Source organism: Mchenga conophoros, linkage group LG13 (genome assembly GCF_057382185.1).
Source record: "Mchenga conophoros isolate Kocher_MC1m ecotype Shallow Benthic linkage group LG13, M_conophoros_male_GT1.1, whole genome shotgun sequence".
NCBI classification, from domain to species: domain Eukaryota; kingdom Metazoa; phylum Chordata; class Actinopteri; order Cichliformes; family Cichlidae; genus Mchenga; species Mchenga conophoros.
Genome location: NC_140538.1, coordinates 3,400,278 through 3,544,456, shown reverse-complemented (window position 1 = coordinate 3,544,456; position 144,179 = coordinate 3,400,278). Strand labels below are relative to the sequence as shown.

The 144,179-nt window shown below is 42.2% G+C and overlaps 5 protein-coding genes across 7 annotated transcripts; 3 read left to right on the top strand and 2 right to left on the bottom strand.

Moving 5' to 3' along the window:
• Window positions 1-43,799: 43,799 nt before the first annotated feature.
• Window positions 43,800-53,459, bottom strand: htr7 (5-hydroxytryptamine receptor 7). Its single transcript, XM_085296099.1, has 2 exons — window positions 51,268-53,459; window positions 43,800-50,492 (listed from the first exon to the last, which is right to left on the bottom strand). Exons 1-2 carry the CDS (start codon window positions 51,846-51,848, stop codon window positions 49,598-49,600), a joined length of 1,476 nt encoding a protein of 491 aa, XP_085152225.1. The 5' UTR covers window positions 51,849-53,459; the 3' UTR covers window positions 43,800-49,597.
• Window positions 53,460-58,353: 4,894 nt separating this feature from the next.
• Window positions 58,354-111,064, top strand: arfgef3 (ARFGEF family member 3). 2 transcript variants are annotated; one of them, XM_085296097.1, is made up of 42 exons: window positions 58,354-59,035; window positions 61,488-61,539; window positions 64,670-64,751; window positions 64,896-65,036; window positions 66,183-66,251; window positions 71,304-71,420; window positions 73,195-73,240; window positions 74,163-74,247; window positions 74,652-74,756; window positions 74,867-74,991; window positions 75,317-75,564; window positions 75,775-75,887; window positions 76,112-76,244; window positions 76,588-77,180; window positions 77,293-77,645; window positions 80,023-80,189; window positions 80,532-80,697; window positions 81,650-81,757; window positions 82,385-82,600; window positions 85,220-85,330; window positions 86,917-87,067; window positions 87,204-87,518; window positions 88,956-89,089; window positions 90,086-90,231; window positions 91,158-91,337; window positions 91,443-91,584; window positions 91,679-91,801; window positions 92,535-92,638; window positions 92,728-92,872; window positions 92,970-93,098; window positions 93,181-93,357; window positions 93,733-93,847; window positions 95,034-95,136; window positions 99,792-99,923; window positions 100,195-100,325; window positions 100,554-100,562; window positions 101,062-101,280; window positions 101,445-101,616; window positions 102,726-102,827; window positions 103,310-103,692; window positions 103,780-104,263; window positions 104,476-111,064. In XM_085296097.1, exons 1-42 carry the CDS (start codon window positions 58,951-58,953, stop codon window positions 104,665-104,667), a joined length of 6,903 nt encoding a protein of 2,300 aa, XP_085152223.1. In that variant the 5' UTR covers window positions 58,354-58,950; the 3' UTR covers window positions 104,668-111,064. The 2 variants fall into 2 exon arrangements, with proteins under 2 accessions (XP_085152223.1, XP_085152224.1); XM_085296098.1 differs by lacking the exon at window positions 100,554-100,562.
• Window positions 111,065-113,902: 2,838 nt separating this feature from the next.
• Window positions 113,903-116,743, top strand: LOC146560682 (uncharacterized). The gene is made up of 2 exons (XM_085296100.1): window positions 113,903-114,108; window positions 115,596-116,743. The coding sequence occupies exons 1-2, from the start codon at window positions 113,998-114,000 to the stop codon at window positions 116,070-116,072; spliced, it is 588 nt and encodes a 195-aa protein (XP_085152226.1). The 5' UTR covers window positions 113,903-113,997; the 3' UTR covers window positions 116,073-116,743.
• A 10,202-nt stretch (window positions 116,744-126,945) lies between these two features.
• Window positions 126,946-129,608, top strand: LOC146560681 (uncharacterized). Of its 2 annotated transcripts, XM_085296096.1 has the most exons (4): window positions 126,946-127,054; window positions 127,148-127,335; window positions 128,498-128,685; window positions 128,799-129,608. In XM_085296096.1, exons 2-4 carry the CDS (start codon window positions 127,246-127,248, stop codon window positions 129,298-129,300), a joined length of 780 nt encoding a protein of 259 aa, XP_085152222.1. In that variant the 5' UTR covers window positions 126,946-127,054; window positions 127,148-127,245; the 3' UTR covers window positions 129,301-129,608. The 2 variants fall into 2 exon arrangements, with proteins under 2 accessions (XP_085152222.1, XP_085152221.1); XM_085296095.1 differs by lacking the exon at window positions 126,946-127,054 and having other exon boundaries at window positions 127,066-127,335.
• LOC146560680 (ankyrin repeat domain-containing protein 1-like) lies at window positions 128,953-136,890 on the bottom strand. Its single transcript, XM_085296094.1, has 9 exons — window positions 136,729-136,890; window positions 134,602-134,787; window positions 133,695-133,823; window positions 133,188-133,295; window positions 132,974-133,072; window positions 132,772-132,870; window positions 132,450-132,548; window positions 131,934-132,032; window positions 128,953-131,235 (listed from the first exon to the last, which is right to left on the bottom strand). Exons 1-9 carry the CDS (start codon window positions 136,753-136,755, stop codon window positions 131,143-131,145), a joined length of 939 nt encoding a protein of 312 aa, XP_085152220.1. The 5' UTR covers window positions 136,756-136,890; the 3' UTR covers window positions 128,953-131,142.
• Between the last annotated feature and the right edge of the window lie 7,289 nt (window positions 136,891-144,179).

Below are 144,179 nucleotides of genomic sequence, written 5' to 3'. Positions count from 1 at the left end.
CTCCCTTATCTGTTCCCTTGTGTTCCCTTGTGTTCTGTGTCTCCCCAGTCTGTCGTGTGTGCGTTTCCATCTTCTGACGTCAAGCTTGTGTTGTCATGTCTATGTTCCATTATGTTTCCTGTTTTATTTTGAAAGTCTTATATTTCCATGTTGAATGTGTTTAGTTTTGGATTTGGGTCCAGACCATAAACACACCAGCTGCTCAGCCGTGACACATGGTAGCTGATGGTGTTAACCTAACCTGCTCTGCAGCACATATGTTCCAGCTTAGAGATCAGCAGGTCACAATCAATCACATGACCATTTCTGGAAGATCCCCCTATTCTTTTTTTATTTATTTTTTTAGATTACAGGTAAAATGTATGATCCTGAATCTGTAAGTCGCTTTGTTAGTTGTTTAGTTCACAAGGACACGGATACACTCTCACAGCAGACAGAATAATAAAAGACCAGCTTTTTATCTGGGTTGAATAAAATAAAACCAAATAGATGCTAATATGATTTTAGCTATGCAGATGCCAAATGAAAGCAACAACAATGAACAGCACTTGTTGGTGAAGTGGAAACAGAAGCGGAAGGAAACACCGCTGAAGACAATCAAGACAATCAACTGAAACAGCTAAGAGACAGCTAGCTTTGTAAAACTGAAGTGACAAAGTCCAGCTAAATACAGAAATCTCACAGTGGCAAAACACAAAATACTATGAGAAAATTAAAAAAGTATTAAAAAATTTAAACAATAGAAACTCAAAGCCAGTTATACTAACTAATGATTCAAAACAGAAAGATTAATCACAGATTTGGACTCTTTGGAAATGTCATGGTCCCTGTGCCTCCCCGGCCAGCCCAGTGTGGCCACAAGTGTTTGTTGTTTTTCTCTCGCTCTCGCTCTCTCTCTCCTACCTGTCTGCCTGGGCGGAGCTCTGATTGGGCTCCTGCCCTTGGCCCACGCACCTGCAGCTGATCTCGAGCGAATTGCAGTTCTCTGGCTCTTAAGGCTGGGGCTCTGAGCTATTCGTCGCTGGAATATTGAGTAACTCTCGTTAGTATTGCCTGGCTTCCTTGCGATTCTACTGTTCCCGTGTTTGCCTTCGACTTACCCTCGTCTGTGTAAACAGGTTTACCTGGATCAGCCCTTTTGTGACCCCTGGACCCCGTGAGTAGGAGAGTGAGCTGAGCTGCTTGTGTGGAGACTATTTGGACGAGGAGCAGAGCGAGTGCGAAGAAGTGTGTCTCCCCAGCCTATTGATCCCCGGGACCCTGGTGTTTCCCCCCTCCCTTCACGTGTATATAGCGCACCAGTGTGATTAATAAAGTGTCGTTGAACTGTGCTACCTCAGTCTGCGCCTGAGTCCGTTCCACCCCCGTGACAGAAAATTTGGACTATTTCCTTCAGTCTCCAGGTTTCTCTACTAAACAAGTTTGTAATTGTTAGCCAAAAATAATACTAATTATTGAATATTAATTTCATTCTATTGATTTTACAGTCTGGTAGTTCTGACTAACTCTGAATCTGACTCGTTTGTCTGGTTCTGCATGGAGGTCATGTGTTAAACAAACACCCTTTATTAAGCAGTGAGGGTCAAATTAAAGAAAATGATCCATCTCGTTTCTTAAGTCGTGATAACTTTAATTATCATCACTTTGTATTTTCATTTGTTTCCCTGCTGGCTGGGCCCAGGGGCCTGCTGACCTGTTGGAGCTGAATCTGCTGACAGTCATAACAAAGGGAACTACTTCTTGTTTACTCTGATGGGATCATTGAACGCTGTCTGTTGGACCCTGGCCACTCAGATTTCCTTTAATTTATTCACAGCATGTTTCCAGACAGCTTGATTTCCTGGATGATGTGTGATGTTACACAGCATTATGTTCATATAGCTGGGGAAGACCAAAATCCTTGACATACCAGGTTTTTTAAGTGGACTGGATTGGAGCTAATCAATATTCTTCTTACCGCTACATACCCATCAGCATGTTCAATTCAATTCAGTTCAATTCAATTTTATTTATATAGCACCAAGTCACAACTATAGTCGCCTCAAGGCGCTTTATATTGCACAGTAGATCGTGCAATAATTCCTCTCAGCACCTCATTTTCTTTTATGGACTTTAGTGATTAGTTCCCGGTCCATGTACGGTGTAGGAGGAGTGTGGAGATTTTTATTCCTTTCAAAAGTCACAACCTGGATGTTAAATCTTCAAACTTGATCACACATTTCAGTGAAGATCACATCTTACCTCATTTTCTTGACCTATTTATTCCTTTTGACTGTTTCATTTCCTTAACTCGCAAATGAAACAGTCATGGTTTGGAGAAATCCGTCTATATTACTACAAAGATTAATGCAAAGATAATACACTTTTGGTCGCTTGATCCTCGCCCTTGTCCAGTACAATGTTTTTTGTTGTTACTGACCAGAAAAGGCGGCGGCGTATCTCTATGATACTAACCAGCTATCAGGATCTGTTATTAAACTATTTCAATTTTTTGCCCTCTATGTCATCCTCATCATCCTCTGATGCTTTAATATCGCTGCCTTAGATTTTGATCAAATTCATCTGACTGGAGGTTTGAACTGGGACGGTAAATGTACATAAATGTACATAATGAATTAATACAATGAATCAATACTCAATACGCATAAATGTTTCCAGACTGAAGACCTCAAATAGCTTTTAAACAAGATTTGAAGCATTCCTGGGAGCAAGCTGTCTTTCATGATTTATGGGACTGTGACTTGAATAGAATCTACCTCAATACTGAACTAGCGAGTAAACACATTTGTAATGCTTTTATCAAAATTATAATCACACTCCTTCCTGTAAATTAGAGTAAAAGGACATAACAGTCCTTGGTTTTCAACTTTCCTCCTCAAAGAAGGAGCCTGGCTGATTTTTGGTCAGCTCATAAATAGTTCAGTGTCCTTAATGAAAAAGGTGAAGTCACAGTTTGACAACCTTAATGATTCTGAGAAATTTTCAAAAATAATGAAAATATTCTATCAGGCATGTAACTACATGTGTTGCACTATATAAAACGTCTGTACTTTAATTGAAAAATGCAACATTCGCTACTGCTTTAATTAACCTTTTTATTCTTTGGGGTCTTTATTTGAGTCTTTACATCTAGATTTAAAACCACTTAAAGAACAGGAGGCTCGAACTCAATCTGTGCTTCAACATTTGACTTTTGGTCCTCAGACGTCCACAGGGCCTCAAAGCTGTTGGATCCAAATGAACCTGCAGGTGCTGATCACTTCTTAAACTGGCTAGATCATTTACAGCAGAACCACTCATTTAAATTTTTAACCTTACCCTCTTGGCATATTGTAATCTTTCTGTGTTCTCATTTTATTCAAAGGAAGTGATCCTTCAGTTCAGTAGCAGAAGTTAAAAAGCCTAACCGTTTGCTAATGAAAGAATTCCCCAACATCTGTCAGGTTATTGAATAATACAGCGAAATAACTGCTGCTGTTATAAAAGTTAAAGAAGTTTCTGATGCAGTGGAGAGAAAGAAATACTGTGCTGCTCTTTTTCTTGATTTGTTACCATGGACTGGTTGGTTTCATTATATCATTCGTCCTTTAAAACTCACGTTGAAACTTTTCATATTTTTTCTTCTCACTGTGAGGAAATACTTTCTGCAACCTTTTTAATTTTTTTTTTGATCATAATAATCTGTTTTTTTATTAGTGCATCCAGTTAGTAGCAACTTTTTTTTTTTTTTTTTTACAATTGTGCTTTTCATTTTGTAACTGGCAGTCGGCATCATGGACACCCTTCTTCTCTGCTGCTGCTAAGTGGCCATCTCCGTCTCAGACTTCCCCATTGATCGTTTTTTAGGAAAAAATGAATTAAGAAGAAATATTTTAATAGACTACACCTGTTTCTTGTAGCAATCTGCAGAAGGATGTGACATTGCTGGAACTGGTTATGTGGGGAGTTCATTTCTTTACTCAGGTTTTATTTGTTGTAATTTCTGTTGCCCTCGAGACCAGGTCTCTGCTGAGAAAAGAGATTTTCAATCTCAGTGAGACTTTAATCTGGGTAAATAAAGGATAAGAGGATAGGTGTTGGTGTTTATATTACAACCAATGACTTATTTAGCTACTGATAGGCCTGTGGCAGTGAAAGCTTGAGAAGGCAGCCTGACTCCCACCTCATCCCCAGTGTTGGATAACGTTACCTTCCTGTCGTGTTTGGGTCATTCTATTCGGGTGATGGAAAGGTGAAGTGTAATGTGCTGTGTCGGGTTGTTTTGGTGAGACAAAGCCTTCAGTTTACCACATCATCTGGATTCCAACATTCAGCTGTAGTCATGAGATCTGAGCTCATGAATACAAGTGGCTGAAGTTAGCTCCCTCTGTAGGGCTGCAGCAGTCAACCTTAGACGTGGGACTCTTCTCTACTTCTCATGCACCTTTCTGTAGAACCAGGTTTCTCCACAATTACAGCCAATAGAACTTACATATAATCTATTTTTAAGTGGCTTGGTTTGTTCTTTATTTCTGGATTTTCTTATTTTCCATGTCAACTTAATGATGTATTATTCACTGGGAACATCCTGCCTCAGAGGGATGCTGATAAACTAGTTCATACTTTTGTTACTTGCAGCCTGGACTGCTGTCATTCATTATTATCAGGCTGTTTAAAAAGCTAATTGAAAAGCCTTCAGTCAATCCAAAATGCCACTGTGAGTGTAGTGACAGTGATTATATTTCTCCCATAATAGTTTCTCTTCATTGGCTCCCTGCTACATCCACCCCCGAGATGGTTAGAGTCTAGTCAATTTTAATCAGAATCAGAATCAGAATCAGAATACTTTATTGATCCCTGGGGGAAATTATTTTTTGTTACAGTGCTCCATTTTAAACCAACATTAAGACAAGACAGACAATACACTAACTAAGAATAGTACAATATATACATATATATACACATACATACATAAGTCACTCATAAATAAATAGTTGGAAAAGAAACGTGTGTAGCTGTAGCAGCAAACAGTGTGTTAAGTGGATGCGTTGTACAGGGAGATGGCCACAGGCAGGAATGATTTCCTGGGTCGTTCAGTGGTGCTTTTCGGTAATCTCAGTCTCTCACTGAACGTGCTCCTGTGGCTGACCAACATGTCATGGAGTGGGTGGGAGGTGTTATCCAACATTGTCTTTATCTTGGACAGCATCCGCCTCTCCGACACCACCTTGAGGGAGTCCAGCTCCATCCCCACAACATTGCTGGCCTTACGGATCAGTTTATTAAGTCTGTTGGCATCTGCGACCCTCAGCCTGCTCCCCCAGCATGCAACAGCATACAGGATCGCACTGGCCACAACAGACTCATAGAAAATCCTCAGCATTTTCTGGCAGATGTTGAAGGACCTCAGTCGCCTCAAAAAATAGAGACGACTCTGGCCCTTCCTGTAAAGTGCTGTGGTGTTTTTAGCCCAGTCCAGTTTATTGTCAATGTGTACTCCAAGGTATTTATAGTCCTCCACAATGTCAACACTGACCCCCTGAATTGAAACAGGGGTCAAGTGTTTCCTGGTCTTCCTGAAGTCCACGATCAGTTCCTTGGTCTTTGCCACGTTGAGCTGCAGATGATTCTGCTCACACCACGTGACAAAGGAGTCGACCACAGCCCGGTAAATGCATTTTCCCTCAAACAAAGTGCTCAAAAAACGCCACAGTGACAATTTCAGTTACATATTTCAATCATATTATCTCCCTCCAGGCTTAGATTTAAAATTCAATTTTTAATTCAATTCGGTTTTATTTTCCATAGAGCCAAATCACAACAGCCGTCACCTCGAGGTGTTTTGTATTGTTAAGTAAAGACCAGCTGGAGGTGATGGGACGAAGACAGGATGATCTTTGTGGAATCTTCTGCTTCACGTACGAAGTCCTGAATCATGATGATTCCATATTATCCAAACAGAGCACTACTCTCAGACTTACTTTTGTTAAAATGGGTGGACAAGCCCTCCGCTATCAGGCACCTGTCCCGAGGAACCAGTTCCCGGGTTGGATTCAGGGAAAAGACTCTCTCTATTTTTACGATTAAGCTCAAAAATGTTAAAAATGTCTTGTTTTTTGATAAAGCTTATAGGTAGAACTGGATTAAGTGAACCCGACTCATTGCTTACTTGAACTAGTGGCTGCTGGGGGAATCCCACTGAAGCACTGAGCACTGCACCTCTCATGTTTCCACTAAAAATGTGTTTGTAAGCCACTACTGCATGACACCAACCTTTATGTGCTCTCTCATAGTTTGTGTTTTGTCCCGTTTGTTGTTTTAGTCATTTTGTGCTCCCTTGTTTTCGCTTCACTTTCTCCTCATCCTCCAATCAGCTGAGGCAGATGGCTCCCTGATCCTGGATCAGCTAGATATCTCCTCCTGGTAAAAGGGAGCTTCTTCCCCAGGTCACTCACGTGGGGCGGTTGTCCAATCCTTGGGAATCTCTCTCTCTACTATTCTTTATGTTACTGTATGAAGGCAGTTCTTGTGACTGACCTTATATATTCAAATTAAACTGGCTTGCTTTATACAAATTGCCAAAATGGATTTATAAAAATACAAGTTTCAAGGAAAAGAGCAGAAAAGGATTTAGAGGTACAAAGAGAAAACACATTTAAAAAACAGAATGCTGGTGTAGATGAAGCTCAGAAACAACCTGAGTACTGGATGTAATGAAGGTGGAACTAATGAGGGAGGTGGATGCAGGTGAGAGAGAAATGTGGGTGGGGACGCAATCAGCCAGTGCAGGCTACAAACAAACAAAGAGAGCAGAGGGAAACCTTTTCTAGAACATCTGATTTTCTCCCTTGTTGTACAACATAACTGCAAAACTGTCATTTGTCTGAGAACTGTGTTGTGACTCTCATAATAACTAATCCAAGTAGAAACCCATAAATATTAGAGTAAAGGATTACAGCTGTTACTCATGCATGTGAAGCTCAGCATAACCAAGTGAAATCTGGATTAAAGCTAAATCCTTGATTCTTCTTAACAGAACAGAAACGTGTGCAGAAACTGCATTTTTAAGACAAAGTCTTTAATCACAGTTTAGAAGAAAATATGCTGATAACGGGCCCCTTTTGTGCGATACAAACCAAATCCAGAAATGCATCAAATTAAACTTTTCCAACCGTGGCTCAGATCAAAGAAAATGAAGCGCACACCTGGGACTGCACGCTGATTACGAGGCTAAGTCATTTCGGATAAGCGCTTCGGCTAAACGACAGTTGGTGGCACATCGTAAGTCAGCAGGAGTGAAACGTGGAGATGGGAAGAGTGACACGCAGACGCAGAGAAGAAAGAGAACAAAGTGTGGGAAGCAAAGTAAGAAAGAGACAGGGCAAAGAAGATATGAAAGAATGGCCGGTGGGGATGAATGAGAGCTGAGAGGATGTTTCCGGAAGCTGTTTAAGAATTAATCCAACAGCGAGTGGTAAGCAGAACACAAATACATCAAACCCAGCCGTACAGCTCCCCGTGCTGAGGCAGCTGAAAGGGAATATTATAAAGATGCAAATGTGGCCCATTTACTGAGGTGCAAGAGCTTGGATTGAAATTTTGGATTTGTGTGTGTGTGTGTGCGTGTGTGCCTGTGTGTGTTTGGCGTGTATATAAATGTCGATTTAAGCAAAAGGACATTGAGACAAATGCACACACTGCCGATAAGATGTAATAGTTTCTGCAGTGTGTTCATTTGCATCCTGGGCTGCACTGCCTCACACGTTATGAGGCTGAGATGCCGAAATATTAAAGAAATGGATTGAAGCAAATAGACTTTTAGAATAAAATGATACATGTCATGAATTGATTAGATCATTTTGAAAGGACTTAATGCACAAGACATGTTGCTGACCCAGATGCACGTGCACACACACACCATTAGCCATTAGCCTTGCTGCTCCACTACAAAACCCGACAGCAATGCAAACGTCAAACAGTGGCAAACATATGGAAGTGCTGTGGCGAACAAAAGACTTCCCCACTGGAGAGCTTCTTCACAAAAGATATTTCCGCTGCGCGCTCGTTTTCAGAGAAACTTCAGGCTGCTGTCTGAATAAACTTTCAATAAAGGGTTTCTGTCAAGTAGTGACATTTCAGCTGTGCCTCTAAATGAGAGGGGAGGTTTTGAAAACAGGTCACCTTCTCAGCTGCTCAGCATTGTGTTCCCATCTTTTGTACATGCTGATTGCTAAGCAACTAAGAAATTATTGGGATCAAAAAAATGGCAGCTCATTTCACTGCAGGAGTTATTTTAGCTTTTAAGTTGGCGGCTTGATGCCTGTTCTATAATTATAATTAATGTGAGAGGGCAACCTCACAGCACAAGGTCACCAGGTTGATTCAGGGAAGAGTCGGCGTGTTCTTTGTCTTTAACGTACGGTATTGAACTTGCTCTAATTAGAAGATCATGGTGCCGATTATTAACCTTCATCTTAATTGCTTTTCAGGTTTGAGATACCTGGATATGTCAGCCCTTGTGATGTAGTTTGGTTTGTGATGTTCTTTTTCAGACATCTATTGCTTTCTGAGGCTTTGATTTTAGACAATTGTATTTTTTTTGCACAAAAAGTGACCCTCGTTAAAAGACTGGAGTGCTAAGTTATCAGTTAATTCTAGCAACCTTGGTTTCCATGCTTTCATAGACAGTGTAGGTGTCTTTAGAGCGGTGGGTTCAGCAACTGTTCGACTCAGCTTGGGCATTTTGTGTCACTTCTTCTAAATCTCCTAAAATGCATTAAACAGCAAACTTGGTGCTCTGCAAGATTACTTCTCAAGTTTGTGTGCATAAAAGTGTCAGAGAATAAGCTGGGACTAAGTGACTCAGACAAACAGAAATGTTCTAGGCCCCAGACCATTAAGCACGGTCTCATAATTCACCAGTAAGAGAGTGGTGAACCTACATGGGGCTGTGTAAAAAAATAGCTAGCTATCACAAATAGTTGATTGCACCGTTTAGGGAGCAATCCCTTTTTCACACAGGGCCATTAGACTTGGATTTTTTTCCCCTTAATAATAAACACCTTCATTCAGAAACTGCACTTTGTGTTTACTTGAGCTATTTTTGTCTAATATTTAAATTTGTTTCATGATCTGAAACAATTAAGTGTAGCAAACATACAAACAAACAGGAAATCAGGAAGGGGGCAAACACTTTTTCACACTGATATATGTGAAACCAAAACTCCGTGTTGCAGTGACTGAAGTGTTTGGGCCACACTTGTAGAAAGCTTCTGAGTCCGTCTTCCACCACTGCTATAAGCTGATTTAGCCACCACGAGCTACAGAGGCACATTTCTTTTTTCAAGCTCTCCACTTGACAACGTTTAGCGACAAAGGTGCCGAGCAGAGTGCCAGAGGCTGGGAGAAAAATACAAACAGAAAATAAAGAAGAAAAGCTGCTTGGGGTGAACTGAGGCACTGCAACAGATGGCTCACCCCACTTCTCTGCACGTTTTAAAGGTATAAGAGGTCACACACTCATCAGTGAGACTAAGCCTCAGACTTTCTGCGAGTACGTGATTGTTCAGTTCAGCACCAAGGACAGCTCTCTCAGGCTGAGGTCTGCATCGAGGTACTTTGCATTTTCTCTCACATGCACAGAACTGAACTGCAATGGATGTCCTTGCTCATATGTATATACAGTATATCCTTTTTTATCCCTGGCAGTGAGCTTGAATATACTTTACTATCATCTGTACTTTGTGTCAGTCACTGACAAAACTGCAGGGACAAGGTTATTGAACGTCAGAGGTACAGAGATCTTAATTAGACCCCTGACAGTCGAGTAGAGTGCAGCAGACTGCAGCTGTCATCTAAACTCTGCTCCGGTGTCACCGTGATTGACTGTGAGGGTGTAATTAAATTTTGAATGAGGTTAGTCAGAAGACAATTGAGATAATTCCCTGCATCCTGCCCACAGACCTTTTGGGTCTGAGGCAGATTCCCACTTCTGGTTTTAGAAAATTTTAGACTTAACTTTACATTTTCTGTGGACTATATTACTGTATTCCATTCATTTTATGACTTCAAGCTCTTATACATGGAACAAACGTTTCTTTAAAAGATGAAAATACTTCTGAAATTGTCACATTGAGTTCTGACCTCTCGTATGGGAAACTCATTAGAAAGTCTAAGGGGAACTTGAGTTATGTACATCAGGGTTTGGATGAATTTGAAAGTGGTTCAGGCTTCGTTTCTCTTTTGTTTTATGTCACTGCTCTGGAAGGAAATGAAAACCAAGAGAGACGGATGCAAATTTAATGCAGGTATGAATCTGTTGAATGAATCCGCTTTGCACAATAAATAAAGTTTATCAAAGACAGTCTCTCATGCATGTATGCTTTAGGGATTTCATCTTATATAAGTCCAGATACAGACAGACACACTGGTGATGCCTAACTAACCAAACATAGTGGTGGATAAGCAGAGGAAGACAGGTGTAGTGATAGTTGTAGCATGATAGCTTAATAGCAATGACAGCAACATCAGGAAGAAGGAACATGAGAAACTGGAGAAATACGTGGTATGCTTGGTATCTTGGTATTTCAAAACCACGTGCCATAGTCAGGTGTTACAGTCTCTTGTTTTGTTTTGGGGTGTTTGGTACAACACCAGATCAGCTGCAGGAGTTCATAACTTGCGGTCGCAGTACTTCAGCATCTAGCTAGCCATACAAAAGAAGAAGAGTGAGCAAAAAGGTGTAACATGTCGTGGCAGCTAATTTCAAATGTTACATTTCTATTAGCTCAACAAACATCAACAAACACACAAACTGTCTGTGTGCAGTTCGTCTCACAGTGTGTTGTTGCTGGCTATAGGCCCAGCTGCTGTTTCACAGGGAGAGAAAAGAAACAGCTAACTTCACTCAGAGATGGAGAAAGAAAAGAAAGACAGGAGAGGAGAGGAAGAAAGGGAAGGACTCCTCATTTAAAGCTTACATGTAAGTCCTCATGTTTTAAAATCACATATTAGTCTGTACATGTGACATTCTGTTTTTTCACATTGTGAAACATGCTGCAAAACCAACTGAGGCAGACTAACTGTGTTATTTAAAGGCAGCATGAAATCCTCTGCAGGTTAGTGCAGGATAAACAGGTTAGTTTGCTGCACTGTGATGGATTTAAAGTAAAGAACAGTGTGTGACTGCTGCACAGTGGCTGCAGTGTCATGGTCACAGTTAGGTTACATCAAGTGTTGCAGAGATGAATTTGCATTTAAGCTGGTGTTGGTTAGATTTATATACTGAACTCCACCTTAATGCCAACTATATACCACAGATCAGCTGATCACAGTCTGTACATTAAGAAAATCTACTGGAGCTCTTAGTAGAAATTACTGTGGTAATTTTCCCTATGCTGAGCCATTTTGATCAATTCTAGGGTTTCTCCACCTGCTGAATTCCACTTTAACCTCTGACTGTACACATTTTCTGTTTAGAGGGGGGCGAGTGGCTGCAGCAGATCCTGAAAATGACATCAGATCTAGAAGAAACAGATACTGTTGAGTGTTGTTGAAAAGTTCATCACCATTCTATTTGGTTCATAAATCAGCAGAATGTATATTAATGAAAATTTTAAATGGTGCAGCACAAATCAGTGAGTGTTTCTTATATTAAAAATGATAAATTTTCTTATGTTGCAGCTGAGAATGTCCTACGTGGCAATAACATAAAGAGGGCTCTTCATAAAATCCGTACCATTAAAACATAACTTGTGGTAAAAACTTGTTATCGTGGGGGGAAGATGTGTTCTGCCCTTTGACCTATACGTTCTCTACCTCCACTGCATTTTATCAAATGAAATGCTGTTAGCTAAACTCCTAATGTTTACCTCTGACCACATACACTTTTCCAAAATATGTGAGCTGTATAACAACTATGTTGCTGTGGACGCGGAGAATTAATGAACGTTGTCTTCAGGCCGTCGATTAGGAGCAAACAACAGAGGCTGCATGTATTATTTACAGGACGCAGAGGGCTCGGTGTCCCTCTAAACCTTTTCCTCGGTGTAGCAAAAAAAGGACAAAATGTTTCCTTCCTTCGGCATATTTTAAAAAAAAACACACTCTATATCCTGGGATAACTCGTTGGACAAATAATACAAATGAACAGAGTGGTGACACAGTTTACTATTTTTAACAACACAAAATTTTATTGCACCAAAGTATTAATATGTTGGTACAACACTTACTATTTTTTAAAAGCCTGTTGTTGTTTTTTTCTTTTCTTTTTTTGGCAGAAAGCACAGTGAAACTGGGACCCAGTCATATAATAACTCTGTTTTGTCTGGTGGTGTCATGGATATTAACATGTGTACATCTCTGTTGAATAAATTGTGAACCACGTTGGCTTACAGAGAAATAGCTGCACAGGTACCCACACTAATGGATCCTATAGTTTTGTTTGCAGTGTTGATAAATTTAACACCTAATATGAACAAAGTGAATCAGCCGGATTTTTCACTTAGGCTGAGTAAATTGTCACTGCTGATTTTTCCCAGCCTTTCTATATAATTTAATGATCAGCTTCATCATGTGAGATAGGAGGCGGGCAATTTCCTTTACATCTCATGACCACCAAGTGCTGCATCATTGCTTTTTCCTGTGTGAAAGATAGAGTGGACGATAGCACTGAGCTCATTTTTACTAATGTGTAAAAACTCCAAACAGTGTTCACGTTTCATTGTGTGGGGTAGTCAGACCCAGACCAGTCTGCCTGTGGTTATGACCACCTCTTGGATGCTCATAACCTATTTGACTCTGTAACTTAGTTTACAAGGCAAATGTTTTCACATATCTTCTCTTGTTATTCAGAAACACAATTTACATATAGCTTATAAAAAAACTAATAATTGTGTTATTCACAAAAAAGGGCCATTGCATTTGTGCCTGGCTGTATAATTAAAAACAATACACCTTTTTCACAGTGATTCATTGACGAAGAATAATGGCAGCAGTAATTAAGTGTTGCTTTTAAGCCACAGAAAAAACAGATTCTTGAGCTTCCAATTAATAAACAAATCTCCAGTTTATTTAAAAAATACATTTTCCAAATACACCAAAATGAAATGAAATCACCAAATGCTCAAAATGAAGCTGATGTGATGCTTCAGGAGTAAATTCCAGGAAATTGGTGGTAAAATCTCTTTAAAGTATCAGCCAACCAACCACTGCTGGATTTGTTCCATATTACCTGCATCATTAACAATATTACATAAAAAGGCCAAGATTCAGGGCCATGTTTCATAGCATTTACTTATCAAAAGAAAGCAAATGTGTTTTACATGCAAATGAAGCAAACTGAGAACAAAGGAGGCAGAAACTGCAGGGAGAAATGTGGGCCTGTGATAAATAAAACCAAAGGTGCAGAACATTCCTCCACCTGAAAACAGAAAAAAGCCAAAACGAAACTCAGACCAGCAACACTGCTGTTTCTGAGGCCAGTAAAACCCCCGAGGATGATCTAAAGGCAAGTTTTACAACAGGAAACAACATTCACATCATTCACAGATACAAAAATGAAAGAATAGAGGGATTTATTCTTGTTTTTTCAGCATTAGACACCTTAAAAAGCTGAGTTTTTTAGCTTTACTTAGCATCTTAAGGGAAAAAATCAGCGACATCCATAAACGAAATCTCTGTGAAATGAGATCTTTGTATTCTCCTTCTACTTACTCTCTGCTGTTACAGAAGGTGGATAATAACAAACATGGCCAAAGTTCCATATATTGAGGTCAGGAGAGCAATAAAGAGGTAGTGCTTTCCAAAATTCTCTAGACTGTCAATTTTAAAATGTTTCTGCATTTGCTCACTAGTGCAACCCCCCCCCGAACACTTGACCGTTGTCTGCAAGCTGTTGCCACGTCAGCACAGTAATGCTACAGTCACACTACAGAAAACAGTGACTGACTGTGGTGCACTTAACCTGTTCCTACCCAAAGAGCTTTCTGAGCTTCCTGCTTGAAAATGGCATATCCAAAGTGAATGGAGATTTTCTCTGCAGTTACAAACTCTGTGTAAACAATCTTGGTATCAAAATAAAGCTAACACTTTGATAAGAGATGTAAATATTGCAGCAGATGTTATGGAGGCTGAAACACAGAAGAAGTAGACATTTTTCCTTGTTGAATTTTAAAAAGTTCTTTGTAGCATATATCCCATTAAAAATATGCTCTATTTCACATTTTAATCCAGAAAATCAGTAATCAACATATAGGTTCAGAATCTTGCCTAAGGACACTTAAGAATTCAGACTGGAAACAGAAGCAACCAGGGATTGAACCACGACCTCCTGACTGGCAGAGGACCTGCTTTATCCTCTAGTTTGTTGTTGGTTTTGGCCTCCATGTGGGTGTGTCCGTGTGTCTTTAAATGAATAAATATAGAACATTTTGAAGCTTTTCTTTAAAACCAATTCATCTTTTTGTACAGCCGTTGTCATTGTGAACATCTGTGTTGCCGCTCACTGTCTGGCTGGAGACCACAGCAGTGTCACTGAAACATTTATGTGACACTGAGTGAACCAACCTAAGACGTGACAGTGTCGAGGGTCCTCTGTCAGCTCAGTCACTTTTTGTTGTGTAGTCACCTCTTTGCATCCCTCTCCACACGCACGTACGTGCACAGCCAGACAGACCGTCTGCAACAACACAGCCTTCTGCTATTTTTGGCTGTAATTAATTCACGGAGGATGCTGTGTTTTACATCCCTTACCGATGGCCAGTGGTCACGTGACCTGACAGCACAGGCGAGAAGTGTCGGGTGCAATGGCGCCGGACAGCTGGCCGCTCTGCAGGGAATGCATGTGTGTGAATTCATTGCATTGATTACTTTGTGCTGCAGCTCCACGTGTCTGTATTTGTTTGGGAACGTCTGTATTTGCACATTCATGCGTTTGTGTGTCTGTGCACTTCAAAGAAGCTGGCCACTGGGGACATAAAGGAGCTAAGCCAAAACATGCGGTTCAGTTGATTACGTAAGAACAGGGAGTGATGCTGGAAGTGAAGGAGGAGATGGATGGGGAGAGAAGAGACGAAGAGAGCTTGGAGAAAAGATGGAGGCTGCTGGACAGACTGCAAGGCAAATGCTGGAAAAATGCAATATGGAGGCAGCAATACTCCAGAATTCAAAGGTTCCTTTATTATATTCATGCTGTGCTTTTGTTTTCCACTGTATGCAAAGATATCACATGGACCAGAGAGCCGTCTGTGTCAGGAGGGATTTGGCTCAAACATCTCAGTCGATTGTGAAGCGCTAAAAAAACCAAACACAGACAGAAATAAAATCAGTGCCCAAGAAACCACTTCAAGTTCCTGGAATCATTGTCACGTCTGCTGTGCTCACATAAATGAGACTTCTCTCATTTGTCTGAGCTGCTTTAAATTTTATTGACTTCCAGTGGTCGTGTGAATAAATGTCACCTTTAGATGAGAGAAACAATGGGAAAAAAATGAATTTTGTCATATGTGTTATGATTGTAAAGGTCTCTAATATTTTTTAGGCCAGGCTACAGTCTGAGGGCTTTAATCTAACGTGGAGCCAAATAACAAGCAAAGCTGGCAAAATAAACGGTGTCATTTCTCCGTTACCCTGGCTGAAAGTTAGATGTGTATGCATTACCACAATCCCACCTCCTAATGTACACGTCCCTGTTGCTTTGAAGTGGAAATGTTCCCTACAACAAGACAGTGGGAAGAAAAGACGAGCACAGCAACAACAATGGGAAATCTGGCCCAAATCCTCCTGAATAAAAGCAGAATAGCCAAAAAAAACCCAGAAATCTTTTCTCTGCTTTTCTACACCAAAAAAAATCTTTTGTTTTTTTGTTTCATTGGTTTAAATGAGCTTAATTTAAACCAGTGAATGACTTCACATTTGGCTGCATGTTTCTTTGTGCAACAGGAAACATCAACAGTAAGAGCTCTTTATGAGAGACTAGTGCAATCGTAGACACTTCATCATGCTACCAAAAGCTGTGTTGTGTTTGCCAATGGAGAATGAGAAGAGGACAGCTGTTGTATTACATTACACAGAGTGGCTTTATTCTCTTTTCAAATTGAGATAAAATAAGCTCCTCCACTTCTCTACCCCTGTCCTCAGCAGACCCTCCAGCCAGCTGTGTGAATGTGTGTGACATTTAGATAAGAGTTCAAAGAACATATGAATATATAGGATTTGTAATTAATCACTACAACAGCTTCATATTCCTGCATAAAAAGGAATATTCTGGGAGCTGCGGTGTCAGAAAAAAATCTTTCTTCCTTTAAATTCAGATGAGCTTTTTTGTGTTGTTTATATTTTATATTAAATAAAGGAGATTTAAAAAATATGTGTGTCATTTAACCACAGTGTCAGAGGCCAAACTACAGAGTGACGTTTAGCTTTACAACTCTAACAGTAAAGGCACAGTTAGTTCCTCTGGTCGACATTTAAATCCTGTTAACACATAAACAGTTACACAAAGCAGCTGCACATTTTTTAATACAAGACTTAAAATTGTGTACAATTTCTAAAGGCGTTTAAGAAGCCACCGTAATAAAATTAAAGACTACTTTTAAAAAAACTAGTACCTAAACTAAGGGTACACTAGGCTCACAACCCTACTGCAGACACCTCGAGAATAAACAGTTTCAGTCCTACAGCTGGCAGCAGATGTAGCTCAGCTGTTTCTCCAGTTGTGCTTTTTGCTGTTATCCTTGTCCCTTCTATGAGACAGTACCTGTACGAGTGATTCAACACGATCAGCTGGATTAACGAACATTACCAGAGTCCCATGAAATGACCTCCAGTTGATCACTCATGTTTCAGACTCTGTGAGGGTGGCATGAGGTCCTGAAGTCCTCTAGCTGCACCTGTGCTCACATTCCAGCACCATTCCCCACCACAAATGGCATGTCCACCCCAAACATGGACTCGACTGTGGTATCGTTTTAGACCGTTTCAAAAAAGGTCCAAAGATCATACAAAGAAAAGACAAAGGTTCCCAAAGATGCACTACAATGAAAAACAATCCCAGCTGTGACGTAAAGGATGAAATGATGGCGCTCTGCTAATCTGTAAATATGATACATTAATACACAGGCTATGTTGGTGATGGTTTTTTGTTCTTGTAGTGAATGTGGATTTCTGAAACTAATCTAAGGGAAACATGTTAATGTGACAGTCACAAGAAGTCCCAAGAAAATATGCATCGCGTGCCCTCAGCCGACAGACGGATAAGTGCTTGGAATGAATATTCATGTTGGTTATCTCCTGTTTCATTATCTAATCATTGGTTCCTGCTCTCATTCGTTCTGTTCCTGTTAGTTTGATTTCCTGCTTTTGGTTATCTGTGTTGTTGTCACACCTTTCCTCCGTCCCATGCTCGCATAATGAATACGATGGACTAACTTAGATGTCCTAAGGAAGCTTTAATACGTTTTTTGAGGCAATAAGTTTGTTTTTTAATGTTCTGGGAACTGATTAGATTTCACAGTGTGTGTGTACAATCAGTTAATCACTCAGCAGGATGTGCTGTATGGACTCCGCAGCTTCCTTTGTTCTCCGTCAGGTCGTCTTGTTCATTTAGTCCAAGCTGTTCAGCATTTCTCTTTGTCTCTTTGTTATTTTCACAGTTATTCTTCTTTTTTCCTTTTTTTTAAAGCTTTTTGTGTATTTTTAATCCTTTTTATAGATTATTTCATAGACTTGGCATTTTGGCTGTTCACCATATGGACCTTTTCCTCACTGCCTGCCTCTGTGAACGACAAAAGTTTGAATTTTTTCTGAGCCTCTCTCCTGCATTTATTAAACTCTGATTCCTAATCATTCTGCTGTTCAGTGCAAGCAGCTCAAGTGGTCTTTACCAGTGTAATAACTGTGTAATAAACACAGTCAATTTTTAATATTTCCTTTAGTGTCCAAACACCATATTAAGAACCTCAATGATTTCCACATTCACTCTGCTGCCATTACAAAGAAATGCTGCTATGGTAAATCCAATAATTATGTCAACACACGTCCTTCCATCAACCTATTACTTCTCATTCATCTGTAACGTCTGTGTCTGATGGTTCAGAGTCCTGGCTTGAATGAAAACGTATCACTTGTACCACTGTTCTCGTTTTTCCTTGAACTGCTCTTAAAGCCCTGCTTCTCCAGATGTCTTGATGCACGATCACTCATCCAGGTAAGGAAACCCCAGAAAGTTAATTCGGTTCATCTGGACGTAGCGTTTTCAGTGGAAATGTAAAATTCACATGAACAGAATCAACTTTCTGGGATTTCGTCTCTGCGGTTTTTACATTTTACATTTTGACACATCTGGTCTAATCTTGCAAGGACACAAAAAATAAATAAAAATTAAAAACCACAGAATCATCACATTTGTGCTGCATGAAGAATATTTTAATGCACCCATAACCTCACAATAAAAATCTTCAGCTTCACGACTGCAGAGGCTCCAAGGAGAGAAAAACCCTGGGTTTGCTTTGCTCCAGCTCATTTGCGCTGCGTGGGGAAATCAACAGCAGGGCTTTAGTGTGACTGCTCCTGCCTTTCTGGACTTTGTAACTTGTGCTTGAGAGCAGCTTTAGGTCTCTTTTTGGTGACAAAGGATCAGATCACAGTAGCTCAAACAAGCTTTTTTCCCCATTTCAGTTTCAGAAGGAAACCCTCTCATTCAGATTAGCTGTTTTATTCACAAAAAGTAGAATCAAGAAGATTATGAATGCATTGTGTTGGTTATGAATAGTGTAGAATTAGAGGGTGCGAGCAGAGAGAAAGCTATCAGTGATTTTTTTCTTTATCTAAATTAACTAATTTTGAAGAAGGAAGGAAGAAAGATTCATAGATAGTCATTTCCAATATTTAGTCTTTATTATAGTGAATAATAACATTTTAATTTGTTAAATGTTTGTTTTTAAACCTTCCTGTTGTTGTTGTTTCTGGTCTCAGTGAAAGCTCACAGAGCAATGACTTCTCTCTCTCCACTACGTTTACGCCTCAGAGCTGCTAAGCACAACCTGTCATGAAGTGCGAAGTGTCTGAGCTGCTGTGCTTTATTGAATGAAAATCTGGCTTTTCAGGGGTTTTCTTTTGAAATTCCATTTCAAACAACTTTCTTTGTTGAAAGTTGTTTTTCTATTTCCCTTCCCTTATATTTCCAGTCAGAGAAAAGATTCACAGCACAGCCCGAGGCCCTCGACCTCTCCTGTGGTTTATTGTGAGGAGCAAGATGCCGGACGCTTCTCAGCTCAGGAGCGACGCAACAACTTTGGTCTGTGTCAGGCAAAAAAAGTCAAGTCAAGTCAAGTTTATTTATAGAGCACATTTAAAAACAACCAAGGCTGACCAAAGTGCTGTACAGTAAATACAGATAAAAATACAATAGAACACAATTTCGTAATAACACCTCGCTGATAAAAATAAAATAAAAATATATAAAACAAATAAATTAAACCTTTCTAAAAGCCAATGAAAAGAGGTGAGTTTTAAGAGCGGTTTTAAAAGTTTCTAGGCTTTTGGAGAGTCTGACGTGAGGAGGTAAACTGTTCCACAGTCTGGGTGCAGCCACAGCAAACGCCCTCTCTCCCTTTGTCTTTAATTTATACCTGGGAACATCTAAAAGCATCAGGTCGGCTGACCTCAAAGATCTCCTGGGGCGATAAGTACTAAGGAGTTCTGACAGGTAAGAAGGTGCAGTGCCATTTAAAACCTTAAAAGCCAGCAATAAGATTTTAAAATCAATCCTAAAGGCAACTGGGAGCCAGTGGAGAGAGCAGAGAACCGGAGTGATGTGGTCTCTTTTTTTTGAACCGGTCAACAGGCGAGCGGCAGCGTTCTGCACCAGTTGAAGGCGATGTAGACAGGAACGATCTAGGCCAGCATAGAGGGAATTGCAGTAGTCTAGCCGTGAAGTAATAAAAGCATGGACCACTCTTTCTAGATCGTTCCTGCAAAGGTAAGACTTGACTTTGGCTAAAATCCGCAAATGATAAAAAGATCCCTTAACTACAGAGCTGATTTGTTTATCAAGTTTAAAAGCATTGTCAAAAATAAAAAAACCTCCAAAGATTTGAATGGTCAAAGGTTTCACGACTCGACGATGTGCATCATCTTATTTAATGTGCTGTTAGATCTGATGACTTGTCATCTTAGGTACGTGACAGTCCGTGACTGATTCGTGTGGAAATGCAAGCCATGTGTGACACATTCACACCGGCAGCGACATTTATGCAATTCAACAAACGACCTGTCTGGTTGGTTTCAGATTGTCTTTTGATCACCTGTAAATGAAAATGAACTCATTGAAAGAATAACAAACTGAGAAACAACAGACACAACATGTCCGGAGGAAGGAAGTGAAAATGTGAGAGTGTTGAAGTGTAAATTGTTTCTGTGCCCACCCTTATTGGATTCCAGATTAGCGAGTACTAGACAAAATCAGGTGGTTAGTACTCTCGCCTCACAGCACCAAGTTTCTGAGCTTGAAGCCTCTGGTCTGGTGGAAATTTCCTCACAAGCCGTGACTTTGAAATGAGGGAGGAAAACCAGAATTGTGCATGTTACTGTAGGTTAATGTGCTACTGGGCTTAGTTGTGGCCTAAAAATAGATGGTATAAAAACTACAAAGAACTAGAACCAGATGATTCATATAATTTCTTTGTTTCTGAAAGCCATGACCACAGTTTTGTCTTTTGCCAATCCTTCATGTCCTAAATGTGTCCATCTTAGACAGCTGTGGAACAACCACAAACAACCATTTGCATCATGTCATTTTGGGGTCTTCAGAGTGTCTCATGTTTGTGAAAACAAGACAAATAAGAACGAGTGTGGAGGCTGGGAACAGAGAAGCTGTCATTCTTGGAAACCTGATTTTGTTTTTTGGGCCAGTGTCTGTCCTCAGGAAGTTATTGCTGGCTTTTTGGCATAGTCTAATTTTCTACCATGGCCATGTGGAACAAAGACATGGAAGAATTGGCCCTTTGGGGAGTATTTTTCAGCTTGTTTTTAAATTATAAAGTAGGTTAACATTGACTGTTGAAAAAGTCAAGATCCGACTGAGCCGTTCTTCTTCTTCTTCTTTCCCAGGATGTAAGAAAAACAAAACAAACAATGACATCCTGTCAAAGCTGCCAGTGTGGCTCACTTATGGTGGCATTTATCAGTGTCACCCACCTTCCCAGCACACCACTTCCTAACTAAAGCTGCCTCTCTCAGTTAACTCTCTTCATTTGAGTCCTGCACTTGTGTCCTACATCCTCTCTGCCACAGCACCACACATGACAGCATCACTATCATAGAAACAGAAAACAGAAGATATTAAGGTCCCGTGAAGGCAAATCAAAGGCATGTAAGTGCCAGTTCAACACCTGGGCCTGGGCTTTCCCCTTAAACCACAAGTGTCGAACTCCAGGCCTCGAGGGCCGATATCCTGCAGGTTTTAGATGTGTCCTTGATCCAACACAGCTGATTTAAATGACTAAATTACCTCTTCAACATGTCTTGAAGTTCTCCAGAAGCCTGGTAATGAACTGATCATTTGATTCAGGTGTGTTGACCCAGGGTTAGATCTAAAACCCGCAGGACACCGGCCCTCGAGGCCTGGAGTTCGACACACCTGCCTTAAACCATTCTAGTTCAGACAAATTCATTCCCCTTATCTTAAAATGACATCTCAGTGTTAATTTTGTGATTCTAAATGTTGTAGCACTAAATACACAAACAGCCGCTTCAGTGAGGGGCAACGAAATGAACAATGGCTGCTTCTGCAGTTCAATTTCATGTTCTGCAAGTCACCACAAAACAGCAAGGCTCTCTAAATCCCTGGAGCCTGTGACAACAATTAGGAACCCTCAAAGTAATCCCTAAATAATAAAAAGTGCAGTTTACTGTCAGAGGTATGTGTGGACTATAAATATAATGAGGTCCTTAACTGGGATTGGTTTTCATGAAATTATTATTATTATTATTATTATTTTGCCTGTTCCGTTTGGCTCTTTTGCCATCAGAATTATTGTCTAAAGGCGAAGAAAGATGCCCAACGGATTTACTTTACCAAACTGACCATTCCAGCCTCGTCGTAATGGTCTATTTGATTCACCTTTTATTGTTTATTTTATTTATTTTTTATTTACACTTGCTAGATACGGGACAGACTTGAATGAGGAAAAGAAAAGGGAGAAAGGAAGAGGGGGAAAAAACAGCGGAGAAGAGGGACGGGGGTAAAGGGCAAAAAACCCAAAAACCAACTAAATAAGCAGACAAAAAGATACATCTATCGATCACCTGATCACCTGTTGAGAAAGAAAAAAGAAAACAAGCAGAAGAAAACGAGAGCAACACAATAAACAACATCATGATGATATATGGGAATATAACAGTAAATACTAAATATTTAACATTATTGTGCAGCACGTAAGATCGTAAGCCAGGCATCTCTTGGAAAAGATATTATAATATAAAGGATCATAAAAATATATAAAATAGAAAATCCCGAAGCATGGAAATATGTTTAATTTTTAAGAAAATTATTAATTCATAACAAAAGATTATTGTGGCAGTGATGGGAATGTGCATTTTTTTTTCACGAGTGCTCACTTACAGCTGACAGTGGAAAAAGGAAAACAGTGTCTCTAAATATAGTCATTTCACAAATATGTGCTTTCAAATCAATTTTTAAATGTGCTTTTAATGCCTGTCGGATTATTTGACAGGCAGCTATCATCATCGCTCGCAGGCGCCCAACTGTTTAATGATAAATGATGCTGAGGTGTGTGAAGGAGTCTTTGCATGCAGTGGGAAACATGACATCAGATGTACTCACACACAGAAATAAGAGTTCAACTCCTGTGGTGTTTGTACGTTCCCTTCTTTGTTTTGCCTGATTTAATAAGAAGAATTACAGACTCAAACTGTGGCACATTTATTATGGATGAGAAGACACGTAGCAGCATAATAAATTCTCTCATAAATAACTGAGGCCCTCCAGATCCCACAGAGGTGAGCAAGGGTTTATATATGGAGTCTATGTGTATATATGATACATGCACATGATGAAAGAAGTTTTTGCTCAGGTGGAAAAAACTAAATCTTGACTCCTCGGTTCAAAAGGCTTCTCTGTGCAGCTTAAATATCCTGGAGGTGTGATCCTTACCGAGGGCAAGGCGAGTTCAGTGAGATATATTTGGGCAAAGAATGCAGAGCCTGCGGTCGGGCTGAGAATCACGTGGAAACCCTTTACAAATACCGTCTGCAGGGATGTCTTTCTGTCTTGTCTGAGGATCGCAGGTTTTGTGTGAGTTTGTGTCGTCTTACTGAAACACTCAAACTTCAACGATGAGAGCTCAAATATCCCACGCAGTCAGTTATGGTCCCTGAGTCTAAAATCCAGAGCTTTGAGTTTTGTCTGATTTCCCGTTTTTTTCCTTTTACATTTCCAGGTTGTGGTTTCACATCGATTTCTGTTCTTGGTTTCAGTTTTATGTTACGTTTCCAGGTCTGGTCTAGTCTCTGTGTTTTGTCTTGTATCCCTTTGTGTCAAGTTACTTATAATTCCTCTGTGTTTCTTCGTTATTGCTGTCTTTAGCTTTCTATCTACACTTAGTGTTTTTAGTCTCAGGCCTTTTTATATGTAGTTATCTGAATTTAATTCTCAGTTAATGTTATTAGTGTTCCAGCCCTAGTTATGAGTTACTTCCTGTTTTGTGTTGTCAGTCTTTAGTCTTGTGTGCACTGTGTTTACTTTTTCTTCCCTTGTGTTTTCTCTCCAATGAGTTTCAGCTGTTTCCACTTGTTTCCTCTCCTCTTGTTATCTCGTATTTATTGCCCCCTCCTCTGCTCTGAGCTGTGTTCCCTTGCTTCATGTCTTCTGGTATTTCCTATGTTTCCTAGAAGTACATTTTCCCTTGTTCGTGTTTCCAGGAGATGATTTTGAACTTGGTTTGAATAGCCAGCAATAAAGCTTTGATTTTTGTTCGACTCCTGAATCTTGAGTTCTGTTTTGGAGTCTGAAACATGTCTCCTACACAATGTTACAGGATACAAGGTCATCAACAGGAGATCAGGCAACATGGCAAACTTTTCAAAAACGGAGGGAGCAGGCAAAAGGCAAAGAAACAATCCAGAGAAGCCAAACATCAGGAAAACAACATAAGAATCACTGGAAGGCTTGACTACAAAGAATACAAGAAGATCTGGCAAGCAGGGAGTGCAAGGCAGGAAGTCCATACACCAGAGAGGGTGACTGACTGCTAGGAATCAAATCTGAAGAACAAACCAAGTGAGACTAATCAGCCAGGCGTTCAGTCACAAAGGAGCGAAAACTAACAGACTTGTAGGAAGCTTAACACTGTTACAGATTAAAAACAAACATGGGAAATAAAACAGGAAATGATTTAACTTCCTGACACAGAGGATCAAAGAAAGAAAACTAATTAAACATGATGACAGAGACAAGGAAACACTGAAGGAGATGAGGAGGAAGAAATGACTTACTCAGAATAGGAACCAAAGCTAAACAAAAACAAGTATTTAAAAGTAAATGCTAGAAGGGTAAAGCCATTTTAACAAGCTTCCTGAACTTCATGGAACTAAACAGGAAGTCAAATAGCACAATAACATTAAAGGCTCAGTGATAAAAACATCAAAGCAGGGATTCAAAACTCTAACATCAGAAAGTTTGCTTGGTTGAACATCACACTGCTGAGGCTGCGGATTGATGAGCATAGCTCAGTGGGCCGGATCACAGTCGCTCCATCTGGTTTCAGTATTTCCAAAAGAAATTCCCAGGTCATGCTGGCTGGTGCACTACTTGGTCTTCGGGTCTGTTCACCGTCCCTCGGTAGTTCTCCCACTTTGTTATGATGTGGAGGTGAATTTACCACACTGCTTGAACGTTTGATTTCTGGGTTGTATCATGGTGCATGCCACTGGCCTTTCAGGGGTGTAGATATAAAGATTATGTAACCTCTCAGGTCTGTGTAACCCTACCCGAACCCCAGCCCTGAGCATGTTGCAAAGAACACAACACGAAATTCAACATTTTTCCAACCCAAACTTGTCGTGTAACAGTTTTTTTGTGTGTGTGTGAAGAATTCATCCTTAAAAAAATAAAAAGTTTCCCTGATTTTTCTGAAGAAGATAAATCATTCCAGACGGCTGACTGACCCGGAGCAGCAGCTAGTTGTGCGTTTGAGGTTAAATCGGATTATTTTATAATTTTTCTATCATTTTATATTCAGCACTGGTCCACATGCTGAACTATGAGCACCGTGTTGCTAGAGTCTGATTTTGAGATCTGTTTATTCACGTGTGAAAAATCTGAAAAAAATCGAGCACGATACAAAAATAAGTGACACAAATTTGTCCTATGAAATTACGGTGTGAATCGCTGCATTAATGAATTTCATCCTTGTGCTATGTCAAGGCCTTAAACTTTAATCCCTAATCCTGACACATTTTTACATGAAAACGTGTCGCACAAAAGCTGACACACATCTAGAAGTGTGTTTAAATTTTTCCATGTGACGGAAACTGTGACGAGATAATAAGGAAACTGTTGTTTGGCATCTGATTCTGAAAGGAGCTCATTTCTCACGTTTCTATAATTGTGTCTTTAGAAATGACACTGTGGCTAATCACAGTTGGAGTTTCTACTTTATACTTATGTTATCACATTTTGAGAAACGTCTATGTAACATGCAGAGTAGGAGCAGTACTCGCAAAACTGTAACTGTCCTGTTACACCTCCATGAACAACTAACTTGTGGCTGTTGTCTTTTTTTGTGAAGGAAACAATCAATCACATCCACTCTATGGACCCAGCTGGCTGAGTGTGCAAAGCTTTCAGAGTAAAGCAGTGGATTCATGCAGGACACAGACTGAGTTCTCACAGAGACGCTGGACATGCAGAGCTGGTGGAGGCCTTGGCTCAACTTTGGTTTGTGATTATGAGGAACAGCTACAAACAATTTTACCTTTAGAAGTTGTCAAATATACTCAGAGGTCAGAAGTGGAGGATCAAAGCATGACAAATAACCCAGAAAAAAACAAACTAAAGTACATGAACTTTGACTCGATGTCAGTATTTGTTCTGGCCGTGCATTACACACTCAGCAGACTCCACAGGTTATTTGGTATCTCATCAGCTGTGTAATATTTTGGTCTTTGTCTGCACATCACGTAGTTGAACTGCGGGTGAGTTTCATATTTTGAATATTGCCACTAATGAGCCCCTGAGAGCTTTACAAAAGAAAACATGAAACATGATCATTATGAACTCCTTCTCCTCGTCATGAACTGCTTTGCAGAAGCTTTCATCCAGCAGAGAGGCAGGTAATCACATGTGATTTGTTTGAACGTGTTTGATGGTCTATTCATATGTAAATGAGCGTTTTAGGAAAGGAAGGAGAAACTGACAGTCTGCAGGGCTCAAACATGCTGGGGGTGTAGTTTTCAGCCAGGAAGCCATTCTGAGGCTTTTTACTGCATAAGTTGATTCATTCAGCACTAAATGGCATCTTATGCAGTTTAAAAGAGCCCCTTAAATTTTAAACCATTTTCTATTCGAGGATGGATGGATTTGATGGAGGTTTTAGTTAGCCGATCGTGACCTATTCCCAACTGCTTCAAGCACCCGGTCAATTAATTGGAAGCCTTCCTGATTGTGCTCAACGACTTCGGCTGCTCCTGGCGTTCCTTTGATTTCTTGTCCAGGTGTTTGAGGGACAGGAGCTAATATTTGCTGTAGGGCTTTAATCCACCATTTACACCTACCTCGATTGTTTTACATCAATCCAGCCATCCAGCCAGGTCTGGAGTGCAGTCCAGGCAGAGAAGTTCAAGCTCCGTTTTCCCAAGTGGACCTCCCTGAAACACTTCATCTGGAGGTGCTAATGGGTCTGCTGGCTGAACCACCTCAACTGACTGATAATTTACTTTAGTGGTTCAAATTGATCAAGATACTGAAATCCTGGCAGTGAAACAATGGAATCAGTTATAGAAATTTAAGAACAGGCTGAGGACTGATGTGATCTGACACACAGTGAATGTGCTACAACAAAGCTCTGTGTAAACCAACCAGTTGGTGATGATTGATCACATTAATAACTGAATTGTTGTAGTCATATTGATTCAGTCACTGCATTGGAAGGGAATTAATTTACATCATAGACATGAATTTGTATCTAAGAGTGAAGCAGCTTCCACCTAGCCTTAAACATGCACATCTAAAGGCCAGCGGGTGGTGGCTCCTCCGACTGGAAAATAAAATCCATCCTACTTTTGTCTATAACCTAAGTCTGCACTCTCATAACTAGTTTATAACATAAATGTGTAGTTTCCAGTCATGTTGAATAAAGCATGATGTTCACTTTATGTTTGCAGTTAGAGTCAAAAAGCAGCACATGACTGTTTTTTCTGTTAGATCATCACGTCCTGTTTAAAAACTCCGCTTGAGGCTTCAGGGTGACATCATCGTGGTTACATCACTTTTTACTCACAAGTCTACAATTAATATTCAAGAATATCAAAATATAGACAAACGTTAATAATGTTTCAACCAGGAAACGTGTTCTTCCAAACCACAGTGTCGCTTCTGTTGCTCAGACGGTGTGTTAAAATCATACGAGGTCTCCGTGTCAGTTCTGACGTTCTTATAAAAGAAGCTGTCTAGCACCCCACAGCTGCAATCAGTCCAGAGTCATTAGACCTAACGGTATGAGTGAAAGGCTCCCCCTGTTCCTCTGTGTATATGCACATGTCCTTCTGCTTGTGATGATGCCTAGAGGTGTGACTGTTCACCCATTCCAGCTGGATCTCTGCAGCTGATTAACTAATCACCGACCTGCAGTATGTGGGAGCCAGACCGGTCCAGGAGAGCCCCGCCCTAATTTAACCCATCCAAGTACTGATCTTTGCTATAACATCACCACAGGAACCATGCATTTCTAAAGCTGCCCCATTATCTGATTGGGGCCTATAGAGAAAGGACAGTAATGAAAAATTTTCATAATACTATATAATTGGACAGTAACGCTGTAAATATAAAAATGAAAGCTGAGGCTGAGAGTGACTATAAATTGTGATGATGGGCCTCTCAGTGCAGCCGTGCACGCTCCAGTCAGTAGTTGAGGAGTTTGAACTTGGCAAGTCAACTCGGGACTCCGGAGACCTGAGAATGGGATTTGTAATTGGAACGCCAGTGTTCCTGCTGACACCAGCAGCTCAGTCCGGGTCTGATAATTACACGATGCACTTTAACTCTTTTTCAATAGGCCATATATATGTATGTAAAGGCCACCCGGCAACTCGAGCATATTGCGATTTGTACTGAAATGACACATATGCGATTCAGAGCACAGAGAGGGAACGTTGTGCCATCCAGAGTTTATTCAGATCACTCAGTGACAGAGGGAATTACAAAAATATCCACAAGTCCAAATCTAAAGAGCTACTTTCTTGTTTAGAAAAAATATTAATACTACATAAGGTGACAAAATAGCCATGTTATGACAAACGTATTACAGCTCAGAATCAGAAGGTAGTATATCTGCCAGCCAGCTGAGCTCGTGATGCCTTGTTGGAATTCAGGAGTTAATGTTTCCTTTTCAAACTAACAAATACATCAGCACAAAAAAACTATATTGGAAACATTTTTCACACTTGGTCACCGTAGCTAATCTGATCTGACATGAAGATGAGAAACAGCAGCAGGTGTGGCATTACACCAGTGTGATGCACACGCCCACGTTTGCGTTTTTGTTTCCTGCCGCAGATGCAGAGTAAGCCTTTCCCTGATTTTGCAGTCTTTCGATATCAACCCTTAAAAGGAGACACAATGCACTTTCAAATAAATTACCTGAGTGTGGCTGGAAAGCACTCAGATCTAGAGGAGGTCCAGGCTACAGCCGGGAGACACAAGTTAGTCCTAGATGTTATTTTGATTGTCCGCAGAGAGAGGATTTAGCCAGGCTGCTTACTCGTATCTTTGTGAGGAGGTCCTCTGGTTTGAAGGCAGATGATCTGACAGACACTGGATGGAGACTGGAGCTTTTCTGCTCCCCAGCAGAATCACCTGGATCTCATCAACCTCATCAGCAGCAAATCCACCCAAAGAGGAGAGGACCTCTCAACCTATCCTGGCTCAGAGAGTAAGAACACGCAGACCAGTGGCAGACGATGACAATACTTCATTAAATATAACATCAGCACAGTTATATCTGGATGACATAAGGAGTGAAAATATGAATCGTGCACATCAGCTGATCTTTTGATCTTGTGTCATGTGGCAGCCCTGTTTTAGAGATCCCAGGATGAATCGGCTCAGGGATTAGCTACTGCTTCAAAGTGGCCTGACGTCTGTGTGGTGACACTGTTATTGACATGTTCCACTGTAACATGCTGAGGGCTTTTTGGGAGAACAGAGCTTCAGTACTTGTGCCCCTGGTAAGATTTACATCCATGCAGGGTTTTTTCTTTTTTTACAGTTTTACAAAATTAAAATCATATTTTGGGGTCATTGTTTCAACATGGTGGAGGAGATCCAGCAGGCTTCACCTGAGGTGAAGTACAAGTGTGTTATGGTCCCGGCTGTTGGACCCGAGTGTTCGTTTTATAGTCTTAGTCTGTCTGCTGTTTAGATGATGGCTGTCTTGTTTATTTCTTGTTACTGAAGTCTTGTTAATCATTTTATTGTGTTTCCTTAGTTCTGTTCTCAGTTTAGTCTCGGTTGGTTTCCACTTTTCTCTGTTACATGACTGCTGCGTTCTTTCAGGAAACATCGCATAATCTGCACTTTCCTTTAGTCCAGTTTGATACAGACATTTCCAAATCTGTGTGTTTGTGTGTGTGTGTGTGCAGGCCTATATAAATTCGGAGTGAGCTCCTCATTCATTATCAGCCTAAACTCACTAACAGAGAGGAGCTCTTTCAACTTCACATCATTCTGCAGCGGCTTGAATCGAGAGTGAGGAAAAAGTACATGAAAGGAATTTTGCCTCTTAATTGGAAATTTGGGGTTGCAGAGTACTTTGAAGATGCTAGCTGCTTCCTAAGCAGTTCTGGAGTGTAATATTTCTCAGGCCACGGCCAAAAGCATATTTATTTAGGGATTATCTGTGTCAAACTGCTAATACTCCTTCTTGCTCCCCTCTCACTCTCGCGTCTTAAAAACCCTTCTCGAGGAAAAGGCCGGACTCTGCTATTAACGTGCTTAAAATGTATTTATTTATTCATTCATCCTTACATATTTCATCTTTCTGAAGTATTTTTGGAAAATGACAGAGCGTGCCCACAACAGTAAAAGTGTCCCTGTCCCTCCTGCTCTGTGGCACAGTACAGTTTATCAGGACAACGACTCTTTCTCGGAGCATTCTGCTTCTTTTTCCTCAGCAGTTAATGGGATTAGTCTGACTGAAACCCACCATATCATTTTTTTAACAATGTCCTCTTTGCTTAGCGCAACACCAGCTGCAGCCACTGCATGTGATGAGGAAGTAGCAATGAGCATAGAAAGCGGAAACCTAATGTTGGGATTAAAAACTGGCACGCTCATGTATGGAAACTAGAAACAAAGGAACAGGGGATGGATTTCACACAGACGTGCTAAACGAGCATCAGTGCTCGTGAATGATGGAGAAAAAAAAGGCTGAAAGTGTGAATGAAAGGATGACCCTGAGACAGAGCAGGATAAAGCTGCCAACGAGAAGCCAGACGTTGTGAATGACTCTGAAAAACAGGGAGGGAAGCAGAGGCCTGGATTGAAGGAATGAAAGGAAGCCATACGCTGTGAAAGCGAGCGCTGTTGCTGAATAAAGAGGAAGGAAAATAGAAAAAGGCAAACAATGACAGCGGTGCAGAGACAGAAGAGGGTGAATCAAAAGCTGAAACGATAGATGTGAAAGCGACACAGACTGAGAATCAGAAAAGGAAGCCAAATTTGAATCAGACAGAAGATACCGAACATAGACAAAGCCAAGAGGGGCTCTGAAAAGGAGTCAGCCACATAAGAAAAGACCAGGAAGTCTGCTTGTAATTATGCTGCACATGCACACAGGTTGCAGCTTAACAAAACAATGCAAGTGCCACCCACAGATAGCTGTTGATATGGTTAAAGTTGGGGCTGTTGTGTAATAGTAGAGGCTTTGTTACATGAACATCTGGTCAATGTAAAAATGTTTTCCTGGTAAGAAAAAGTGACGGTAATAACGAGCATGTGTAAAAGTATACGTCATGTACCCGAGGCCGGCTGGTTGATCCTAGAAAGCAAACACAGACTCTGACTGCAATTTTTCCCCAGTTTAAAAACCATCAAAATTCTAAATTACACTCATGCATCATAGCCCTGCGTCTTACATTCTATCATGTGTGTAAAGTGGATGAAAATCTTTCATTATTAACACACATTTCCATACTTGCATTACATTATGTACTTACTGTGCGCATGTGTGTGTGTGTGTGTGTGTGTGTGTGTGTGTGTGTGTGTGTGTGTGTGTGTGTGTGTCAGGGAGGGAGTGAGAGAGAAAATGTAATGATGGAGTAAATGGCTCTTGAGATATAAAGTGGAGGGCATCCTGAAAGCTTTCACGGGGGCCTTATGTAACGCGTGTGCGTAAACTGTTTGGCTGGAGTTGAGGATGTAAAGAGGTTTTTAAATATATTAAAGTGGCCTCAAATGTGTTCATTGCATCTTTAATTGGGCTCCAAATAGCCGCCCTTTAAAATGCATGAACCTGTTTTTTTAGGGAGTCTGTCAAACACAAGGATATATTATCAATTTATATAGTTTTTATGCCATTTATTATAAGAAACAATTTTACTATTTACACATGCAGTAGAGAACATTCATCATTGTTGTGTTCCTGACATCGTTCTTTATCTATTTAGGCTATTTTTTAAATCTCTACATTAAAGGTCCTTAGAGCCTGCGCTGATCAACTAGCACCGGTGTTCACGGAGATCTTCAACCTCTCCCTGGCCCAAGCTGTGGTTCCCACGTGCTTCAAACGGTCCGTTATTGTCCCTGTTCCAAAGAAACAACAGCCCGCTTGCCACAATGACTACCGTCCAGTAGCACTGACTTCAATTGTGATGAAGTGTTTTGAAAGACTGATGAGAGATCACATCACTTCTTCACTTCCTCCCACCATCGACTCACTTCAGTTTGCTTACCGGACTAATCGTTCCACAGACGATGCCATATCTCACCTGCTCCACACATCCCTGAGTCACCTGGACACTGGCAGAGGGAATTATGTTAGGATGCTGTTCGTGGACTACAGTTCAGCATTCAACACAATAATTCCCTCTAAGCTTGACGGATCTAGGACTCAGCTCATCACTGTGTCAGTGGATCCTCAACTTCCTCACAGACAGACCCCAATCAGTGAGGGTGGGAAAACAAGTCTCCCCCTCCATCTCACTCAGCACTGGAGTGCCTCAGGGCTGTGTTTTAAGCCCCCTGCTGTACTCACTGTACACTTATGACTGTGTAGCCACATCCGACACCACCTCCATTGTCAAGTTTGCTGACGACACTGCTGTTGTGGGTCTGATCTCCGACAACATCGAGACGGCCTACCTGGAGGAGATTAGGAACCTGGAGACCTGGTGCCAGGAGAATAACCTCCTCCTAAACATCAGCAAGACTAAGGAGCTGATCCTGGACTTCACTACAAAGCAGGCGAGGAATTACAAACCCCTCATCATCAGTGGCACGCCAGTGGAGAGAGTGGACAGTTTCCGATACCTGGGTGTCCACATCACTCAGGACCTGTCATGGTCCTGTCACATCAACACCCTGGTTAAGAAAGCCCGTCAGCGTCTCTTCTTCCTCAGAAGACTTAGAGACTTCCATCTGCCACTGAAGGTGCTCAAGAACTTCTACTCCTGCACCATCGAGAGCGTCCTGACGTCAAACATCTGCACCTGGTTTGGGAACAGCACCAAGCAGGACAGACGAGATCTGCAAAGGGTGGTGCGCTCGGCAGAACGCATCATTCAATCAGAGCTCCCTGACCTGCTGTCCATCTACACCAAGTGGTGCAAGTCCAAAGCTAGGAAGATTATGATGGACCTCTCCCATCCCAACAATGGACTCTTCTCACTGTTGAGGTCTGGGAAGCGCTTCCGCTCCTTTAAGGCCAAAACAGAGAGAATGAGGAGGAGCTTCTTCCCCCAGGCTATTCGGGGCCTGAACCAGGTGTAGGACTGGACTCTCCCACACACGTCACTATAAGACTGGACTCTCACACACGTCACCACACGCACCACCACACATTTCCTATAATCCTATAATTCCTATAATTTATAATCTTTATAATCTCTTCTGCTATTTGCACATTCTTTACTGTAAATTCCTAAGTTAATTTGTAAATTTTTGTAGTAAATTGTAAATATTGTAAAACTTTTCTTCTGTCATTTAATGGTCGGGCATTGTACAGCTACAAGCATTTCACCCCCATGTCATACTGTGTATGGTTGTGTGTGTGTGACAAATAAAATTTGAATTTGAATTTGAATTTGAATTTAAAAGAAAAGGATTTCTGCAATTACGCGTAGTGATCTGAATCTGTGCGTCTCACAGTGAACAATACAGACTGACAGACACACAAGTCTGATGATATTGTGTGTGATGTGATATTGGCCAAACCTGCAAAAAGAAATGTGTGTTTATTTTGTTTGCACTCAGGTCCATCTTTTAAAATTCTTGTAGCTGAACTATTGATCGTCTCTTTGTGCGGCGCTGCACTGCTTCCAGTACCGAAGACTTGCTCTTTGGCCAGTGTCTGTCATGTACACTGGATATCCTTGATTGTCTATAAAGGCCAGCTCTACAACTTGAATTTCACTTTAAAGAGGACATGCTCTCAGGCCAGTTGATTAAGATAATTTTAAAAAGCCTGTCCACATTAACATTGTACATTTCATGTTATTTCTCCTGTATTTTCTCCCCGAGACGCCTCAGGACATTATAGAATCCAGCACTGATAGTGTCACCTGGGGGGACGATGTCGTGGTTCATAACTCCATAAATGTCTGGAAAATGTGTTGTTTGGTGTCAGGGTTTTGGTCCAGGAACCGCCAATAATGATCAGCAACAGTAAACATTGGGGTAGTTTGACACAGATGTGGATTTTTTTGTCTCTCCAAGTTTAAGATTGAAGATGATCTAAAAGAAAGACATAGGTTTGGGTTTCTTCTCCCTCCCCCACTTCCAACCCTTTCTCTCTCGTCTCAGGTGGAGCTGTCCGGCTGGCTCTGTGTTGTTGATTCATCCATGATTGACTCCTCAAACAAACAACCTTTATTTGTCACATACACAGTTATACAGAGTACAACATGTAGTGAAATGCTTGTGTCCGAGCTGCGGATAGGCCGCAGACATAGCCACATCTAACCAGTCCAGTCTGTTTCTCCAGCTCCCAGCCAAGGAAAGCCTTACCTTTGCTACACCTGCACCCACTCATCGGTCACAGATACCCACCTGCCAGGTTCCCTGCTCGCCAGTGGAAGCACATTTTATTCATCCTCAGCTATATTTTGTTCAACTCACCTGAGCAGTTGTTGAGATCATCTGTGTTTCTGGTTGCTGTCGCATGAAATACCCAGTGTCCTCTTTTCAAAAATTCACCAGGATTTCAATAAACCTTTTGAACCTGCAGCTGAATCTGCTCCTCGAGTCCACTTGAAGTCAAACCATGGCAGCAATCCAGAGATGTGGGAGATTATCATATTTATGGGTGTAGAAGAAGCCCAGTTTAGATGTGAGAAAACAGGTTTCGGGCTGGCTTTAACTCGAAAAGATAGAAAAGCAACTTTTGTCAGATTCCCATTTTCAGTAACAGCGAGAGCATCAGCACTTCAAGCATTAAGCATGCTCTTGTGTGCGCACATGCACGCTGTTGTTTCTCAAAGTGAAGGTGGGAAGATGTTGCTGTAGCATTGCAAAAGTTAAAAGAGAGCAGCTCAGGGCGGATGTCTTGGTGCATAGCTTGGTTGTTTTTATACCAGCACAGTTCAAACGTCATTATTGACATTTTTTCTGAGCTCATGCAGGTTAGATTTAGACGCTCAAACTTAACTCAGCCTTAACAAGACAGTGGTGAGGACACAAAATGGGGCTCACCTGCTGCCTGTTAGCTAACATCATAAAGGCACAGCAGACAGAGAACAGACGGGGTCAGTCTTTGCACCAACGAGGACGAAACATTAAAGAGCCTCAGTCTCTCCTCCACAGGCTTAAGGACAAAATCAGTGTCCAGATGAAGTCACCGCTATTTTTCTTCCGCCTCCTCGCACTGACTCATCGTAATCGCACTGACTCATCGTAATCAACATGTCTTTGACTCACCATATTAACGTGGCTAGTTAGCTTACGTCACAATAATAACACTAAAAGCCGATGGTTCAGTGTTAAATGACTTCGACAGCCCGTCGTCCAAGTGCAGCATTTCCCTCTTCATCTTTTTATCCTTCATTCATTTGCACCCCCCACTTCCCCTCCCCTCCCCTCACCAGTTAGTGTCCCTTTCTCTCCTCTTTAACCACCTTCTGAAAGCACCTCTCCTCCTCTTCCTCCCTCCCACTCTCTTTTTCACTTCTTCCTCGCTTTCTCTTCACATCTCAGTTTCTTTCACTCCGTCCAGCCCTCCTTCGCTCTTTCTCACTCCTCCTCGTCTCCCATCTCGACAGGCAAGACGCTGGCTGACTCGGGGATTGCAAACTTCTCACTTAGTAGCTCACAAAGCCAAATCTCAGCAGAAAACTGTACCGAGAAAAGTATAAAAATAAAAAAAAAACACTCACAGAATCCCCCATCTCCTTCTTCTTTTGTGTAAAAGTACAGTACAGTAGGTGTGAAGTTGTCCTTCAGTTTGAGCTGCTCCCCTGCTGTCCACTCTGTTTGGAAGAAAGTAGAAATCACTCTTTATGATATTTCTGAGTATGAATGTGGGAAGGCTGAATCAATAGCAGCCGCTCATGTAAACGCTGCCCTTGGCGGCTAAATAAATGAGTCAAACAGAAAACTGCGTCATGGTGCGCATCAATCCAAGTGATCGATAGAAACACAAAATCTATGGACTTTTCAGGCACAACAAAACAACAAAACTCTGTTTTTACTGCAACGTTTGGTGGATATAAAACTGTGTTATTATCCTTCACTCTGCTGGGGGAGGCTGTTGCGTCTTTGCTCATCTACATGTCACAGAGAAGCTGCAGCTGGAAGCTACAGCATGCAGAGGGTTGCTGGTTTCTGAAGCTGGGAAAATATTCTTCATCCTGCAGCTCCACTGAAGTGCTTCAATCCAAAAGTGCGTTCTTCTTTGTCTTTGATGCTGGGATCCTGCAGTTCTGTGTGTGTGTGTGTGTGTGTGTGTGTGTGTGTGTGTGTGTGTGTGTGTGTGTGTGTGTGTATCTACAAAAACATTAGAGGTCACAGTAGTACCTTTCCACTGAAACCTTACAAAGTTTTTAGAGATTTAATCACAATTTTGAGACTTGATTTAAATATAAATGTATTATTTTTTCAACAAGAGTGCAGAGTACGCATCAAAATCGAATCTGCTTTAAACAACATCACAACAACCGTCTGTGTAGCCACAGTCACAGAAGTGCAAAAGAGTTGGCTGAGTTAGCGCTCACAATGATTTCAGTTTAGCTCTAAAGAGATGAATGGGCCACAGTCTGCACGCGCACAGACTGTGGGCAGTCCTGATGGTTTTATGAGTTCAGTCGTTCATTTCAGGTCACGTTAATAAAACACTAACCCTGTTTTCTTTTCTTTTTTTCATTCAAAGACGTAAAAAACGATGATTATCCAGGATATCCTCACTGACCAGTAACTTGTGATTGTGGAGTTGTTAGCCAGTGAGTGTGCAGTTTCACGATCAGATCTACGATACACATCTGGTTTTAAGGGAAGATGGCAATGGCAGAAATGCTTAGTTTGAGGTGTCATTAAGAACTCTGATGAACAGTGAGTGATGTTGCAGTGGGTATGGCCATCTTTCATACCGTCTGTGGATTCAGGCTCACCAGCCAGATGTTGGAGCCTGGTTGTTTGAATCCACTCCCACACAGCCTTAAGAGCATCATGAGCTCCAGCAGTGATTTTTAGTGACAGCATCTGGCTCAAAGCTGGCACTACACATCGCTCCAAAGTTACTGATGGGGCTGAGGTCACAGCTCTGTGCAGCTCAGTGCAACAAACTGAGGCTGATCACTGGTGTGTCGTTTTTGCTAGCTGACTCTGACTTTTGCAAGATTTGAAACAATCTAATGGTCAAAATTGAAAAGACAGAGCACTGAAACATTATATGTTGTAAGCAGTCAGCTAGATAAAAACTCACATAAGTTACCACAAAGAAGCAAAAGTAATTTAGCTGCTGCTGCAGGTTTGTTTGATAAAGCTGCGGTCAAACCGGCACCGTAACCTGATCAGCGCTGGATCAGAAGGCTCAGAGGAGCAGGAGATAATCAGTAATGCGTCTCTTTCACCAATCATAGGACTCCCAGACGTACGAGAGGTGGAAAAACGCTGATCAAGGTAAAGAGATGTAAGATTAATGAAGTAATCAGTGAAATGAATGATTCTGAAGACCATGACAAATGTAATGAAATGACATGAGCTTGTTTGGAGATAATCATTCTTTGAAGACGTGTCCTGCACTGTGTGTTTGTCAGAAACTATTATGTTTAATGATGCTTTAGCATTATGGGCATTTTAACAGCTCTATTACATTTAGAAGGGAACTGGAGTGTTTTCATTCATTTCAAGTTTCAGGTAAGAAGCTGAGTGTTTATAGGATGGGAGGCTTTGTGAAGAAGACCCTTTAGTGGACTCGGAGTCTTGCACTGTAGAGGGTAACAACACCAGTTCAATGTGATGGCTGGACTGGGCCCATACTGGGATAAACTGCATCACTTCATTTAAAAGTTTGGGTGAAAAATGATGTAGATTATGGACATGATCTCATGTCTCAGTTAATTATTAAAAATGTTAAATATAATGAGCTGAACACACAGCAGTGAATCAGCGTTCTGCCTTCCTGTCTGTCACTTTCTCGCGCTCCTCGTTTTCTCTCTTGTTCTCTTTATGAATCGTTTTGGTGCTTCTCCAAAAAATACACATTTTTAAACTAATCTCATTTAATTATTATGCAAATGTAATTAGTTTTTGTGCATTTCTACTTCCAAGAGGTGACTCATTAGTTCTTTCAGAGATGTCTGAATGTGATTCTGGATGGGATTCGGTTTTATTATGTCTCTGCTGTCAGAGTCTTAAACAATACAGTTTGTCTGTAACTGACTCACAATGATCGCTCGTTAAGTCTGATGACAATTTTATTTGGTTTGTAAGATACAGAATAAACACTTTTGTTTTTTTCTTATTCCATAATTTTATTTTATCGACAAAACCACACAGACACATTTTTTCAACAATAATAAGCAAACAAACAATAATACAGGGAGTGCAGAATTATTAGGCAAATGAGTATTTTGTCCACATCATCCTCATCATGCATGTTGTCTTACTCCAAGCTGTATAGGCTCGAAAGCCTACTACCAATTAAGCATATTAGGTGATGTGCATCTCTGTAATGAGAAGGGGTGTGGTCTAATGACATCAACACCCTATATCAGGTGTGCATAATTATTAGGCAACTTCCTTTCCTTTGGCAAAATGGGTCAAAAGAAGGACTTGACAGTATGGCCACCAGTTTGGCCATATTTCAGAGCTGCAACATCACTGGAGTGCCCAAAAGCACAAGGTATGCAATACTCAGAGACATGGCCAAGGTAAGAAAGGCTGAAAGACGACCACCACTGAACAAGACACACAAGCTGAAACATCAAGACTGGGCCAAGAAATATCTCAAGACTGGTTTTTCTAAGGTTTTATGGACTGGTGAAATGAGAGTGAGTCTTGATGGGCCAGATGGATGGGCCCGTGGCTGGATTGGTAAAGGGCAGAGAGCTCCAGTCCGACTCAGACGCCAGCAAGGTGGAGGTGGAGTACTGGTTTGGGCTGGTATCATCAAAGCTTGTGGGGCCTTTTCGGGTTGAGGATGGAGTCAAGCTCAACTCCCAGTCCTACTGCCAGTTTCTGGAAGACACCTTCTTCAAGCAGTGGTACAGGAAGAAGTCTGCATCCTTCAAGAAAAACATGATTTTCATGCAGGACAATGCTCCATCACACGCGTCCAAGTACTCCACAGCGTGGCTGCAAGAAAGGGTATAAAAGAAGAAAAACTAATGACATGGCCTCCTTGTTCACCTGATCTGAACCCCATTGAGAACCTGTGGTCCATCATCAAATGTGAGATTTACAAGGAGGGAAAACAGTACACCTCTCTGAACAGTGTCTGGGAGGCTGTGGTTGCTGCTGCACGCAATGTTGATGGTGAACAGATCAAAACTGTCTCTGCTGGGGACAGGAAGAGACTGAACAGGGTGATCCGAAGGGCCAGCTCTGTTCTAGGATGCCCTCTGGACCCAGTGGAGGTGGTGAGTGACAGGAGAACGGCGGCTAAGCTGTCATCCCTGATGGACAACATCTCCCACCCCATGCAGCAGACTGTGACAGCAATGAGCAGCTCCTTCAGTGGGAGACTGCGGCACCCACGGTGTGGGACGGAGAGATTTCGCAGGTCTTTCCTCCCCACTGCTGTCAGACTCCATAATAAAGACTTTAACTGATCAAGCACACACATCCATACATGTGCAATAATACTAAGTGCAATAATCCTTTCTGTCATCGTTGTATTTTTACTCAGTTGTATATAGTATTTGTATTTGTATTCTATTTTTATCTTATTGTATATTTATTTTATTTTATTCTACTGTATATAGTATATTATTTTATTCTATTCTGTACAGTTGTGTACTGTATTTATTCTTATTGTATTCTAATTTTTGCCTCATAACTTTTGCACTGTCCACTTCCTGCTGTGACAAAACAAATTTCCCACGTGTGGGACTAATAAAGGTTATCTTATCTTATCTTATCTTAAAACACTGACAGAATCCATGGATGGCAGGCTTTTGAGTGTCCTTGCAAAGAAAGGTGGCTATATTGGTCGCTGATTTGTTTTTGTTTTGTTTTTGAATGTCAGAAATGTATATTTGTGAATGTGGAGATGTTATATTGGTTTCACTGGTAAAAATAAATAATTGAAATGGGTATATATTTGTTTTTTGTTAAGTTGCCTAATAATTATGCACAGTAATAGTCACCTGCACACACAGATATCCCCCTAAAATAGCTAAAACTAAAAACAAACTAAAAACTACTTCCAAAAACATTCAGCTTTGATATTAATGAGTTTTTTGGGTTCATTGAGAACATGGTTGTTGTTCAATAATGAAATTATTCCTCAAAAATACAACTTGCCTAATAATTCTGCACTCCCTATATAGCAAGAAGGAAACTTTTCTTTGCATATTAATCAATCTCTACTTCATCTTCAACTTTTCTATTTGTTAAAAGTCATTAAATATGGAGCTGATGAATAGATGATTGTCCTGTCACTACTGGCAAGCACATACTGACAAAAACATGCTGATGTAATTACAGAGGAGTGTCGGTGTGCCGCAGACTGAGGTAACAGAATATCAGCATCCCTGTTCTTCATTATTGAGCTTCCTCACAAATATTTGCTGTAGATCAACAACCTGCTGTTCTACATTCCTGAATTTACAGAAACTAATAAGACGGCAGAGCATTAATCAGTGCAAACACACCTCAGTGAGATACGAGTTTCAGATAAGACAACAGTGAGTGTGGAAATAATCTCTCTAACTGCAGCGGGAAGAACTTCCCGCTTCGTTTTTTAGAGTGGAAGCTGGCGTCAAGGCTCACTGAAACCTGCAAGAAGTTTTTCCTTTAACTCATAAAGTAAATGCTGATTGCACATGACTTTAAAATAACGGCACATCAGCATCTATGTTGGCTCTCTAAGTTTCTCTTCCCATTCTTTCTGCAAATGGCCACAGACTGGATATAAGACGAGCATCTTATGGAGCAGTGGTACAGCTGGGAAGAGGTTCACACATCTGCAAACTGTGGAAGAATTTCAGAATAATGCCACCTTTGTAAAGATGTGAGGACAGTAAACATCTCGCCCTCTGCAGTTTATATTACCATCAAAAGATTCACAAGGGACGAGGTTAAAATCAGTGGACACGCCCATGACCGTCAGGTCCTCAGCATCCTCTTTTGGTAATCAGTGAATTTGCTCAGGAACACTTCCAGAAATCACGGTCTGTGACCACGGCTCACGCTGCTGTCCACAGATGTAAAGTTTAAAGCTCTATTGTGCAGAGAAGAAGGCACAGTGAATATGAAAATGATCCAGAAATGCTGCAGTCCTCTCTGGACCAAAGCTTGTTTAAAATGGAGGCAACGTGCAGAGCTCTTCTGCGGTCACATGAATTTAAATTTGAAATTCTTTTTGGGAAACATGGGCGCCACATCCTCCAGACTAACAGCAAGTGAGACTATTCGGCTTGTTATCAGTGCTCAGGAATACACAGGTCTAAGAAAATATACCCCATTCAAACAAAGTTTTGTTTTCAGGCGAGGCCTCGAATATTTTAGCAGAATGATGCTAAACAACAAACTGCATCTATTACAACAGCATGGCTTCTGAAGAGTCCAGGTGCTGAACCGGCCTGCCTGCAGTCCAGACGTTTTAACAACCGAGAACATCTGGAACATCATGAAAAAGCATCTATGACACAGGAGAGCCAGGACTGCTGAGCAGACAAGAATGGGACGATATTCCCCTCCCAAAAGTTCAGCAGCTGCTTTCCTCGGATCACTGACATCTACGGACTGTTGTTAAAAGAAAAGAGGAAACATGGTCCAACTTCGTAAAGACGTGTTGCTGACATTAACTCCAAATGAGCACATATTGTTCTTAAAATGACACATTTGATTGGGTACTTCCTCCAACAGTCCAGAGCCATGCATGGAGTTAGGTTAACTGGTCATGCTAAACTGGCTGCAGGTGTCTGACTCAGTGTGTCAGCCCTGCGACAGATTATGTTGGCTCTGGACCTCTGACAGCTTAGAAAGGCTCCAGAGTGAGATTGTACAACATTTCACTTTCCTCTGTGATTTGTTTCGGTGCCTGTAAAAGACCATAGTACTCTGTTTTTATTGACCTTTGACCCAGCATCCCAGCTTTTTGGGGAATTGTTCTGTATTCCAATATTAAACTGCATTCTTTCATTGTAATGCTAGATAGGTAGGTCTTACTGTCATGTGCCGGCCATGTGAAGCAGGCAGGAGAGGACCGAAGCTCAGAAACAAACACAAAAGGTAAACTCAAAAGGCAGCTTTATCGCTGAACATCAGAAACTACGACACTAACTAAACTTGGAAGATACATGTAACTAAACAGGCAGGGCGATCACACAGCGGGGAACGAGGGCACAATGCAGTTTAGAGCAAGGAAAATGCAGGGCTTGAATATCCAGAGGGATAACGAGGGAATGACACACAGGAGGAGAGCACAGCTGGGAGCAATCAAACATGACGAGACCAAGGGGAAGCAAAACTGAAAACATTAACAAAGGACAAGGACTACCAAAGTAAAACAGGAAACAGTTCACAAAGAGTAGACATGGAAACATGACAGGGCCTGGGAACAGAGGACACATGAAGCACAGAGACCAGAATAACAAACGGCAACATGAGAGGCGACTGACTGCGGAGCAAGAAAACAAACACGACAGAACGAAGCCTCCACTAAACACGAGGGGCACAGGAACCCGAACACTAAGAGTCATGATGAAATCACAGGTCAATAATTGTACAGACTCAAAAACACTGGGTCGCAGTGTTTATAGCTACAATTAAATAGTTTTTAACAAGCTAGTTAGAACATTAACAGAACAACAGTACAATTTATTAAAAATATCATATATAACTAGGACACAGTCCCAGTTTAAACACTGTAAAGGACTATTTAAAAAGATGCGGAGGCTTATTTCTTTTAGCATCTTTTACTGACTCCTGCTCTGTTTGCAAATAGTAGTCTAGCAAAACCCTCCATATAATCTTTCTATCTTTTTGTCATAAACAAAGACACATCTCCATCATGTGTTCTCCACGTTGCCTCTGATTTTTATTGCTGACTAATGTGACTGATGTTTGAATGCATTTTTAATGTTTAAACGCACCGAGTCTGCCACTCATCGTTTCAGTCAGAGCTGATAATAGCCCACTTAACTCTCATCAGTTACAGTGACAGCATCTTGTATGATGTCAAATGAACTGTCTGTGGAACAGTGTCTGCATCATCCTGACCGTCCTGACAGGAAATCAGTAGCATCCCCACTTTAAAGTGTGGCAAATGTTCCAGTACACTGGAGATACGAGGTTTTTCATCCTTTGGCTTATATTTTTAGCATGGCTGAAAACAACCTTGAGCAGTGTTTTTTTTTCTTTGCTTTTTTCTTGAAACTGAGTACAGTTAAATAGAAAAAAATGCTCTTTTCAAGAGTTATTTTTGGACCAACCAGCATTTTAATTATGGGCAAAACCACAAAGCGCCAGTCGCCAAAGGTGAAGCTTGTGTTATCTCTTTTTAAGGCGTGCGTTTCACATCTAAGAACTCGCTTTATGTGTAGATTAATTTCAATATCAAACAGTTTTGTGACTTAGCCAGACAATAACAACAAAGCTAGTGCTTTACTTGTGAAGTAACATAAGCGTAAGCCTGCAGTAGCCATCATTTCCACGTGCGCTTGCTGTCTTTAGGTGCTGATCAGAACAGTAAAGCAGAAACAGAGACGGAGATCAATCCCGTTTTATTTTTTAAGTATTTAATGATTCATTTTGGCAAGAAAGGTCACTTCACAAATTTAGCCATCACTCAGCACCCTGACAAAACTGTACAGACTGTAAAATATAGATTACATCTAAAACAAGTCTAAAGAGTTTTAACTGGAAATCTCCATCGTGGCTGGTTCTTAAATAGCTCGATGACACTGCTGCTGATGTCGTTTCAGTATGAAGAGCCATGATTGAAAATAATCTTACAGATCGGGTCAAAAACGAGGCTGATTAACTGGAACCAACAAGGTTTCACTCTGACAATAACAACATATCTTACAGTCTTTTCCACGTGAATGGTTTTGGACTCATATACAAGGAATTTCAGCAATTTGATTGGTCAAATACACATCGCATCTGTGCCGAGAAGTGCCATAGAGACTCTCCTGCTGTGCTTTATGGGTCGCTAAGCCCAGCTGTTATGGTCACCAGGGGCCATGGAGCCATCGCGCTTTCCTTTTTTCTCTTTTTAGTCTTAATATATACACAGGAGTTTCACACAGTGCTAAACAGCATATAAAAGCAATACTATCCCACGAGAGCTGTTCTTTGTACTTTGATAATGCTGACAGAACAAGGTCCCATATAGTCCCAGTGAACAACATTGGCTGTGGTATGAAAACTAATTGAAAAAAGTGTTTGAATGTGGCCCAGGAACCAATCTGAGAGCTTTATTTGTCCCGAAAGGATGCGTTTGGCCCTCTTGCTATTCTGACCTTGTTAGTCCACCAGCTCTACCTTTTATCTGATGTGGAGCAGTTTTGATGACGATAACTCAAAGGAGCGCCGTTGAGGTTTCTCATTAACCAAGATGGTTTGGAATGATCTCCCTCTGTTGTGCCAGAAACAACACAACTGGATGGGATATTTTTACCGTATGCCATCACATATGTTTTATTTTTCTGACTGACTCCTGTGCTATTTGCCCGTTGATGACCTCCAAAGATCATTTGAAATAGCCTTTCCCGAACAAATCCTTGTTTGTGCATTTGTCCGGTAATGGTAGGCCAGAGTCCAGAGCTTTGAATGTCTCCAGTCCACAGAGCTGACTCGTTCATCTAGCATTTTGAGATGAAACAGCAGGTTGAAAATTAAAAAACAATTGGTCCAATGAGTGCCGTGGGAGGATTAACACACAGCCAATCAGTGACAGATTAATGGAGTCGTCTCAGTAGAGTGTTGTCACTGTGCAGATGTTTCAAATGGGCAGCGCTGGCTTTCAGCATCCACGAGAGGCAAACAAAGATGTTTGACTCTCAAAACAGGACAAACCGACACACATCCATTCACGCAAATGGAAAGCGGTGCAGACTAAAGACTGAATGCTATGAACAGCACACTTTATATCTAATATGGAGCTGAGCCTCCCTGTTCAAAAACAGCTTGTGATGAGGACATTCTCAAAAGGATAAGCAACTGTTGGCTGAACATTTCCAAACATCTGGCTTTAAAGCAGCTATTAGCAAGAGACAGCAGGTAATTTAAGTCACCTCCAGCCATATGCCTTAAATGTTGATCTCTCTATTTATTATCCTTACTGAAGTGTCACAGTTTCTCTGCATTTAGAGTTAACAGTCATTTTCTCAGAGTGTTTTCAGTGTACTTTGACTCAAATGAGGAGTACATGGGAATAAAACATCTGCCTTTAAACAATCACATCTTTGGTTGATGTGTAAATTTAGCTGCAGCTGATATCTCCACATTCCCCATCTTTTCATAGATTCTTTAGAAACCATGTGACCACGCCGAGCCAAGAGTCATTTTTTGACTATTGTGGGAACTGCTGGTGCACGCTTAGTTTGAGGGTTCGCGTTCCCTCACTGAAAAAAATCCATAAATCTACTTGTTGTGACGCAGGCTCTCAATTTCTTTAAAATTAGCTCCGGTTCAGTGCAGCGCTCTCATGCGGGAAGATGACTAGTTTGATGAAAGAGGCGAGCATTCAGTCACATTCTGAGATGCAGGCGACAGCCACTGAATGCCAGGGTGTGCCTCTACCTTCCATTTACCTTTTAGCGTGTCTCCTCTCTCCTCTGGATGTCATACAAAGAATTTTTTTCAGCCTGCTGTGCAGTCGTTCCCTTCCTATCTCGCACCAATGTGTTGATACGCCACTGAGAATATTTTCACGAGATGTTGTCAAGATAACAACAGCTTCGCTTCCCAGATAGTTTGAGTGTTGCATGTGAATGATAACATTCTGCTCTTCAGAGTTTTTGGATGCTCTTCAGGAAAAATGTGCTCCTGTGCTCCTGGCAACCATTCTCCATCTATTCTATGACAGGAAATGGAGCCATGCCACGGCGGCACTGAGCCCAGAAGAGTACAGTTCAGTGGTTCTCAACCTTTTCAGCTCACCTCCCCCCAAATAACTAATTCCTTTAGTCACATGGCAAAGGCGTGACTGGGCAGAACCCTGAAGTGTGACTGAAAAAGATGGATTTACCTATTATAGCTGATGTTCTATACCAGGGGCAGGCAATTCATTTTTCCATATTGGACTGTTGTGGAGGGCTGCAGAAAAAGGTGAAGTCAATTCTGCTCAATATTCATTTTATCTCTTTATAAGCTCACTGGTTCTGGTTTCCGTTGTGACCCTTGGGAAAATATATATCGCCCACTCCTGTGTTTCATTATGATGTTTATTCACACTTGATACTTGAAATAAAATCTAAAATCTAGAATCTAGAGAAGTGCTCGAGTCCCGTTTTACTCTGAGTGAACTTTCTGTTGTCGGGCAGACAGCAGAGTTTGTCACATGAACCAGACGTCCTGCTGGCTTCTCTGTATCATCTCTGCTGCCATGCTAACTCGGTAATTAAGGCTCAGTAGCTTAGCGCATTTTTTAAATTTAAAAATAATCTTGTGGAGAGCAGCTTTAATTAACGAGAGAATAAAGAGAATAAAGGCGGTAATTGCAGTGTTCACACTTCTTTAGTAAAAAGAGATTTTGGTAAAACTGACTGAGTGCCCTCTGTTGCTCCTTCTAAGTTAGCTGTTGTACAATTTCAAGTTAACGAGGACAAATTCTCAGCAGCACAGAGTGTACTAATACTTGTAAAACACAAAGTCTCCTCAAAGGATTAAAAAACATTACTGCAGTCCTTGTGGAATAAGAGGTAACACGTTTCTCCTACTCGTGTCAGTGCATATTAAAAAGAACACAAAGAAAATAATGTTGCCAGAAAGAAACCAAGCAAGCAGTTTCCAGAGTTCCTATTGTCAACATGATGTTGCAGCTGCTTGGTGCATGCAGGATGCTGCACTAAAACTTGTGCACATACAAAAGCTCTGTCACTTTATCACTCCCCCTGAGCTAAACTTGTACTTTTAACTTTAAATTAAACTCCAAGCAGACAGGCTCTCGATCTCCGGGGGAGATTAAACACACCAAAGAAACAGCGGCTGTGATCTGCTCTCTCTCCTTTAACATCCACATCGGATTTCCTCCCGGGGCGTCGCCCTGTAGCCTGAGACAGAGCTACACGGGAAAGATGGCTGCGTAATTAGTGTCTGTGATCACATAAAACTCCAGAAGAACAAGAGGTGAGAAGATTAACAGCATGGCAGCCCAACATATTGGAGGTCATTTAATTAACACTGGTGGTACAGATCCTAATAAATGATCACATCTAACAAATCTTTAGAAAAAAAAAAGCCGTATTTACGCTTTGCCCATGCTTTTGTCAGCTTTGACGACGATAACTCGATTGAATTTGAATAATCGAATCCAGAATGGACAGGGCTACGTGGAAATTCCAACATCGTTATATAGAAAAGGTTAAGACCATAAGTTTTCATCGTCATAAAATCATTTTGTGTGACTTGTTGCAGGCAGCAGGCTCCTAGCATCGCCTTCAGCCGCCACAACCAGCTGCTTCCCACACACACACACTGAAACTGCTGTGGCGGTTTAACGTCTAATGTGTAGTTATCATTTGGACAAAGGTGCCAATAAGGGTGTACTGGTCCCATGGTAAAATTCCTAATCAACTAATGGCACTGATTAGTGGGATGCTAGCATTTATAAGCTAACTTGACCTCTATGTTAGAAAAACAATTTACATAACTGTCGTTTTACTTCAAACAGGAAACAGAATCAGTTTATGTATTTTATTCCCTGGAAGCAAACATAAATCATGATTTTAATTGTTTAGCTCCATTCACTGCTGCTCATTGAGGATTGTCTCACTGGGGCCCCCTGCTGTTCAGCTGGATGAATTACATCTGTGACGTGAGATCTCCTAATTTCCAGCTGAGCCCAGTTGGAAAAATATGACCTCTTCGAGTTTTGAGCATCAGCTGGAGTTAAGCAATATTTGACTTCAAAGGAGACGCCAGTTATGGGTCAGGGGTGTTTCCCAGCAGCAGGACAAATCCTGATCCTGGATTTGTCCTAAAAAAAATGTCCATATAATATATTAATGTTAAGATTTTTATATATTATAAAGAATGTAAACATAATTTATCAAAATGAAACTGGTACATGGGGTATTTTTTTTTGATGACTGTAGATTGAATATGAAACTGTGATTTTACTGTTTTTAGACCCACTTGAGACCGAACTTTAGCCCTAAAACTAGTCAATTGTTAAATTAACTGTGAAAATAATTTTTTGGTGCGTGTCATGTCAAAAGATTAGATCCTGTCTGACCATCATTCATCTCTGTTTGAGAGGATACTGCCCATTTTATTGGCCATTTCTTTTGTTATGTAATGCACAACAAGGCTAAAGTTGCACATTGTCTCAACTTTCTAACACAATGTAAAGCGAGACTCTTGTGTGCTGCAACCAAACCTTAACCGACAAAGCAGAAAAAGGCACAGGCACATTCAGAAAGCGTCCTCAATGATGTTGTTTCCCTCTACTCCACCTTCAGCTCCGTGTCGACATCATCGTGTTCTGCATTTTCACGTCATTTTCTCGTCCCTAAGAGTCCTTGCTTGCTCGTTAATTAGCTGCCATATTACAGAAATAAATGATCAGCAAATAGTTTCAATAAACAGGTGGTCATGACACGAGTAGAAGGAAAGGGAGCACGTTTTGGCTCATCTTCAAATGATATCAACTTATTAGGTTACAACAGATCAGAACCATTTGTTACAAAAACAGCGTGGCTATTGACTTGTGTACATAAATTTTTACATACTTTTTAATCATTACCGTGTCCACTTGTTACGCCTGTTCACCAATAAAACACTCTACGTTTTAGAAAAGTGATAACTACGATGCAAAGTAAACACATTTGGTAGCGGTTGAGCTCCGAGTCGTTCGTTATTTTCTCATTGTTAGTTTTCCTTGGGTCAGAAATGGAAATGTAAGTCACTGGCTACTGCGTAAGATCATTTCCATCCATGACAGGAGCTGAGATCAAAGTCTGGGTGTGTAGCTCCTGCTTTTGCATCAATGTCATGTTCAAAAGGCTTCTGAGCAACATAGCAGCCAGTTTTAAATCCACCAAGGTAGCCCTTCCTCGTGGGCTTCAGAGTCATTGCAACAGATTCAGCTAATTAAACAGTATGAATTCAACACCACTGAGCTCTGTTTTCTCTCAGTTTTCTCCAGAGTGAAACACTTAGGCTTCCTCTACATCCACTTAATCGCAGCATCTTTCCTCCTCTCGCATTGGCAATCCTCATGAAATCTGGAGGGTAAAAAGGTCTGTCAGCACAATAGCCTTGTGCCACAGTCTGAGCCCCAGTTGATTATTTTCCATACTGGTCTCTGCAGCCTTGCTGATTGGCAGACCTACAGCTTTACGCATCAGCGTCTGGTTTCTCCACCAGTTTTAGAGCCTCGTGCATGCCAGCCGCCGACAACTTCCGATTGATGTTCCTGTAGCGGCAGCGCAGGAGGTTGCTGTAGGTGGTTCTCAGATCACGGTTGAAGAATGCATAAATGAAAGGATTAATGAGGGAGTTGGCGTAGCCAAGCCACAACAGAGTTCTTTCCAGCCAGAGGGGCACACAGCTGCACTGCACGCCACAGACGAACGGCCTGGCAGTGGACACCAGGAAGAACGGCAGCCAGCAGAAGGTGAAGGCACCAACTACAATGCCCAGAGTGGCTGCAGCCTTCTGCTCCCGTTTGAAGATGGACTGGTTTTTCCTCTTGCGCCGTTGGTGGTGCTCGCCAGTTTTGAGAAGGCGGGAGACACGCGTGCTGCACTCCTCCTCCACCTCACGCTGGAGCTTCAGCGCCGCTGCCACGCAGTCCAAGCTCTCCTCTTCCTCGGCTTCCTCCACCTGTTCGACCTCCGTCCCCTCGACACTTCCCGTCTCTCCTGACTCTGCTGGCTGATGCCCTCCTCTCCCCCCGCGAAGAGTCACCACGGCTCGGTGCTCCCCTTCCCTGGGGAAGCCAGTGATGGTGTGCTTGGCTGCGCTGAGCTTGGCCGCTCGGTAGATCCTGTAGTACATGATCAGCATCACCGACATGGGGATGTAGAAGGCCACGGCTGTAGAGTAGACAGTGTATCCAAAGTCCTGGCTGATGAGACAGACCCTGCCGTCATTAACGTTCTGCGCCCAGCCGAACAGAGGGGGGAGGGTGATGGAAGCAGAGAGGAGCCACACCGACAGGATCATCTTGGCCATGCAGCAGCCGTTTTGCCGGACAGGATAAGTCAGAGGCTTAGTGATACCCAAATACCTACACAGAGAAAAACACAGCCAAATGAATACAACCCTAAAATGTGTCTAGTGTAACTCTATTTTTATTGCTTTACATTACCCTAATCAGGTGACACTCTCCCCACCCTGGACAAGGTGCCCTTGAGCAAAACTAAGATCTCTGCCTGCCACACTCAGCCCCCAAATGAGAGCTGGGTTACATTATGAAAGAGAAGCTTGGCGATGCTGGGAAAGACCATAAATGTTCAGCAAACCAGGCTACAAAATTTCCAACACACAGGGCATTGGCAGGCATGTGTGGCTTTCAAAAACAAATAAGCATAAAAACATTTTATCATTTGATTAAAGTGGTGAAAACGTTTTAAGGAAATGGAAAAACAAAGGCAGCGGTTGAATTTTAAACTCGGGGTCGTTTCAGAGTCTCTGAATCTGTAAATTGATTCAGCGGTCAGAACAGGAATGCCGTGGGCAGAGAGGTCACACTTTGTCCTGCAGCGTTTCATTTTAAGTAAGCGCCCCAGAACAAGACCCCGAGGCGCAAGAAGCCTCACAGAAACCCAGCGATCCAGTGTCGCAGAGCCCCGAGCGACAAAATCTGGAGTTAGACTACAGAAGGCATTTTTTCTACATCTGTGAAATAAGAACGTGACCTGTTTAAATGTATTTTTGGAGACTCGGGTAACAAATACTAAAGACAGGAGACGTTTAATTAAACTCTGTTAAAAAAAAACTTTCTATCTTAGCTTCATGAAAAAAGACTGACACAGTTTTAAAGCTGGAGAAGTTTATCTTACCTGTCAATGCTGATTACGCACAGAGTCATGATGGACGCGGTGCAGCACATCACATCCATGGCGATAAAAACGTTACAGAAGAACTGACCGAATATCCACTGACCGCCGATAAGGTCCGTGATACTGACGAACGGCATCACGGCCAGAGCCACCGAAAGGTCGGCCAAGGCCAGAGAAACGATGAGATAGTTGGACGGCTGGCGCAGCTTCTTGACAAAACAGACGGAGATGACCACGAGCAAGTTCCCGCAGATCGTGGACAGCGTGAGCATAGTGAGCACCGCGCCGATCAGAACTTTCTCCACCCGGCCGTAGCTCAGGATCTGCTCCCCGCAGCGGGTCCCGTTCGTCTCCATGACCTGCGGCTGACTGGAGGTGGACGGAGAAGTGGCTGCTGCCGCTGCTGCTGCTGCATCTGCGGCGCCTTGCGCAGCCTTTAGTAGCCGAAGAGCAAGAGCCTCGGAGATCATCATGTTAGTGGAGCCCCCGGGATCTCCGCCACCGACTATGTCCTCTATCATGAACGACGACCTCATGTTGCCACTGCCGAAAGTCCCGTTACTCGCTCCTGCAACAACCATTCTGCCGCCTCGTGTTCCTTTTTATCCATGGACTTGGAGAGCCGTCCGGAGGTGGCACAGACGCGCACTGAAGTGCCGGTGTTGGTGCGTGAAATGATTAATTCCTTTCCCTAACCCCCGCCAGGAGACACTACGCTGGTGTGCCCTCTTTCATTCCAAAGTATCGACGCCTTATTTCATCTATTTACAGGCGCACTCGTCATTACGCACGTGGCGCGCAGCGGGCATATTCCCAAAATACCTGACCTACAAAACGGGATTTTATTTTCTTTTTGTCCTCGGCCTGACGGACTGCACGTCACGCTTTCACTCCGATGTGCTGGAAGACAAAACTTAAACGCAGCCCTACGCGTAAATATCACAAAAGTTGACGCGTGACGTCAAAACCCAAGTTGGATAGCCTATAGGCTACATTTACACAAATAACACGCACTGTGCTTTTTGGTGTTCGTTCTGCTGGAACTGGAAACCCGTGCCCATGTGCGTAATTACGCAGAAAGGATAAATGTTCATTAATGTCATTAATTTACACACAACAAAAAACAAAGGGAGATAAATTCGTATTTATCGAAGTTTTAATGATGTAATCTGAGGTTTTAAGAAAATTTTAAGAAAACATCATGTCATCCTTTTGGGGGATAGAAGTGAGGTCTTATAATTACATATTTGTGGGGAAATACTTTTTGTGGTTTCATTTTAAAGTTGTTTATCCCTCATCTGATCGAAGTGAAGGAGCTGAAAAGGATTGCCTTTAATTTTTACCTTGAATCATTTTTCTGTTTAGCCTGCATGAGTCACATTTTGAGTGTTAGGACAATCTGCCTCCATCTCACTTCTAAAACTATTAGATTTGTGTTGCTGGAGTTGAGAACAGGAACACAAAGTGCTCCCGACGTCTTTTCATCATTCTCTAATCTAAGTGCAATTTTGGAAAAGATAAGTTTATACGTGGCTGTGATACTAATGCAGTAGGTAGGCTTGGTTACTACCTCCCCCAAGTGATCAAAATCGTCCACTGCATGCTGCTCGTGAAGACAATGCTGGATTTCTTTCTTGGTTTTGCACCAAGCATCGCACGATAAAACGTTTATACTCTCAATGCTTTAATGTTAGTTTAATTTGAAATAATTTCATGTTTTTCTTTCACAGGTGAAGCTGTGGTTTCTCACTTTAGGGCCCTGGAGAGATCACCACAGGCTGGAATTTCACTGCTGGTCGTCTAAAGTATCCTAAACGATCCCCAAACACCTCAATCTGAATCACTTAATCATCACCTTGTTTTATGACAGATTAGTCAATGTGAATTTTCCTCTTTGACTGCTTAAAAGACTTACAATAAACCTGTCAATCAATTCAACTTTTCCCACTTATCCAGTTCAGAATGGAGGCAGGGGCTTGTTTTTGGTGGGAGGCAGCCAGAGTGCCCACACAGATGTTGGGAGAACATTCAAAGTCCACACACAGGAGCTGGACTCAAACCCAGGACCTTCTTGCTGTGAGGCGACAGCAGTAAAACTGCACACTGCGACTCACACTCTGCTGGCACAGCAGCCAAAATACACTCATGCCAGTTACAACTTCAGGAGCACGATCCAATGACTGAGTTAGTAGCAGGTGATCCCCCCCCCCCCCCCCCCCAAAAAGCTTACAGGAAACTCTGGTCTTCATTCATAACTTCTATCCTGGTCTGATTTGATTGTTTTTATCCCCAACACTCTTAAAATAGGTCGATAGGTTGATTCCTGATCGGCACATCGCTAAATAAAAGAAGTGTAAAGAAACTTTAAACATTCACGAAGGTCACATAAACTTTTATTGGTTTCAATATATATGTCACGGTTCCTCAGTCATCCCTGACTGACTCCACCAGAGTTTGTTTTTTGTTTGCTTGCTGTTAATGTTCATGAGCGGGACCCATTCGGGCTTTCCGCCTCTGAAGCTGCACACCTGCCTACAATGATCTCATCTGAGATCACTACTTTGGGTAGCGGCTGGCTAACATTCCTCACTGGAACATTAAACTATGCAGTTAGTAAACTTCTGGCTCCCTAGTTGGAAAGTACAGCCCTTGTTTCTTCTCCTTGCGGCCTGTCTCATTGTGTTTCTCCTTTGTACAGCTCGTCCCTGCTCGTCACTCAGCTGAGCTGAGTGAGTGTGGAGTGTTCAGACTGTTTTTGGATATCTGGACCCTCTCCTCCCTTGAGCTCCATTGTTCTCCTGCCATATATATATATATATATATATATATCAAACAACCTGAAATTAGTAGCCAACCTCATTACTGTAATGCTGGTTCTTGTGGAGAGCCTGAAACCAGAGGCTGGTAAAGCAGCAGATTTTTGTCCAGAGTTTTATAATGTCAGGTTTAATTATCAGATATGGCCAGAATGGATCTACTGTTTTTATCTCTGCCAAAGAAAAATTACAAAAATAAATTTTAAACATTTAATGCATCGAAAGAAAAATTAGGTTTACCATTAAGAGGTGATAAATACTTCTTTTCCAAATTTGGGAAATTCTTGTGCAGCCGTTAAAATGATGATGAAATGAAATTAATTAATAGAATGAAATCAAATAAAACATAACTGCTATATGCCTCTCTGTCAGACAGACATCTTGTGTTACTGTGAGGGTGATCATGCGTGTGTCTCATCATGTTTGCTCCACACATTGAAGGATCTCAGCTTCCTTATGAAACGGAGCTTTTTGTATCCAGCATCTGTGTTGAGTTTCCAGTTCAGCCTGTTGTTGATGTGAATGTCCAGGTACTCCTCCAACACATCAACATCCCAGGATAGACACGGGTGTTGTAGCCATTCTCGCTCTTATGACATCTCTCTGGTCTTTTTCACATTAAGAAGCAGATCATTTCTCCAAGACTACTCAAATAAAACCATCCACTCGTGCTCACCAACCCGTCACTAATGCATCCAAACTTTCTGAGTATTTCTGCAGGTGGCATGACTCGGAGTTGGACTGAAAGTCTCAGGTGTTCATGGTAAATGGACTGGAGACAGCACGGTCTCCTGTGGAGCTCCTCTAATGCACATGAGCAAATCAGACAGAGCTCAGTGTCATGTCCTGCGGCCTGTCTGTCAGGCAGTCGCTGATCCCTGAGATGGTGGAAATGTTTGCTGACATTTCCTGCAGCTTCTCTCTCAGTGCTATTGGCTATCAAAAAAAAAAAAAAAACCCAAACTGCATCAACACCAGATTTCAAGGAGCTCACCAAACATAGGCCACCATATAATAACAACATCTGTTAGAGAGCTATCATCTGCTGAGAGCAGATTAAGCGCATTAAGAGCTCCCATTAACAGAAACAGACGAATGAGTCTCTTCGCCTCGACACCTTAAACATCCCTTTAACTGGCATCACACTGACGATGAATGTTGAGTCATTTTGTAATTGGGGGAAGTTTTAGACGAGAATCTAGAATAGCTTTTTAAAACGTTCATAAGTGAGATTTGTCCTCCCTAATGTGCTGCCTCATTTCATGATTAAAGTCATCATTGCACAACAGACTGTGTGACTTACAGGCCTATAATCATGTTATTGCCATTGTTTGTTTTTATACAGTGGTTGAGGTTCGATCTAAAGTCATTTTAATTCCTATTTTTCACCCATAATCTATGATTGTATATTCATTTTACTATCATGTCTCCTCTTGGTTGTCTGCGCTTTTATTCTAAGGTGCCTCTGAAGTGGATAAATCGGATCAATGCAGAATATTTGTCGAGTGCAGTCGAGTTCTGTTTAGAAAGGTCACGTTGTTGCTTCAGCGTATTGGAAGTCACAGAGTCACAAAATGATTGAATGGTCAAGCAAACAAGTACATTAAGAAAGTATTAAGTACCAACACTGAAAAACACTTGAAAGTTATTACATGCATGTAATGTAATGTAATAATGTAATGTGCATGTGTTAGTCCCCATAGGGAAATAGTTCCTCTGCATTTAACCCATTCACCCAGTGAAGCAGTGGGCAGCCACCTGTGCAGCGCCCGGGGAGCAGTGTGTAGGGACCCCCGACCTTCCGATCATGGGGCCACCACTCTACCTACTGAGCTATCCCTGCCCAGTATCAGAACGTGTTGCGAGTACATACGTTTGTCTCCAGTTTCTTTATTCAGAGTTTGTTCTTTACTGACAATCAGTAGATTCATTCTTGTGATCACTATTAGATTTTTAATAATGTCAGTTATCAGTGGCTGTAGGGGGCACCAGTAAACTAAGGTGAAGTCATTGTGGAGAGCACAGCTCATGTTACAGGTATCATTTTACCATTGATTTGGAGATCACCTTGTCAGACAGTCCACTCATCACAGCAGCACTTTTCAGTTCAGTTGAGATTGATGCTGAAATAACCACGCAGACACAGTAAGCAACAGCTCGTGAATGTTCTAAATGTATGTCATAATGCAGATTGCTGCTTGCACTTACAAGGCAGATGATTTCTCAAATATCATGGAAACACTGGCTAACTTTTACTTGATGCTTCAGTCTTTGTTCTGGCTCAGTACCCTGATGAGGAAAATGGTAGCCAGGCCTAAAATCTATAACTTCTTTATGTAATTAGATATAAACTAATGCCCAGCATGCTGAAGAGGAATTTTATTGGATGCTAGCTTGCTAAATATGCAGTAGTGGTTCTGCCAGTTTTCTTTGAGTGATATAAAACTGAAAGAAAGTAGATTTGATTAATGATTAATGATTGATTAATGATTTTAAACCTGCAGTTGTTATGTCTCAGTGACCATTGTTATGTTATTAATATAGAATAATGATAATGAGTCCAGCTGGGTTTTCACGATGGCTGCAGACTGGCAAGACATGCTTCTAAAAGGGCTTTGGCCTTAAGCACAGACTGTATATAAAAGATGAGTGTAGTCACAGTGAAATCAACTAGTCCTGGATGCCTCATTTTTTCTGATATTTCATCCATCCTCATCCGCTTTGTCCGGGGCCGGGTCGCGGGGGCAGCAGCCTAAGCAAAGAGGCCCAGACCTCCCTCTCCCCAGCCACCTCCTCCAGCTTATCCGGGGGAATACCAAGGCGTTCCCAGGCCAGCCGAGAGATATAATCTCTCCAGCGTGTCCTGGGTCTGCCCCGTGGGACATGCCTGGAACACCTCACCCAGGAGGCGCCCAGGGGGCATCCTTGTCAGATGCCCGAACCACCTCAGCTGGCTCTTTAATGTCTCTTTAAAGCAGAGCTTCCCAAAGTGCGGGGCCCGCGCAGAGCCATTGCAGGGGGGGGGGGGGGGGGGGGGGGGTATGAAAAAAAAAGAAGAATGCTTGGACACTGCTAGCATAATTGACAGGTTTTTGACGGGGCGCCCACACAAACACAAAGCAGGAGATGAAGCATAGCCAAATATGTTTCCAAACCAACTTCCTTTCAAGCCAAAGACTAGAAAATACGGTGAAGCATATCTTCCTTTGGCTTCACCTGCACAAGTGCCGAGGTAGGTCTCTGTGACAGAATTAGTTTTCCCTGCGGGGAGCACGCTGGGCTCTCCAAATCACAGACAAACAGGATCCCACAGCTGTTTATGTTTTTAAACCTATTTTGCACAGAGAGATTTTTTGAAAAATGTATTGACAGCAATGTTGAATATTATTACACAGGAAAAAAAACAACTACACGTAAAATAATCACACTGTGACGCCTCTGCCTTTGTAAATGGAGGGACAGTAACTGCATGCTACTGCATGCAAACCTGCAGATAGTCAGATTAACAGTATTTTGTCTCTATCTGCCATTCTGCAATTCATCTCCTGTGAACAATAACGTGGTGCACAGCGTGACATGAAAAAAGGCACATACCTTTGACGCTGTGACGAACTCTGTATTCCTCGTCCACACGTAAACGCAAAAAAGGAGTTTTAGAAAATCTCAGTTTTCAGTGATTCGAAACGCCGTTTACGTGGACGAAACAGCTGCGTTTTCAAAAATACCCGTGTAGGTGCGGAAGCAGCGTAAAAGAGTTAGTAGTTTATTTTATCACTACCTGTAATTTATTGCAGATTACTTGTATTTGCTGAATTGTTTACTAAATGTTTGAGGTGTGAAATAAATGCAACGGAGCAAAATATAGGTGTGTGTGGCTGTGGCTGGAGGATGTGTTGGGGGGGGGGGGGGGGGGGCATTTTTCTTTTTAAAACAAAGGGGGGACCTAGCAAAAAAAAGTTTGGGAACCACTGCTTTAAAGGACTTCCACATTGACTGACGCTCTTTTACAATCTGCCTCAAGTGGCCGTTAATGGAATTGCAGTTCTGGACGGTCTGAAACACACACTGAAGCCCACTGACTTCATATTACTTCATATCCCTGAGGTTGAGCTTTTGAGCTTTGAGCTGAGCCTTTTTGGGGCAAAAATGAAACTATGACGCACTGATATGAATTATTTTAGAATTTGTGCTTTACTCTGAAAGCAGAATCGCCTTATCAGCTGTGCCTGAGCTTCCTCCACCTGTCACCGGCTGAGACCGCAGGAAATCCCATTCCAGTGACTCCAGCGTCGCTGCCGCAGTTTCAAACGTCCCCGCGGGGAGAGCGTGTAAATACTGTGTTGCCAGGTTGGACAGGAATCCACCTTATAGCGGATGGCGCTCACCGTGCAGAGCTGTGCGCGTGCTCCTGCCATGCAGGCAGCTTGATGCGAAGATAAGAAAAACCGGATCTGGTTTCCGCGAAGAGCGCAAGTATCCGCTGGAACGGACTTTCCCAACGCGGCAGCGCGGAGGGATAAACGAGCCACGGACACGAGCGAAGCGCGTTTGTTCCCTGCGTGTGTCCGGGGCTGGACGGGCAGCAGGCTGACACGACTATTTGTCGCACGTCAGCTGATCGGCGCTGCTCTTTCTGAAGGCCGAAGCCTCGGATTTGGGAAAATACGCACACGCGCTTCCTCCTTCCACCTTCGCAGGATCGGCGGCTGGCCTGACATCATTGGCTGGCAGTTAGGAATGAATCATCGCCTTCCCCGGGGGGGTTCGGGGATGCTGTCGCTGTCATAGCACCCATAAAATCCCTCGGACACGCAGACCCACCCTCTGCGCTCTGCTGTTTTAAAGCCGTCTCGTCTTTGAAATCAGCATGGAGGAACTCTTGAGGAAGCTGCAGAAAGACGCGTCCGGCCACAAATACAAAGGCATCCGCGATGCCTGCGTCTACGCCTGCGGTGAGTGCACGGCAGCCCCTCCGGGCTCTTTGTCAACAGGAGGCGGAGGGAGAGCAGGGATGAGGGGAACCTGCGACTTCTCACCTGCTTTTAGCTTTTAGGAACCCGAGAGCAGCTCCTGCACTCAGCCCAGAGGCTGTGAAGGCTGAGCAAGAAGCCAGGAAATCTTTAGGACCATAATCTGAGCAGCCACGGTGCCATATGGCTGCCATGCCCCTGTGCTGAGCTCCGCACCTGTTTTCTAATGCCAAATGTCAGCCTCTCTTAAAGAAATACGGTAAATGCTCCAGTCAGGCTTTAGACAATTAGATTGGATCGTTATAGAAAAATACACAAGGCAAATATTTGCTGATTCATTACTGCAATAACTTGGGAGTATTTGACAGAGACGAAGAAAGCATGAAGGAGCTTCTTCAGAGGTTTCCAGACTCTGAGCAGAAACTCTTTCCTGTCTCATTACTGTCTGTCTGCACAGTTCAGTACCTTTCACGAGTTCTCGCCTCAGCGCGAGACACGAGCTTCACTGTGGAGGGAAATATAGAAGTAGAGGAGTCCTCCTCTGGTTTCTTTATTAAATAAAATTTAGTTAATATGGTTTAAAATGTCTTAATAATATTTATGCACTGAAGAGTTCACACACACATCACATCAAGCAATAACAAAAACGGACACACCATGGTGTCCAAGCTCCCACACTGTTTTGGAATTATTATTATTATAGTTATTATAATAATAGTAATAATAATGAGTAGCAAAGTCTGATTGGGACTCCAGCCAACATCGCTTCATTATCCAGGTGGATGAATTATGACAGAAATTCTCAGAGTTGTTATGAAAAACCCAATTATCACATGAAGCTAAAAGAGTTTAATGCTCCAGGCTGCAAATCTGATTGTTTTTGCTGTAAAATTGGGCCTTTTAACAAGAAAGTAAATGGGGATTGAATCCTCTGCGGTGCCAGCCTCAAGTGGACGTTAGTGGAACTGCAGTTTTTAGCACTTCTGCATCACTGTGTTATCTTTCAGTTCTGCAGGATGAGTTTTTGGAATAAAGCTGATGGCGTACGGATACGGATACGGAGGGTCATCAAGTTAGAGCTCGGTTTGAATTCTGTCAAATAATCCTCTGAGCTTTGTTACACTTAATCCAGCATGCTAGAAACTGGCAATGACCTTTTACAAACGAATCATGCGGCCGAACACAAATCATGTGACTTTCAGTGCTTTGTGACAACAATGAGAACGTGCCACAGAAGCCAGAATATATAAGCACACGGTGAAAAACGATTTCCACTGACGTCAGCGAGGAGACTGTTAGCATTAAACGGGTCAGCGTGACCTTTTAGTGGCAGGTGGAACTCATTGAGACAGCAAGGAGAGAATGAGTTCAGGTTGCGCTGAAGAAGGGGTCATTGTGTAATCGTACACACACACACACACACACACACACACACACACACACACACACACACACACACACACACACACACACACCTATTTGGGTATGTCCAAAGAAAGCTGCAGGCCCTTTCCAGGCACATGCTTGCATATACACACATGCACAAAAGGCCTGAACTGTGACTTTCCAAAAAAGATGATATCATATATCAGTTCTGTTTGCTCTTTTCTTCACAGACCGCTCGCATGAATAGAAACATGCCCACAGCATCAGTCACTGCAGGTCATGGTCGTCTCCGGATGTAAAGGATGCTGAACAGCCTGATGCAGATGCAGAGAACATGAGAGAGTTTAGTGCAGGGACAAAGCTGCTGTTCACTAAGTCTTGGCAGACAAAGTATGAAAGCACGTGCAGAGATTTATGGCAGATTTTAGAGATGTCAGCAAGTCTCATATTTCACCTTATAGCTGGAAAAACGTGGTACGCAGTCAGAGTTGGTTGGAAGTCTAAAGAAGAGGTGAAAATTTCTCTCTGAGCTCACCGAGGTCACGTTAGGAGGAGGATGCAGCGTGCGCTGTGAATGTCGGCCGGCTTTGAACATAATGTGACTGTACAGATATTCTTAAAGTACAAGCTCACATTTGATTTGGGGCATCCTGTTTCAGGCATTCATGCTGAATCTGTAATTTTAACAGAAATGAGTCAGCTAGCCCCGTATCTTTCAGTCAGGTGTCACGTAAATAAGATCCAATCCTGCCTTTTCTTTTTTCAGCAGTAAATCAATCTGCATTTGGTGCTGTAGTGAGTATTTGTGTCTGTGGGACTGAGTCAAAGTAAAGTGCAGTGTTTGTGTTCATGGTAATGAAAGTAGTGTCACTCAGTGGCTCGCTGGCTTCAGAGGTTGGAGGTTGTTGACATGAGAACATATTCAATGCAGAATATTTCTTCAACTGTTTCGCATGTCTGTGCTGAATTAAATGCAGCTTTTCATTCATGGATTCTCTATGAATGAAAATGTGACTTAACCACTCTGTCTGTTTCTTTGTTCCAATAGAAATGCTTCAGTCTCAGAATGGATCAGCAAAGATTTCCCCTTCACAGCTTCGGTAAGTTGAACATGACAGATTTTCTTCTCGAAAGTGTGAAATTAAAATGTGTAATTAGAACCTGCTGACAGCCTGTGGTTTGTTTTGAAGGAGGCGTCTTCGACAGTGTGAAATGTTCCTGCCTTTAGCTAACCTGATAGTGTTCATTCATTCTCTTCTGCTTATCCTTATCGGGGCTGGAGCCTGTCCCAGCTATTATGGGGTGAGAGGCCGGGTACACCCTGGACAAATCGCTAATCTGTCACCGACAACTGAATACTGAAATTTAAACTGCTAAGAACTTTGTGGCTTAAAACATCAGTTTTCTCAAAGCTGCCTGATTTGAATAGATTAAAATGACAGAGGAGTCATTTCTGAGTTGATAATGCAAATACTGAGCGCGAGCTCTGAGCTCAGCATTGCTTCAGTTTGGACGTTTGATTGTCAGAGAAGTGATCAGTTTAAACTGCAGTAGCCTGGACACACTGACAGCTAAAACTCATCTGTTCAAATCTGCATCTTCACTATGAACTCATTGTTTATTTTATCTTGTGCTCTTGTTTATGTGTTGTTCTTTATTGTCATTCTTCTATTTTGTTTTATTCTATTGTTAAGTGTCCTTGGGTATCTTGAAAGGTACTTTTAAATAAAATGTATTATTATTATTATTATTATTATTATTATTATTATTATTATGTGTATCTGAGGCTACTTTGACAAGCAGGATCCTTTTTTGGGCTGTCAGATATACACTGTGATCATAGACTATTTACAGATAGATAGATAGATGGATATATTACATTTTCTATGTAGTTTGTATTTGTATTGCTTCTTGAGTTTTTGCTTTTTATTCAATTTAGTTTAAATTGTTTGAAAATGCCTATTTTTATTTTATTAAATTTCTTTTTTGCGTGATTATTGTATAGAGATTTAGGTACATCACTACAGGTGTTAAAATAAAAACATGAATTTTTCAAAGCAGTTGACTCAGTAAACAAATCAGCTGGCCAGCAGGGGGCGACTCCTCTGGTTAAAAAGGCCGTATTTCCCATTTGACCCTTGACCTCAGTAAACACGTTCACTATTTTCAAATCTTATTTAACACAGTGTTATATTTATTTTGTGAGTTTGCTTTTATTCTGATGGGGACCAATGATAGTTACAGCTGCAGTATTTTTCTTGTTATCGTACAGTTTAACTCAGAGTTTTCAGTATTTCTATTATTTAAATGAGTACGAGAGCACCACAAACTAAAAGAGCTGAGAGAAAAAGCAGTGTTGATAACACCTGAGCTCTCTAATGTGAGGGGAGTTTGTGCTACTGAGTCCAAGGGCTTTTGTGCTAATCACCTTTTAAATCATTCCAAAAAACCCAGTTGGACATTTTTAGAGTTCAGTGATCTCTTGGTGGAGTTTTTTAATTAGAGGGGATGCAATAATATGATCTGTCTGATTCTTGCAGTCGCTGTAGTGAGTTTGAAATCTAGGAATCTGTGACTGTTTCTGTGAGTAAAACTCAGTAAAGTGTAAAGTGGATGGAGCTGCTGCTGCTGGTGGTGGCCAGCAGCTCGTGATGGTCCCGTAAATTCCCAACACGGCATGAATTATTCACGTGATAATCTGTGTTGTTTTATTAGAGCGTATTAGATTAAATATTGATGATAATGTCTTTGTAATATAGTGCCATGATTTCTCTACTAGTGTGTTCTTCTGGCTCTACAGATAAGACTTCATGCCTGTTATCTCTGAAGGAGAGATGCTAAAGAACAGACTTGATTGACAGACTGATGGAAGATTAATTTATAATGTATTTAATTATAAATAATCAAATTCAAAAGTGACTGAGTTTGGTGTTTAAATGACAAATTCTCAATGTTTTTCACCCAAATGTTTGCCTTTTTGTCTTTTGACTTTGTTGTCTGTGTTGTTTGTTGCTCATAAATGGTCTGGTTGTGGGTAACTGCCGTGCAAACTGTGGCTCCTCACAGCCTGCTTGAGTGGTCGAGTTGTGGCAGCTCAGAGCAGCCTGAGAGCGCAGAGATGAAGCTCAGTATCCTGTAATCAGCAGCAGAGCGCGGTGACTCAACCAACCACAAATAACAAGAGGGAGATGGAGGGCGAGCGAGTGGAAAGAGAGATGGAAGAAACGGCGGGAGAAGCAACACAGTAGCTGGTTTACATAAAGATATCTGCGTGAAGCTACCGTGAAAAGCTTATTTAGCAAAGGATGTGGTTGCTGAGATTATTTGGGTTCCCTGTGCAAAGTTTTAAGCTTAGCATTTTGCTCGTGTGACGGGCGGATCTGACTGAGAAACCAGCTGACATTGTGAGCTCATGTGGTGTGATATGATATGGGATATTAATCAGCCATGAGGTAGGCCCACCCTGACGCATACTTTGCTTTATATCCTTCTGGATGTTATTGTGGGCCACAATTTATAAAACAGACACCATGTTGCACAGAGTGACTTGAAACCAGCAGTAAACTCATCAGGAAAGAGGTTAATTGAGCATGACCTTAGCAAGAAAACAGTGTGGCACTTCTGCAAGATGCTTTGCAACCCACTTCCAGCCCAGGTTTGATGTTTATTACAAATGTTGCTTATATGCAGCTCTAAGGACACAAGAACTAGAATGTAGTTCAACTTTATGACTTACGCTCCCCTCACCCATCAGACGGGTTGGCCAATGAAGACTTTTGCCAGACAAGAGAAGCTCAAGTAAATTGCTCCTCCTGACTTGTTACTGTAACGATTGTAAACTATAATGCTTCGGTTTTGGAGGAGGGCACAGATTTATGATGGAGGTGAAAAAGGAGACGTTCTGATAATCTGCTGATCTGTTTTCTTCTCACATCTCTGAAGTACTGCACACACAGTTTCACAGCCTTTAAGAGATATTCCGCCTATGCAACATAACCATTTTCAACCACTAATCATTGATGAGAACTCATTTATTAAAGCTTAATTTATTAACTTCCACTCCAAGATTTATTCACTCCATATTTAGCATTTTTTTCTGTTCCAAAGTCTGTGTTCGCTCACTTTATTGACACCAATCCCTGACTGCCTGTGATCGTGTCAGCTAATCTTCAGAGATTGTAGAGAGCTGTGATTGCACTGCCTGCATTACTATGTTGTGTTTGCTTCCAGAGAGCGCTGTCTGCTGCCTCTACAGATGGCTCTGGAGTCAAAAAACACCAAACTGGGACAGACTGCACTTACTGGCATGCAGGTACTGGAAGACACAAATGTATAAATAAAGGTTTTATTTATTTATTTGGATTTTATTCGTCTTTATTTAAACCTTTCTGATTGAACTCTGACACCAGCTTAAAGTGGAAGGTACAAACTGAAGCTGTAGCTTTTCTCTACACAGAAACTCCTGTGTGAGGACAGGTTTGTGGGTGGAGCTAGTGTGGAGGTGGAGGCACTGGAGAAACAGCTGCTCAGCCAGATGTTGGAGGCTATCAGAGTTACCCCATCTCTCCATGAAGACTTGCAGGTGGAAGTTATGAAAGTAAGACCTGGGAATGTGTTTTTGGGGCTGAAATGATGACAGATGGTTGTACTTGTGTCATGCATGAAACTTCCAGGCTTGCGTGGTGGTGCAGCCGGTGCTGTCCTTGGTGCTGAAAATTGTTCTGTGAAACTGGACTGAAAGAAGTCTACAGTTCTGAGTGCCCACACTGCTCATCATGTAGCTACACTTAATGTGAACACACTTAAAATAGTGTCAATTTCTAATCATTTAGACCCCAAAACTGATGTTATTTTCTAACATTGACTGTATTTTCCTGGAGCACACTCCTTAGTGCACTTAGCCTATGTAAAGTGAACCTGCTATGGTAGCGATTTCCACCTCCATATTTTATTCTTGGACTCTACTGGAGTAGGTTTGCATGATTGCATGATTACTTATTGCATTATTATTGTATTATTTAATGCATGATTACTTATTATAAATAAGTATCTTATTTGGTCTTTGTACAGCTCCCATGTCATCCTTTGCCTGAAATAAGCTGGTTTAGCTCCTCCCCCTTTTGCTGTTACTGACCAGCTTTCTTCTGATTGGCCCTTGTAAATAGAATCATCGAGCCAAGAGTTGAACAAACAGCATGAAGCACAGTTTTTAGAGCAGTGTGCAACCTGAGCTTTTGGCTCACAGCTATTAATTATATATACATTAACTTTGTTTGCAGCTTTGGGCATAGTTAATATGAAAATAAAGCAGTTTAGTATGCCGTTATCTTTGTGCCACTATTCTGAGCGCACGTAAAAAATTTTGCAGGTGCAAGTGTTGTATTTTGAGGAGAAATTTTTCTTTGAGCGAAGAAAAGCTGAATTTGAGTGAACAAAATTCATTGCTGCGTGCAAAAAATGTATTTCAGTGTTTGCTGTTATCCACACACACACACACACAATAGCAGCCCCTCTCGCTCAGTCTTTGCATTTGCGCTCGCTCGCAATGTGTTGCTCGCACTCTCAACATTTCTGCCCGTGCGCGCTCAACTCTTTCTCTACACCGTTATATTTGTGCCAGACAACCAGCCAATCACAGACTTGGATGCAAAAAAATCGGATTGGCTGTTCTGGTCTCCAGTCAGCTCGAAATGATGAAATGCAATATCCCTGCTTATTAAGAGTGTGTTTCTCCTGTGTGCAGGTCCTGCTCTGTATCACCTACTCACCAAACTTTGACATTAATGGAGACTCCATCCTCCGGATTGCTGAGGTAGGGCAGCCTGAGACTGATGCGACTCATCTTCATAATCAGATACATGAGCTTTTACTTGGCAATAAATAAATGCATAAACAAATACATTCACAGACTTCATCACTGTGCAGAAATTTCTTTCCTGGATTCTTTTTCCAGCTCTTACATTAAGTTTTAGACTTTTTCTGTATTGCTGTCGCCTGGAATTATTCTGAAATGATTAGACAGACTTTTATGGGCCGGACTAAACTTGGACTGGACGGCCAAACGAGGAAAATTCAAACATGTTAAAAAGAATTTGCATCATTTTCTGTTTAGCTTGTTCCTGCTTGTTGCCTCATGACGCAGACTTTTTTTCATAGTACCAGCTTTGAATAGGCTGTCTCAGACTGAACCGATGATAGAGGGCGTTGCATTTTTTTTTTAAGGAAAGTGAACTGTTAGCACAGCGAGCTGAACATGGATCTTTTTTTTAAAAGGTGAAGCGTTTCTCTGTCCTCACTTGCCCTCAAGCCTCATCTCATACTGTAATCTCATCAATTATTCAGAAAAGTGAGATGAGTTTTCCTACAGACACACAAACAAAGAGGCAGGGCTGTGCAGATGAAAATATTTGCCAATAAAACCAATAAAACCGTGACGTGCTGGAAGTACCAAGGTCTGCACCAGGTTCACTGGCTTAGCAATCTGTACAAAGCTTCTTACTCAAGGTTTTTAAGGCTGTATTATCATCATATTACTGGAACACGTCTGTGTAATCATCATCAGTTTTGCTGTAATCAAGAACATCTGTTCCCAGTTCAAGCCTCAGCTTGCTTTGATTTCTGCTGAACAGTGTACTTATAATGAGCATGAGAACGTATAGCTGAAGAGACTGGATAAATGTCCAGCACTGCCTGCCTGATGACATACTGCACACGTCAGGCGGTGCCCCGGCCTTGAAGGTCAGCAGGTTCAGTTCTGTATTAAACTATAGATTAAGATAGATTATAGATTAAGCTCTTCTGTTTTGCTGGGTTCACAGTGAATGGGGTTCAAGAGAACAGATAGCATCTTGTTTTTATTAGGAGGTGTGATCACAACTGGCTTAAAATCACAAATTCAAATATGACACATCAACCCCTTCAAGGTCGTCTCCTTGGGTGGCACTGCACCAGATGATAATGATAATAATGATATTAATAGTAATGATAGTTAAAGTAACCGTAGTAAAAGTAGTGCTCAATGTTCTCAATGTAAGGAGAAAAAACAGGGATGTGCTGCAGACCTGCAGCCTGGTCTTTGAGATGTAGCTGGAGTCTCAGCTCCCGTGGGTAGTGATGATCCCTGAAATTAAACTTGGGTCAAGCTGACACTGAAGTTAATGTTTGCTCTGTGTGGAACTGGTGCAGTCTGCAAGGTTTGGGACTCCCAGGAAATGCTTTTAAAATAGCAGCTGTGCTGGAAGCAGTCCAGAAGTGCTCAAGGAGACAGTTTCATTCACAAACGTTTAAACTGGGTTGTCCGCGTTGTACAGCCACCAGCAGTAAAAACACTGATGAATAAAATTCAGAAACTTTAGTTTTTTTGCCCTGAGTCATTCTTAGACTCAGCCTCCCTTTTGGTCTTTATAGAACATAAAAAAGTAGTCCCCCGTTTCTCGATAGCTCAGGTTCGTAACTTGCTCCTTGGGCTGTTTCATAATGGATGCCTCATTCAGTTTGGTTTATATTAGGTAAAACTGATTTGGAGTCATGAATAAAAGAACGGTGTCAAATCATCTCAAGACACTAATCAGTTCAATGCAAAGATTAGACTTTACGCTGACAGCTTACTGTACAATGGGACGTTTGGTTCTAAGAAAGACGTTTCAGAAAGCACAGTGTTCTACAGTTCTACTGTTTATACTGAGCAGAAACGTCATGCTAGTCATTAATGTTCAGACCACCTGATCGTAGCGTGGTCGAGTGTTTTATGTCAAATGTTTTCTGTCACGTCACTTCCCCCAGCAGCAGAAGCAACATCTCCTGCAGCTAAGTGATGTTTGACGTCCATTAACAGCTCGTAAAAACCCAGTCACCATGGCGTGTTAATGGGCTCTGTGCTGTCAGGGCTGGCCATCTGGTGTGTGAGTGTATTGTATTTGCATTGGGGCATAACTCAGGGTGGCTGGAAAGGCTGTCAGCAACACTCCATTATCAAAACATCTAGGCAAATAGGGCCAGGACAGTTTTTTTCTAATGTATTTATTTATTTTAATGGAGGGATTGGCAGCGCTGAGAGATTCATGCATTGTCAAACACGGAGAGCTCAAGGCTTACGCTCCATCTCTCTAATGTGGTCATCAGTTACATGAAATGTAACCTGCCATACAACTATAGACACTTCAGATGTATTAGTGTGTTAACCCTCCGATAGACTGGTGTACCCAACTTCATGCCCTATGAATCCAACCCAGCTGTGGCCCTGAAGGGGATGGATGGATGGATGGATGGATGGATATCCTTATTTTAACTGTAAATAATTTTCTTGTTCCCAAACATTTGACTCTTACATCAAACAGACTAACTCATTAATGTTCAGTAGACCACAGGTTGTGTGTTTTTTGTCCTGTCTCCCTTCCCCAGCTCTTCCCCACTGGTACCAAGCGCTTGCTCATTGGGGGTCATCTGATTGTTAGGGTTGTGTTATTGTAGGGTCTTTACATTACAATATAAAATGCCTTGAGGTGACTGTTGGGGGGATTTGCCACAAATAAAGCTGAAAATTGAAACCTGACTACAGGTTGAACAGGTGGCAACAGTTTAGTCATTCTCAGACTCAGAGACTGTAAGTAAAAAATGGATGTAGCCACCATACTGTTACTTGTTAGTTCGTGCAGCCTCTGTCGCTGTCGCACCTGTATAATTTATAGGTGCCGCTTACTTGTGTTAGCCTGTAGCATAGCACTTTATCCCCTCGTCAAAAATATGGTCACTTTAGTTTCAAAGTGCTAATACTAATACATCGCGGTGTTTCCCCCCATCTTTTATATTCAGTAGGTTGTTTTGTAGCAACTGACCAGTGCTACCTAGAGGCAAAATAGGAATATGAGTATTTTGTTACCGAGGAGCTTTATTGATCTGTTGTTTTCTTCTTGTTTGTGGCTGTACAACACAAGCTTTTAGCTTTTAAACGTTGTATAAATAAATGTACCCTGTGCATGTACTATATGAACCCCACATTATGTAGGTTCTAATATAACCCTCAGACATGTTTGTACTTACACTAACTGGCAGCGCTTTAAAAAACAAGGTGGAGTATCGATTGCTTGCAGGAAGTGTGAGCATTAAAATTGAAGGAGCCGGAGCAACTCTTAATTCAAGAGGTACCTTGAGGTTGTTCCTTGCTCTCTTGTCCCTCTCACATGCATATTCATCCCATCTGTGAGTGCCTTATGGTGCAGGATGTATTGGGTTTTTTATTGATTGGGAGCAGGTGGTGTAAAACATCCCTGAAGCTGCCAAGATTTCAAATGTAATTAGCAAATGTGGTCTTTGTTTAGGCTCTACGTGAGGTTGGCCCTGGTAGTTCTCAGCCCCTCTGAGCTCACAGGATGGAACAGAAATTTGATAATTGGTCAAATAAATCTTGGCTTACACATTTTGTTATCAACAAGCTCTGTAGCTCTTCCATTAAACCCCACTCTTGGATTAAGAATTGTTATGTGATTTGGATTTCTGTACTGTGTATTTGGGCGATATCCCATCAGCAGCCTCCTTAAGGGACAAATATTTGATAAATATTCTGTTGGGAGCGGGCAAAAAAGCACTTACCAGGAGGTGGCTGGAGAAAGAGCCCCCAACAAAGAAAGATAGGATAGGAATAATGGAGGAAATACATAGAATGGAAAAACTTACATTTTCTTTGAACCACAAAATGGACCAATTTCTTAAAATCTGGAGGAAGTGGGAGAGATTTGTTGTAGGTGGTAATGTGGGATGATGGGTGGTGGGTTATATAACCAGAGCTTAACTAAGTATTTTCACACAACTACTGTAAGAAGGAAGGCCTGCTAAGGACGTGGTCACTGTTTTTTAGAAGGCAGGTCATAAAAGAGACTGGAAATAGCCTTCCGAATATCATCAGGGATGGACTGTAAAGTGCTGCGTGGACAGTAGCAAAAACCTGACGACATGGGACCTGTAAAGAGGTGGAGGGGAGCTCCCCCAGACCGGGCTGGTCTGACGGTTTCACTGTGCCATTATGTTATTGTCAGTGCGTATTATGTTTGTTTTTTTGCTGTTTTTGTTTTTTTCATGTGAAAAAAAAGAAAAAAAAAAGAATTGTTATGTGAATTAAGATCTCCATTGTTTCTAAGGTGCCCAGATGTGACAGACAATATTTAGCAAAAATGCTACAGAAAACAAAATACTTGAAATTCCCTCCTTAATTCTATATGAAATAATTGTATTCATAATGTCTGTTTTTAATTTCATGTAGAATAAGCGCGAGAATACGGTATAGTTGATTTTAAATGCAAAAAGCAAAGCGGGAAAGCATGTGTTATAAATGGCTGTGTGTTTGTGTGTGTGAGCATGTATTCATATCTTTGTGGGGACCAAAGATTGTACGTTTACTATACTTGTGGGGACCAATATCCCAGTTCCCACAAGTGAAAATGTCAAAATGTGGTTTTAGTGTCAGGGTTACAATTGAGTTAGGGTTAGGCATTCATTTTTCATGGTTAGGGTGGGTGGCTAGGGAAAGCGTTATGTCAATTAGATGAATACCCGATGTGTGTGTGTGCTCAGCTACTAGCTAACGTCTGTCTTACCTTCCACAGATGCACAGTGTTTACTCTGTAACCTTCTAATCTGCCTGAAAGATGTCTGACACTGACAATACATCCCCTTGCCCCTGCTGCTCTCTTGTCTGGTTACCATAGTAACCAGTGACGCCATGGAAAGCTCCTATGAATCTGTCCAACAGTTCGGTGTCTGTCTGTGATGGTTTCTTGGCACAGTGCGTCATGGTTTTTCTGGTTTAGTGACATAAGAAAGACCACACACTGACAGATGTTCGTGTGTGTGTGTGTGTGTGTGTGTGTAGGTGTGCATCGAGACCTACATGTCCAGCTGTCACCAGCGCAGCATCAACACGGCGGTGAGAGCCACGCTGAGCCAGATATTGGGAGACCTGACGCTACAGCTCCGCCACAGACAGGAGGTCACACAATACTTTAATTATATACACACAGATATATTATACAGATGTATACAGTGGGGCAAAAAAGTATTTAGTCAGCCACCGATTGTGCAAGTTCCCCCACCTAAAATGATGACAGAGGTCAGTAATTTGCACCAGAGGTACACTTCAACTGTGAGAGACAGAATGTGAAAAAAAAAATCCATGAATCCACATGGTAGGATTTGTAAAGAATTTATTCGTAAATCAGGGTGGAAAATAAGTATTTGGTCAATAACAAAAATACAACTCAATACTTTGTAACATAACCTTTGTTGGCAATAACAGAGGTCAAACGTTTACTATAGGTCTTTACCAGGTTTGCACACACAGTAGCTGGTATTTTGGCCCATTCCTCCATTCAGATCTTCTCGAGAGCAGTGATGTTTTGGGGCTGTCGCCGAGCAACACGGACTTTCAACTCCCGCCACAGATTTTCTATGGGGTTGAGGTCTGGAGACTGGCTAGGCCACTCCAGGACTTTCAAATGCTTCTTACGGAGCCACTCCTTTGTTGCCCGGGCGGTGTGTTTTGGATCATTGTCATGTTGGAAGACCCAGCCTCGTTTCATCTTCAAAGTTCTCACTGATGGAAGGAGGTTTTGGCTCAAAATCTCACGATACATGGCCCCATTCATTCTGTCCTTAACACGGATCAGTCGTCCTGTCCCCTTGGCAGAAAAACAGCCCCATAGCATGATGTTTCCACCCCCATGCTTCACAGTAGGTATGGTGTTCTTGGGATGCAACTCAGTATTCTTCGTCCTCCAAACACGACGAGTTGAGTTTATACCAAAAAGTTCTACTTTGGTTTCATCTGACCACATGACATTCTCCCAATCCTCTGCTGTATCATCCATGTGCTCTCTGGCAAACTTCAGACGGGCCTGGACATGCACTGGCTTCAGCAGCGGAACACGTCTGGCACTGCGGGATTTGATTCCCTGCCGTTGTAGTGTGTTACTGATGGTGACCTTTGTTACTGTGGTCCCAGCTCTCTGCAGGTCATTCACCAGGTCCCCCCGTGTGGTTCTGGGATCTTTGCTCACCGTTCTCATGATCATTTTGACCCCACGGGATGAGATCTTGCGTGGAGCCCCAGATCGAGGGAGATTATCAGTGGTCTTGTATGTCTTCCATTTTCTGATGATTGCTCCCACAGTTGATTTTTTCACACCAAGCTGCTTGCCTATTGTAGATTCACTCTTCCCAGTCTGGTGCAGGTCTACAATACTTTTCCTGGTGTCCTTCGAAAGCTCTTTGGTCTTGGCCATGGCGGAGTTTGGAGTCTGACTGTTTGAGGCTGTGGACAGGTGTCTTTTATACAGATGATGAGTTCAAACAGGTGCCATTCATACAGGTAACGAGTGGGGGACAGAAAAGCTTCTTACAGAAGACGTTACAGGTCTGTGAGAGCCAGAGATTTTCCATGTTTGAGGTGACCAAATACTTATTTTCCACCCGAATTTACGAATAAATTCTTTACAAATCCTACCATGTGAATTCATGGATTTTTTTTCACATTCTGTCTCTCACAGTTGAAGTGTACCTCTGGTGCAAATTACTGACCTCTGTCATCATTTTAAGTGGGGGAACTTGCACAATCGGTGGCTGACTAAATACTTTTTTGCCCCACTGTATGTGCACACATTAACTAGTAGAAAATTACAGGTAGATAAAAGCATAACGTACAGTACCGCATTTGTTTTGACACTGAAGTGACAGTAAGCATGCCTCCTGTGTGTGTTCCTCTCCAGGGTGCAGATGGAGACGAGGTGACTGCACCGCCGCTGCAGAGACGAGGTACATCACTGCCAGGGGTTTCTCTCACCTCTGCAGCTTCCTTTGTCAGCTGTAGGGATTTACTTCTCACCTCCTAATATGTAATATTGCATATGAGCACAGCATTTCACTGCCTAATATCTTACTATGAATGCTGCAGACAGGACCATTGTAGGGTATGAGTGTCCAGCAGAGACTAAATAAAAGCCTTAAGATCACTCTGACCTAACAGGAAGCTCCCTGATTGCCAGTCCCGCTCATGTTCACGCTGAATTGGCCCCTGCAGTACACACAATAAAACGTTTTTGTTCTGGTCAAAGCAGATGGCTGCTCCTCCCTGAGCCTGGTTTTCTTGAAGGTCTCTTCATGTTAAAAGGGAGTTCTTCTTCCCCACTATCACCAAGTGCTTTCTGAATGCTGGACTGGGGACATTATTGCCCATTTTATGAGTGGCATGTGAAAGTTAAAGCATCACTGGTTGGTGGAGGCATAGAGACACTAGTTTGGCCCAGCAATGGTGAAAATGTCCAAGTTTAGTTTCTTGTGTGAGTTCAGCATTAAAGCTTGCGAGCCACTGGTGGCTGTGGGCTCTTTGTCATGTTTAGTGTGCAGCTCCAACTGTTTTGTAGCTGTTATAAAGCCACTGTAATCACCAATCTGCTGGTAGTAAGAAGCAACTTCGGAGAGAGACTGGCAGGGCTGCTTTTATGATACCATAAACAGTCAAATGCACTGTTTCGATAGATGCCTCTGCAGGCAGAGAGCCAAACAGGTTCCAGTGAGGGAACTGATTTATTCTGCTTCTTAGAGGGGAAACTGAGAGAGAGGAAATTGGGAAAGCAATGATTTTTTATCACTTCATGTACATAGTGGCGAATGATAAAGCAGGAACCACAAATTAACCTTTTTATGGTGCGTGTGGGGGGGGGGTGGCTTTTTGCAGATATTTCTCCCACCAGCCAAGCTCTGTGTGAAGATGTGGTCACGGTTCTGACCGTTTTCTGTGAAAAGCTGGAGTCAGTGGACAGGTAACGCTGCAGATTCTCATTGACTCACTAATATTCTGTTATATTTCTCTTGTCTCGATATGGAGGTGATAATTCAGTCAGACTGATCCAAACACAGAAACAAAAACACAGATATATGATTTTGGAGCAAAGGATGGGCCGACATCACTGATAATCACTCTGCTTTCATTAGTGTTTCATCTCCTTTCAGTGTAAGTAATGAGAACAAACATGAAGGCGCCCAGGAAAAGGTTGAAAAACTGCACATAGTTTAGCTGCTGTTTAGCTCATTCGTGTGGTTTCGTTTTAAATGTCAGCTTTACCACATTAAACAGTGTTTGCATGTTTCCTCTGCACTTCTATGGTTTCTTCCTGGAAGCTTCCTAGTTTAATACAGTAACCATTTCTTTATTTTAATCTCCCAGTGATAACCAGCTCCTGCAGCTACTCTACCTGGAGTGCATCCTTTCTATGCTCAGCAGCTGCCCTCCCACAATGCACCTCTTCAGAGGTTTCACAGACCTCGTGTGGTAAGACTCACTGAGTAAAATTTCATCAACTGGTCCCTCACTGTTGTCCTAATTGGAGTTGATCGTAGTCCGATGTAATCAATAAAAATCGCTAATGTTCCTCTTCCCAGGAAGCAGCTGTGCCCATCCCTGGTGGCAATCATGGGCAATCCCGTCAATGACAAAACTATTGCTTCCCACCACGGCTACTCAGCGGCATCAGACCGAGACCGCCTCTCAGAGAGACTCAGTTTAGGTAACTGAATTTACTAAAGAATCCGCTGTAGGAGTTTGTCTGTTTTTTTGCAACAATTTGTAAGCGAATATCAGTGGAAATTAACCTCTATCAGGAATTCAAGCGCCAAGAAAGGGGGGAAAATCAATACCTAATTACTGATCGCTCATAAACGGAGCCTGATGCAGCTATGAAGATCACGACTGAAGCTAACAGTGTGAAAAGTGTTGGTTTCCACTCACTGCTGCAGGAGTTTAAGGAGACATGAGTTCTTATAGGAGGAAGCTTTCTATCAGCATGATTTCATAGGTTCAGCTTCATGCCCCTCTTTGTTTTGTTCTCCCAGGAATGGGCCAGGAGGTGGACTCCTCCTGCGGAGGACTGTCCGATCAGGGCAGAGGTTCTGGCTGCTCCTCTAGCGCCCCTGCCAGGATTGCACCGGTAGTGCGCACAGTTTGCTACATTGCAGCAGAGCTGGTGCGTCTGGTGAGCTGCGTCGAGTCAATGAAACCGGTGCTCCAGTCGCTCTACCACAGGATCCTCCTCTACCCTCCTCCTCAGCACCGCACCGAGGCCATCCGCATCATGAAGGAGGTGGGACAAAGACATTTCTCTACGTTTATAATATCATTTTTCACTGACAGGCAGCCTTTTGCTAATCTTTATTCAGCAAAGTTTTCACAAGTACCTCCGAGGATCATGCACTCGAAGGGGTCCAGTAACAGTTTGACATTTGGGATAACCTGCCTGCATATGTTTTTAGAACCATGTCAGCAAAAGCTTTAATGCTTTCGTCTGTGGCAGATTCTGGGCAGCCCCCAGCGGCTGTATGACCTCGCCGGTCCCTGCATGGCTGAGCCTGAGACCAGGAAGCGATCATTCTCAAAGAGGAAGTCCCACCTGGACCTGCTCAGACTGTTAGTAACTCTTAACTTTGTTCACTTGGTGTTTGCTCTGTTTCTGAAATTTAACAACCTGAAATCTGTCACCCAGGGATGTTTGTCCGTACTCTTTGTTTTGCTGCACATTGTTTCAATCGTCACTCGGTCCAAATTAAAGTAGAAATCAAAGTAATGTGTTCGCTCACGTCATTTGGCGATCAATCCTATACTGAGCTGTTTGTTTCTGCTTCCCGTGGCAGAGTGATGGATGGGATGACAGAGGCTTGTATGAAAGGAGGCATCGAGGCGTGTTACTCCTCCGTGTCTTGTGCCTGTGCCCTTCTCAGCGCACTGGATGAGCTGTCACAGGGCCGTGGCATCCAGCCTGAGCAGGTATGCAGACAACACACGGAACCACAGCATTAAAGGGCCATTCTGGGGTTTAACGTATTACTTATTTAAGTAGCACTTTTGTGCATGCAAAGGGTTTGGATTTAGTGTTCAGGCCAAAAGAAGGTCTCTATGTCACTGTGTAACCCAGTGATACTTAATGCATTCCTAGCAGTTAGTTTGACAGCCCTCAACCAATGAATGAGCAGCTCTCTCGGTGGCCGTCCATCATTAAAATGTTTGTGGGATTTTGTTAACAAGTGACAGCTCTTGGGTCTCTGAATCAGCATAATATGGGCTCTGGTGTTGATTACGTATAAAACGGTAACATAGCTGCGCTCTCCAGGCTCGGCTTCTCCTCAGACGACTGGACGATCTGAAAGATGGAACCGAGTCGACACGTGAGTCCATGGAGATCAACGAGGCTGACTTCAGGTGGCAGAGACACATCCTGTCCTCAGAGCAGCCTCCGTGGGACCCCAGCTCTTCTTCCTCCAATGTGGCCACCACCGGCACCACTGAGCGTAGCCCTGACATCAGCATCAGGATCACCACGGAAACGGGCCAAACCACCCTGGATTTAGAGGTGGGAGAGCTCGGCCTCGCTGTGGGCCACACCAGTCCGGAGGAGTGTGGAGAGGACGCTCGTCTCCCTTCGCCTTCTTTCTGTGGCGATCAGGAGGAAACCAAACACGAGCCGATCCCCGTGCCCAACCAGGGAGGCCAGAAGGAGGAAGGAGGGGTGCCCACAGGGGAGGTGGAGGGAAGAGGAGAGAAAGAAAGAGGTGGAGGCGGAGAGAGAGGAGGTGCAGTTCCTCCAGATGTGGTGCAAAGGAGTCACGCCCTCGTCTACCCCGACATCACGAACTTCCTGTCTGTGGAATCCAGGTCTCGGTCGCACCACGGAGGAGGGTCACGATACAGCGAGAGCAACTTCAGGTACTGCTGTTTCTCTAGTTGCTGAATTGAAATTATGATAAATAGTAATTAAGTAAAGAAAGAATATATAAATAATAAAAACAATCTCATGCTTCTTCCTGCTGCCCACCAGCATGGAGGAGCAGGACCTGTCACGGACAGAGTTTGACTCGTGCGATCAGTACTCCATGGCTGCCGAGAAAGACTCGGGGCGCTCTGACGTCTCCGACATCGGGTCCGACAACATGTCGCTGGCTGACGAGGACCAGCAGTTGTCCCGCGACTTCCCAGGTCACCGCTCCCTGCGCACTGCCGCCCTGTCCCTCAAACTGCTCCGCAACCAAGAGGCTGACCAGCAAAGCGCCAGACTGTTCGTGCAGTCTCTGGCTGGACAGTTGCCCCGCCTGCTGGGGATGTCCACTGCCACGGAGGTGGACATGTCGCTGCAGAACTTCTCTTCCACCTTCTGCTCTGGACTGCAGGCTGGTGAGTGAGGGGAGAAGGGAGGGAGGTTAGATTTACTGCAGTGGAGTGATTCCTGTACTGCGATCTGCATGAGTTTGCTACTCAAACACACACATATTTGCTCAGGGAGGAGATGGTTCTCCCTGTTTAAGTAAATATATTACACTGCAGGCATGCGCTGGGAATATCAGAGTGCAAAGACAAGACAAATCTCTACTACTGCAAGAACTCAATGACAAGGAGACACGCTAAAAATCAGTTTAAAGAATAACATTTATTGTTTCTTTTTTTCTACAGTAGATGATCTAAATGCTGAGGTTCTCAACATTTTTGTGGTCATGGTTAAATTACATTTTCCAAAGGTCCCTTCCCAGTCCTAACACACCTTTAGTTGGTCTGATTAATAAGATTTCCTCATGCTCACGAACAGCTGCTGTGATTTCACAGCAGTCGTAATGCAGAACATGTCTGCACAGCTGACGGAGGGTGGGTGCTTTGGGGATAAAAACTCTTCAGAAGAAAAATTACGTGGAAATGCCACACTGCCTCGCACACTCCTGGAACATTTATGATATCATGTTTCAGTCTGTCAACCCATCAATCAGGCAAATGAGCCCCATCTCCTTATCCCATCGTCCAATCAGAAGACTGCTGAGATTAGTCTGACTAATGAACACCTTGGCTGCACATTCATTCAACCAATTAGCAGAGTTAGTGACGTCACAATGCACAGGTTCTCATGCTAATGCAGTTTTTTCTGCTCTGTGAGTGGCTCTGTTACTGCATTTTATATTTATTTACATTTCTTTTCATTTTATTTGACCTCAAAGGTGATTATTTTTTGTAACTGAGCGAGGTAATAAAAATCTTGCTTTGTTGGACGCTATTGAGAAGTTCATTCTTTGCTGAATCACTGTTAGTGCAAACAGTCATTTTCTAGCCATTTGCATAAACAGCTAGCTTTTCCAGCTTTTTAGCTAACACTACTTAGCTTTTAGCTAATGCTAGCTCCTCTATAAGCCTGTTTCCTGTGTCTTGACTGACAGGTCTGTAGCTTCTCACTGTTGAAGGTTCTCCTGAGCTCCTCCATAAATACATGAGATTGAGAAAAGAGTCTTAAAGAGTTTTTTGGACACAAATGCTTTTTTAAATTAATGTACAATATATATGCATTTTCTAAATCACTCTAAATTTGATGATTTAGAAATCAAGACCATTACCTGTGGGGTCGGGGAACTGCCAGAGAACTTCCAGCCTGCCTTGTCTTATTTTTTTCTAATTTCTTTCAAGCCCATCTGTGTTTTTACCTCCTTATAATTAAAACAATAAAAGTTAAAGAAGATGTTTCTGTTCTTCACACCTTCAGAAGTTAACTCTGGTTGTTCCTTCTAATAGATAATAGTGACAGTCGGGGTACCTGAATGGATGCAACGCTCTTTTCTTTGAAGTTTCAGTAAAAATCAGCTGTAGCAGAAAATATTGCATCTCAAATAAACAGCATAACTGTGTAGTGGAAGAAAACATCAAGCTTCAGATGCGGTTTTCTGTATGTGTGCGCTGCTTTGAGGAAACCTGGTAAAATATTCAGGAGCTTAAATGAGTTCACTTTCGGTTTCTGGTGCAGATTGGGCTTCCTCTCTGTGGCGGTGTCCTGTGTGGGTCGTGGGTGTTGTTGTTCTTTCATAAACTCTCTGGTCTTGTTCCATGCTTGTTTTTAAAACCTCTAAATGGCTCGAATATGTGATTAAAATCCCCGTAACATTGTTGTGTAATGTTTCTTTTGCAACAGATTTGGCAGGCGGTACTTCAGATTAGTTTTTTGTACTTTTTTATAAGAGCATCAGTTTATTATCAGTACAAATTTCTGTTCTGACTGCGGTGCGGTAACAAAGACCCTCTTGTATGCACAGGTCGCTGACGTCAGGGTTTTGCTGGCATGGATTTTGCTTTTTCCTGTTATTTGTCATCGGTGTGTAGTTTAAATGCAGTACGTTTATTTTCTTACAGTTATTAAAGAAAACTTTTTGCCTTACAGTCATGACATCCATCGCTAAGAGCAGCAAGCCTGCTGGGAGTTTTTACATCAGCAGAGCAAAATTATGACTTAAATGAAATGTTACGCTCAGCTGACTTAATGAAATAGTTTGGACTTTAAATCCCCAGAGCAGGTTTTTGATTAAAACACTTCAGTCGCCTTCAGCCAACAGATTGTATCTCGCTGCCTGCTCTCACCTGCACACTCCCTTTCATTGGCTCTCTCACTGTCTCAGTTTTCTTTCTTTTTCACTTGTGCTGTAGGTGTTATTAATTCATATATAATCCGTCACATTTGACCTCTGAGAACACCGACACGTCCTCTACAGATGTAACTTGTAATCCTAAATCTGTGTCCCTGCAGGCGGCATTCACTCCCCAGGTTTCGAGACAGGCGACACTCTGAGCTGCCAGTCTCTGATGAACGCAGACGGCCTTTACCTGGTGTCTTACTACGCTCTGCTGCTCAATCTCAAACTCTGCTGCTGCGGCTACTACAAGCGGCGAACGCTCACGCCCGTCCTCAGCCTGGTGAGAGCGAGATTCGTTTCCTCTGATCAGTTTTCTCCGGTGTTTAAAGACAAAGATTCAAAGATAAGAAGTAAAACCAAACCAATGCAACTACATCCTGTAGTTTCAAAGAATCCTCTTTGTGCAGCATTGCTTATTTAAAGGTATAGATGTATCTTTGTGTTCCTCTAGCCACACAACCACCCAACTAAATACTGAATCAGCTCTACTTAGACATTTAAGCTACTTCAACTTTATCATCAAAAGTACAAGAAAATAAAAAAAAACTTCCCGCCCTGAATATAACAGCACTGAATTGGATGCAGTCACACTGAATGGGTGGACGTTTGTTCTGTTGTGCAGAAGGAGTTTGTGCGTCTGATCCAGAGCAGCGGCGTCCTCGTGGTTCTGTCTCAGGCCTGGATCGAGGAGCTTTACCACCAGGTGCTGGAGCGCAACCTGCTGGCTGAGTCTGGGTTCTCGGGTTCTTCAGAGGACCACACACTGCCGCTTATCACCATGCTGACAGGTACACACACACACCTGTACAGTTTCTACGTGCTCAGCTAGTCTCCACACACTGGCTCAAAAGGCCTCTCCATAACAAGGGAAAAATATTGATTAAGAGATAAATGAAGCAACAGTATTTATTATGAAAGGTGCAAAAGAGTGTGTGTGTGTCTTAGCCACTGAGAGAGCCCCTTATGCTACACTACACTGTCCAGGTGGCTTCAGATGACTGACAGAGAGCTCCCCCTACAGGCCTCACCAGCTGAGCGCACCGCCCTGCCCTCCTCTGTCCCCAACACTACGCAGCTCCCTCCAAACTACCTCCAGCTCATCCTCAGTCGTACTTGGTGCCCATCATCCAGATTATTATGATCAGTTTAGGTGTAGGACAAAATGACACAGACAGAAAAAACCCAACATAGTATTCACACAGTAGCCCACATAAACCTACCCTTAAATTCAGCTTGTAGTTCACGCCACACCATCAGTTTCATTTTACTTAACAAAAAGTCCCAGTTAAAAATATCTTTTGCTATCCTTGACTGTATCATCTCCAAATAAATTATTTGTTCCTGCAAACAGGGACCTGGCTAAATTCTGGTATTTATAGTAATGCCTATAATTGCTCACATCCTCTCCACGGGCAACTTTTTATCTGTTCAGTTACTGAGCTTTTCTATTAGCAGGGACCTAAAGGCTCTGTATGTTAATCCATAGACCTCCTAAATCTGTGTCTGAGTTTGGATAGTTTCCTCAGGGCTGCCTGCAGCACAAAAGGTAGAGCAGGTCATCTGCTAATTGAAAGGTTGGTGGTTCGAGCCCTTGCTGCTCCAGTCTGCACGGCAGTGTAGAAGATACAGTGAAGATACTGAACCCCAGTTTGCTCAGACAGACTTTGGGATTTATTATATGTAGAGGGTATAAATTCAAATACTTGACATGTTGTGACTTCTCTGTTCCTCGTCTCTTAGACATTGACGGCTTGGGCAGCAGTGCAATCGGAGGTCAGCTGATCAGGAGAGCGTCGAGCCACGCGCCGCTCGGCTGTGAAAAGCCGTGCAGTGACGCTGTGATGGCAGGTCAGTAGCACTTACTGAGAACGTAGTTAACATTTAATTCTCCTCAGTCAGCAGCTCTTCATTCACAGGGTTTTCATGTTTGGATTATATTTCTGGGGAGCTTTACTCGAGTTCGCTGAGCCCGTAATTGCTACTAAAGTGCTGCGCTGGTAATCAGTAGAAACCACAACATTAGCAGAAGTATCTCAGAGCAGAGCTGCATGGTCAAGACATGCAGGTTTTTTAAAGATTTTGTATTTACTGGTGCATTAATGATTGCAAAACATAACAGATGAACATTTGTAAGTTTCATGTCCTGCTGCAGAGTCGGTCTGCAGGAACGTTGATAGGAAACCTGCAGGTTTTAAATATAATCATGCTTCAGTGATGTTGTGTGTTTGGATTTGACCTGCTGTAACTGAAAGAGCAAGAAGCTGCATTGCAAACGAAAGATGAGACAAGCTGGGGAAAAAAGGGTAGCTGGGTAGAAAGAGGGCAGTGAGCACCTGTGCTGTTTCCTGCAGGATTAAGCCAGACTCTAACTGCTGCTGGCTGACTCACCCCTGACATTTATGCTCATCTTGTGTGTTTTGTGTGTGTCACCATTTAAAAAACCGACCCTTTTTTTTTTTGCTCTGTGTTTTTCAGGAGCTGTGTTCTCACGCTTCATCCTCACCGGTGTTTGGAAAAACCTGATCGATGTTCTGTCCACACCGCTGACCGGTCGCATGGCGGGCAGCTCCAAGGGCCTGGCCTTCATCCTGGGGGCAGAGGGGGTCAAAGAGCAGAGCCAGAGGGAGAGAGACACCATCTGCCTGAGTTTAGACGGCCTGCGTAAAGCTGCTGCGCTCAGCTGCGCCCTGGGTGTGTGAAGCATGTTTCATGTGCCTGTATTAATAAGACAAATGCATATCATCTTCTCTCATCCCTGTGGGGGAGGATTTGTGCTCCCTCCCTATAGCACAGGCAAAGGTCAGGATTATTCACTAGACATCTGTCCTACAGCTGGAGCAGATTCTAGGTATGTACAGTATGAACAGTAATTTCTATTAGCAGCTCAGCAGCCACTCAGCACTGTTTTTAATCAGCACGTCCTGTCGCAGCTCACTAAACTCGAGGACTGATTTATTTAGGGGCCTGAAGAAGTGCAGTGTGAAACATGTTGTAAACGCTTAATCCAAATATATCTGTACTGTGGATTCAAATATTACACTTATATCACAGCATGCACACACAGATGTTTTGACTTGGCCAGTGTGATTTCTTCTTCACGTGATTTGTGTCACAGTAGTAATATGTTATAAGATAGGAGATAACATGCTAAAGATACGAAACATTGTGCTAAAATATTTCTACTTCAGATTATTTTCTGCAGCAGTTACAACCTCTCTTTCTTTGTTTGGTATTTAGCTGTAAAACATTTTCCATCACTGGTTTAGCATTAAGACAGTTAGCATAGATAACTTATAAACGTCCTGAGGTTTCAAAGCTTGATGTAATTAAAACTAAATAACAGGGGCCCTAGAGTTGAGCCGTGTGGGACACCGCAGGAAAAAGCAAATGGACACAAAGACTCCGGCACAGACGGTGAAACCTTTGAGATACGGTTCAGTATGAATTTGGTGGAAGAAATACAGAAATAAGGTCTTGATGTAATAAGATAGAACAATGAGCTGCAAGTTATTTGGCCACAACCTTCAGAAGTAGAAAGACTGAACTGAAATGTCTTTGTTTTCTTCTTCCAGTCAGCAGAATAAGCACGAGAGAGCACCGGGGAGGACTTGCTGTCAGATGGCTTTATTGTTCACTTTTAGCCACAGTAACTGTCAGGATGGCAAATGCCCTCACATGACTGCACAAAGGAAGTCAGAGTGAAAAAGGTTCCGACTGTAGAGGCTGTCAGAGGCAGACAAAACGCTGTTATTCTAATTCTAACATGGAGTTTACTGCCCTCGTGTGAGCTCAGACCCTCTCAGCTCCCGCCACAGCACAGGTCTACTTACACAGAATAATTGAGAACTGAGGGTTTACACAGCTTTTAATTGATATTAAACATGTTTTGGAAGCTTATGGGGTCACAGGGAAATGCAGTCACACTAATGAAAACCGCTTGACACGTGACTTTTTAAGCGATTAAGCACTTTAAACTTTCCCGTTAGAAGTCCTGGACATTCATTGAACCTGAATAGTCGTCTGAACCAAGTGCCAGCGGCCTTGTGGCTGGCCTGCCTTAAAGCTCTGTCCCATGTTTTTAGCTCGGGGATCCTTTCGTTTCCACCTCGACGTTTGGCTGTCACTGAAAAGGGACACCAGAATAACACCAGTGTGCTGAGTGCAGATTAGTGTTCAAACGTGAACACTGGGCGAAGCTGTCAACCATAAAAATATGAGACACAGGTGCTTCCTTAAAACGCTCCAGTTTTAGGCTCATTTTACATTTCATCTGGTCTCAGTTCATTTTACACACTGAATGCAGCAAAGACGATGACTCTCCTCTCTTGCTGGTCTAACTTTTCTCTTCGTGCTGGAAGTGCAGACTGGAGGCCACGTCATGCCCAGTTTTACTTCATACTTTGACATCGTTTCAACACAGCGTGCACGCCTTTTTGATTTAAGTCATGTCAGTTGTTTCTTCACGTTCTCTTGATAACTTGAGTCCATGAGGGCTTTAAATGATCTTTCTAATAAGCACGTTTAAACCATAGAGGGAGATGAATCTGCTGTTGATCATCTGTACTGTACCATGCTTCAAACGTATACATTTAAATGTAAAAACAGAAATTATCAGTAAAGCATTTACTGGGCATTTCATAGTGCCTAAAAATCCCCTCATGGTACTGTAGGCTTTTAATGTTTCTGCCATACTTTGAGCTTTGACTCGTACTCACACGGGGAAGGTTTTGCTGAGTTCTGATTTTCCTTGTCAGCTTGATTATGTATCACATTAATCAAATTTGACACCAGTGGCAGGTGCCCAATAGCAGCCAGCACCTGTTCGACGCTGTGCAGCTCCTCTGGAGGTTAACTGCGAGTTTTACTTCCAAAATGTTAAATGCAAGTATTACAGAGGATGTCAGGGGAAATGCAGTTTACTTATCAACCGCTGTCAGATGTCTGTGAGTATCACTAGCATTAAAGGGCAGTGGCACATCCCCGGGGCCTGCATGGGAGCAAATCAGATTGAAATTAGTGCAGAAGGACTAATGAATATGAATGAACACATGGCGTACGACCTCCTCTGTGTTTGCAGTTGGCACGTTACAGTTTGTGTGTCTCCAGTTAAAATTTTAAACATGTACAGTGGAAATCCCAGAAATCTGTGAAAATGTCTCATTGGTAGATTCTGAATATGGATGATGGCTGAAATGTTGCATTTTTAATGTGCAGGGATGATGTTTTGTGGATGAATGAAACGGCACGTCTTTACTGTGTGTGTGTGTGTGTGTGTGTGTGTGTGTGTGTGTGTGTGTGTGCGTCTGTCAGGTGTGGCTGCCAACTGTGCTTCAGCTTTAGCCCAGATGGCTGCAGCCTCCTGTGTGCAGGAAGAGAAGGAGGAGAAGGAGGTGGGGGAGACGGGAGACGCTATCGCGCAAGGTATTTTCACAGAAACACAAACACACACTTGTTCGGACGTTTGCATGTAACAGACACACAAAAACCTTAAATTTGAATCAAGCTCATCGTCGTCACACACAATCAAGGGGTAAAACCTCAAATTAGTGCTAATTTGTGTTTTCCTAGTTATAAAACCCAGATAAAGGAAATCTTGACCGTTCACAATCATACATACAAAGAACCCACAGTAAACACATTTGTACACTTAATAAGGCCCCACTTATATCTCAACATGAGATATTGAGACTTGTATTAATATTTATTTATTACTTGTATTATTATTTCCTTAAGTACCTTTAACTGAGTATTTTCCATCTTCTGTTTTTGCTTTTGTCTCTTTTTAAAAAAAAGTTATTATTATAAACTTTTTACACTATAAGCAGAAACATTCTGGGCCACCTTGACCTGCAGGAGCTGCTCGGCATGGAAACCCATGCCGTGACGCTCCCAGCACAGAGGAGCTTGGAAGCTGCTGTGTGCCTCAGCACTTCTGCTCTGTAACTTGATGCGTCCTGACCTCCCGGCTGAGCAGCAGGTCAGGACCGTTGATTGTGGAATATCACGGAGGGAAGAACTGACTTGCTGCAGCGGCGGCGTCCAGTTACAGAACCAGGCTGGAGTTCAGTCAGATCTTCAGAACAACCTCTTCTTTCACAAACGTTTGCAAAGACCGACTGCGTGGCTAGGTGCTTAATGTTATGTACCTGTGCCGATGGGAGTAAAAAGCACCCCCCTTTTCCTTCACTAAACCTTGTGTCCTTGACCTTGATGAAATTGTCATGAGTTCAAGGAAAAGAGGGTGTTAGGAATATTGATAAGGGCTCGAGAAAAGAACTGTGTGCTGAGAATCTGAATGACCTGACACTAACCTGCTTAACATGCTGAACTGAAACTACAGTGTGTAAATGTGGACTACAAAACATCGTACGTACTGCACCTTGCTTTGCTAACAGTACGCAGCAGCTGGATTTGCTAAGGAGCTCACGGTGACTGAACGTCACAGTCTTGGGTATTTTTCCAGGTGGCCTTGTGGCATATACATTTGTAGGAGCTTCCCTTTCAAGAAGAAAATATTTAAATGAGTAACATAGACATGATTTACAAAGTCTGAAGCATGCACTTTACTGCAAAATGCTCAACATTTCTTTGCCAAAACAAAGCTTATGTCTGTTGTGGTTGTGATCGGTGCTTCCAGGAGCGTTTATCTGTTTGGAATAACGGGCCAATTCCTTTTTTCGGCCACAGCCTAAACTTGGAATCATTTCTACTGGAGACAAAAGAAATGATAAAAACAAGATATGGGAACTAGTGACATCTAGTGACAGCTGCTACAAACTGCTGGCAGCATTTACTGGGATGCAACATTAATGTTTATATATTTCCACAACCTGAGAGTGGAGTTTTGTTAAAGCTCATCTCAAATCAGTTCAAGCACAATGTTCAGGGCGTCTGTGATATTTAAAATACACTTTACTGTGTGTGTGTGTGTGTGTGTGTGTGTGTGTGTGTGTGTGTGTGTGTGTGTGTGTGTGTGTGTGTGTGTGTGTGTGTGTGTGTGTCTCCAGTGAAACAGCGTGTTGAGCAGCGTCTGGAGCAGATCGGCCGTCCTCAGGGAGTTCGCCTCCACACAGCTCATGTGTTGTGCATGGACGCCATCCTGAACGTTGGCCTGGAGATGGGCAGCCACAACCATGACTGCTGGCCTCATGTGTTCAGGTACGTTTGTTTATCCTGTAAAATATACTTCATATATCATATATATCAAGCTCGGAAATGGTAGTATGTGAAGCTATAGTGGTTCATAAGGGATGAAACTTCAAAAATATGTTCTAGAACTTCAAATCACTTTCAGGGTGACCGAGTACATCAGCTCACTGGAGCACACCCACTTCAGTGACGGCTCTGCCCAGCCATCCTCTCTGACCACAATCACCCAGCAGAGCCAGCAGATGGCTGGCATCGACCTCGGGCTGGAGTTGAGCTGCGAACCCAGCCCCGAGGCCTCGGACCTGAGCCTGAGCCAGCCGGTCATCCAGCCGCTTTCCATCCAGGAGCTGCTGAAGGAGAGCGGCAGAGGGGGCCGAGGCCTGGACCTGAAGAGCGGCAGCCTGATGACCGGCACCAGCGCCGCCAAGGCCGTGTGCACGCTGTCAACACAGGCCGACAGGTAGAGACTGAACAAATACCACAGCAACATGATAGACTGGATGGCAATCCAGACGCTTTCTACATGTGATGTTCCAGGTGTTGCACCAGTGCTGTTAGTTGTGTTTTGATTTTGTTTTATTAAAACCCAATAACTGCACGTGCTCCAAGTTTAAGAAACAGTAAATGAGAAATTCAGCGATTAGATTTCCTTTGACAGTCGGATCAGAGTGGCCCCTGTCCGTATCCTGGTGGTAGTCATTCAGAGAGTCGCTGCACTGAGGTGCAACTTCAGAGACTTGGATACTGAGTTGCTTTATGTTTTTTATATCTTTTTCATTTTATAGGTATTTAATCTTGCTAAAGACTAACAGAAGAGGGGTTCAGTTTTATTTATACTTGCACTCTGACAGCGTTGAAAAGACTCAGTTCTCTCTTTTGTCCACTTTAACTCTGATGAGGTCACAGTTATCTTTCAGACTCTCAGATCTTTCCTGCCGTGCTTTCTGCAGACATCACATCCTGACAAGAGGAAATAAAGTAATGTACGCGATGAAAGGCAAAACAAGAGAATTATGTGGTGCAATATTCATTTTATCTCTATTATTTAATTTTAATTATTGTTAGAAATTAAACTATGATGAACTGCGCAGCCATAACTAATAAGGCTGACCTCTAAAAGCTCGGCCATAATGTCACCACGGGCAACAAGACGGTGGAAATAGAAGCAGACTAACAAGTTTCACAGTGGGTTTAGTTTCTAACTGAAGTGCAGCAGCTGTGTTAGCACCGTGTTCCATTAACAGCCAGCATGACCGAGGCTCTTAATGACTTTATCTTCCAAATCCACGTTTCACCGACATTTGGTGCTCAGCAAGTGTTCCCGAGGTTGGTTTCATAGCCAAAAGATGGCAGTAGTGGAGCTACTGCTGTGTGTGTGTGTGTGTGTGTGCTATGACACACTTTCTTTGATGAGTCATTTGGTATTTGGACCCTAAATGTAAAAGTGAGAACATTGTTTTGTGCTTGTTGTTACTGGACCGACACTCAGGATTAGAGTGAGACTGATGTCCTCACACGTGTACAAACATGTATGCATATGTGCGCGTGCCACTTGTTACGGCTCGCACACGGCCGCAGTAACTGTGGACTTGTTTGCGTGTTCATTCCAAGGATCATCTCTTACATAACCAGTTATCTGGGCTGCTTTTAGGAGCGTATATTAAAAAAAAATTCCCCCTGATCTTTTGGAACAGATGCACTGAACACATTTACAAGCTCAAAGTGGCGACAACCATAGTAAATACTGCTGCACAGGGGTGGCCTATATGTGCTTAGAGGGCAGTGAACAGGGAGGCTTTGCAAGTATTTCAGTGTAGGATGTAAACTTGCATGGCAGCGTTGCTTTTGCACTGTAGACGTTCATGTGAGTGTATGAAATGCTTTCTGTGTGTTTCAGGTTATTTGAAGAAGGGGCCACCAAACTAAACCTGGTTGGTCTGGTTGGTTTCCTGCAGCAGCTCAGAAAAGCTTCTCAGTCTCAGCTGTTTGACTCTCCCACCGAGACTGGAGACTATTCACTGGCAATGCCAGGTACACACTTTGCATTCATTCAGTGCACATTATATTGACTGGCTGACTTTACTCTGACATCAAAACACACACACACACACACATAATGCTTCAGTAAATGCATGTGAGCACTCTGGGCAAAAGGCCCCACCCCACCCCTTACTCCATGCATGGGCTGACCATAGACTGTATAAAAAAGATGGACATACTCAAGGAGATGCCACCAATTGGTTTTGGGCTCTACGTTCTGAAACGTGACGAGCTGCCGTCACGTAGTATCTGGATAAAAGGCTGGGATGCTAAGCTATCAGCCAATAATTGCATTAGATTGGTTAGCAAGCTGCATCCATAAAGTGTACAGGTGCATCACACAGACACAAATACCTGCTCACTGATTAAAGTAACAGATTTTTTAAAAATCATTATTACATTTTAATCATCAAACTGGAGTTTTTTGGATGGGCTGCGTGAGAGCAATTATTCTTTGTCAGATATTTGCATTCAGAAATCTTTCAGAAGGCACCAGGAGCGTGAGTGCAGAGGTGCAGATGAGTGACCCAGTGAAACATGTTCAACAGTCGAAACTGTGTTTGCTTTAATAGCAGGTGAAATTGGCCAAGTTAAAAACTGGCTTCTCTTCACAAAGATTTTGGCTTCACTTCAACACAAATAAACCATTTTTATTTAATAGCTACATTTTCTGCTTTTATTAAACACACCTAAAACAAATTCTGTTACATTTATTTAATTATTGACACACTTTTTTCAGACACACAAAAGAAAATTATCCAAAAAAACCCCATAGAATTTGCATCCTTTAAACATCCTCGGTCCCTTCCTGTGCCCTTCTCGATCTCAGGCCTTGGCCACTGACCCAAGGGTCTGCATAATTGTGAACCATGCTGGGCATACCTTGTTCTCTTTCTTAATTAGTTTCCCTCGTGTGGTTAATTAAAGATGAAGTACAGACAGGAGTAAAGCTCCGAGGCCTTTTTTGTGTCCTCTGCGTGTCTGTAGGAGAAGCCAAGTCAACGTTGGACCGGCGCAGCGCCCTCCATCTCTTTCGTCTGGGTGAGGCCATGCTGCGAATTGTCCGGAATAAGAACCGACCCCTTCTCCACATGATGAGGGCCTGGAGCGTGGTGGCGCCTCATCTGGTGGAGGTAGGATATTACCACCTTGTAAACAGTGTTTTATTTCTCTCCTTCTGTTAACTTCTCAACCTCTCAGTTGCGCAGTTGTGTAACTACAGAAGTTCTAATTGCTGCTCTCACACGAGTTGGAACTACAGACAAAGTCAACGTGTTTAAAAGACAAACAAAGCCAACAGTTTATCCATTCTGCCACATGTGAAATATGGGTTAATCAATCTTCTCCTTTTATGGAGATTTACTTCACAGCAGCAGCATCGCAGTAGTTCAGGCAGGTCTCAGTCTTCTGAGTTTGGGTCTTACTGCACCTCAGGCTGCCTACATGCCTGCCTGTGTATCTCCAAGCCACTTTGCAACCCACCTCCAGCCCAGCTCCTCCTTTTAAGACAGGGGTCTCGAACTCCAGGCCTTAAAAGCCGGTGTCCTGCAGGTTTTAGATCTCACCCTGGGTCAACACACCTGAATCAAGTGATTAGTTCATTACCAGGCCTCTGGAGAACTCAAGACATGTTGAGGAGGTCATTTAGCCATTTAAATCAGCTGTGTTGGATCAAAGACACATCTAAAACCTGCAAGACACTGGCCCTCGAGGCCTGGAGTTCAAGACCCCTGTTTAAAGGTGTCTCTAACCTGATCAGTGTCAAATCTGTTATCACTAATGTCTGCTTGTTCCGTGCTGTGTCTTACTGCTGCTGTTATTCTTTCTATGTATGCACATGGAAGAGTGAAGGGCTCCCAGAAAACTGTGACTGCACACAGAAATGAATCTTCTTTGGATTGTAGCGGCTCTGAAATGAAGTTGTGTAACATCTGTGTAGACCACCTTCTATCTCGCACAGTGGTTTTCCTTTTTTTTAGCTCGGTACACTTCAGGCACTGAGAGAATAAAAGCTTTGATCTGAGGCTCTTTAAACACAAAGTTTTTGTCGTCATCACAGGCTGCGTGTCACAAAGAGCGCCACGTATCCCAGAAGGCCGTTTCCTTTATCCACGATGTTCTCACAGAGGTGCTGACGAGCTGGGCGGAGCTTCCACACTTCCACTTTAACGAGGCACTGTTCAGGCCTTTCGAGCACATCATGCAGCTGGAGCTCTGCGACGAGGACGTTCAGGACCAGGTGGAGTCGGATCTCAGTTCCTCAAAACAACCAAATCAGCCAGCGTTGTTCCGGGCTGTGCGTTCAGTTTGCCAAACAGTTTTTGTTGGGTTTGTCTCCCTGCAGGTAATAACATCGATTGGAGAGCTGGTGGAGATGTGCTCTCCTCAGATCCTGTCAGGGTGGAGGCCTCTGTTCAGCGCCCTCAGGACGGTGCACGGTAGCAAGACTGACACCAAAGACTACCTGCTGGGTGAATACTCCATGGGTATGTCTAACAAACTTTTTTCCAAAGTTTATCAGCAGGAAGATTTTTACTGTAAATCTGAGTTTCCTGCTCTCGTCTTATTGTCTTCCTCCAGGGAAGTCTCAGGCGCCGGTGTTCGACGTCTTTGAGGCGTTCATAAACACAGACAACATCCAAGTTTTTGCCAACGCTGCCACAGACTACATCATGTGTCTCATGAAGTTTGTCAAAGGATTAGGTTTGTCTCACTAATGTGTGCGTGCTATTTTTCATTTCAAGATATTACTTTTCAAGCCTTTTGGGATTTTACTTTTCCCGGGATCAGGCTATGTATTTATCTCTTTATTAGAAGCTCATAACATGCAAGTACATTTTGTATTTATGTCACAGTTTAATACATCAGGAGAGCGGATTTATGCATCTGCAGATGCTGAGTGCTTCAGTTTTCTGCAGAAATTTAAGATTTGAGAATTTATGTTGATATGTGCTATTATTATTTCTTTTATTTATCAAAAAAGGCCAAATGCACAAATGCACGGGAAGTACTCATGCATAAATATGTTCCTGTACATCATTAAAATGTTTTACAAAAAAGCACCAAGAGGACACACAAGACACAAAAGCTACTTTTATGTTTTTAAAATCCCAGTTATTCATAATTCCTAAACAATGACTGGGAAGCAATTTTTCTTTTAGAAAGATACTTCATGGTTTTTAGAAAAATCGTCACCATCAAAAGCTTTAAAACCTCACAGAAGGAGAAAGGAGCAAACACGGTGCTGATGACAGTGAGTGGGAGGCGAGCAGCGAGTCAGTGACAAAAACAAGAAAACAGCACCGCAGAAAAAGCGATCCTGTGTTTCTCAGAGACACGTTCTCTCTGAATGACTCGAAACAACTACAGTGTCATCCAAGTGTTTTTTAAAGCTGACCTTTCAAACTCCGGAGAACTTTTATGCTTTTCCGTGCAGGAGAGGTGGACTACAAAGAGATTGGCGACTGCGTTCACGCGTCAGGTTACAGCTCCACAGACCTCTGCCTGCCTGCTCTCGACTACCTCCGCAAATGCTCGCAGGTGGAAGCTCCACAGATATAAAGTGAGAGCATATTTTTAAGATTTTTCGCTATTATAAAAAAGAAACGTGTTTTGCATTTGATTGACAGCTGCTGGCAAAGATTTACAAGATGCCGTCTAAGCCGGTGTTCCTGGGTGCGCGGCTCGCCAGCCTGCCGATGAGATCGCAGGAACGCTCGATCAGCAGCGAGGACGGCATGGACTGTGTCCTCCAGGAGTTCGATGACGACACAGGTTTCGCTTTGCTCCTCTCTGTGCTTCACGGTCTTTGTCTAAGACTCCTCCTCCTTTCTCTCTCGTCAGTGCATTTTTGTTGTCTCATGTCCTGCAGGTCTGATCCAGGTGTGGATTTTGTTACTGGAGCAGCTCACTGCAGCCGTGTCAAACTGCCCTCGACAGCACCAGCCTCCAACGCTGGAGCTGCTCTTCACTTTGCTCAGAGAAGTCACCGCAGTGCCAGGTGATAAACTTAAACACAATCCAAAGAAGAAGAAGACAAACCCTACAAACAGCCGGGATGTAACCTGATCTCGCCTCTCCAGGTCCAGGGTTTGGCATCTTCGCTGTCATCCAGCTGCTGCTTCCTGTGATGTCACTGTGGCTGCAGCGTAGCCACGGTGACCACTCTTATTGGGATGTGGCGGCAGCGAATTTCAAACACGCAATCGGCCTATCCTGCGAGCTGGTGGTGGAGCACGTCAACAGTTTCATACACTCAGGTTGGTGGTGTGCGTTTCCCTCTGTGACCTCGCGCGTTTCGTCTTCTTTAATCGTCTTCAAGCTAAGAGCAAAGCATTCTGGGAACTTTGCATTTCTAAGCTTTCATGTAAATATTCACTGAAAGATTTGACCCGTGGTGCATTAGCACAGTCAGGTGCGCTGTCACAGATCTGATGGACTGTTATTGTTTCTCTGGCGTATAATGTGCTTGTTCTCTGAAGTGAAATGGAGCAGAAGTGATACCGTGTTGTTCCACTGTCCTCCTCTTTAGTCAGATTAAACTGCACCCCCACCCTGTGTGCTCACAGGCTCTGTTGTGGTGTTTGTGTGTGTGTGTGTGCACGTGTGTGTGTTTCTGCCGTCACTTCCTGCAGATATTGGTTACGAGTCACTGATCAACCAGATGCTGAAGGACCTCTTCAAGCTGCTGGTGGCTTGCGTGTCTGAACCTGCAGAGACCATCTCCAGAGTGGGCTGTTCCTGCATCAGGTGACCACACATCTGGCAGTTACACACCTGTCGCCACAGTGAAATCAAGTGTGAAACCTCTTTTCAATTCAGGTTGTCTTTCTCTGTTTTGGGTGGATTGTTGGCTGAGTGAGCGCTTCAGTGGTGGACGCTCGTCCTAAACAAGGATGACGTTTCTAAAAATGAGGTGCAGCTAGAAGAAAGGTGGACGATTCGTGGAACTATTTTTAAATCCTGGTAGAACTGCAACCACATAAGCTAGCGCAATCATTTTATTGCATTTGGAACCAGATGAGTTGTACTTACATCACATGCATTCAGCTTGTCCCAGCTCGTGGTTTCCTTCCACATATGGCTCTGCGGATTATCGCATGTCCGCCATTACCATTGAAAACCGGAAGTGACGCCTTTTTTGTGGGAGATGTAGTTTCTATCAGGGCCTTTCAAAGGTTTCCTGGTGTTTTTCAAAGTCGTGTTTGACTTTATGCCTTTCTGTGTCGTTTCTGGGAGGCTTAGAACTTAAATTTCACTGTTGGAAATCGTTTATTTTGAAGCACATGCTGTTTCTTTGCAAATTTTGCACAATAATGCAGCAGGCCAGTGTTTTTTAAATCCTGCCTCTACTCCTGTGACGATGTCTACACCGTCTCTGGGGCATGCCACCCTGTTTGTTTTGTTTTGTTAGGGCACTTTTGCACATGCAACACCTGCCATACACGAGACAACTGCTTTACATCACTGATACAGACTCACACACAGTTTTGTACGCTTTCCAAGGTTGTGTGAGGAAATCGATAGTGGCTCTTTTCTTCTCATTATTATTGTTTTTCATCTGTCAGTGTTCGAGCCGACTTACTCTACTTTTATCTTCACATTTACTCAAATCCTCGAGGTTTCCATACTAATCACAAATATGACGTTTTTACAGACTCACACATTTGGACTTGTGTGAGTCTCTCTCGTTTTATGTCTTGATTACGCAGAAACAAACATAAAAGGTTTGCAAACTTTCAAGGACTGCATTAGACACTAAGACTTTGTTAGTTTTGCTACTCGAGCGGTTTATTCGCAGCAACAGAATTGTCAAATCAAACAATGTCAGGTGTGTTTTGTAGCACTTTAGAAATTGATTTAAAAGGTATTAAAAGATATAGCTTAGTTTATTTTCTGTGTGATCAGTCCACGGTTGTTCTGCGTCTCTCTCCAGGTACGTGTTGGTCACAGTGGGTCCAGTGTTCACAGAAGAAATGTGGAGGTTGGCCTGCTGCGCTCTGCAGGACGCGTTCTCTGCCACGTTAGAGCCGGTCAAGGTACGTGATGAAATGCAGATGTCAGGTGGTACAGCACCTGGATACAAGTGACCTGGACAGCCCGCTGCAGTAAACCACATAATCCATCCCCAGTTTGAAGCCGCTTGTCCAGACAGAAGTAATCTGAAAGCAGTTAATACCATCACAGTGCTGGGATTCCAATAACCCCATTTAACCTGCGGTGTGCATTATATACTCGCCATCACAGTCCTGCAGCTGTGAGCGATCACTCTTTGTCTCCTCGCAGCAGGAAGGAAACTGCTCTCCTTTCTTTTTTGGTGTCAACCATCCTTGACTGAGAGGTTCAGTTAGATATTATCTGGTTTTTGGATTCTGCAGCTCTTTTGTCTGAATTACCTCAAATGTAGTGTTTTATTTGGATCCGTCACTTGTAGCTGTTCTTCTTTATCAGTACCGCACAGTGAGGCACCATTCAAACCACAATCGTTCCCAGCTTTCATGGATGAATATAGTCAGAACTGATTTCTTTCTAAATGTTCTTTTATTTTCTTTTTAAGACTAATTTTACTTATAATTAGAATTAAGTACAGTGTGGCTTTTATGTGCAATATAAATCCTTTTTTTAAGCGTTGACTTCTGCGAACGAAACCTAATCCTTATCGATCTCATGCTGGGGCTCGGTGCAGCGCCTTGGTTCATCTTCTGTCTGAAATCAGCTGATTTAGCTTCCTTCCTCTTACCTTTAAGTCGTCTTTCTCCTGCGGGTGAGTGAGGCTGCTGCTCTCAGAGCCACAGCTTTGGACCTGAGCTCACCACATTAGTGATTTCTGTGCTTCTTTACACATCGAGCTGAGTGTGAGACTGGGTGTTTGGACCAGTCTAAACCTGAGGTTTTTGCTTTCAGTGATTACTCGTACCTGCACTGATCTTATTATTTGAAACGTTTAAATATCAGGTAGAAATATGACAGAGAATAATGGTTCCTTTTTAACAGTCTTTTCTGTTTCACTTTCTAATAATGCAACATGTCTCTGCTCGTTCTAGCTTCTATTATTGATACGAGTTCCCTTTGTTGGAACGATATGGCTTCTTTCACCTGCTCAGTAGGCGCTCCTTGAGTCATAGCAGTCCTGTTTGGTCTGTGTAGTCTACGTCATCTCTCCAAAAATAGCCAGTGCGCAAAACTAAACAGAAGAAGAATCGACTGAAAGCTGAATGCGAGCTCGATGTTTGTCTCACAATCAGTTTCCTCCTTTCGCTCGTTAAATGTTCTACCAGAACATGCAGTGGTCTGTTTGAGACGATCTGCCAGCCCGCTCAGCTTTAATGAAAAATTTGTGTTAATTTGTTGACGATGGTTCAGTACCTGCTGAGTGCATGTGTGAGCCTGCAGATTTAGAGCCTCAGCGGGGAGCCGACTCCTGCTGTTCCCTTTCACTTACCAAGGGAACCGCCGCTAACCCAGAGTGTGCGTGAGTGTTCAGCAGAGGTGACATGGACGAGCACTTTGTTATTGGATGTCGTGTTCCTGCAGTTCTGAGCCAGCTGCCTGCCTGACATCTGCTAAGCAGCTTTAAAGATTAGAGCCACATCTGTCTGTGTGTGCGTGCGAGCCTGTATTCATATCTTTGTGGAGACTAAAAATGGAAATTTACTATATTTATGGGGACCAAAATCCTGGTCCCCAAAAGTTTTAAAGCCATTTATGAGACTCAAAATGTGTTTTTAGTGACAGAGTTACAGTTAGGTTGTGGTTAGGTTAGGGTAAGGGGCTAAGGAAAGCATTATGTCATTTAGATGTCCCCAAAAGATATCAATACCCGACGTGTGTGTGTGTGTGTGTGTGTGTGTGTGTGTGTGTGTGTCAGTCAGGCTGAGATGGTGTGGAGTGGATATACTGGACAAAGGTTGTTGAATGTGCCAAACAGGAGGAAAAGAAAAAGTCATGAGGGAAGATTCAGGGATGCAGTGACGGAGGACATGCAGAGGGTTGGTGTGACAGGGGAGGATGCTGGAGGGGGAGATGGAGGCAGAGATCTGCTGTGGTGGCGCTTAAAGGGAGCAACTGTAAGAGGAAGTAGTTTTCTAGAAAATACAAGATAGTAAAATAAAAATGGTCCAACTGGGCCGGGAGAGCGAGGTCTCAACAGTCGAAAATGAGAGGATGGATAGAAACAGATCTGATTGACTCTTTGTGAGGGGGTTTAACATTATCATGCTGAGCAATGCGCTTTGTGTATTTAGGTCTAATAGCCCTTTATATAACAATATTTGCTGAAGCAGAGGCATCTTAAAGCATGTTGCTAATGTCACACATGGAGCTGTGACCTCCTGAAATACTTCGGTGTCTATAATTCCTGATGCAATACGTTTGTTTAAGCCCTTAAATATGATTGAACTGACAGGTTCACATTTTATTCATCTGTTTGACTTGAAATCCAGTGTAAAAAAAAAATAATAAAAATTTTTACATGATATCCCACTAGAGCTGGGCGATATGAGATTTTTTCATATCACGATATGTTTTTTTCATTTCAGGCGATAACGATATCTATCACGATATAAGCCAAATAACTATATTTGTAAGATTTAATTGTGCCGTTGCTCACAAGTAAAATGTGAAATAATCAGCAGCTTGTTTTTATTTAAATATTTATTTCCCATAATAAGTTCAACAGGGTAGATGTACTTAAGGAACATGAGACTTTTTCAGATAAATAAAGGCAAATATTGCAAACTACACAAAAGGCAGCCGCTAAAGCGTTTAAGTTTCAAAATAGAACAAACGAAACAGACTAAATTGTCAATTCCACTTAGAAACAAAATATTAATTCTAAAAATAAATCTTAGTTTGTTTTACAGAAGAACAGACAAAACTGACTAACTTTTGTCAGTATCAAATAAACTGAGAACTAAAAGGAAATTCTCAATCTCTCCTTGTTGTATAGCTGAGCTTTTCAAACAGTTTTAACAGTTACTTTAGTCTGACAAAAGCCGAATGACGAATTAGCGCTTCCAGTCAGAGACTGAGGCTACGTCCACACGTACACGGGTATTTTTGAAAACGGAGATTTTCCGTTTTCGTTTTAAAAAATAATCCCGTCCACACATAAAGGCAGAAATGAAGGAAAACGCTGCTATGAACATGCCAAAGCAGCAGGTGGCGCTAGATTCCTAACCGTGCAGAAATGTTGGCCAATCAGAAGTCTAGAAGCCTCGGTGGGAAAAAGTAAACAAAGCTGGGGCACAGAAGCAGAACTGAGTCGTATGTGTGGAGGGACAGTAACTGTGTGTATATGTAAGCATTTAAACACTGCAGAGAGTAGAATTAACAGTATTGTAGAAATTCATTTCACCGAAACAATAACGTGGCGCACAGTGTGACGCATGCACCAGTTTATTGTATTTCCAGACTTGTTTTCGGCACAATTTACAGTGCACGCTACTCTGTTTTTTGTCAGACTTGAAATAGCCGAAATACCTTCACACTACGGAGCTTCTATGGCTCTTCCGTTCGACAATCTCTCCGGCATTGGAACCATCATCTGTTTTCTCTTCGGTCACGCTCGGTTGATTTTTCTAGTCGGCACACTCATTTCCTCCATTACGCGCTGGCTCCATTACCCGCTGGCTGCTTCCCAAACAAACACACGTGCGGCTTGGCACTTGTGCTGTACGTAACAAGTCACGCGACGTGACGCTGCGGCTGTGATTGGTTCGGCTCTGCGCTACTTAATTTGGATTGGCTGACCTTTTTTTTTTTTTTTTTTTTTTTTTTTTTTTAGGAGGACAAGAGCGGCGAGGTCTATCGCGATAGCTTAATTTCTCTATCGAGTAAAAGTTATATCGCGATACATATCGTTATCGTACTATCGCCCAGCTCTATATCCCACGTATAACAGCACACTGAAAACAAGTGCATCTCGTTCGCTCAGATTCATACTAATCATTAGCTCTGAAACAAGCAGAGGGCTCCACGTCTTTGTAAAATACGCACTTTGCTTCTCAACGTTGTTTCTAACCTCAGTTAAAACTTCTTTCATTTCCGTCCCATCTTACAGAAATATTGAAGGAAGAGCAGAGAAATTTCAGACATGTTAATAAATGATATGTGACTGTAAATGAAATCCTGAAAAATGCATAGAATCGTATTATGTCTGTAGGACAGTTGGTAACAGGCAGCTTATGCTATGTAGACATCGGTCCTTAATGTGTAGCTTCTGCTCTCAGACATATGAACACGTGGCCTTTGACTGGCTTTATAGAAAAGCTGCTTTTGTTAAAAAGCATTCAGGTCACAGCTGATGTAATGTAATAAACGCTGGCCATACATGTCATTCAGAGGCCGACTGTCACCTGAAATATACCATATAACACAAAACCTGACTGGTGTATGAAGGAAACAGTATGATATTTCCTATAAACAATAGAAGCTGTGCTCCTTGATTAAACACACAGACTGAAAGGTTCATCCTCATTCAGCCAGAGTTTCAGGAATAATGGGCTGTAGTCTCTTCCACAGTATTCCAGTGGAAGAATGAATTTTCTGACGGATCTTCTTCTGGTTTCAAACCTGATTCAGCAGATTTCACTTCCAAGGAGCCAGAGGTTCCTTCAGCGTGACAGCTTTTAGATCGCAAAAGTCTGTGTTTCCCATTTAACCCACACCAGTCTTCCCTGTTTTCTCTCTGCAGAACCTTCTGGCGTGTTTTCACAGCGGCTCGGACAGCTTTTCTGGAGACGCCTGCGAGGTGAAGGTGGCGGCTCCTTCTCATTCACCGTCAGCCGAGGCCGAGTACTGGAGGATCAAAGCTATGGCCCAGCAGGTCAGTGTCACTTCACGTGGCTTCGCTGTGGCTTCGACCTCCAATCGAGAGTCTAGACAGGAAAAAAAATCTCCCATCATCCTGGAGTTTGAAATGTCAGATCCTGAAGTTGAAGTTGTACATAAACTTGTATTTTATCACTTAATACTTACAGAGATCCATCGTGGTAAATGAATATAAACACACGTGTATGGGTAATCTTTCTTTAAGCCTGTCCTGTGGTTTTAACTGTCTGACCTGAGCTTGTCCGCATGTCCTGTTTCTATCCCAGGTCTTTATGTTGGACACTCAGTGCTCCCCTAAGACACCCAACAACAAGGAAGGCTTTGAGCACGCTCAGTCTTGCGTCCTCATCATCGAGCTGCCGTCTGACCAGCAGTCCAATGGACACGCTCAGAAGAGGTGCACATCAAAGCTCTGATCACATGGGTGGTTTATTACTCGTCTGATTGGTTTACATTTCTTAACGAGGCTCTGAAGGTGCCGCATGTTTTCAGTTAGATTTAGGTTTAAATGTGCCTCCTTCTGTGGTCTGTCCTCTTATGTGTGCTCTGTCAGTGACTGTGGGGGAAATGTGCTCTCTGAAGTCCACTAACTCTTTGTGCTTGTCTTTCTGCTGCTGTGTTAAAGGAAAATTGGGTAAGGCTGTTCTCTGTGTGTTCATCAACAACCATTTAAAAGTGTGACAAATGCCCACACGAGGCATGGACAGCATGATCGCCAGTGTTAATCTTAAATGAGCTGCACGATGCACAGACAAGTATGCAATGGCTGATTAGATGTAAACCAAAAATAAAGTTGTAATTAATGCAGCACTCAACCATCAGCACTCAGTCAGCTTCTCGCTTGCAGCTGCATCAACGATACAAGTTTAAGAAGAAGAAGAAGCTCTCCTTGTACATTTGCACTTCTTCACGTTACACCGCAGCCATATTGTGCAGCTCTGTCATTTACATGTTGCACCTGCATCTTTATCCTTTATCCTCTTTATTCATTTGTTTAACATTACAGTGATGCTACAACAGATAAATGAACCATGACTGGAAATGCATCAATGTGTTCAGTGAAATCTTTCTTTATTATGAAGGATTCTTTTTTAAATAAGTAACTGAATGTATGTGATTCGACTGATGTGCAGGATCCCATTCAGGACCATCGTGGTGAGCCTGCTGTCCCACCAGGTTCTGCTCCAAAACCTCTCTGACATCCTGCTGGAAGAGTTTGTAAAGCAGCCTGAAGGTCACGAAAGGGTCACACCTGTGACCTCTGACCCCAGTAAACCCACGGCAGGCTTCCTGCGCTACATCTCTATGACGAATTTAGCCATAATTCTGGATCTGCTGCTGGACTCGTACAGGTTACTGCAGCAAAACATGTCACATATGCAGATGGCAGTGTAGTGTTGATACTGAATCCTGCTAGTTTCCAAACATAGAAACAAAACAAGTTGTTTTTATATTCATGCTTTTTATAATAATGTCAATCAGCTTCAAATGCAGCTGAAAAATCTGTTGTGTGCAGGACGGCGCGGGACTTTGACACTCGGCCGGGTCTGAAGTACCTGCTGATGAAGGTGTCGGGTGTTTGTGGAGCAGCCAATCTTTACCGCCAGTCAGCCATGAGCTTCAGCCTGTACTTCCAGGCCCTGCTGTGTGCCATACTGAGCCAGGCAGACAGCATGACTGCACAGCAGGTGGAAACCAGTCAAGTTAATAATGTTCTTGTATGTTTTTGTCACGCTGCTAATACAGCGCATCCAGATCCACACACTGAGGGGCACAAACATTGTTCCAGGCTTTTGTAGCTTAGAAGTAGCCAACAATTAGCAACCACACTGCAGCTCTTTTATAGTTTCACAGGGACCTGCTGTCACTTCTAGAGCATCGCTAATGCGTTCAGATGATTTGGGACAAAATTTTGTTATCGTAAAAGCCACAGAGAGTTATCACCCGAGTGGTCACTTCCACTCAGCTCTATAAAGCCTTATCACTTATTTGAGCTTATCGTTTCACAGCTCAGTTCACTGTTCCAGTTCACTCTCACTGCTGGAAACTGCTTTTCATTATCCCACCTCGTGCTGCTGCTTAGCACCAAACGCACACAGTTAGAAGGTAACTGGTGAAAAGTTGGACCAGAAGGTTCAGACGCACGCCCAGCAAAACGACCAACACCAGCCAGGCCGCCCTGTTGATCATATCACTTCTAAAGGAGCCAAATGCACAAGTTTTTGATTCGATGACAGTCATTTCATAAACACATTTTGTAACCATGACCTGTAAATAACATTTAAACCACTGATGTAGAGCTGAATTTAAAATCTGTGTCATGGCGCGCTGCATGGGAGGAACGGAGCTGAGCAGGCAGTGAGCTGGACGCCTGCCCAGCTTTTATTTTGGAACTTTTTTTCAAACATGTCTTGGACGAATGTTCATGAAACGATTTTTCACTGTGCAGGAAAACATCTTCACATATACGATGTTTCTTGATTTCTATGATTTTCTTTTGCTGGGATTATTTAAATGCACAGCTCCAGATTTAAAATGCACTTTTGTGTATTTGGTAGGTCGAATGAAAGAAGCGCGGAGCAGGTATTTGATATGTCTGGAGGAACGATGTTCACAAAAATAACATTTTCATTTCATTTATTATTTTTTATTCTAATGCATATTTTACCAACCAGACACAGCAGTCATATTAACCTCTCAGCAGACACAGAATCACTGGTGATAACCGTCGTCACCGCTAACAGACGAGCTCGTCACTAGTTATCTGTTTGACATCTGAACCTGTCGCCGTGTTCAGGTAAAGAGGATCCTGTACGAGGAAGAGGAGGGGAGCTCAGACTCCTCTCATCCTGGTTCCGCCTCCTCGGAGGATGAAGACATATTTGAAGAAACCGCACAGGTAACACATGCACACACACATGTTGGGTATTCATATCTTGTGGGGACATCTAATTGACATAATTCTTTCCCTAACCATCAAAAATGAATGCCTAACCCTGAGCCTAAACCTAACGATAACCCAACTGTAACCCTGACGCTAAAATCACATCTTGAGTCTCAAAAATGCCTTCAAACTCGTGGGGACACTTTTGTCCTCACAGGTGACTGTTGGTCCCCACAAAGATGTGTAAACAGGTACACACACACACATACACACAGCTTCTGATTGGCAGCGTTACTGTAAAGAATTGTGAAACATTCAAATGTGATGAGAGGCCACTCAGAGGGGCTGACAGGTGACCTCAATCTAGAATTAAAGCAGCGGCCTTGGATTAGTCGTGCTGCTGCTCTTTTCATCCATTATTCATTTTTTCTCTTCAATCCTCAGAGGCTTTTCTAAACTTTTGACCCTCCTCGTAATATTTGTGTCTTATCTGGCAGGTCAGCCCCCCTCGCGGCCGGGATAAGCGTCACCCGTGGCGAGCTCCAGTCCCTTCACTCAGCGTGCAGCCGGTGGGCAGCGCCGACTGGGCCTGGCTGGTCAAGCGGCTCTACAAGCTGTGCGTGGATCTGTGCAACAGCTACATTCAGATGCACCGTGACCTGGAGAGCATGCTGGAGGAGACTGCTCTGCTGAGGGGAAGTGCAGGAGGAGACCATGTGTTCTTCCTGCCTCTCTTCCAGTCCGAGACTTCGACCCCGACCTCAGCAGGCGGGCTTTCAGCGAGGGAGACGCCCTCAGAGGAAGGCGGGTACAGGTGTCAGACAACAGACGTGAGCTCAGCGTCACCGGGGGACACACCGACGCCAAGTCCAGGATTCAGGTTGGAGATCACGCATATTAATGTGTGCTTTGTGAAGGCTGTTTAGTCACCCGTCATATAAAAGCTGCCGCTCTCCTCTCCCCACAGCTGCACAGGCAGTCTGTCCAGTCAGTTCCGGACTGGATGCGAACGGAGGGACTCCAACATAACAAGCAGCTCGGTTGGAGGGATTCCTGGCAGCGCTGGCCCGGGAAGGAGAAAGGAATGGTGGGAAAGTGCTGGAAACAAGCTATACACCATTGCCACGGACAGAACGATCAGCAAGCTGATGATGGAGTATAAACGCAGGAAACATCAGCAGCAGCAGCCGCAGCAAAGCCACGTCAACCTGTTCATGAAAGAGCAGGGCCGGGCGGCGGCAGGAGGAGGCGGCATCGGGGAGAGGAGGGGCCCAGTAGAGCCGCAGAGGCCCCCGCAGAGGCCTCAGCAGCTGGTGGACCAGCAGGGGCCCTCTCTGAGGCACTCGGTTAGTGCGGGGCCGGAGGTGCTGAGGCAGGAGAAAAGGCCGCGGTCGGGGTCCACCATCAGCTCCCACAGCATCTCGCTGAGAGACTCTGAGGCTCAGATACAGGCGAGTGTGTGTGTGTGTGTGTGTGTGTGTGTGTGTGTGTGTGTGTGTGTGTATTCATATCTTTGTGGGGACCAACAGCCTCATGTGGACCAAAATCCTTGTCCCCACAAGTTTGAAGGTCCCCTGTTTAAACCCTCTCGTATAAAGAAAGTTGGGTAAAAGTGAGGTCTGCATCTGCTTGTGAACTGATGTCTGTGTTCCTCCCTCTGCAGGCCTGGACCAACATGGTCCTGACCCTCCTGAACCAGGTCCTCCTACTGTCTGACTCCTCATTCCTGGCGCTCCAGCCGGCGCTCTACCCCTGCCTCAGCCAGCTCTCCTGCCACGTGACCGACGCCCGCGTTCGCCAGGCCCTGCGCGAATGGCTGGGCCGGGTCGGCAGACTCTATGACATCATTCTGTGATGTCGCAGCGATGAAATGCAAAAGCAGCGGCCGGAGGCTGCAAAGTGTCGGTCAGTGAGGGACATAAACAGATGAAATCAGAAATGCTGCCGTAGATTTTAGGAGCTGATGAATGATCGATGGTCCTCGCCAACATTTTGTTGTCAGGCAGTCATTAAGTGACATCAGTATGAAGGATTTGTTTCCTGATGAAGGATACGGTATGAGGAATAAAAATGTAACAGGCTTCTCTATATTATTTGAAATGTTTCTCAGTAAATGTGCCGTCTGTGCTCTTGTTACTTGGTTGAACTGTTTCCTGAACCCTGAACAGTGCAAAGAAACAAACACGGAGCTCTTAAATGTCATCTATGAGTTCTCAGTTTTTGAAGACTGATTGGCCGAATCCTAATTTTGGTCCAGCATTGTCATAAAGTCTCAACACGACAATCACAGAGGCTTTTGATAATATTTCCTCACCCTCGTGCTTCATTCGTGTCAGTGACTTCCAGGGGTTTTTAACACCCATGAAGAAGCAGCCATGTTTACATTCTTTGCATTGTTGCATCTCTTCATACGCTCGTCTCTATAACCTCTGTCATACTCTGTCACCACATACACGTTGTATTGCTCCGTAGCGCCACAGGTGGTCCAAACAGCTCTCCCCGGTGCCCGTTTGGATGCTTTAATCCTTTTTACAACCTGCTGCAAATTTACTTCCAGCTCATTTTTCACTCCCTTTTCCACAAACCCACATTGTATCCAGATGAGATTAGATGATGAGAAAACTGCCTGCTGGCTCTTTGGGAGGGGGCGTGTAGGGAGCTAGAAGACAAATGGTAGCGATGTATTCAGTGACGCCTGCGCTGTTGCTGCAGCGACTCTTACAGATGGTCTGGTGATGTCTGGGCACACAAATCCCATCTGATCACTTGCAAATAACAGCGCAGTCCTAAAGGTCCTATTTGAGAAACAAATCTGATTTGCCTGCTGTCTGAATAAAGCCCATGTCTCAGCTCAGCAGGTTTCTGAAAATCTCCACAGTGCTGAAGACGGGACCATAAACAAGCCAGTGAAATCCTGGAGATCACAAAGGTTCAGCTTAGAACTTTATTTTTATCCTGTTTTCCTTCTCAGAGTTCGGAGCGAGTGCTCATTGATCCTGATCACATGTGGCTCAGAGGTCTGTTTAAGCCTTCTGACATGAGTATTAATTATTTTAATCAAAGACGGCGCTCGGTGTGTGTTTTGATGTTTCATGCCAGCCGCATGTCCTTTTTCATATCATCTATTTATGCAAATATTTATTTGAAATATTTACTGTGTTGATAATATTTTTTTGCATATATGTGCTTGGAGCCTATTGGCTGTGACTGAAGGGGAAACCCTGAGTCTGACCCCACTGTCAGTGTTTCACCCCCCACCCCACAGGGGAAACCTGTATCCTTAAGCTTTTCCAACATTGTTGCTAATAGAGAGCAGGGGGTTGGTGACAAAGCCGCTTAATGAGAGCATCGTGTTTAACATCATCAGTAACTCATTTTTAAGTGACCAAAGAATTCCAATCGCCAAACGGAGGATTCACGATGTCTTTTGTATGGCGGTGCCTTCACATGACTTTATCAGTCTTCATATTCTGTTTGTCACCATGTAACGTGTCTCAGTGTGGTTATATATGTGCGCCGATAACTTTCAGGTTAAAGTGAATGTTTTTGTCCTGCATCTAAAACAATACAAGAAAAGTTCAATAATAATCAACACCTGTCCTTTCAGCTCCTTACTGTCTATGATATTTAAATAACAGTCTTATCATTATTACCCTCTTATCATCAGTCATTTCCAAGAATAATGCCACATCTCTCACCTGGAAACCAACAGATGGATGAAAGTTTTGCCATCAGGTGCGTTTAGATCACGGAGAAAGAAACGTACTCCGAGCACGGAGTCAGCAAACTGAATGAACGTGCATTATCTCACTTTCACTAGTCCAGTTTGCCTCGATGAGCTATAACTCTGCTGACCTCCATTCATGTGCATTTCAGGACAGATTATGAATGAATGAATGAAGAGAGTGCTGAACTGACGCTAACTTCAGCGGCTCGGCCCGTATCGAGGACAGGCGGGTGGGGCGGGGAGGGCGGCAGCATCTGATGCTCCTAAGAAGATTTACTCTCCTTTTTTCACCCACTTTGTCTACAGCGGAGACTCTTTCAGTGTTATTTGCTCTCTCTTCACTTGCTTCCTCACTTTGTCGGTCGCCTCATTCTCTCCTTTGTGCCAGCTGTCACCTCCTCCCTGGCAGCAATGCTTCCACTGGATGCTCCAAAAAAGCAAGCAGTCAGTGCCAAGCTGGGTCCTAATTTGATGCTTTAAAGTCATCAGCTTTTCCTGCTTTAGAAGCCGGAAAATCTTAAATCAACAACAGAGTTTTAAAGCTCACCGTCTTTATTTAATACAGGCTGGAACCAGTCACTGAGATCTTAAACGACTGCTGTTTCTGTTGCTTTGCTTTAACATGTGTTTAATATTTATGTCATGTGGCTTCATTAGCTTTTGTTGCCACAGACGAGGCGTCGAGGAACCGGACAACTCTAAAACCAAAGTGATGCCAAAGAATTCTTGTTGAAGAACTCATTTTACATTTTATTGAGACGTGAATTTCTTAACTCCAGGGAGAGAAAAGGGAACAGCTGCTGGGTGTGGTTGTATACGTTTTGTCCCTCTTATGGGACAGCCTGTTAGGCTAGTGATACTGTAGGAGCCACAACCACACGGGCACGCATACTCTCAACTTTCTATTCTTACCCCCAGCTACAGGAACTATAACCTGTCATCCCCTGTGAAGGAGATGTTTGTGCCTGTCAGTCGGCCTCTGCTACAGTGAACTCATCTCTTTAACGTAGGTGAAGCTCAAAGACTATAATCCACCCCAGCACGTGGTGCTGCATTATTGTGGACAACTAATGCTACAACCAGACAGACTCTTCCTATTGGAATCCTTTTTACCTTAGACTCAAGTTATACATATACAAGCAACCGTCTGGGAGTCCCAAACAGTTGATTATGTTCTTTTGGACATAGTGCTGCTAGTTTCAGTCATTACACAAATATAGGATTAAGGAAACCTGCAGTCAGCTGAGACTGAAGAAGTCACCTGGATGATGACGAAATGTCTCTCCCACTAAAGACGTCCAGATGAACAGAATCAGCTTTTTGGGATTTACTCACCTGGATGATGGAGCGTGCATCAAGACAACCCCCTGGGTGCTTCATGGTTGATTTTTGCCACCCTATCACACACACACAAAACCTCCGCAGATGAAAAATGAAGCCAATGCTGCAGTTCTTCTTCTGAGTCCTTGCAGACTGTGATTAAATGGCCCACTTAACAGCAGATGTTTAAAGCCTGCCACAAAAGACTGTCTTGTCTCTTGTTTGGTTCCCTCCCCGAGAGCTGCTCTGCATGGGGTGAAGACTTAAACGTTATTTGGGGATAATTAAGGACTCGACCGCTTTGATGCTGGTTTCACTTCCAGTAATTGGGAGTCACTGAGCCAGACCTCTCGCCTGTGCTGTTGGTGTCTTTCAAAGAATTTCCAGTGAAAAAAAAAATAGGACTTAGCTGTACAGCTTTTAATCTTAAAAGTCCTGCCAAGAGTCTCCTCCAGTTAAAAATCTCCCATCCTCCTTGCCTGTGAGGTGCAGAGTCCACTACAGGTGCACCTTGTTAATCAAGCACACTAGTGTATGCACTTCTGCACTTCTGGCTCCACCTGCACAGAGACTGCTACAATGCTTGGTTTGAGGCTTCAGAATGTGAGTTTGCACGTTTTAAATGAGGTGGCTAAGTCAATTTTTTTTACACGCATTGTTGATGTGATTGTGTATTTATGGACCTCAGCTCATCCATGAGAAACAAGAAAACATTAAACAAAATTCAGTTTTATTCTTTGTCTTTAACCCGAGCCCTGCATCAGAATGCAGAATATCGACAGCATCGGTTGGAAGGTCGTGCTCTAATTCCGGCCTCCTTCTTGTGGGGCTGCTACGTTGCAGCATTAGCACGTCTCGCCACTCTGTTGTGTCTCAGCTGACTTTGCTGTCCCTCAGCCCCTCCCGGTGTCCCTGACCCGTCCCCATTTGTCCCTGTTGTTCGAGGGCGAGCAGCAACTGGACAGATGTTGTGGGCCATCAGTGTGATCAGCAATAGTGAAGGGAAAGGATTTAGTGGGTGTTAAAGCTGTGACAGTGTTTCCATCAGCTGATGTGTCAGCGTCATGCAACGACACCGCACCAGCAGTTTGTGCTGATGGCGCCCGTGCTCCTCTAGGTGTTTGCTCTGATTGGTTCTCTGCTTTCACTTTGCCCACGACATTATTTGTAACGCCGAGTCCAGAGATTAATCTTTTGTCTGCGTTTTTTACTTTTACAGCCAACGTACATTTGAAATGTTGAGCTGAGATTAAGAGGGCTTGAACCACAGTCGCTGTGGCTGCTGCTCAGTGCAGCTCATCGCCACAACAAACTTTATCTGCACTCTAAGCAGATTTGATGCTCTTGGGTAAACTCGCTGCTGACAAGAAGCTGCAAATCCGTCTACGTGTTCCACGAGTCTTTGTTTGATTCTAAGCTCTTATTGCTTTCTGATTCAAGATACTGACAGCTCCTTCTTCTCTCCAATTCCTGGGAATTTGTAATATTGTTTCTACTATTGATTTACAGTAAAATCAACACATTGGTGACTTTATTGAGGGATTACTGATGGAAGAGGCAGTGCCTTACTGCATTCACTTTCCAGAGATCAGATTGAGACAAAAAAAAAGAGAAAACATTGTTTGGAGAACTCAGTATACGTCTGAGTGATTTGGCTGACAGTTTAAAGACCGACTCCCTTGTTTGTCTGAGAAATGTACACATATCTAAGGCTTGAGCTTTCAGGGCATCTGGGTGATTGACTGAGAGCGTAGGAGTAAAAGCAGCTTTGACTATTCTGTCATTTTGTCTGACACGGATGGACAAAGTTTCTACGCGACCCAGACATCTGACACAGTTTCCACAGTGAAAGGTCATATGACAGAGGAAGTCATGAGAACATACAGAAACAGAAAAATATAAAAGAATAATCAAATAAAAGTTCTTAGATGTGTACTTTGCAGAAATATTGTGTCGGTAAATGTTTGAATTTGATTAGTTTTTAATTTTTGATGGACAATCGTGGTAAAGATTTGGGTTATGTGTTTGCATTTTTTTAAAAAAATGCAAAGTCAGGCTTTATCAGGTTTTTGGGGCCGAGATGATGGTAAAGAAGACAGCATAAATTTGTCTTTAAGTCCCGGCCATTAGAGCAGAAATGAGATTTGTTATTTTCCTCTGCGTTTGTTTTTATTTGGTTTCATTGCTCTGTCCTGGGACCTCCTCACTCTTCTGTGTGCATAGACAGAAAGCCAGAGTGTCTGTAACATCAGACTTGATCAATCAGGAGGAGCTGGGGTAGAGTGGGTTCCAAAGCAGCTTGCAGATATGCAGCAGATGTGGGTGTAGATAACACATTCAACTGACAAATCTGACACGGTGTGCTATTTATGCTGTTTGAGGAGTAATCAGGAGATGATCAGAAGGAAGAAAAACATAATTACTGCTCACAAAGACAAAGCCACTAATATGGTTTCTGGTGCTTCATTTAACCAGTCATTGGCCGTTGAAGTGTGCAGTCTTGCCGCTGTGATATTTCCTGTGAAAATGTTTGCAGTTTCTTCTACACTGATGGAAAAGAGGTTAAACTGAACCAGATGTTGGCATCAACAAACTTGAAGCTGTCAGAAAAAGTGGATCTACTGTGTAAACTTGTGTTGATCTTATCATTTGACTCTGACATTAACCAAATGGTTGGTGTTTGATTTCATATCCTGTGTTCCAGAGACCAGGTGGTCTACATATATTTTCTTTCTCTCACTGAAGATCAGTTATGGCTACTGTCTATAAATGCTTACAAAGTAAACAATCACCACCAGAGAAAATGGTAAAAGTCTTTGTTTGACTGATGGTACAAATATAAAACACAACCGTGGGTGTCCCTGCAGGTGAAGGTGCAAAGTCTTTACGATGTGACTTCAGGCTCTCTGCTCATTCACTCAGGTTGTTTTGTCCGTTTGCTTCCTTCACTGACCTCAGATGCTCTGCTGCCCGACCTGTGAGCGCCGGCTCTGCTAATGTCGTGACTGTGATTTCTAAAAGTGCATTTTTTTCTGCTTTTGATATTAAAGAACAGCAGCTGTAAGATTTTCTCCTGGTGTTTCTAACCTGCTCTGGCTTCTCTCTTCTGTCCCGAGCGCAGCTGTGTAAGTGCTGTAAGTTGTAAAGTGCTTTCTCTGCAGGCTTGTCTGCTCTGTGTTGCAAATTAAAAGCAGTTTGCCCCAAATGTTTGGCATTGTGTTTTATATCTGATGATGATGATCAAATGCACTCCAAAGTTTGGATGTCTTCAATCCAATCTGAAAGTGATGATTTTAACAGTAAAAAGGATTTTTGTGCAGAATAAACAAAACCAGCTGTAATGTTTTAGTTACGGAGCTTAGGGGGATTTTTTGATTTTGTTATTGCTGACGGTTTGGCTTTGGTTCCATTTGCACATTGTTGGAGTCTGTGTGCTAAGCCGAGCTGACACACTGCGATTTGCTGAATACATGAAAGTGGTATTAGAGCTGTCCTTGCCAAAAGATCAAAACGGTTGGAGATTTATAGAACAAGGCTCACAAATTAGTGAAACCTGTTTATATATACGCTGTATGTTTAAGTTATATGCCAGAAGCATTCACTCGTCTGCCTTCAAACACATATGAACTTGACTGACATCCCATTCTTAACCCATAGAGTTTAATGGAAGGTTTGGGAATGTTTATGGGAATTTTTCACCATTCTTCCAGAAGTGCATTTGTGAGTTCAGACACTGATGTTGGACGAGAAGGCCTGGCTTGTATCAGGTTGAGGTCAGGACTCTGCGCAGGCCAGTCAAGTTCAGCCACACCACGCTCGCTTATCCATGTCTTTATGGACCTGCTTTTGTGCACTGGTGCGCAGTCATGTTGGAACAACAAGGAGCCATCCCCAAACTGTTCCCACAAAGTTGGGAGCATGAAAATGTCCAAGATGTCTTGATAAGCTGAAGTATTAAAAAAAAACCCACTTTTTTTCTGGCAAACCCAAACCCCGACTCAGATTGGCAAACAGATTTGTGATTCCGGAGAACATGTCTCCACTGCTCTGGAATCCGCTGGCAGCAGGACCAATCGCTTCCACTTTGTTATAACACCACTGACAACTGACTGTGGAATATTTAGGAATGAGGAAATGTCACGACTCGACTTGTTGCACAGGTGGCATCCTATTACGGCACCATGCTGAAATTCACTCAGCAGTCTGCATGCAGAGGTGTTTTATACACCTCTGCTCACGGAAGTGATTGGAACAACTGAATTCAATGATGTGAATGGGCGAGTCAAGACTTTTGCCAATATAGTGTATTTGTGAGGATTATAAATGTGCCTCTTTTACCTTTCTAAGAGTAATATTAATTGGAACTAATACTGGCTGACCATATGAAAGCATGTGTCTTTTGCCTGAGACGGTCATACCATAACCAGGTGGTTTGCCTTCTTGCTGTAGTTGTTGTGGTTGTGACTTCAATTCTCCTAAACCTTTGTTTTACTGAAAATGAAATATTCATTCATTCATTCATTTTGCATGTGAAAGCGTATTTTCTGCCTGGTATTTAGAAGAAAACAGATGATACCCCATCATTAAAAGACAGTTTCCAAAGTTACAGAGTCACATAAATCCATCCAAAAGTTACTTTCATTCAGTTTATATAGCGCCAAATCTCTACACTTGCCTCAAGGTGCTTTATTTTGTAAGGTAGAGACTGTATTGGTCCCCTTTTAGACCCATTTACTTTGAATACAACACAGCCACATACACAACTGTGTTGTGTGAAGAAGTTGCCCCCCCCCAAAAAAAAAGTGTAGTCCTACCAATTTAACCATGGACAGAAACATAAATAACAGCATTTTATACCACAATAAATTGTTTAATGTCTCAATTGAAAACATTAACTATTCATCTTGCTTTTCCTCTTTTTCTTCTTTCCTAAGAGTTTCAGTTCCAAAATAATCCTGCAGTTTTAAGAAAACCTGAACAAAAGTTGTATGGAAATGTGGAACTTGGTTGAGAATGGCGTGCTATGACTATTGGCAGCAGCCCTGTGACAGACTGGCGACCTGTCCAGAGTGTACCCTGTCTCTTGTCCTGTGCTAGCGGGGATAGGCTCCAGCCCCCCCGCGACCCTGACAGGGATAAGCGAAGAGGATGGATGGACTATTGGCAGCGATTTATTGTACAGTTTTTACCAAACCTGTAAACCCGTGATATACTTTCCTCTTCCACACTTTTAAATGACTTGTAAATTGTCTCAAAGTGTGTAAAACCTTTCTCAGACTTACTTTATATCCCAGAAATGTTGAGAAAAGTTTCATCAGATCACAAAGATTTTTCACTTTTGGTCTTCTTGATATTCACAGAAAAAGTGATTCCCCCGAGCACTCTGAGTGACAGAGAGTCATCCACTGGAGTTAAAGCTTCCTGATTGCCTCACTCTTTACACCGATCATTTGAATGTATCCACTACACACCCAGTGAGACACATTATGTCAGATTTTCTTTGTTATTGCTTATCTGGACCTTTCAAACAATCGACACAGTCATTACTGTTAAACAGCAACAATCTTACTACATGTAAAAATCATTCAAAGTGTTGATTTTAGCTTCTGATGGCTCCTCGTTGCTCTCACTGACTGAAATTTCTTTGTCAGTGTGTCAGCGAGCGTTAAATATTCAAATAATATGTAATGAATGCTTGTGAGTTAATTATAGATGCAAAAAAATAGAGTGCTTACTGTCTACTGTTCTCTAACTCATCTACTTTGCTTATTTACTTAATTGTGTTTGGAACCGTAAATGCAGTTTTTTCCTATTAGTTTATACATCTTATCCTTCAACACAGATTTGTAACGTCTCCTAATGCATATTTTTGGAAGCACGCGATCTCTCTGCCCCCAATAAAAACACACCATAGTTTTTAAAAAAAGAAAAATCCTGGAAACACCCTCTGCTGTGACCCACTGGGACCAGTGATGTGTCTGTTCTCTGCTGGACTGTCTGCTGCCCTCATTTCTCTGCTGTCCCTCCCTCCTCCCCCTCCCAGATATATTTAAGGCTGATCACTTCAGCGGTGCAGTCGGTGCTAACCCTCTGAGCTGTCAACAGACCCGTCGGCTTCGGATCCTGAAACTTTCCACCATGCGGTCTCTGCTGGAGAGCAGCTGGAGGAAGTTTGGACCCGCTGGCCGGGACTCTCTAGACTGGTCATCCGGACCCTCGGCTCTGCCTTCTACTGACAGACAGGCACCGGTGAGTTCGCGCAGACGTCGATGATTTTATTTTTATTATTAAACATGCTGTCAGTGGTTTTTTTTCATCAGTTCATAATTTAATCTGAAAATATGTCATTTGAAAAATTAAATGCAGTGACACAAATGTGAGCGTCCACGTAATAAAATTAAATATTAATAATTGTCGAACTGATGGAGAGATGTTACAAAGCTTGCACAACAAAAACGTGTCACTTCAAAGATTCTCTGCAGAGTTATACTTCTAGCTTTTAGAAATGTTACTTATATGAAGCTATGAAGACACGATTCTTGGCATTCGATGAGACGGCAGAAATAAAATTTTGCATTGATACTTGAATCCAGTTTTATTTCATTAGTTTTATCTGATCTTAATGTGTTTTTAATCACACTGCCTAAAATCCAGATTGGAAAAAATGCAGATGTGTAGAACTGGAAGACATCCTTAAAGACTTCTTTCAGTTACTTTCCAACAACAATATGTAACAACATCACCTTTATTTCAATAAATTTTGGATGTTTTAACAGTTATTTAACAACAAGTCATTTATTAAAACTGCTGTCTGGTAAAAGACAACGTCTCCCATCTCATGTTTACTCTTCATTCTTAGCTTTTACAGTGCACATATGCTCCAAATAAAAATAACATCAGGAGGCGGTGTGCTCAGCCTCACAATACTTTTTTTTTTTTTTTTTTTAAATGGACATTTTGGAATCACTATACAATACCATCAACTTCAGCAATTTGTCACTACATATATTTTTTTCTATATTTAAACAACTAAAATATCCATACAAAAAGAATGAAAGAAGAAAGAAAAAAGAAGCAAAACAGGAAACAATAAATAAATAAATAAAAGATACATAAGGAAAAAGAAAAATGAAAGAAAAAAATGTAGGGAGTGTGTTTTTGTTTCCATTAATATAACTAATATTTCCTCTAGTCTTCTAGTAGTTAACAAAGTCAAAATCTAGAGCCAAAGCAAAAACTGGCCTGCGTTTTTTATGTAGTCCATCCATTTCTTCCATCGTGATACCAACAGCTCCCTCTTGTAGTTCACATCTGCTGTCATTTTCTCCGTTCTGTAAATGTCCATTGTGATGTTCATCCACATGTTCATAGTTGGGCTCTCTGAAGAAAGACATTTTTTTGTGATGGCTTTCTTGCCTGCTGCCAGTAAAATATTAAACAAGTATTTATCGTTCTTTGTCCATCCTTCTGGCATAAGTCCACCCTCACAATGCTACACATTCACATGTACAAAGAGGAGATCAGCAGAAGTTCGGCACGGACAGCTCCCTCTGCTGGACAAAGTTTTTATGGCGCCTAAATGACCTCTGTTAAATCTGTGACTTCTGCACTTTATATTCCTTAACTACTACTACTACTACTACTACTACTACTACTACTACTACTACTACTACTACTAATAATAATAATAATAATAATAATAATAATAATAACAACATCTTGTGTCTGACTCACAGAACCAGAGTTTTGATGAGGCCATCTTCAGCGGTGGATCAGTCACCTATATCGTCATAGCAAGCATCTCCTTCCTCGTCCTCTTCATTAGCATCCTCGGCTTCGTGGTCTGCCGCCGAAGGAGGGGCTTCAGCTTCAATGGAAAGCTGGGATTGGCTAACGTGATCGCCTTGGAGGACCTACAGGACCCAGAGAGGAACTGCGAGCTGCTGTCCTCCCTCCGCAGCAACAGAGGTCCACTTCCCAGCTCAAGCTCCGAGCAGGACGTGACAGACGGCGTATTCCTCATGGTCTATCTGCCCTCTCCGTATGAACAGACCCTCACCAGGATTGCCAGAGCTGCTAGCACAAGCAGCTCAAAAGATGCAGAGCTGCTCCCTCCAAGTCCAGGGCCAGAGGCACGCTGTGGAGATGATGAAGAAGGGATGATGATGGTGATGAATGACAGGAGGGCAATCATAGAAGAAGTCAAAGACTGAATCAAAACTGAAATTAAAAGAAGAGACCTAAGATGTGAATGAAAACACTTCCAGGTGAGGACATAGGAATCTAACATATTACTTACCAAGACTACATCCCAAATCACCCTATTAAGTATATTAAAAATAAAATAATACTACAAAAACAAATGAGCCAAGAAGAGCTTCTGGGCCCTGTGCTGCTGCATGAAGATCTTCTAAACTGGTTTTTATACTGAATAATGTGACTGGGATCCAGGAAACGGGCATCTCCAAACTTCCTTTGGATGACATCCTCAGTGATTTTTACCTTAATGGACAAATGTGCTAAATATTTATAACTCTGACACAGAATGGTTTTTTTTTCTTTGTTAACAAAGCCCTCTACGCCATAAGCACCAAGCACAGTTTAAAAAAGCCACACAGACTTGTACACAATATTCTTACCATTTACATCATTCCTCATAAGTTAGTGTGATAATTTCTCCTGTTTGTACTTAACATTGTAAAAGTGTTCACGTGGATAACAAACATGCTATTTTTATTATTGTGTGTTTTACCTGTGACACAGCTGTAGGAGCCTTTAGACTTTAGTGAGCAGTAGTGGTAACAGGACAGTTTTATAATGCTGACATTCGTATTTATTTTTACTGTGTAATAATCACAAACAATAAAGTGAAGCGATCCCTGTGTCCCACTGTTTATTACTGTATCCTCCTCACATACAGGAATTTGTACAGATAGCAGACACACAGTTAGGTCCATAAATATTCTGACTTTTTTTTCTGTTTAATTTTGGTTCTGTACGTTCCCACAGTGAATTTTAAATTTTAAATGAAACAACTCAGATGCAGTTGAAGTGCAGACTTCCAGCTTTAATTCAGTGGGCTGAACAAAAAGATTGCATTAAAAACTATTGAGGAACTAGAAGATTTGAACACATTCCCTTCATTTCAGCAGCTCAAAAGTAATTGGACAAATTAAATAACTGAAAGTAAAAAAATAAAAATAAAAATACTTGGTCAAAATGCCTTCTGTCACATCATCAGTAAACACTAGTGTCTCAGTGCCACACCCAAGCCATCACACTGGCTCCACCATGCTGTTTTTGATCATATTGTGTTCCATGCCGGTTTTGTTGCCATCATTCTGGCATTCGTTGATCTTGGTGTCATGTGTGAAAAGAATATTTTTCCAGAACTGTTCTGTCTTATTTCGATTTTTTTTTCTATTGTTGAGGCTTATGAGTGGCTTGGACTTTGCAGTGAATCCTCTGTATTTACTTTTATGTAGTCTTCTCTTTATGGTAGACTTGGATATTGATATGGACGTTCCTTTTGTTTTGCTGAGTTCACAATGCTGTCTTGCTTTCTCAGGATGTACAAAAGTGTAGATTTTCATCATCATCATCATCATTGTTTATTTGTATAGCACTTTAAGAACACACCAGGCAGACCAAAGTGCTGAACAACACAGATCAAAAAAACTAACAAATTAAAAATACCATAAAATCATAAAAAAATTAAATAAATAAGAAAGGTGTCAGTTTCCTACAGAGTTAAAAGCCAGGGAATAAAAATAAGTTTTCAATATGGACTTAAAGACCTGCACTGATGATGCTTGTTTAATTCGGAGGGGAAGGTGATTCCAGAGCATCGGAGCTGGAATTGAAAACGCTCGGTCTCCTCTGCATTTCAGCTGCGACTTAGGGACCGACGGCAGCAGCTGCTCAGCTGAACGAAGCATGCGAGGAGGAACATGTGGCTTCGGTAAATCAGATAAGTAGACAGGAGCCAGACCATTTAAAGTTTTCAAAACCAATAAAAGGACTTTAAAACGAACCCTAAATTCAATGGGAAGCCAATGCAAGTGTTGTGGAAGTTTTCCATTTAAATAAAGCCTGCAGACGAGCGGTGAGCAGTAGCTAGCATTCTTTAATCAAAACACAAAGAACACTTTGAGTCATGGTCCAATTACTTTTGGTCCATTTAAAAGAGGACGGCACATTTTAAGGAGCTGAAACTCCTAAACCATTCATCCAGTTCGAGTGTGGACACCCTCAAATGAAAGCTGAGAGTCAACACAATATTTTCATGTCCGTTATATAAAAAACAAAACTTGTGTCACTGTGCAAACATATATGGACCTAACTGTCTTTGGTCCTAAGTTATGGGACTAAAAAGTGCCTGACATGGCCCAAATCAAGAACTGGGCTTGACAATAGGTCAGAATAAGGCTATATCCCAATTCAGGGTCTGCAGCCTTAAAGGCCGCATTTTAAGGCCGATTACATCACAGCGACGCGACGAAGGCTGTCCCAATTCAAAGGCTGCTCCATAGAAATGCAGGCCTCAAAGGCGTCTTTTACTTCCCTGAATTTTAAGGATGGCCCAACAAATCCCAGAATGCATAGCGCGGCGGTGGTGTTATTTAACCCTGATTTTTTTGTCCCCATGACAGAACAGAGAAAACCGACTCATAGTGTGTTAAAACATTTATATTTCTTTTTATTCAATCATCTTCCGGAAGAGAGAGACCCCTGCACAGCTCAAACGCCAGCTGCAAGAGCTCTAACATTAGAATCATAAACTGTGCCTCATATAGGTTTTATTTTGGTACGTTACACGTCACACAGTTTCAAACATGGCTTATATGGAAAGTTCCTCCGTTCTGTGTCTTATCTATTAATATATCTGTGCACTAAAACTTCCTGTTTTTCAGTCTGGCTGAGCACTTTGTGAGTCAAAAGTGGCCTTGCTCTACAAGCCTTCATTATTAAAGTACATAAAACAATATAATAGGAAAATAAGGATACTAAGGATATTGATTTCATGACGTGTGGATGATTTTGCGGGAAAAAAAACGGTGGAAAAGGGGCGCCCGAAGAGTAAACATGTGCAAATGTTTAATAACTTAGAACATTAAAACATTACTGTTGGTCACATGTCAGCAAAGTTATGTGACATTAGTGGCGTTTGTACTAACTTGGTTTTAAAGCCTTTAAAATATACGCCGTTCAATAGTTGACCTTAATCTTACAGAGAATGTGATGATTTCATGGATATTTAAAGTAAGCACGGAGACAAATTTAGTAATGCCAACATATTCAATATTTGTCTCTTATATATAATACATTTATATATACACAGTGTCAAATGAACCTTTCTTTGAGTGAAGATTTAAGGTGACAGGAAATATAAATAAATGCAGCTTGAATCTTTACTGAAGCTCAGTATTTGAAACAGTCATTCACTGCTGTAATAACTAATAATGATTGAAATTATAACTTTAATATTGGCCATATTATATTTACATTACCACAGTGAGATGACTTTAGTCTCATGAACAACATGAGCTGATTGTTATTTACTAGCTAATCTTAAATGACTGTTCAGCACAGAAATGAAGCCCAACAATCATGGTTCACAGTCCCGTGGTCTCAGCTTCAGATACTTATCAAATCGAAGCTCATGTAGAAACAAACAAACACATGAACAAAAGATTTTCTCCTTCATTTCTGTCAAACACAGCTGTATGAAACGTTTCCAGCTGTTAGTATCATGGTTGCTAGGCAACCTGGGCAAGCGCGACAGAGGCTAGACGGTCCCATTTCACAAGCCTCGCACTTCCGACCTTAGCGGTCTTTGAGTACGCGGCCCTTGTGGACCGTTAAGGCTGCAGACCCTGAATTGGGATACAGCCTTCGTGTTGTGTGGAATAGATGTGGCCCAAAGTCAAATCATGACTCACCTTGAGTCAGTGCGGTGGGTGTGGCCACTTTTGGAGAAACATCTACTAATTAGATCCTGATCATTACTCAGGAGCTTTTTGAAGCATATACCGTGTCAACCTGTTTGCCATATGTCTGATAATGTTAGTTATACTGATTTAATTTGGCACTCTTCATCCCCTGACTTAAAATAAGAAGTAGACACACTGTTTTGCCTGAAATATTGACTCGCCCATCCGAATCATTGAGTTCAGGTGTTCCAATCACTTGCATGCCCACAGGTGTATAAAATCAAGCACCTAGGCATTCAGACTGCTTCTACAAACATTTGTGGAAGAATAGGTCGCTCTCAGCAGCTCAGCATGAAAGTGGGAGGCCGTGTGAAATCACAGAGTGGGGTCAGCAGATACTGAGGCACAGTTTGCTAACTTTCACCTCCAAACTTCATGTGGCCATCGTATTAGCTCAAGAACAGTATAGAGATCATCATAGAATGGGCTTCATGGGAGAGCATGGATCCCATATCTATCTATTAAAAATGAGGACTTACAAATAAGCTTTAGATTTCCAGTTTATCAAATCCCACTGAGCAGTCCTTCCCTTTGTTGCGGAAGTTTTCCATTTAAATAAAGCCTGCAGACGAGCGGTGAGAGGTAGCTAACATTCTTTAATCAAAACACAAAGAACAGACAACCAAGTTGGTGGAAAGCCTGCATGACCGCGGGGCAGACGGTCAGCAGAGTCTCCCTGAGCCTAGCATGGCTCTCAGTTAAAGACCTTCAGGAACAAAAGGCAGTACACAGCTGTTTCGCACCTTAAGGTTCACACTCCCTTGCTACCTCCCAGAGTCCTCGAAGAGACAAAGGCTACGTTCACACTGCAGGTCTTAATGCTCAATTCCAATTTTTTGATCAAATCCGATTGTTTTGTCTGTTCGTTCACACTACAAATAAAATGCGACAGCAAACGCGCTCTAGTGTGAACGCTCAAAGCGGCCGCATGCGCAAAACGAGACGTCACACACAACGCGCTCTGTTTAGACCCAGAGCAACAGTATTGTTTCACTGATGGCCTTAATATAAAGACTTTGGACTTTACGTTTCCCAATTTTTGCTTTAAGTTATTTTGTTATTTACATAATAATGTAAATAACCTAATAATGATCCTTATTGCTGTTTTAGAGGAGCGCTGCTTCAAAGGATAGTTGCAGATTTCTGTCAGAATCTGCAGATTATACAGTACAAATAAAATGTTCACGTTTCTCCAACGCTGTCTTACCAACAGTTTCACTGACATCTACACTGGATGGACAGGAAGCGTTCACGATGTCTTCTCTGGCGCTGATAATTGCCGTCCGTCTTGTGTCAGGGACGTAAAAGACGGATTTAATGCAACATGACCATCAAACAGCAGTCGCTTTCTAAAACATCGGATATGTATCGGATTCAGTACAACATACGAAAGTGACCCAGATCGGATTTGAAAATATCGGATTTGTGCCGTTCACACTGTCACACCATGATCGGATATGGGTCGCATAGGGTCAAAAAAAAAAAATCCGATTTGATGCGCTTTCGCCTGCAGTGTGAACGTAGCGAAAAGACTCTTCCTGTGGAGTTGTCTGCTTCCCCCAACTTCCTTACTAGACCTCCACCATTTGTCTTACTGTATGAGTGTGAGACATGTTAAAATCCAGTGGCACCAAAGCATTATACAATAAAATAATGTGATTAATACATAAATAAAATAAATTCCTATACACCTTTAAATCTAACCTCCCTTCTTCCCCTCCCGTCCTGTCTTTCTTTCTTAGCTTTCTCCATCTCTGAGTGAAGTTAGCTCTCTTACTTTTCTCTTTCTGTGAAATAAACAGCTGGACTTTGAGCTGCAACACACTGTGAGACAAACTGCACACAAACAGTTTGTGTGTTTGCTGATGTTTGTTGAGCTGATTTAAAAACGCTGCATTTGAAATTACCTGACAAAATGTTTTTACCTTTATGCTGCTCCTCTTCTGTAGAGCTAGCTAGATGCTGAGTGACCACAACCACAACCACAGCATATGAACAACAAAATTAATGGTCCTCCTTAACCCCTGACTATAGAGCTGTGAATTATCCATAAATGATATAGTTTCCTCTCTTTGTATGCCATAAAATGGACTGGTATACTGATAGATTTCCTTTCATGTGTTACAGTTTAAGCTCAAATCAGTACAGATACGTGAAAATTCTACTAAAATACATCAACAAAGTATTTGTGCTTTGTTAGTTCCCACTGTGGAGCAGGGAAATTATTTTACTGCTATTGTTAAATAATTGTCATTATTACCATTGCATTAATAATATAATCTGGAGTTTATATTGCATTCAGGGGTTGAACAGTGTGTGTCTTTCAGAAAGGCTAAAAGTCACAGGAAGAAGGCCTTAAGATGCTTATGCACACAGTTATTATGTTTAGTAGAGGTTCTTGATTAAAACATTTATTTAGTAAAAGTCATATCCATAGTTTCAGTTCGATTATTACATATACGAGAGTGGTTTCTGTCTCTCTGTCTGGTGAGGGGTCAGGAGCTAGTCGCGAGGTGAAACAGGGTGCAATTGTGGTTAGCACACAGACGCAGACACACACACACTTGAGGTGTCAAGATGACAAGCGAGCATCCGGCAGTGACAGGATGCACCTATTATGAAGATGGAAGACGATGTTCTTTTAAACTGTGTTAAAAGGTCATTGTGGTTTTGATTTGACGTATGTATATATCCTGTCTGTGACGTATGAAGGGGCGTCAGTAATTCAAACACTGATGCTATAAAATATCTGTTCATGCTTTGATTAAGTCGAGGACTACTGGCTGTCTGCGTACAGAGTGTCTTCCCACACGTGTGTTCATTAAAATCATTGTTTGACCAAGACCTTCTGGATCATGGGTGGTGTGTACTCTCCTTCCTCAATTTTGAATCTTAACACCACCTTTACAGATGGCATTCTGGAAGATTAAACACACTCCCAAACCTTGTGGAGAGTCTTTTATATAAGCAACAGGGCGGCCGACATCATAACAAACCCTATGGATTAAAAATGAGATGCCACTCAAGTTCATATGCATGTGAACGCAGACAAGCTAATATTTTTGGTAATATACTGAGAGAAGATTAAGTGCTGCTCAGATGAACTGATGACCAACAGCAGGTCAACAACAACTCCATTTTAATCAGCCAAAGGAAAAGATTAGCCGCATTAGGAAATGACTCATTTGATGTTGTTTTAGTGCTTCTGTTTCCTGCTTTGTGGCAAAAAACCCGACACACAAATAGAGAAAAACGTTAATTTTTTTTTGTTTTGACATCCTGCACTGAAAAACAGCAGCGTGTCATTTGCAGTTAAAAGAAGCTAAATAAAACATCAGTGTTGTGGTTAGTGTCCCCTAAGCTGAAACACATGATCTCATTAACTGACACAGGCTAACCCTATGACTGCTACTCTGGCTAATGTTGCTGTCTGGTGGCTCGCTTTGACCACAGTTTGAATAATTTAAATAGTGGACGCAACACGGGCAGCTGGGGAGTGGAAGGAAATCAAAAGCACAAAAAGTGAAAAGCAGAATTTTAATTTCTTATATTTACGTTAGTGAAGTTTCCCTCCATTCACCAATCAGAGACAGCACAGTGTCCCGGATACACATCAGCTGAATCTGTTTAGGACTAATTACACACCTCGATCCTTCCACAAAACACAAATGGAGCCCTCATGCCAGCTTGGGCTGGGCCATATCATACCGTTCACGGTAAAACCGGTATAATGTTGGGCAACAATAAGAAAATGAAATATGGCGATAGAATATGGGTAAAACGCGCATGCGCAGTGCCTTTGTTTTCATACGCACATGGCCGAAAAAGCACGGCGGCGACTGAGAATGAGAAGGGCGAAAGCAGATCGTTGAATGAAACGATGAACCTAAACTGGTTTGTAAAAATGCTGCAACTTCAGTGGTGTGGAACTGCTTTAGCTTTCGTCCGTCAGATACACAACAAAGCACTATTTTTGGTAGCAGCGGGCCGTCGTCATTACCGTGTTGTTTGGAAAATACGGCGCACTTAAAATCAATCCTTTGATTTTTCTGAAAGTCGACAGTGCCCCTTATAATCCCGTGCGCCTTATGTATGAACTCTGGTTGTGTTTACTGACCTCAAAACGATTTTATGTGCACGGCGCTCGAAAATCTGTCAAATGTTTTAGTGCGACTTTGCTAAGCATCGAAGCCGCACCGCTTGATGGATTGTCGGAGCATTACGGCTGTCGTAGGCAGGAGCCTCACGAAGTGATACGTGCTGTGCTTCAACATAATATTACCGTATTGTGTGTGTGTATACGCTCTTTTTAAGTTCTGTGGATATTATACATGGTTATGCTGAGGATGTGTCGGCCAATTTCCACTGGAAATGCCTTTTGGTTAAACTGTCAGCAAAGAATATACATTTGCACTGATAAATTTTTATATAGAATAGAATAGAATAGAATAGAATAGCCTTTATTGTCATTGTACCGAGTACAACGAAATTGGAGTGCCACTCCCTTGGTGCAAGATTCAATAATAAATATAAATGTAAAATATAAAAAGTACAAAAAAAACAATCGTAAGTAGGGGAGAGCGGGGTAAGTTGTCACACGGGTAAGTTGTCACACTGTTCATAACTCCAACACTAGAGGCTCTATCTCAAAAATGAAATAGCCACTTTGTGTGACTTCTTCTTCTATAGTCAACCTCCTGTTCACATGTGGTCAAGACTGCTCTAATCTGAGGTGAGCACATCTTTTTTATTTTTTTGACCTAAAAGGAAAAATAAATCACTTTAAGTTTTCTTCAGTACAACTTTGTTAGGTATAGATGTTACAGATTATTATTTTACACAAAATAGAGGAGACATTAACGTGTCTTTTGATACTTCAGCTGATGTGCTATGTTGAGCTAACCCTGACATTTAGCCAAAATTAGCATAAATGTCAGTTTGGGGCAAGTTGTCTCATTAACTTTGGGGCAAGTCGTCACATGTGACAACTTGCCCCAGTACAAATAAATGCTCCAAAAAATTGTGATATTGTAATTCATTTGTATTTGTAATAAGGTTTTTGAAGAAAGGAAGGAGAGGCAGGAATTAAGGAAGGAAGGAAGAAAGTAAGATGGTTCGAAATTATCAACGAAAGACAGAGCGTGGCAGAACACCACCTGACATTATGTTAAAGGCAGTCAGGCAGGTAAAGATGCAGAACAAATCAATCACAAGTACAGCAAAGGATTTTGACATAAATTACCGCACTGCAATTACTGACAGCGGACTACCAACTCCAGAGGACATCCAGCCATATCCAAAAGCTGGCCGCCGAAAACCATCCAGCAAAGGAAGAAAACGACGCAAATCAGCAATTCTAACCGACACGCCAGTGAAGCAGCAACTAGAAAAAGAAAAGAATAAGGCTGAATCTAGCAAAAGCTGTTTCAAAAGAGAGGGACGCGAGGGGGGAAAACATCTGGACCTATGAAGAACAACGCAGCTAAAAGAAGAAAAATAATTCAAGAGTCATCATCAGATGATGAAGAGTGCTTCTGCCTTGTCTGTGTGGAGCCATTTTCAAACAGTCGTCCAAAAGAGACCTGGGTAAAATGCGTAAAATGCAACAAATGGGCCCATGATGCTTGCACCTCAGGCCAGGCAATTTATGTGTGCCAGAATTGTGACTATGAAGTTGAGTCTGATTAATCAGAAATAGGGCATCTGTTTTGTTCAGAGTATAAACATGTTAAGTAAAGCAAGTTATTTGCAGCATTCCATTCAGTTATGATGGATTTATGTGCAAGCCAGAGAACATTTGAGTTTAAAGTTCAAACTAAAGTTTTCTTTCTACTTAATGTTTTGATTAAAATGTGTATTGGATTGAAATAATTGTTTTTTTCCAAATTCTCTTGGCATAATTGTTCAAATTTCCAGTTTTGGTTTGAATTTAACAATTAAAATCAATAATCATAATTAAGTATTTGTGTTCATATTTTAAGATAATCTAGTGTGACAACTTACCTGCCGATGGGGCAAATTGTCACAAGTACACATTCTCTATTCAACAGTCTACAACTCCGTAATGAGATAAGATATGAAAATGTAATGAATACATCATATGTGCCCGAGACTTCCGTCTTTCATTTGGTGAAACATTTATTACGTTGTGATGTATGGTGCTCAGTAAAGGTTAGTCAGTGTGAAGAGTGTGACAACTTACCCCGCTCTCCCCTACTCAAACAATAGTAAGTACGATATATTAAACAGGATAGCAGCATTAATATAATGGCAGTGACGGTATGGTATAGCTAAGCAGGTTCAATTGTTTTTGTGCTTATTTACTACGGTGATAGCTCTGGGAAAGAAGCTATCCCTGAATCTGTTTGTCCTATTTAACCTATATAACTTTAATGCACATAAAAACAGCTGCTTGTTTAAGTGAAAATACAGTGATGTTTTATTTTTTGCACAATAAAGTTGTGGAGTTGTAAAGTATTTTGTCTAGTGTCAATTATATCGTCAGTTATATCATTATCGCAAATTTTCAAATGTATATCGTGATAAATATTTTTGGTCATATCGCCCTGCTCTACTGTCAGCTATAACTGTACGCCAGAATATCACAATATTAAATAAGTAGTAGATATCTATCATGTATTACTGCAAATGCAGTGCACCCAGTAACAAAACCCACATAAAAACTATTATTCCCACCGTGATATTTCAAAAAAGACAAAAAACAATAATACATCTTATATTGGACACAGTAGCGTTTTGTTTTTTGTTTGTTTTTTTTGTAAGATGAGATATGACCTCACTGAATAATGCATACATTAGAAAATGGCCATAATCTGCCAAAGGGTGTACGGGCTGTTTTTCACCAGATGAATGACTAATATTTCCAGTTTACACTGACTTCCTTCCACTGAAGCACTTACTAACCACACTCTGTGTGCATTTGCACAGAGGCGACACTAAAGAAAACCACAATTTCTTTTTGTCAGACTTAAAAAATGGGAAAAAAATACATAAGGAAAAAACATATATATTATTAGCATATTATGTTCAGCGAAAGTAGAATAGTTGTAAGGAAACTCTCTCCCAATGGGCCCCCAATAAGAAGAATAATAACATGCATGTGGGAGGTATGAGAAGAGATCTTTCTGTGGTTTTCTGTGAAACATAAAAAACTTTGGCAGGAAATAGTCAAACAGAAAAAGGTAAAGCTCTTGGCATGTGGTAGCATCATTTTATGAAAAACGATTTAAGACAAACTGTTCAGTTCAGCGTCTTTTTCTTTTTCTCTTTTGAAGAAGCAAAGATCGGCTATTCCACACTGAAGGTTGTTTGCTGAAGAAAAGTGTGGACTTTACCTCTGCATTACCTCCACCGTGAAGACAGTCGCTCAGAGATGGCATCTCATGCTGATGTGATGTTCCTAGTTGACACATGTGTCTGCCTTCCTGTGACTATTCTTCTCCTCGTGCTTTCATGTTGTGCTGTAAGTAAAAAATAACATTACTGTCTGTTTGTCGTCTGTCCGTTTGCTTGACAGCCTGTAGAAATGCAGTTAGTTCGTCGATCACACCATGCAGCTTTTAGGCATAAAACATTTCTTTGTGTGTGTGTGTGTGTGTGTGTGTGTGTGAGAGAGAGAGAGAGAGAGAGCCGAAATCACAATAGCAGTCACCTCAAAGCACTTTGAATTTGTAAGGTGAAATTGATCATGGGAATCCCCCAGCAGCTTACACCTAACTAAGGGAGGATTCAGGGTCACCTGGTCCAGCCCTAACTATATGCTTTAGCAAAAAGGAAAGTTTGAAGCCTAATCTTGAAAGTAGAGATAGTGTCTGTCTCCTGAATCCAAACTGGAAGCTGGTTCCACAGAAGAGGGGCCTGAAAACTGAAGGCTCTGCCTCCCATTCTACTTTTAAATACTCTAGGAACAACAAGTAGGCCTGCAGAGCGAGAGCGAAGCGCTCTAATAGGGTGATATGGTACTACAAGGTCATTAAGATAAGATGGGGCCTGATTATTTAAGACCTTGTATGTGAGGAGCAGGATTTTGAATTCTGGATTTAACAGGAAGCCAACAGGATATTTCTAATTTTAGAGATGTTGTGCAAATGAAATAAAGCAGTCCTGCATATTTGTTTAACATCTGCTCTCAGCCTGCAGGCTTTCTTGTGGGCGGCCATTTAAAAGTCAAATGGGAGGCAGAGCCTGTAAAAAAATTGTCAAAGTCTGGTTCCTTGGAAACCAAATATATCATGTGTGGCTCAAACGTTTTGCACAGTCCTGCACCTCTCTGTTTTTAGTGTTTAGCAACTTATAAAAGGTAATTTCTTGTTGCAGTCTGCAGGTAACCGAAATAAAATCACTTTTAGCTTCTCCTTATTCACAAGTGGTCACCAAAGCAGGATAGCACTGCAGCTTTGATTTGCCCGATCACACCAGTTAACCGTCCTGATGCAATCCCAAAGCTGTTTGTGTGTCCTACACATTACTGGTCATACTCATGTATTTCCCTGAAAGTGAACACTGTAACTGTAGAGAGACTGAACTGAACCGAGCACATCATCACATCATGATTTCTTGTAGAGATCTTGAGACGATGTGTCATGCTTATTACTGCTTTAATGTGACTTTCATACTTCCTGCAGATAAAACGCGGGCAGGTTCCTGTCATCTACTACACAAACCTCCTCATCACCACTCTCCTCCAGCTGTTCACAATGATCGCTTTGGTGGCAAACTCAAACCAATTTCAGTACAACTCCTCCTCCGTTTCTTGTTATGCCTTCAGTATGATGGCTAATCTTGGCTTCAAAATATGCATTTCTCTAGAAGGGTACGTGTCTTTGTTTGTACTTCCATTCTATTACTCAGTGAAACATCCTTATGGCCAGATATATGAACTTCTGTACTCTAATAATGATATTATCTCTTTGTATTGTGTTGCAGATCTTTTATCATCGTCTTCAGACAGTTGGACAGCATCAGACAAACTAGGATTTCTATGCTGGCTTGCGCTGTGATCTGGGTCATTTGCATTATTACCATCTCCGTTGCTGCAGAAAAACTATTTATTGTTTGTATTCTGGCCATACTCCTTGCTCCACTGTACATCCTCTGCTTAGCAGGGACCCTCAAGTGTCTGCCTGCTGCCACCTCAGTGCCTGTTAAGGAAAAACGAAGAATTGTGGGAGCAGTAGTTCTACTGTTCCTTAACTACTTCGTGATGATCTCTCCAATGATCGTTTTGATTTTTCACATCAGATCTTACATGTTAGATCACATTCAATACATTATAACACATACCACAGATGTTATTATGGCCTTATTTCTGCTCAGTCCTTTTGCGGACTTGATTCTTTTCGTTTTCATGTGTGACTGGTTCACTGACAAGCTGGTGGCATCTTTGTGCTGCTGCATTAAGGATGACAGCACCCCATCGACAGTGTGACTGACTGTAGGACAGGTGGCTTGATTTAGGCAGAGAGAAGGAGAAGCAAAATATTTTGGAAATGCAGGAAAAGAAAGAAAATTGGTATGCAAACAAAACCGTTTACAAATGTTGGTGCAATGAACGCCTCACGGTGGATTCAGCTCTCTCCTCTCAGCTGATGTGTCAAATCGAAAGTAATGGGAAGCATTGTTTTTTTGAGTAATGATGTTGTCATTAAAAATGTAGAATTGTTCCTGAAATCACCAATAAAACCCCATAATAGCCTCAAAATGGGAAAAATGGGAAGAAAAAAAATAAATACATTTTCTTTTCAAATGTAAACAGTTATTTTTATACACATACACCTGTACAGACATGCAGCCTGTTAAAGTAATGCACAGGTTATATTTACTGCATCCTTCAATAAGCAGCAAATTACATTAAAAATCAGTCTTTTATTCATTACATCAAACAACAGAGAAAAAAAAGTTAATTTCATCTTTAAGCACAAACGTAAAAACTTCCTCTTAACCAACAGTGACTGCTTCTCTCTCACAGTTGTATATTTTTTAAGAAATAGAAGAAACCAACTGAAATCAGAAAAGGGACCAAAGTCTAAAACATTACCTTTTTTAAACCCCAAACAGAACTTTTTATTAAAAAAGAAAAGGGGAAAAATACGAACATAAAATGAGCTAAACGTATGTCAGTGTCCCTTAAACTGTATTTTAATGGCCAGTAGGTGGCGATTCCTTGGCTGTGTATAGAAGTCAGTTGATTTATTACCTCAGCGATGAGTTTCTGGCTTCAGTTCGAGGGAATACAACACGACGTTCATTTTGGAAACTATGGTCCCGTTTAAAGTATATTAAACAAAGAAGGATACGCTTTAGTGCTTTCAAAAACCCAAAGTGTGCAAGGCCAAAACTTTAGCCGGGAGTTTGAAGTGGTCATTCACAAACCGCTGGACACTGCACAGTGGCCACATCCACGTTTTAAAACCACATAAAGACGTCCGAATTCAACAGAAATCAAATGTAAGTGGAGAGCTCTTCATCAACCTGACCAAAGCTCACTTTATCCTGCCTTATCTCTCATCTGCAAACACATAAGACCAAAGAACCTGTGAGACACACATCATCGTAGAAACGATGATGCTCACTGAGCTGCAGTGTTTTTACACGGTGCACGCTTCACCTTAAATCTGCACACAGCTCATCCAGCTGAACTACAAGCACATTTGCAAAAACTAAAACAGTCAAGTTATATTTGTTGCTTCCTAATAGACTCACAACATATAATTAGTTACTCTGACCGTTAAAATCAACAAACCAACTGCAACATAACTCAGTCACTCAGTTGTTAAACGTATCGAATCAAACAATCGAAGCTAATGAACCTGATACTGAATTGTCATTAATAAATAATTCACCTTCTCGCTGACTTTAACTCAGCTTTAAGGAGAAAGCACGTACTGTCATCCGAGACATTGTCCAGCAATATTTGGCGATCAGTGAATCTATCAGCGCTAATAATGACATCATCCTGATTAGAATTCACATTGTCTCCTTCACTCTGGTCTCCATGGTGACCGTACATATGATACATTAATATTACAAGAGGAAAAAAAACCTCAGCAGGTCAAAGAAAAGTCGCTGAACTAGGATGACATCCATATAACGTCCATCAGCCCATTTCCTGAGGAACACGATATCTGTGAGTAGGAAAAAACAGCATCCACACTCTGGAAAGCTTCTCGGGATAAACTGCAGTGTGCACTTGGCGGACCTTAGTGTGGCCAGGAGATCCTGTGGCTGATTTTCAGTTTGACTTCCTGTTTTTACTGAACTCTCTTGGCTTTTACTGATCCAGCTTCTCCTCGCTGAAGTTGCACAGGAGGCTCTTGGCTCCATTCTGCCATGAATACAATGTCTCCATTGGAGTTTTCCCGTCCTGCAAGGGAAAAAGAAACAAAGAAACTTTGAATGTTCCTTTTCTGGTACTGGCCCTGCAGACAGGATGAACGCAGAGACAGCACATGTTCTCACTAAACAAACAGATTATTCAACATAATATTTTTTTAAGAAAAGCAGAGGTTTTGTCGACATCAGTCTACTTTAACTATGCACAAAGACACAAAGCTTTTTGAGTGAAGTTTTGAGGGGCTTGATATGAAGCATTAGTTCAGGTGGGACCCAAACCAGGAAATCAGTCAGCGTACCCCAGCTAATGACTCGGCTGATACGCCCTCCAGCTGCTGAAACTCATAAGGAATGCAGGGAGGTAGGTAAGCTGTTGCTCAAATGCAACCCAGTTCTTTCCTTCAGGTTGTGTCTGATTTAAAGTCACTGATGGCTGTTCTTAAAGGGGCCAGACTCTCACTGCTGCTCTCGGTGCCTCCGGCTTTGAGGCAGATTAAAGAGCACGAAGATGCCAGAACAGAATCACACCTCTGAATATCCCTGCGTACAAAATTAGGTCCCTTCTTGTGACTGTGTGATCCTAATGGTAGAAAACGTCACATGCAAGGCTTGTGTTACGCTTTTCAAATCAGTGTAAACAATACAGGTGTGACAACACATGGAGTACGACATATTGTGTGTAGTTTCAAAAACCCAGTTGGCTCTCTGGAGGAGGCGTTGTGTACTTACAGAGTTCTTTGTGTTGAGACTGGCCCCGTACATCATCAACAGCTTGATCATTTTGAATCGGTTTATTCTCACAGCATCGTGCATGGGTGTGTCTCCGTCCTACAGCCGAGGAGGAAAACCCACATTTCAGCAGAGAATAAACTGAACACCTATTTTTATCATTTATCACGATCATCATCTTTTGGTTTGTGTAATTATGGATCGCTGGTGTCAGGACACGAGTGCTTAACTTATTAATGTGCCCCAAATTCAGGGTGAAATAGACCACAAGGAACAAGAATCCAGCAGCCGAGAAACAAACTAAAACTCTACGTTTTAGAAAAATGCAACGCTAAACATCCAGCTCCAAACAAACACAAATTCTTTTACAATGAGTTACCCATATAACGCTCTGCAGGAGTGCCTGAAGCTGAATTGGCTTTATTATTTCATAGACTGTATATAAAGGATGGATGAAGCCGCTGTGACATCACCCTCTGTTTGCTGAAGTCCTGTTGCTTGTACTTTCGTGCTTACTCTGTCTTTGGCGTTCAGGTCTGCTCCACAGTGAATGAGGTGCTCGGCACAATCGCAGTGTCCTGTCCTCACAGCCACGTGCAGAGGAGTGCTGTGCAGCTGAGGAAGAGGATGAGGAGGAGAAGAAGAGGAGTTTATGTTCATGCACGAAGAAATTCTGAAAATCAAATGTCATGAAAATACTAAAGTAGAGTATTTTATGAAAGTATCTGGGCGAGTGCTGCTCACACCACTAGATGGAGCCAAAGTAATTTTCAAAATAAAGAACCGGCTGCAGCTGTTGTGACCTCGAGTAACCCTTCCTCGCAAGTCCTCCACCAACCTTGTCTCTGGAGGTGAACTTGGCTCCTCGATCCAGGAGGAGCTGCAAGGCCGGCAGGCTGCCTCCCCTGCAGGCCCAGTGGACCGCTGTGGCCTCCAGCTGAAAACACACACACGTGTTAGAACAATTCTGCGTGTGTGTGGAGGAAACATCACTAATAAAGGGGGTAAAAGAGAAGGTGTGACATATTTAAAATGCTCACCTTGTCTTTTTTCTCCATAGCCGCTCCGGCCTCCAGAAGTCTTTGCATGACCTCCACGTGTCCTTTGAAAGAGGCTTTGTGCAGAGCTGTTCTCTGGAACTGGACGTTATACAGAAAAATAAGCTTCATAAGTGTAATTACTGTACATGACTTCAACATGCTAATTTTTGAGATTTTGACGTGCTGCAGGCAGACATCGCTGTGCCACACTCACATTGTCGCTTGCATCGGGGCTTCCTCCGTCAGACAGGTACTTCTCCACCACAGCCAGTTTGTTCTCCATGACTGCTGTGAGGAACAGCTCCTCGTCTACTGTCTCCGGCTGGAAAATGTGTGCAGAGAGACTTTAATTAAGAAACAGAGAAAAAAGAAAGGTACGCCTCGGAGCATGCGGCAAGAGAAGCTGCTGCTGTTGCAGCTCTATTGCAGACTTTCATGCATCGACTTATTGTCCAATAAAATCTGTTTTATACCTCATATCATTGGTGACCTGGAGCCCATGGTAATACTTTAGAAGCTTTATCAATGTTAACTTCTATACATAAAAGAGTTGACCTTTGGTTCACGTCATTCAGCATCAGCACACATTTATGCAATGATAGATTTTATTTACCCTGCACCCTTTCTTGTCATCAAGGTTTAAAGTATTTCTGGTCAAATGCAAATTAATAATATTAAATTAAATCAAAATTTGGGAATTCATGAAAGTCAAAAACCTTACCACAGTCTCAGGCTCTGGCTCATCTTTCTTCAGGACCGGGCTCTTCCTCTCTCTCCGTTTCTTCCTCAGCTGCAGGATGTTGAACAGGTCGTCCACCGTCTCCAGCTTCAGTCTGCCGCTCCTATCCGTCTGACAGGTGGAAATAAGACAGAGGCCGTCAGCACGCAACAGTAAAAACCACAGACTTCATTTATTATTCAACTTCTACTGGTCTGTTTATTCACTGAATGATAATCAAATGCCAACATGAGCAGTTATAAGTTGTCATACTCCTGAATGCCTCCAGGTGGCAGCACAGATGAGGAGAAAACCAGTTAGATGGCTTCAAAATTCCTTCACCTCTGTGCTTGGATGAGATCATTTACCAGATTTAAGTGACGTCACTCTAACTTATTACATAATCCTGAACCTGTAATTCTCTCTGCTGTGGCAAAAAGTAAACGCCTGAATTTAAACTGAAATTTGTCACCATTACTTTAACCGCAAATACGACTAAAAGTACGTATTACACATGATACACAACTCTAAAACTGACATATTTAAGTAGTTTTTACCTAGAGATGAGTAAGTTCTTCTGTTTAAAAATATCAAGTTTAAATAATGTCACATTTTATTGAATTAGCACAAAAAAAGAATTGTATTCATTCTCACGCTGGTTATCCACACATGTATCTGATAACACTTGAATATTGTGATGTACTCATTGTATTTGATGCATTATTGTCACTCCTATTTTATTTTAAGTAATGAGACTTTCCTGTAACTATCATTGCTGCTGCAGGTGGTGATTGCACCTGCAGAGTCACAGCTGGTGTAACATAATCATATTGACATGTTCATGTACAGCTGTCAGTAAAATAATACTTCTCAGTGTAACCTGTCATTGCACTGTAGCTGCTGCTCTTACATTGAGAGCTGCCACGCTGACTTCCTCCTGTTCGCTGCCGCTGTCACTCTCCTCCGACAGACGCCCGCCGACCCCCAGCTCCCCGTGGGATCTGAGATCATCCCGCTTCTCTTGATTGACGGCCGCCTCGTACACACCCCCCTGAAAGTCATCTGCCTCTATGCCCTCTGACCTCTTACCGGTCACCTGCAGGAAGAAGGAGAGGCGGAGACGTCGTGAGGTGGTTTTGTGGTATTTTGATAACTGTTATATATCCAACAGCTGAAAGGCCAAAGTCTGAATGGTGCCTTTTGCAGAAAAACACCAAGAAAACCTTCCTGATGAATAGATTTGCAGTGTGAAGCACAGACTGATGCACTGAGCTTTGGCTTTGCTGCTGCAGAGTCAAACGCATGCACCCCTCAGCACAGCTAAACACACCACAGTGTCAACGCATTAACACACGCTCACTCAGCTCTTTAATGAGCCACAACTGTTCCATTCAAATCACTCATGTAGTCATTTACACAGCTTGTAGTCCATGCATCACTCTAACAATGACTGCTGAAGGAAACAAAGGGATGTTCAAGTCTAATGCACAGCAACAAACACGGCTGAGACTGAGCTAACCTCTCTGGTACCTCATCATTAAACCACTTTTACCTCCAGTGTGCTTTCATCTTGGAAAGTATACTGAGTGAATTTAATGGATTTAAAAGTTAAATCCTGCGTTTGGAGTTAAAGGCAGTCAGGTTGTGTGCAGAGACAATTCATCACATTTTAAACTGCTTTAGTCAAACAAGTGCAGAGCACAGAATTGAGAAAATCGCATTCATGTCTTCTTTGTTTTTATATATACTTCAATAACTGTTAATGGTGATATGCTGTCACAGATGTGAAGGAAACCTCCAATACACGTGCAATTAGAGACGTTTCAGATTCATTGTTGAAAATACGTTTTAAGACATTTTAGCTGCTTCATCATCTGGTTTGTAACTGAATTAAAAATGAATATTTACTTGTACTTTCTTTGCTACAAGCATTTTTTTTACTGATCTCAATCTTGACTACAAATAAAGTGAATCTGACGGCCATGTTTTAATACAGCTTGTATTTACATTGTGCCAAGGGCGTAGATGTGGCATGGACGGAAGGGACATGTCCCCGCCAATAATTTGGTGCAGCGGTGCAGAAAGAGTTAAATCACGTTCTCTACTGGAGTCCTCCGTCATGTGACAAATATGGCCAATGTGATTGGCTGTGCCTTTCAGGGAGCTCTGTTTAGTTTTAGCAGCGGCAAGCCTGCGCTGCGAGGAGGAGAGGAGGACGGCAGCAAAGAGGAAGAACCTGGATGTAAGAAAGTATTTTTCAAAGAAACCTGTAACTCACTTAAAGTCAAGTTCACTCATATAATGTGTCCGTCATAATAATGTTACAGACTATGCTAACTTTTAACATATTTTTAGGCAAGAATGTAGCTGAGTAAACTTTGTTGAGTCCTGAAAGTCATATTCTTTTATTGTCACGACTGTATTTGAAGCTATTTTTGTATGATACCTGATTTATATGGAATATGACTGAAGTAAACTAAAGCCTAAAATACTTAGTCAGTCATTTGTTTAATAGTAATTTAACATTATATATTTCACATGTAAAACTATGAATTGTAATTTTAAACGGTTTAAAAGCAGGTAGAATAGCATATGTAGGCAAGTATATTTCTCCTTTTGTTATGAAGAAGCAAAAAAAGAAAAAAGAAACTGGGCAACGCCAAAACCAAATCGAGGCCCTTGCATTGTGCAAAATCACAATCTAAGAGCCTTACATGGGAAATTAAAGATGCTACAACCGCGGTCCAGGTTCTAGTATTTTGCTTCAGGTTGACTGGCTTCTTGTTTTTAACTCTTGCTGCACACAACAACAGATATTTATACTCTTTACTTTTGTGCATTCAAAATCACTTCTTTTTGGTTCCATTCCATACAAAAATGGTTTAATTTAAATAATATTTAGGAATTAATTAAAGAAATGTGACAATAAGGAACAAAAGTCTATTTGATTTCTCATTTTCAAATGAAGTTTCTTGCCTGTTCTTCTTTCCTCGCATTGCTTCTCTCTGTTACAGTTGCACACATCAGCACATCTTACCAGTTCTTCAACACTGAGCAGTCCCATTCTTCTCCTTGATGGTTTCACTGTGCCGTGGGTACCTGGAGGTGGATTTTAGTCCACAGATCCTCTGGTCTGATGCTCAGTATGTCCGTCTGTCTGTCTCTTTGCCTGCAGCTGGAGCCTCGGCCTCTTATATAGCTTTGCTAAACTGCCGGTCCGTCACTGAGCTCAGATTACATCACTGTCCTCATGTGCTCATGTGGCATTCTCAGAGTTATCAGCGCTGCCCCCCTCCCCTCCTCCACCCTCATATCCATACTCAACCCGTCCCACCCCGAGTGCTGCCCACTTTGGGCTGATCCTGGCACGTCTGTGTCACCGAGCAAAGATGGAGATGAGCTTTGAGGAGTTACTCTGCACCAAATGCTGATGCTGAGTGTTCTGAAAATTGCTTGAACCAGTCACATGCATTCTTGTAAACATAAAGATATAAGACTCTGAAATCTTGAAAGTGCAAAGTCTTTATCACCCCCTCCTGCTCTTTGCTTGAATCTTTCCTTGTTTTCTATCAGTTATCCCTGATTTGTCTTCATACATCTACATTCTTTTCAGCAACTTCACGTCCTGCCTTTGTGTTTAGCAGATGAGCCCTCATTAACATAATTAGCTCCTAAAAAGTTGAAGTTCAGGCTGGAATGAGTCTCTGCGCAGTGTTACCTCACTACGGTGAGAATCCATGCGTCTCACTGTGGCAGTAACCCGGTGTATCATGGAACAAATGCCAAAGAGCCCAAACTCTCTTGGATGCTTTGAGGAAACAGCAGCGTCAGGCAGTCTGGGAATAAATACAAGCTCTTTGCATGTTTGGCCTTTGACCTGCTGTCTGCTCTTTGGTACTTTTGATCTTGACCTCGCCTTCGTCTCCTCCTTTTTAAAACAGATATTGTGACCTTATCCTCTGACTGAGTCTCTGTGTCCTTCCTGCTGATACAGACTGATATGTTTCCTGTTCTGCAGGTGAGTCTGATCGCAGCACACAGACATATTAAAACTGCCTCATGATCCTCTGAAAGTTGTATAAACTTTTGCTATTTTGTGCCAAAATACAAGGTATAAATTTTACTATTTCCTTCAACTTTATCTTCCAAAACGTGTGAGCTGAAACTTTCTAAAATGTAAACCTTTAATGTCCTTTAACCTCTGCAGGGCTAATAAAACAGGTATATAAAGGTTTAAAATGTATTGTTCTGTTTGTCTGTTAGTATAAAAAGTTAAATGCTGAGTGATTCATCCTCTCGACCACAGATGATCTTTGACAGTATCTGGCTGGGCCTGTGGTCATAGAAATGCAGTGACATCACCGCGAGGAGACAGGTTCACTGTGGATGGGGAATAAATAGTCACACTTTCAATCATCTTCTCACTGTAGCTCAGCCAATCAGGCATCAAAGTCAAAGGTCAACAGATTGACTGACAGTCGGCGACGGGTAACATCATGTCAGGTGTTCTTTGACTTGCTGGTAAATGAGGTCAACTTGCATAGTACACATATTGCACAGAGCGACGTACAGTACATGCTATGGCAGTGATGACACCTCATCTGACTGCATGCTGCATGAGATCACAGTCCACCAATCAGAAGCCAGAAAATGAAGACGTCATGAGAAGTAACGCATGAAACAAGAAACCCAAAAGTAAAAGTCACTGAATCCATCGACAGCTTGTCTAAAGGATTTCATTTCAGTGCTGACATTTAAATTTCTGAAGAAGAAGCCGAGTAACAATTAAATATTAAATGATGTGGTGCTCACCTGCTTTTATTTAAACTCAAACTGCTGTTGAGTCTATTAAGAATAATAAAGTGCCCACTATTCTACCATCTTAACATCTACACTGTTGTTAGTTAAAATTGTTCTTCATAATTTTAAATGCATATAGAATAATATGTCTGTTATGCAATCATGTATTTCATGATTTTTTTTCTCATGCTAATTATTGTGTCACTAAATGGTCAACCATTACAGTCTTTATATAACTGAACTTGATAAAAGGCTTTGTTACTTTGTTCGTTGCTAAATTTTACAGAAGAATTACTGACTTTGTTTTGAAAATGTTCTTAAACACATCAATTGTCTTGTTACGGCTGGCAGGCAGGATTAGGACTCAAACAAAAAGCTTGAACTGGAAAAGGCAGTTTTATTTGCTGTGACGGAAACTAGAAGACACAGAGCTAGATGTTTTCAGGCGCCACAGAGACAACCCACAGCAATGAGGGAGTACAACTCAACAACAGACAGGAATACACAGTGATCAAATACACAAGGGAATAACGAGGGAATTGGAAACAGGAGTCATGCACACCTGGGACTAATAACGAGATGGGGAGGAAGCAAAACTGATTGCACTGAACATAGGAAAAGGAACTGTCAAAATAAAACAGGAAACATGAAGCTTTCACAAAGACGAGGAGACATGACTGACAAGGTGAACATGAAGGGAAGGCACAGTGACGGAAAACTAGAGACTACAAACTAAGCATAGAACACAAGGAGAACATGAAAAACATTAAATCAAAGAATATTAATTAATTTCTTTACCTTTTATTTTCCGTTATGATGCTGATGTTAGAAGCTGTTTTCTTTTTAGGTTGTTTTTAAGCTCTGGCCATGACTGTGGCTGAACATTAGCCTCTGGTTAACTCTGCTCCAGCAGTGTTTATTCATGAACACTGTCCCTGTTCAAAATAACCAAAATAAAAGAATACTGTAGGCGATACTTTTTTTTAATGAATCCATCCTGATGTCACACAGTTACAGGTGTAGCTGCTTTGAATGAAAAGCTTAGGCCAGGGATGGAGTGGCCCAGAATGATCTGAATAATTAAAGCTGATAGTGTTTACCAACATAATAATACAAAGCATGTTAATTTCTCCCACCAACTACCCTTAGTGGGGTTTGCTTAATTGGTAACTGTAAATTGACCAGGTGTGAACACGAGTGAGAGTGGGTGTCTGCGTCAGTCCTGACAGACTGGACACCTGTCCAGGGTGTACCTGTCCCCGCCACTCGCCCTACGGCAGCTGGGATGCTGAATTGGATCAGCAGAACAGGAAGGACAGATGGATGTTAATTTTTCTGCATGAAGAAATTTGTCTAACACATTAGAAATGATGTCATTCTACAGTCCCGTTTACATCCTCCTGTTTCCCCTCTCTGATGCAGTTATGGCGCAGATGTCAGTTCACCTCACAGATCTGAAGCACAGTCATCAAGCTGGTGCTCCTAAATGGGAAAGAGCATAAATCAAGTAACTTTGATTAAAGTGGTCATTTCAAACAGCTGAGCGAAGATCAGCAAGCACACAGTGTGTCTGCAAACTGAGGAGCTATGAGACGCTGTAATTCTAAGGAAAAAAGAAAAAGTTCATGTTATGTGTGAAAACTCGACTCAGAGATGGAGAAAGATGTAAGAAGAGGAACAGGAGAGTAAAATGAAAGATCATTCGCAGAGGCAAAGACCGCTCAGTATGTGACACTTAATAAATTGCTCGTTTAAAGCTTATATGCAGTATCCTAATGTTTAGACACAGACGTTCTTTGATGTTGGGAAACAACTTGAAGAATAAATGAAATTACCGTCACGTTGTTTACAGCGATGCACTGTGATGACCTCGGGTACCTCAGTCACTCATATGTTACTGGTTCTCAAACTGTGGGGCGAGCCACACTGCTGGGTCACAGACAGCCAGGTGAATTATGGGAAGTGAAAATAAGAAAAATAAATAAATTTAAATTCTTTGATGAATGATAAATGCTGAGGCTTCAAGATTCTGACTGCCAAATAAATCAGAGTTGTCGCACCGATCAGTCATGAACATGCACTCTGTGGATTTTGGTTGTTAACTCCAAACTCTGGACTCTGGTTTAACCTACACTTCTGTGCAAAGATTCGTGAAACAAAGCATTAGCTGTCATGAAATTTCATCTATTTGTGGATTTTTATGAAGCATATCGAATATATTTGCAAGTTACTTCGATTTTATTTTCATGATTACAGACATTTTTTATGATTTAAAAGAGTGTGTATCTTTGCTGAGGAACAGGCATCAGCAGACATGGCTGTGAAATATCTCGAGACCTTCAAGACAGACCTGTTGTAAGATGACTGGAAGTGTTTAGGATGATAGTTTAAGGTATATTTGGTGTTTCAACTATTAAAACAGGCAGGTATAAGTGTTTTCAGAGGGGGTCTCAAGTACTGAAGGATTTCTATTTGCAGGTGGCTGTGTGTCCCTTATTTTTGATTACGAGGAAATAGAGATATGCAATATGTAGTATAATATTATGAAGTACAATATTCGTAATGTATACCATAAAGTGCATAATCTAAAAATTACAAAGACAAATACAAACTAAAATAATCACTGACTTTCTTCTGGCTCTTTTTTGACCCTTCCCATCAAACTGGGCTGTCACTCATATTTGCTCTGTGCTGTTCCGACCCCTCAGTTCCTCTGAAAGTGCAAAACCTAGCTGTGGGCTATTTCTGAAACTGACCTTGTGACTGAAATAGATGGCAAAAGGGGGAAATCTTTTTGAATGGAGACCTTCACAGTTACTGCACCGCCTACAGATTACAGAGAGAACTGCATGAAGGAGAGGCTGAAGGAAAGCAGGAGTCCAATGAAGAGCTTGCGGATCAATGCTGTATAAGCAGTTACTAAACACACTAAAAGCTTCACAGCTGAGGTATCCTGTTAACTGGATAATGTTCAGCTGGGAATTTTGTATCCACATGTTGTGTGCACAGTGTTTATGTTGGTCAAAGAGCTCGTTCCTGATTAAAGAGCAGGCTGGTTTAATCAGCTGAGACTCTGCGACTTGCTTAGTTCACTTTCAGTCAGAGTTGTCTAAGTATCTACGTTTTTCGACTCGTGACAGCCCAAGTTTCAGACACAACGAACTTAAGCAAGTCGTGGTCTCTGTTATCTGTGTACACTCTTATGTTTTGGGCTCAGTGTGGGAGTCTTTGCAGCTTCTTTCCCTCCTGTGCTCCTTGTTTTCCTGTATGTCTGCGTGCACCTCCTCTGGTGAGGAGTTCCCCCGTGCTTTAGGGTCATCGACAAGCAAGGTTTGCTGCTGAACCACAAATGTGTAGTTTGATCTTAGTGGGGAGTAAAGGGTGGGCTCAAAACTAATCAAGCAAAAAAATCCAAAGTAAAAACTAAGACAAGCACACTAACAAATGGCTCTTATACCTCCACCACTCATCCCTCCTCCAGATGCAGACTTATAGCTCTTTAAAGATGACTGTCACCTCTCTGGGTTCAGTATTTCCACAAAAAAGCAGCAGCTGAAGGTAATAAAGGTTGGTAGAGACAGCACTCGCACTGATGTCCGTGGATGCAACGCTTCACTGATGGCAAATGGTTATTTTTCACCCAAGAGTCAAAAGTCTTGTCACGGTACTGGATCTGCGACACAATATTTGTGTTTCAGGTTTTGAATGAATATTCTTTGATTTGTTGTTATTCAGGGTCTTGATCCTCTTTATGGGTTTGTGCGATAGTTTTTGTCCTTAGGTTTCTGTGTCTTCCCGTGTTTCACCTTTTTGAGCCGCCGTGTTCCTGTCTCAGTTAGTGGCTCTTGTCTCCGTTCGCCCTGTCAGCCGTGTCTCCTTGTCAAATCCGCGTCTCGTGCCCGTCTTATGTTTCCTGTTTTACTTAGTCTCACGTCCTTTGTTAATGTTTTCAGTTTTGCTTCCTTTCCGTCTCGTTATGTGTGATTAGTCACAGCTGTGTTTCCCATTCCCTCCTTACTCCCTGGTGTATGTAAGCCCGGTGTTTTCCTCTGTCCTTTGTTGTGTCATTGCATCACTGCTCTGTGTTGTTTTAAATAAAGCTGCCTCCCTTGTTTCATTCCTTTGCTTTTGGGTCCTACATCCTGCCTGCCGCAGCACAGACCATGACAAGTCTTTATATGTACAGTTGTGTGCATTTGTCCGATTAGTTTTCTGCCTCTAAAATATGGAACCGTGTATAAAAACAGTTAATACAACACTTTTGTGAAACCCTTGAAATAAAGCTGAAAGTTTGCAATTCAAGCTCAACTCTTCTGTCTAAATAGACACACAACGTTCTGTGTCATATCTGTGAACTGACTTTTATTTGTGTTTGATACCAACACAGAATCGCAGCCATCGGATGGATTTCCTGAGGATCCTTTTCTGGAAGCAGCAGCTCTGACCAGAAGCTGTGAACAGGCGTGAGCAACAACGTCTCACTCAGTTATTTCTGTTCTGTGATGAAGTCTGTGACCGCCTTGCTGACAGCTCCATGGCTCGAGCGCGAACAGGAGTATCTCACCGCTTCAACACCAACGCTGATGTTGACTGAAAAAAGGTGCAGCCCACCAAAATAAAGCCCCTCGTGCCTATTTAAACTGCCACTCCCTCTTCTAAACACCCATTTTATATCCTCCTCCTATATATGTCTGTATGTATGTTATTTATTTATATGTCAGCAGTCTAAAGGAGAGTGTGAAGATCACAGGTCTGTATACTGTATGTGTCAGTTCCCGTGCCGGCAGTCTGAGCGTTGAACCCCAGGGGGATACATCATAGGATTCAGTAATTATAAATAGACCCTGTGCAGAATTCCTTCTCTGGAAATATATCTAGTTTATTATTAGCCACGTAAATCCTCATCTCACCCGGTATCCTCATTCGAGGGGGGGCGGGCGCTGCATCTGTGAGATGGATGGCCGCTCCTCGGCACTGTTTACGAGTGTGTCATCGTATGAAGATAATCCTTCAGTCAGAGAGACGAACCGTCCGGTTGTAATTCACAGCACTGTTGGCCTTCTGACAAGTGGCTGCAGCCTGCGCAGCCCCCAACCGTCCTCCGTCAGCCTGACGGAGCCGTAACTCTGACAGGGATGAAGTAATTTGTGTGATTTCAGATATAAGTTTGGGTATTTCTGCAAATGATTCAACACTTAGTTGTTGCTGAAGGCTGGAGTCACTTCCTCTTCCTTCCTTCCTCTCTGTGATGTTGTGTCCAGTGTGTGCTGACCGCTCCAACCTCAGCTTTGCGGGTGTCTTCGCTGGCATCACAAAGGCAGGACTACTTAATCATTCCAACCTGTCGATGGTGCTCAGGAACAGATCAACTTCAGCTGTAGTATTTAAAATACTGAGCACATTATAATCATAATTTTACTATTACAGGCTTGAGCTGCTGGGGGACTTTCCATGACACACTGAGTGCTTCTTCTCCACTCCCCATGTTTCCCTCCACATGCATTTATACACCATATTTGCATGCTATTCATTCCTGTCTACTCTGTTCTGTCCTGTTTGTGATTCATGGTTGCTGAACTGTATGTATGTCCCTCTGTTATTTCTTCTCTCTCCTCTCACCCTCCAAAGAGCCTTAAAAAGATAAAGAGATGACTGTTGATGTGGACTGGCCACCTGAGGCCTAAAGCA

Coding starts and splice junctions, on each gene's coding strand:
- LOC146560680 (XM_085296094.1), bottom strand. CDS start 136,755: ATGGGACTGCTCAGTGTTGAAGAACTG. Junction 133,073..133,187: donor GCCCCGATGCAAGCGACAAT/GTGAGTGTGGCA, acceptor TATAACGTCCAG/TTCCAGAGAACAGCTCTGCA. Junction 131,236..131,933: donor GTCTCAACACAAAGAACTCT/GTAAGTACACAA, acceptor TTTCCCTTGCAG/GACGGGAAAACTCCAATGGA.
- arfgef3 (XM_085296097.1), top strand. CDS start 58,951: ATGGAGGAACTCTTGAGGAAGCTGCAGAAAGACGCGTCCGGCCACAAA. Junction 75,888..76,111: donor CACCTGGACCTGCTCAGACT/GTTAGTAACTCT, acceptor TTCCCGTGGCAG/AGTGATGGATGGGATGACAG. Junction 80,698..81,649: donor GCTTATCACCATGCTGACAG/GTACACACACAC, acceptor CTCGTCTCTTAG/ACATTGACGGCTTGGGCAGC.
- LOC146560681 (XM_085296096.1), top strand. CDS start 127,246: ATGGCATCTCATGCTGATGTGATGTTCCTAGTTGACACATGTGTCTGC. Junction 127,336..128,497: donor TCGTGCTTTCATGTTGTGCT/GTAAGTAAAAAA, acceptor TACTTCCTGCAG/ATAAAACGCGGGCAGGTTCC. Junction 128,686..128,798: donor ATATGCATTTCTCTAGAAGG/GTACGTGTCTTT, acceptor ATTGTGTTGCAG/ATCTTTTATCATCGTCTTCA.
- LOC146560682 (XM_085296100.1), top strand. CDS start 113,998: ATGCGGTCTCTGCTGGAGAGCAGCTGGAGGAAGTTTGGACCCGCTGGC. Junction 114,109..115,595: donor CTACTGACAGACAGGCACCG/GTGAGTTCGCGC, acceptor TCTGACTCACAG/AACCAGAGTTTTGATGAGGC.
- htr7 (XM_085296099.1), bottom strand. CDS start 51,848: ATGGTTGTTGCAGGAGCGAGTAACGGGACTTTCGGCAGTGGCAACATG. Junction 50,493..51,267: donor TGCGTAATCAGCATTGACAG/GTAAGATAAACT, acceptor TTCTCTGTGTAG/GTATTTGGGTATCACTAAGC.